This window comes from Labrus bergylta, chromosome 7 (genome assembly GCF_963930695.1).
Source record: "Labrus bergylta chromosome 7, fLabBer1.1, whole genome shotgun sequence".
Taxonomy (NCBI): Eukaryota; Metazoa; Chordata; class Actinopteri; order Labriformes; family Labridae; genus Labrus; species Labrus bergylta.
The window spans coordinates 19,079,180-19,218,119 of record NC_089201.1 but is presented as its reverse complement, the minus strand read 5'-3'; the positions used below and the strand labels follow the sequence as shown (position 1 = coordinate 19,218,119).

The 138,940-nt window shown below is 40.8% G+C and overlaps 8 protein-coding genes across 13 annotated transcripts in view; 5 read left to right on the top strand and 3 right to left on the bottom strand.

Moving 5' to 3' along the window:
• ptpn9a (protein tyrosine phosphatase non-receptor type 9a) overlaps nt 1-22,067 on the top strand; it is a 27,438-nt gene extending 5,371 nt beyond the window's left edge. Inside the window, exons 2-13 of the mRNA XM_020660668.3 lie at nt 4,909-5,052; nt 10,316-10,405; nt 13,249-13,373; nt 13,654-13,759; nt 14,376-14,486; nt 15,525-15,841; nt 16,477-16,564; nt 16,923-16,992; nt 17,747-17,825; nt 17,977-18,127; nt 18,747-18,954; nt 19,222-22,067. Of these exons, the coding sequence (XP_020516324.1) occupies nt 4,909-5,052; nt 10,316-10,405; nt 13,249-13,373; nt 13,654-13,759; nt 14,376-14,486; nt 15,525-15,841; nt 16,477-16,564; nt 16,923-16,992; nt 17,747-17,825; nt 17,977-18,127; nt 18,747-18,954; nt 19,222-19,412 (1,680 nt within the window). The 3' untranslated portion in view covers nt 19,413-22,067. The remainder of the gene's footprint in view (nt 1-4,908; nt 5,053-10,315; nt 10,406-13,248; nt 13,374-13,653; nt 13,760-14,375; nt 14,487-15,524; nt 15,842-16,476; nt 16,565-16,922; nt 16,993-17,746; nt 17,826-17,976; nt 18,128-18,746; nt 18,955-19,221) is intronic.
• A 3,132-nt stretch (nt 22,068-25,199) lies between these two features.
• sin3aa (SIN3 transcription regulator family member Aa) lies at nt 25,200-44,982 on the top strand. Of its 3 annotated transcripts, none has more exons than XM_020660599.2 (21): nt 25,200-25,277; nt 29,830-30,046; nt 30,351-30,533; nt 30,910-31,016; nt 32,159-32,453; nt 32,596-32,844; nt 34,051-34,203; nt 34,303-34,458; nt 34,589-34,678; nt 35,164-35,282; nt 35,398-35,608; nt 35,914-36,030; nt 36,180-36,418; nt 36,960-37,143; nt 37,279-37,858; nt 39,353-39,522; nt 39,636-39,809; nt 40,919-41,011; nt 41,590-41,684; nt 41,899-42,091; nt 43,042-44,982. In XM_020660599.2, exons 2-21 carry the CDS (start codon nt 29,861-29,863, stop codon nt 43,270-43,272), a joined length of 3,825 nt encoding a protein of 1,274 aa, XP_020516255.2. In that variant the 5' UTR covers nt 25,200-25,277; nt 29,830-29,860; the 3' UTR covers nt 43,273-44,982. The 3 variants fall into 3 exon arrangements, with proteins under 3 accessions (XP_020516255.2, XP_065813045.1, XP_065813046.1); XM_065956973.1 differs by lacking the exon at nt 25,200-25,277 and adding an exon at nt 27,534-27,744 and having other exon boundaries at nt 41,847-42,091; nt 43,042-43,180; XM_065956974.1 differs by lacking the exon at nt 25,200-25,277 and adding an exon at nt 27,540-27,744.
• Nucleotides 44,983-55,441: 10,459 nt separating this feature from the next.
• Nucleotides 55,442-74,967, bottom strand: crabp1a (cellular retinoic acid binding protein 1a). Its single transcript, XM_020660722.3, has 4 exons — nt 74,652-74,967; nt 70,675-70,853; nt 58,990-59,103; nt 55,442-55,818 (listed from the first exon to the last, which is right to left on the bottom strand). Exons 1-4 carry the CDS (start codon nt 74,719-74,721, stop codon nt 55,768-55,770), a joined length of 414 nt encoding a protein of 137 aa, XP_020516378.1. The 5' UTR covers nt 74,722-74,967; the 3' UTR covers nt 55,442-55,767.
• A 3,156-nt stretch (nt 74,968-78,123) lies between these two features.
• On the top strand, nt 78,124-86,386 carry skic8 (SKI8 subunit of superkiller complex). Of its 2 annotated transcripts, none has more exons than XM_020660699.3 (11): nt 78,124-78,228; nt 78,585-78,639; nt 78,744-78,771; nt 79,868-79,973; nt 81,228-81,400; nt 83,153-83,301; nt 83,555-83,648; nt 84,231-84,324; nt 84,461-84,553; nt 85,281-85,359; nt 86,142-86,386. In XM_020660699.3, the coding sequence occupies exons 2-11, from the start codon at nt 78,628-78,630 to the stop codon at nt 86,229-86,231; spliced, it is 918 nt and encodes a 305-aa protein (XP_020516355.1). In that variant the 5' UTR covers nt 78,124-78,228; nt 78,585-78,627; the 3' UTR covers nt 86,232-86,386. The 2 variants fall into 2 exon arrangements, with proteins under 2 accessions (XP_020516355.1, XP_020516361.1); XM_020660705.3 differs by having other exon boundaries at nt 78,165-78,228; nt 78,749-78,771.
• Nucleotides 86,387-86,732: 346 nt separating this feature from the next.
• On the bottom strand, nt 86,733-92,862 carry slc25a44a (solute carrier family 25 member 44a). 3 transcript variants are annotated; one of them, XM_020660340.3, is made up of 5 exons: nt 92,720-92,862; nt 92,452-92,580; nt 90,073-90,780; nt 89,792-89,919; nt 86,733-88,884 (listed from the first exon to the last, which is right to left on the bottom strand). In XM_020660340.3, the coding sequence occupies exons 3-5, from the start codon at nt 90,704-90,706 to the stop codon at nt 88,693-88,695; spliced, it is 954 nt and encodes a 317-aa protein (XP_020515996.1). In that variant the 5' UTR covers nt 90,707-90,780; nt 92,452-92,580; nt 92,720-92,862; the 3' UTR covers nt 86,733-88,692. The 3 variants fall into 3 exon arrangements, with proteins under 3 accessions (XP_020515996.1, XP_020516001.1, XP_020515989.1); XM_020660345.3 differs by having other exon boundaries at nt 92,452-92,583; nt 92,720-92,830; XM_020660333.3 differs by having other exon boundaries at nt 92,452-92,776.
• Nucleotides 92,863-94,055: 1,193 nt separating this feature from the next.
• Nucleotides 94,056-105,675, top strand: ireb2 (iron-responsive element binding protein 2). The gene is made up of 22 exons (XM_020660332.3): nt 94,056-94,124; nt 96,356-96,442; nt 96,975-97,140; nt 97,317-97,454; nt 97,658-97,897; nt 98,246-98,315; nt 99,062-99,245; nt 99,473-99,612; nt 99,985-100,156; nt 100,332-100,432; nt 100,639-100,755; nt 100,875-101,034; nt 101,243-101,378; nt 101,494-101,578; nt 101,670-101,826; nt 102,451-102,575; nt 102,664-102,768; nt 102,881-103,023; nt 103,606-103,753; nt 103,968-104,090; nt 104,185-104,370; nt 104,762-105,675. Exons 1-22 carry the CDS (start codon nt 94,100-94,102, stop codon nt 104,870-104,872), a joined length of 2,919 nt encoding a protein of 972 aa, XP_020515988.1. The 5' UTR covers nt 94,056-94,099; the 3' UTR covers nt 104,873-105,675.
• Nucleotides 105,676-107,458: 1,783 nt separating this feature from the next.
• snx1a (sorting nexin 1a) lies at nt 107,459-122,462 on the bottom strand. Its single transcript, XM_029282646.2, has 15 exons — nt 122,332-122,462; nt 116,957-117,920; nt 115,365-115,501; nt 114,982-115,057; nt 114,712-114,755; nt 114,299-114,440; nt 114,132-114,210; nt 113,925-114,000; nt 113,590-113,703; nt 112,727-112,820; nt 112,197-112,402; nt 111,683-111,826; nt 111,030-111,110; nt 110,863-110,934; nt 107,459-109,825 (listed from the first exon to the last, which is right to left on the bottom strand). The coding sequence occupies exons 1-15, from the start codon at nt 122,458-122,460 to the stop codon at nt 109,775-109,777; spliced, it is 2,409 nt and encodes an 802-aa protein (XP_029138479.1). The 5' UTR covers nt 122,461-122,462; the 3' UTR covers nt 107,459-109,774.
• Nucleotides 122,463-122,838: 376 nt separating this feature from the next.
• sv2 (synaptic vesicle glycoprotein 2) lies at nt 122,839-134,508 on the top strand. The gene is made up of 13 exons (XM_020660139.3): nt 122,839-122,976; nt 124,061-124,159; nt 124,681-124,842; nt 125,297-125,459; nt 125,720-125,841; nt 125,983-126,143; nt 126,235-126,315; nt 126,605-126,691; nt 128,433-128,521; nt 129,058-129,185; nt 131,082-131,177; nt 132,207-132,366; nt 133,729-134,508. Exons 1-13 carry the CDS (start codon nt 122,886-122,888, stop codon nt 133,910-133,912), a joined length of 1,623 nt encoding a protein of 540 aa, XP_020515795.2. The 5' UTR covers nt 122,839-122,885; the 3' UTR covers nt 133,913-134,508.
• Nucleotides 134,509-138,940: the final 4,432 nt, after the last annotated feature.

Genomic DNA, 138,940 nt, shown 5'->3' with positions numbered 1-138,940 from the left:
TCTGTCCTAGTTAGCTGCCATTGAAGTACGTTTTTTTTAAGCAACATGTCTTAAACATTGTTCATACTTCTCAAATGTCAAAATATTTTTCTTTTCCTTGTCTCAAATTATACTGTATTCAAATTTGGTGGGACCAAAAGGCTATTTGAAGAAACACCATTTATGATTGACCTTTGTCATTGTGTTCAGACTTGTATAGACAAAGCAATAAATCCAGAAAAAACTCATCAGATGAATCAATACCTACTAAAACACTTTTGTCTGACGTGTTCTCTGGGCATTGAAAATTACAAATGTGTGACTGAAGCTGTCAGTGATGTTAAAAGAGTAGTTATTAACTACAAATATAAGTACCAAGTGTTTATTATCATAGCAACTTTCTTAGTATTTCATGAGTGCATAATTACTGTAAGTGATTTCTGAAACAGCAAGCTTTGCACGTGGCAGCACTTCTCCTGTGATGTCATGGCTGTTCCTGGTAGTAGGGAGTTCTCCAGGTCATGGTGTCCAATTTCTCTGAACCTGTGGATTGGCAAAGAACCAAATGCAACGTCATCCAACTCACAGCATAGCTGGTTCCTACCACAGTGAATTAAATCAATTGCTTATTGACATTCACTGTCAACACCACCAATGAACATAACCCCTGACAACAAATAAGATTGTGTAATGCCAGCTGTTTTCTGGAAAGCCTGAAGCCACTTGTTTAAAACGCCCCACTCCATTCATGAACTGAGGACACAAATACAGCTGACCCTGTACTAGTAAGACTTATGATCAGACACCGACCTTTTAGTCTGTCTATAGATTCATTACAGGCATGCTGAAATGAAAGGCTTTAAAAGAAGTAATCAAGAACTTCTAGGAAAAAAAACATCTCCTGCAATATCAGAACTGGAGCAAGTCAAGCAAATATTTATGTATCCTCCAGGAATCAAGAGTGACTCCTCCGCAGTGATTCTTCCACTGCAGTCCGCTCTGCTATCATGAAAAAACAAACTGGTTCATCCTCAAATTCCACTTTAGCGGATATGGCCCCTAGTGCAGAAAAACCAAACAAGACTGGCTTCTCCAGGAACAGAGGGTCACTGCCTCCAAGTTGGCAGGCGCTCCTTAAAAGGCCGCGAGAGAAAGAGCAGCTGTCAGAGAATTGAAAACCCGAGTGTACCTGACAGGCAATCGGACAGGAAGTTGTCTTTGGCCAACAGAGAAGGATTAACACTTCACATCGCAACAACAAAGAACACACAGTCCTTAATGGGGTTTATGTGTGGACTTACGGTTCAAACACAGAACCACAACATTTGGTTAATAAACATTTTAATGACCAAAACTCTGAAATTGTGATAGAAACAATGATTGACAAACTGACATATTAAATTTAATGATTTAAAAAAAAGCCAATCGGCCTTCTTATTCCCATGAGAAAACCTTGTTACTCCTTTGCCCCAAAACATCTCCAAGAAGATCCAAATTTATAGTCTTGTTGACACCATAAAAAATGTGTAACTGCACTATATCTGTAAATAATTTACAACATGAAAGGGAAGTTCACAGAGGTTGATTTTTACCGCCCATCAGCTTGAACCAAACCTACTCTTAAGATGACAGATGATTTAAGTCAGGAAGTCAGCCACGAAAATCAATGATCTGATGTCCTGAGTCGTCATCTTGCCTTCTGTGTCAGACCAAATCAATGACTGCCAACAATTGCACATCGACTTAACTCCCTAGTTATGTAAATAAAAAAACATTAAGTGACCAAAGACTAATGGGAAAGTCATGAGAGGGATAGAAACTGTAACATATGCTTCAATACATTTTGTGAAACTTCTCCGGGGGCCTTCTTCAGTGGTTGGAGCTGTCTAGGATGCCGTAACACTTAAGTCACATGATAACATGTGGTTAAATGCTAAAACGGTTCTTGTGACTTATGTGAATGACCTCCTTGATCTTTCTTTGGCCTTTCGCGGGTTTCTGCTCAGTGACTTGTTTGACCCTCTCCCAATTAATGCTGTAAAGTCCAAGATTCAGTGTTATGTTATGATGCGTTTAATTGCATTGCGTACAGTACCGCACCGTACGGTACGGATCCAATGGTAGGTCTGGTATAATTAGATATTAGTCTTAAAGACTTGGAGATTTGGTCGAGGTAGTCGGTGGACCTTTGGAAAATAACTGTTCGTATTGTGTGAATGACTTTCCTAATTAGATATATTCTGTCACAGTACTGCACTTTGCTGTATGAATATAAAGGCTCATAGTAGGACTGTGTTGTGTACTTGGAAGTTTAGAATCAGAATCGGGTTTTATTGCCAAGTACATTTAAACATACAAGGAATTTGACTTGGTGTATTGGTGTTAAACAATTAACAATGAAATAAAGCAGAACTAGCAACAACTTAAATAATACAGTATAAGAATCTATTAAAATATATAAAATAGAATTTAAAAATATAAAAATTAAGAAAAAACACAAAAGGTACAATGTAGGAGCTGCGCAGTGGACTATAAGAACAAATCTTACAGTGTGTGTAACCTACTCACAGAGTGCATATTAAGAAATAAATTTAAAGTCCAAGAGCAGTTTCAGCGTTCACATCATTACTTTGATGTTTAGTAGTGAGGTCTGAAACATTAACTTGTCATCTTTAGTTTGAATAGTCAATATTTGATGTAGATATCGTGGAATCGGCTTGAAATGATTAGAAGTCCATTCACTTCGATACTGAACAACTCAGAATTCAGAGTAACCCCCCTCTGCACCCCCCCCCCCTCCCATGAGAATCGGATATGAACCGACGTCAGGCCTGTCAGGTGCAATCATCCCTCATCCCTTGCATGTTAAGGCGTCTCCAAAGAGCTGAAGCTGCAGGCCCTCCTGTCTGTGAAAGCCCTGGCTTTCCTGAGGAGAGACAGTGGCATCCTGTCTTCGGGGCTCAGTGCTCGTCAGTGATCGTTTTGTATTCCTGAAGAGCCGCGGACTCCCAGTACTTGACTTCCTGTCTCCCATGCATGCCCCACCGAGCCTCCACAGAGAAGAGGAACCCTGTGTTTAAGCGTGAGCTTTCACTGCCTCCTCTGTCGCCTTTTGACAATTCACTGGGTGCTGACTCGCTAACTCTGTGGGCGCTCAGGGTGGTGGGGGTGGGTTCCTGAGGGACAGTATAATACGGGCAGAGAGGAGGACAGGAAGCTCTTGAAAGAGTGCTGGCTAAATGCATAAGTTATTTGCAAGACGGGTGGAAGGCTTTGATGGTAAACACATTTTCCAGAATACAAGAGCAGTGTATCATATTACTGATTTTCAGTGCTCATATGTCTACAAGGGGGACACACATTTTGAAACTTTTTTCTTCTTTAGTGTTATTTCTTTTAAGTGGCTAAAACTCATGGATCACATGGCTGCATTTTAGATGAAAGGTATGCCTTGAAGGGACGAAACCTCAGAGTGTCACTCAGCTCTGCAGTCTCCCTCAAATCTTTATAGAGCTTCATAGAGCCTTCAGTTCTTTGTTTTGGTTTTTACAGCACACATCTTCTGTTTTGGTTCGCTCTCTAGTCGATTGTTAAGTTGTCTTCAGTGGACAAGCTTTAAAGGAAACCCTAAACGTTTTCTTACCAGGACTAGATGGCTGTCAGAGTAGGTAAACCAAAGGACATTTAGTGGACAAACCTTAAAATTGGTGTGCTGGCGAGAAAATCAGAGATTACAAAAACTAAAAGAGAATAATGGGCATATATGTTCAACAGCTGACCAGAAACAGACTCAATGTTGTTTGGTATCTGCTGGATGTGTAAATGAGCCGCCATGTATGATATCGCTAACTTAAGAGTTGATACTTCAGTTATGTTTCCACTTCCCACCCAAGTGGCCAAAAAAAAACCCATAATTACATGTTTCAAAATACAAAATTCTTGAATGCCAAAAACTTTGAAAATATATAATTACTTTAATCTGCCTAACACAAAACGTCAAGCTAAACATAATTTATAACACAAGGTCTCATTTTTGGCTCTTTTTTTTACTTTGCTATCTATAGGCTTCAACAAAATCCCAAGAGAAAACTAATCAGCATCTTGTTCAGGCATCATGTACTGCGACAACATTTCATGAGAATGGCGGCTGCTTTATCATCTTCTTTCAAGTACAGAGGAACAGAAGACAAGAATTTAGCTCCACAAATATCTAATTTAAAACCTTTTTTTTTTTGTTATGTCATTTCCATCTGTGTTGTCCTTTCACCAATGGAGACATTCTTCATTAGTTTATACTAGTTGACAATTGTCTGTGTCTGACTGTAAAGTACAATGTTAACGTCTGAGCTTGTTGCCCTACATTATTACAGCTTCATGTCATGAGCACCAGTTCAGCAGGATTCCATCTCGCTCGTCACTCGTGCAGTTGCACTGAAGAACTATTTTGAAAACGTTTCTTTGACTGAATGATTATCCCTGTTTATCTACGTTTATCTACACACTGCCACTGACATTTTATCTTTTACCTGTCCTTTTTAACTCAACCATGTCCTTTTATGTTTTTAATGCCCAAACTCTGTAGCTGCAGTTAAGACGCGATGATTCAGCAAAACTGAGGAACAACATTTTTTGGTTGGCTACACAGTTAACACATCTGATTTTGTACCTCCCTGTAGTTTTTTTCTTTTTCTTATCAACCTTTGGCAAGCAGTGTTTTCCGAATCACCCTTCAGACTATACAGCAGTGCATGCAACGCCATTGTGAATGCCTAACCAGGCCATGAAGTTGTCAAATATTATGTGAGGCTGCTGATAGCGCTTCCTCTGAGGATGTATCAAGTTTAAAGCCCAGTTTCACTTCCTTCCTGTTTGACCCCTTTTCGATTACGGGGAGTACAGAGTTTGTGACCACATCTGTGTCTGTTTCAGGCTACCAGGCAGTTTCTGGAGGAAATCAACAAGTGGACCAGTCAGCATGGTGTGTCACCGCTGTCCAGGGAATTGGCCGTCAAGTTCCTCATGGCTCGCAAGTTTGATGTTCTCCGGGCGATTGAGCTTTTCCACAGCTACAGGGTAAGACGACACAAGGGGATCATATAAATTAAAACTTAACTATCAGCTGTTTTTGTCTACAGCCGCACTCTCTTATAGACTTATTAGACATCCACATCTCTTAGACAGCTGAACATGTCCACACAAATACATTCTCAAAAACAAGGCCTATCCACCTCAATACTTGTACGGCTGTGGCTCAGTTGGTAGAGTCGATCATCTCTCAATTGGCTAGTGACCAGAAACGGATTGCTGTCGTCTGTGACCTGTGTGTCGTGTGTGAGGGGAGACAAATGGACTGACTTTTGTGAGGTTAAGAACCTCTGTGCTGTCCAAGATTAAAGGAGGAAGTGCTCGTGGACACCAAGAGTGGATGGATTGTTCTTGTTGCCTTTGTTTGCTCTTGAGATGTTTTGAATGGTTTGCTTCCTGGATAATCGTACAGTTGAGGGATCGTCACAGTTTTCTGTAACACTTTATGCTTCTGATGTTGAAGACAGCTCTTCAACACCTGTCGGACACCACATCATTACCTCTGACATCAGATTTTGAATGACGGACTTTGCTGTCTATCTGGCGCCTTATTTTGATAGATTCAATGACGTTACAGTCTGTTATGTTCTTCTTCGCTCTCTTTTGACATAGACAAACATTTGAGCCTTTTTTTATATAACACAATGTACCAAACTACCCAAGACATCCATGTTTAATTAGGGGCTTTGCCTCGGAGAAAAAACTGATTAAAAAGTCTCCTGATAGCCAGTAAAAAGAGATAAATAAGTCTGTTACACTCTTAACACTGAGCAAACAAGTGTTTTAATCAAAGACTTAAAGTTCTGTTTCTTTCTTGACTCAGAGCACATGTAGTAGTAAAAGAAAGGAGGCAGTGACAATGACACTCATGGCATATACTTTTCTCAGCATGTTCCACCAAATGTACCAAAACCCAAAGGCTGTGGTCTTTAAAATCAAACAAGGCAACAACAAAAACTATAACAGAGCATGCAAATGGAAATCCAATGAGTTTTATTTAGACAAGCTGAGTCATCTCAAACTATAACTGAAGATGTTTTGGGGAAAACTAGTTTCCACTTCTTTGTAGCCTAAATTTAGAAACATCAAATTATCAAAATAATGAAACCCACACAGGAACAAATCTTTCTTAGAAAACCATGTATCAGCCCCCTCCACAGAACCAGATGTTTTGTATTAGCCTTTCGTTTGCAGGATATTTAAAGCGCTGTTATGAGTTTCTTCTGACACCTAACTGAAGTTTGAAATAATACCATGATGTTAAAAAAGAAGCTGAAATCAGGTAGAGATATGTTATATATATAGACCTAATTGAAAAAGTATTAAAATGCCATTTTAAAGCGAAGTACTGTAAAACTACACAGAGATACACATTGACCTTGAGGTAGCGGAGTAGAGGTCATATAGAGCCTCTTCACGACGCCCACAGCTCAGCAACACAAGGCCTTCTTCAGCGAGCAAATGCCTTTAGAAGCTCCAGCCAAGCAACAGATCGCCTAAACAGATGCACCAAAAACCTGGGGCCAGACACACACACACACAAATGCACACGCATGCACACACACACATAAGAACACACATAGACACAGACAAGCACACGCACAAACACAAACACACACACACACATTTCAAAGAAGCAGCTTGAAGCTTATCATGTTGTAAGTGTTCATTGGGTACAGCTGAGGTTATTGAGTTATGAGGTTGGAATAAATGAGGAACTCCGTGTTTCACAAGGAGGCGCATCGTTCCCGGCATGCAACAAAAACAAAAAACATCACAGAGCTGAGTATGTGTCAGGTATACATGACAGGTGGAGTAAAAGAGTTGGAATAAGGTTTCTCTTTACATTAGTAATCTCATTTAGAGCTTTAACTGAAGTATTGAATTGAAGTGCACAACAAACAATGCATCTCTTCGACATCGTTGATCTTCTGCTTTTTGTTTCCTGTTAGTTTACACTACTCTGAGCCAGCTCTCAGGGGGAAACACTCTTGAACAAAAACACTCAATTTGTTATCTGGTGGAACTCGAACTGTGGCTTGATGCCCATATTTACTTTCTCATAGTTAGTTGGGATTAGTAGTTCTCAAAAGAATTCGACTAAAGGGGAAGTTTCGAAGAATATTGATATCCTCAGGTCGGGGAAATTGGATAATTTAACTGCAGTAGTTAACAGTGTGTCATGAACTATAAAATCTTTTGATTCATTGCATTTCCATTGTTTTGCAGAAACCGAATTGCATACTTATCTAACAACTGAACTACTTAAATTCAGAGTTATCTCTTATTTGTACATTCAGCATCTTTTTTTTTTTTAAAGATTTATTTTTGGGCTTTTTTCCTTTCACTGAAGAGATAGGACAGTGGATAGAGACGGAAATCAGGGAGAGAGAGAGAGAGTGGGGAACGACATGCGGTAAAGGAGCCAAAGGCCGCCCACGTTGAGGACTATAACCTCCATACATGGGATGCGTGCAACAACCACTGCACCACCATCGCCCCTACATTCAGCATCTTCATGCATTTGACAGAGAAATATGTCCCATAAGAATAAAGGGAAAAAATATATCTATATTCACTGTGCAAGAACTATAATGAAGTCTCAATATCCTAATGTAAGTACATTATGCATCATTGTGATATAATTTATTTTTCTGCCAAATCAAACTACAAGCATTTGAACTATTTTCACCCAAACATTGGATGAGGTTCTGCACCTTGTCGTCTTGGAATTGATCGTGATTTGTCAGGAATGTCTGATACTTGATTTCACATTGATTTGTGAATTGTGGTTTTGCATCAGGCTGCTCGAGCAGTGGTTGGCACTGTGGCCTCACAGGGAGAAGGTTCCTGGTTTCGTATCGCCGTCGGACAGGAGCTTCGCTGAGTGGAGTTTGCATGCATGGGTTCTCTGCGGGTACTCCAGCTTCCTCACACAGTCCAAAGACATCATGCTCGTTGGGTTAATTGGTGACTCACTCAATTGTCAGTAGGTGTGAACATGAGTGTATGTGTTAGCCCTGTGATTAATTGGTGACCAGTCGAGAGTGTAACCCCGCCTCTCTGCCAATAACAGCTGGGATAGGCTCCAGCTCCCAAAAGGGAAAAGCGGTATAGATAATGGATGGATAGATTAGATTTAGCCTCAGCATGAGTCACAGAAATGTTCAAAATATAAGAATAAAGGTGCGGGAAACCCAAAAATATGCAATGTCCCCTTATGAGGAAGCAGGAGATAAAAACTGACAAAGGATCATATCTTAAGAAGCTGGCTGTATATCTGTAAGTGAAATTGAGTGAGTGTAGTTTTAGGACTCAATGAGGCCAGAACATGATCACATGTATCTGTGTCCCCTACTCAGCACTGAAGTAGCAGCTGGTGGATTTGGCCATATCGTTAGAATCAAAATGGAGAATGATGATTGCGATCATTTTGTCCATAAATGGTCCATACTGCTGTGAATTTCATCCGAGCCCAATTTGAACGTACAAAACAGGATTTATGTGCTCAAGTTGCTCTACCGCAGTGAACGGAAAGTTCCCCCAGCTTCTCATTCAGACTCTAATGAGCGGAATAGCTTCAGGGCATTGCAGGATTGAAGTGAACTCCCCTTCAGTCTCCAGGTGGGTTTTTAACTCTGCCATGAAAAGTTTCCCTGCATAAACACGACTCATTAATGAATGCTTTGAATGTGACTGTGAGTAGGATTAGTCTCCCCTGTCGCGCTACGCTTCATTTAACTCGCTTTAATACAGTGTCAGCACCACGACACAGGCTGGGTACACGTTTTTGGTATGAACAAATTGAGAGGATTTATTTCTTTTTTTTGATTTTGTGAAATGCTTTTTAGGTTGTTGAAGAAAGAGGCCAAGCTGACATTCAGACTGAGGCGATCAGCTGCACATGTAGGGTCAGTCGATGCCCAGTGATTTGTTAATTGTACTACACTAGTCAGAAAAATGTTATATCAATCAATCAATATTTGTATAACGCCAATTCATAACAAGTGTTCTCTGGAGACGCTTTACAAAAGAGCATGTGGGATAATATGCAGGATTTCTCCTTTGTATTATGGCGTTCCTGTTGTCCACACTTCCTTGCCGCTGAGGTGGAGGTCGGAGCAGGCCGTGCTTGAATGAGGACAGCTGTGGTTGTGTGGACGATACAGTCGGATGGTGATGGCTGGGCGTTGGTTGGCAGTAGTACCACCAGATTGCCTTGTTGAAGGTTTGGGGAGCTCCATCTACTGGAGAGCCTGGCTTCTGCTGCCGGGACAACAAGCCCCCCCCCCGGGCTTCTAACACACTGACACAGAAATACTACCATAGCAGTAGGTCCCAGAGGAACCTCCAAGATATGAGAGCTCATGAGCGACAGAGGGTAGGGATAAGAGCTCAAGGTGCCAGTTCCCTCGGTAAGCGTATTGCAGCATAACTAGGTGCTGGTCCATACGGCACAGGCCGGATAGATATTTTTGCCCACCCTTATTTAACACATTGTTTAAGAATCAAACCAACAATATATAGCACGTTAACTAGAGAGTTGGTGTTTTTCTTGGTCTCAGTTCATTTTAACTTGTCGGTCTCCAACATTTCCTTTCATTGCGACGTCAATCAAAAAATTGGAGACACTCGGGCTGATTCTCAGCTCTCAGGTAGACGTCTTACAGGAAGGCATCAGGTCTCTCTGTAGAGCGCCAATATTACATTACATGGAAGATGGCTGCCCTCTGCTATCATATTATCCTTTATCTTTTTATACTCCTCATATCAGATATCCTTCTTTCATATTTGTCTATCTATAAAGGGACAAGAGCTGCAGTAACTGTGAATATGATGTTTCTACCAAGCCTTCTTTAGGGTTTCTAGGGTTTCATGATGACTGCTGCTCCAGGTAAAAGAAAAAGAGATATTCATGAATGATTCCTGTCGGAGTTTGTTTGAATATCCCTTAATCACAGGTTAAAGCCCACATTATTTATAACACAAAGACACCTCAAATAAAACAGTAAATGGGAATGACACCTCCCATGCTTTGGCCTCAGACTGAGTTCAAGAAACTCCCACACAATCTCCCCCGGGGGGGGGGGAATGGAAACCTTGAAGAGAGGGATCCTCCTGACAGGAAAGTCATGCGGATAATTGTCTATTGTTCACGGAGAGGAATTCACCTCAAAGCGACGGCTCTATTGTAGTTACCACGCAGCTTGGCTTCACCTGCTGTGATCCTTTTTTTTTTTTCTTTCTACAGGAAACACGTCTGAAAGAAGGAATAGTCCGACTTCAGCCGCAGGAAGAACCTCTGCGCTCGGAGCTGCTCAGTGGAAAGTTCACTGTGTTGGTAAGAAACCTCCGTCATTATGCGTCATTATCCGTCATACATGCCTTAATTGGGACAATCTGGTCTGAGAAATTACACAACAATCATGCTGTATTATTGAAGTAATTGAAACAAAACACTGAAACCAACACTGAGATTAGTTAGTTATACCTCTTTTCCATAGACCTCCATTGATCTTCAAAACATTGAAAACATGTGACAAGTGACATGGATTGCATTCCTGATATTCAAGTGGTGTAAATGAAAGGTATTCTCCTTCATACACCAACTTGAGCAGCAATCCATAAAGTTTGTATGTGTCTTTTCCCAGACACTCTTTTCCTCGACCTTGGTTGAAAACACGATGTGTGGTCAAAGCAGCATGTAAAGAAACATTTAGTGAGGATGAGTCTGTTATGTTCAAACTACATTTTGGAGAATAGGGACTACAAAATCTCACACCAGTTGTTTTCACACATGCACAAAACTCCTGGAATTTTGCAGAATTTTTTTAGGGGGGGTTGAGCTGCATGTGTGAACTCAACAGGAAATTCACCATGAGTGAGAGGGCGGATTTGATCTTCATTCACGTAATGAAGCTGCTTCATACTTTTTTTTTTTTACTGCTTGCTAATATGTTCGTTGTCCAGAATTCTTCAGTGGTGAGCGTGTGTAAAAAGGCATTAGATAGCTCATCCTGTGCATTTCTACATGTTGACATAATTCCATTAGTAAGGTTGGAAGTGAGAAAAAAAAATCGATAATAGGATACAAATCTAAAAAAAAAAGGAAACAAAATACTTGCCACCTTGAAGCTAGTTATCCAATATATCCAATATTTAGACATCAGCTCTTATAACGACTGCCATTAAGAGGTCATTACCAGGTCATTTCAATCTAGCTGTTTTCACACATGCACTCCTGCATACTAGACTAGATCATTTCAGGATGCGTGTGTGTGCGTGTGCGTGCGTGTGCGTGCGTGTGTGTGTCTGTCTGTTCGATGTGAATTCTCCGGAGAATATCCTGCTGTGTTCTCAAATCTGCCCACTCTGACTTTCTGCAGAAAAAATACTATGGGTCTGTCAGGAGAAACTCCGGGTGAAGTCCGAACAAAAAAATGTGGCTGTTTGCGTTCACATACACAGCTCCTCCTGCAAATATCAGGACGTTTTCAGGAGTTTACTGATCCGTCCGTCTAAGTGTCATGTTTTCTAAGTAGAACACAAAAAGAGTATAAATGTGCAGCTTCCATTAGTTTTCATCAAACACGCGGTTTGCTTGATTATCTTCCACTTAAAACTTCAGTCTAGCTTTTTTGGAAAACTTACACTGAACACTTGGGACCTGGTCTACATCTTCTGGAGGAAAAGTGGGTTAAAATGCATGCTGGGAAAGTCAAAGTTACGACAGGCATTGTCCGGTTTGATATTATCGGTTTATGACACTCAAATATGTAGACTTAATGTTTAACTGTGGCTTTATCTAATGTCTCCGCTTACAAGACAGTATGTGGCTGGTCTGATTGAACAATGGAAAGGAGAGTTCAATAGCTTCAGTGCTGTTTCCCACACTGACAAACATAGGCGTTTTCTGTTCAGCTTGTTGAGATTTCTGGCCTGGCTCGTTTCGAATGTGTTTTCCTGGTAAGTTCACATTCTGTGTTTTTAATTAAAGTCTGAGGAGCAGTTAAATGATTTACACTTTAAAGGAGCCATTACTTTTTAATGTAACTCGATGTTCATTGACAAAAAGGTTCAGGCTTTAATGATGAGAAGTGTAGGGTGCTTTGAGGGTGTGTTTAATTGACTTACTGATCTGCCAAGTGAGGTTTCCTGTGCCAGGTAAATTTAGCCCTTCTTGTCGCCATAAAACACGCTCTCCCCTTTCAACACACACACGAATACAAATAAACACACACTGCCACTCTGCTGTGTTTCCTTCCTCTTTGACGTGCCACAGTGGCATTGATGCTGCACATCCTCTTGTCTGACGTCGGAGTCTTCCAGCCTCACCAGCAGGCTTCATATCCTGCCTGAGGTATTTTTAGCCCCCCCTGCGGGGGCCTATTTGCTTACAAAGGATGTTTCTATAGTACCTCAGGTCAGCCGCTTCATTCAGCCTCTTCTCTGGTTTCATTGACACCAGCTGCTATAAAATAGATCATGTATGATTTGAAGTAAGATCGTCTGGGAGAATAGAAATCAAGCTGTGTGACCTGCAGCATCATCTGTGACAACAATTCTTCCTCCTACTGAACTGTTGACAACCCACTTTGACTTGGCGAAATGCCAGCAGGCCAAATCTGAACCTAAGTGCCCCCCTGTGGTCACTGTTCGTCCTATCCTTTTACACAGCTTTGGTATCCTTGATTTAAAATAACCCCAGTTAGCTCCACGACTGAAGCATCAGTGATTTCTTTATCTTTTTGTTTTTTTAAGAACACCCCAGTCTGGTATGGTTTCTGCATGGACATCAACATTCATGCATCTAATGAGAAAGGTGTGATTGTGGATATACAGACACACAAACCCTCTGCACCTTTTATTTTAAACCAGTCAGACTGTATTTGTGTATCACTTTTCATACAACAAAAATGAAACTGAAAGTGAGGAGACGGTTGTCTATCTGTAATGAGGAAACTCAAGAGTTAGTATAAAGCTGTTGCAGTTCAGGACAGGAATATAAGACACTAATGAAGTACACTAATCCATTAAATATAACTGGAATAGGATAAAGGGACAATGTGGAGTGTAAAGTTTAGGTTTAGTCCGTTCTATGTCCAGGAGTTTGTGTTGGTAGTAAAAAGAAAAGGTGGCATGAAGTAAATGGCTGATATAACCTGTTAGCTTTGTGTATTTCAGAGTGTCCGGGACCCCTCAGGCGCCTCCATCGCCTTGTACACGGCTAAGCTTCATCACCCAAACAAGACAGGGAACCATGTGGTGCTTCAGGCCCTCTTCTACCTCCTGGATCGGGCCGTGGAAAGGTGAGGTCAATGGTTTGAGATCATTTACATGTTTTTATATTATTATCACATGCACTGAAAAAGACCAACATACATGTCAAAAAAAAAAAAAGTGATCTTGATTAAAAGACAACGTTCACTGTTGTCCTTGCTTACTTAACTAAATTCAAAGTTACAAGTATTATTTGCTGTATTATTTGCTTTCACTGGGCGGTTGGTGTCTCTTTTACACATTAGTCCAGTGGACTTGTTCGACAACTAATGACATTAACAAAAAGCCTCACTTCCTGTTTGCTCTCAGCTTCGAGACCCAGAGGAATGGCTTGGTGTTCATCTACGACATGGCCGGCTCCAACTACACAAACTTTGAGCTTGACCTGAGCAAGAAGATCCTCAACCTTCTAAAGGTTGGAAATATCGTGCTGCATTTTACACATGTTGATATTTTGATAACATGTACAGCAAATGGCCAGCAAAGGCAAATAGACATAGATGCTTAGTTCTGATATATAGACGGTGTACTATACTAACAGAATTAGATGCATACCCATTATCTGTATTGCAAGGACTGCAGTTGAATTTTCTTGGTCTGTTATATATGATCCCCTTCCTGAAGGGCCAGGTGACTGCATTCCTTTGATTTATGTCCCTCATCCTGTGAAGCAGCTGATAGATTTAAAATGTGTTATTTTATCCTCATACTATCGCAATTGAATGGTGCTTATTTTGCTGCGTACTAGGAAATGTGCCTCCATTTAAGTGATCTGTGCTTTAAAGAAAGCAGTATGTCACCTGGAGTCAATAACACCGACACTTTAGTGGCCACATCAGGATCAATGGAGTGTAGTTTGTACCCACATATTGATCATAAAACTGAAGCTGAGTCACACAATATAGAGTGGCTATACATGTCTGCATGTGTCCTTTAATGAATAACTGACTGATGGATAACATAACATTCTGTTGAATGTGAGATATATAAATTGGGTTTGTAATATATATTGTGCTGTCTTTCTCCACCAGGGGGCGTTCCCAGCAAGGCTGAAGAAGGTGTTGATTGTTGGGGCCCCTGTGTGGTTTCGAGTGCCCTACAATCTGCTCAGCCTGCTGCTCAAGGAGAAACTGAGAGAGAGGGTAAATGGAGGAGCCCGCTGCTTGTTTTCTAATAACTGCATCGTGTTTATGATGATACTTTTGAAGTGGTGTGAACTGAGTGAGCAGGAAATTCTGTCTTACTTGCTATGTTTACATGTGCAAAATGTGTTCAGTGTGATTAAAACCATTCCAATTTGGGATTCCAACTTCACTGTTTACATGGACGCTAAATAAAACAGCTAATTATGACGTGCGTATACATGCATCAACAATTAAATTAGAATAAGACTCATCTCAAATGTGCAGAGCGTCTGTGACTTCGGATGTCTGTTTTTTCCTTTTTCCTTCTTTCTTCTTCTCTTAATTAAGCTGCAAGCTCAGAAGTACATACATGTCCTGTAATGGCCTGTGGGGGGGGAGTGGGGATAATCAGACATGCACAGTTGAAGAGAGGGGCAGAGGAAGACCCGATCGGAGTGTGTACATGGATATTGATCTGAACAATGAGCGCCATAAACCAAATGAGCCTACATATCAGTCTCTTCTGATTGACTTGTTACCACAAACCATTTTTTATTCTAATCAGGCTTCTTACTCTGATTTATTTGTGTCCATGTAAACATAGCCATTGATTTTTTTCCAGTGATCGTTTGATTTGGGGTGTCTGTGTAACCACTAATCCTGCCTGCCTGGATGTTAATGCTGGGATCACTGGAGCCGATCAGTCCATCACATTACTGTCCCTAAAGAATTGAATAAGAATGGATAACTTTAAAGAAAGTCCCCTGATGGTCAACTGTAAATAGAATTGTTTTGGATTAGTGGATCCAATCAAGAACATTTATTTTAATGATTTATGTAGGATCCTGATAAGTTATTAGAGCAGTAACAACCATTCTTCCTGGAGTCCATACAAAAGAAAACATGATTGAAAAGAAGACAAAAAAAAGGAAAAACAAATACAGTCTGACATGAAACTGAATAAAGTAACCCCCTTATCCTAACCCTCAGAGTGCAAGCAGGAGACTGAATTGTCTTTAACTGTCTGTCTTCTCTGTCGATCGCTCTCTCTTTCAGGTTCAGATGGTGAAAATGGCTGATCTGCGGCAACACCTCCCCAGAGACTGTCTCCCCCAGCACCTCGGGGGCCTGCTGCCTCTCGAGTCATTCAGCTGGAATCAGCAGCTGCTGGCGGGTCAGAACGGCCGGGTCGACCCGGTGGACGAGCTGGTGGGCATCCCTATCGAAGATGCCTCCATTCACGTGCCCGGTCCAGAGTCCATGCGCCCACAGGAGCTGCTGACACACCTTGGGAGGCTGCAGCGCTCAGGCATTCATTTAGAGTATGAGGAGCTCCGTAAAGAACCTCCGACTGGAACCTTTCACTGTGCACAGTGAGTTAACACGGCTTTAAAGACTTCAGGCTAACATCTGGGGAACTAGATATTTATCACTGAAAACAAAAGAGTACTAAATATAACTTCATGTTATAACTTAAAGCAGGACATTTGTTTAATACAGCCAGGAAAAAATTGCTTACACAGAACAATGAAAGTTTTACTCAAATGATTTTCATGTTAAGGCTACTTTAGATCAATAGGCAATAAATAAATTCACGCCTTCTCTCGTCCTTGTTCCTTTCGTTGAAACAATTAAACAATAATTAATTATTTAATTCAAGGAAAGTATATACTTTTAACACTTTGGGTAATTTCTGCATCATAAGCAGAAAATACAATTTAATGGTTTTAACTTCTCAGAGGCGAGGATGTGATGTCTTTGTCATCTTCTAACCATTATATTTAAAATATTAGATGTTATACATGGATATTTTATATTTATATATAGAATATATTTGTATTTTGAACTTTTGGCTGTACATAACAAGAAATGTGAATATTCTTATTTGGGTATTGTGAAATTATTTTTACAAAAGGAACTCCAGGTTGAATATTTGTAGAATGTCCTTCTTGCTAGAAGCTAGCTACTGTAGCGAGGGTCATTGGTAATTGGTTTTATTCGTACACAGATCTGTCTACAATCAGGAGAGGAATCGCTATGGAGACGTGCTGTGCCTTGATCAAACTAGAGTTCGTTTGAAACCCAGAAGAAATGAGGTTTGTTCTTTTTAATCATGAAACATCAAGTGTCATCCAAACAAAAGAAAAAGACTATCTGATCAGTTAGCCGTTCCTTATGTGCTCTCTGTTGGCTGCCAAGAAAAGTGCCAAGCATCATCATTTTGAAAGGCGGACACACTGCCAGTGTTCCGCTTCACAAGCATGCTGGTAATTGTCCAGCCTGAGACCCAGTTACTGTGATCATTCTGTTGTGCTCACTCCACTTTAAAATCATTGGATTATCCATCAGCCTCATCGCAACCTCATTATGTTATGGCACTTTTTTTTTTTTTAACTGAATTGATATAATTTACATGGGGCAACAGTAAGTACCATCTTCATGTTGTTTCCACAGAGATCTGACTACATCAATGCAAGCTTCATGGACGGCTACAAACAGAGGAGTGCTTACATAGGTACTCAAGGTATGGAAACTGCAACCTATATTCTGTATGTGTTTATAGGTAGATCAATGGTAAATGGATATTTTTGCTAATAGCATTCAATTCTGACTTTGTGAGCCAAAACAAGGGTTTCTTTTTCAACCATTACATTCTCATTTTCTTGTAGAGACTGTGGGTGTAGCTTTGTAACTACAGGCTTGGTCTTGGTTTTAAATAGCACTAGGTCTCAGAATCGTGGTTGAGTTTTGGATTTATTTTCGTTTTAAGTGACTTAATTTCCTTGGACGGATGCACAAAGGGTTTAATAAATGAACTGTTATAAAGCGATCCTGTCTGAATCTAATAAATCACATCAGCCAAGGCATCTTGGATAAAGCCTCTCAGTAGTTCAGAACAAGATTGTCCTCCATTCACAAAGAAATATCAGCACAAGATTTGGTGGCACAGAATATGTTCAAATACAACAGACCAAGGACTGAGCCTTGTGGTACACCTATTTTAAATTCTGAACATTCCCAATTGAGGAGTTATTTAAAATGGATTTGTAATGTTTTGCAAAATGTTGTGAATAAAAACTAATAAGCAGATGAGGGAAGGGTCTCTAGTTAGTAATCATTTTATTACCAAAAGGTAACTGTTGACTTTGCATGTCTGGTTCAAGTGTACCTCATTTTGCGGCTCTTCAATGTTTTCAAATGGATTTGCTCCATTACACTCATCACGGCCTTTACTGAAGTAATTTTAATGTGTTTCAAATATGCTGTTTTATGTGCAGGACCACTGGAAAAGACCTACAGTGATTTCTGGAGAATGGTCTGGGAACAAAACGTTCTTGTTGTTGTCATGACAACCAGGTAATTAGAGCTGATTTTTCCGAGATATTTGTAGTAGTTTGTTTAGTCCAAAAAAGTGTCCTCGTTATCATTTGAGAGTAATCAGAAAAGTAACTGTGATCCAAATGTGTTTAATCACATACGTTCTGTGTGTTTGTGTGTGTGTGTGCAGGACAGAAGAGGGTAGTCGGAGGAAGTGTGGACAGTACTGGCCTCTGGAGGAAGGGGGACAGGAGGTCTATGGCCACATGGCAGTGGTTAACCAGAGAGTCGACCACCACACCCACTACAACCACACCACCCTTGAACTACACAACACTGAGGTACAGACGTGGACCACTGCAAGCATTTGTGACTTACCAAGAGGGTGGCTTCAGGGGGAGGTTTTGCATATGGCAACAATTTTCCGTTTATCAACAAACAACTTGTGGGATACATTTTTTTTTTTTCTGTTTTTCCGGGTCAAATGGAGGCAGCATTGTAGCCCAGATGTTCTCCCCCCTGAATTCTGCTCCCCTGGGTGCAATGTTTTCATGATGTCTTGTCCTCCTTTAGATGATGCCATGGTATCAGCAAATACTCCAGGAAGTCACTACTCTTGAGCTTATTGTTTTTTAAACCTCTGTCTACATCCCGACATTTAAAAAATGACATATGAAGTATGTGCTGGGAGGCTGTCCATAGACATCTTGCACAGAGCCAAGCTAGCAGTTTAAACTTGTTTCACGTCCTTAGTTTAAGACAAGCTAAGCTAAATTTGTGCTTAAACATACAGACATGACAGTGTTTTTGGTCTTGTTGCCTAACTTTTGGCAACAATGGAGGAGCTAAACCTATTTTCAAACACTAGAGGTGGTACAAGCCATTTTAAGAGCAGTACGCAGTTTTCAAATGTGCAGGTATTGTTCTGCTAAGGTAACTCAAAGCATCTTATCTATTCAGACATGTGAACAGAGACAAGTGAGTCATTTCCAGTACCTCAGCTGGCCTGACTACGGGGTCCCCACCTCAGCAGTGACTCTCATTGACTTCCTGGGAGCTGTGAAGAGACAACAAAGGAAAATGGTGAAGGCTTTGGGACTTCAGTGGACAGGACACCCAATGGGACCCCCAATGGTGGTCCACTGCAGTGCAGGGATTGGGAGAACAGGTGAGAGTTCTCTACCACCTTTTACACCTCAACTTATAAACAAAATACTTTTCTCTTGGAAAATGCACACATCATGATTTCAAATGTTATGTAAGAGGCTTCAAGGGATCAGGTAATGGGGTTAACACAAAATGGATGAGATATTCAAGCTTTACTCAAAACTTGAACACACTAACCTTAAATTTTAGCCACATTTTTTACAATGACTCTAGTTTCCTAAGATCCCCTATTAAATATGTCATTGCTAACAAGCCATGTTTTCGATAGGTACCTTCTGTGCCTTGGACATCTGTCTGTCCCAGCTCGCGGACGTAGGCTCACTAAACGTATGCCAGACGGTGCGGCGCATGAGAACACAGAGAGCCTTCAGCATTCAAACCCCGGACCAGTACTACTTCTGCTACAATGCCATTTTGGAGCACGCTCAAAGGCAGGGTCTCCTCCCATCCAATCAGTGAGCTTTAGCCCTGATTTACCATCCCCAATCCATGAATCCTGAGATTTCTGCAGTCTGTTAACCCCAAGCTGCGTTGTGTGTGTGACCAATGAGTGAGAGCAGAAGAGCTCACATCTTCACAGAGGCTGTCTTTTAGAAGAAGGAAAGTCTTTATTTGCAAGCCAGACCAAGACAGGACCGTGACAAGAACAAGTTTAAGTGTTGACATCATGGTGTTTCAATGTTAAACATTCCCAACTATGTGATGTTTGTTTTTTACTGAACATATCTCAGAGAATATGGGGTATATACTGCTCTTCTGTTGTCTGGGGTCAGGTGGATTGGGAGACGTGATTGAGATAATGTTCATTAACTTCTGTTTATTTATTTGCCACTTTAAAGCAACAGTTTAGGTAACCTTAAAGGAGTAGCTCACCCTAAAATTAAAGTAATTGACTAAAACCATATCACTTCATATTCATCAAAGTTTTTATCACTGCAAAACAAAGAATTGGACTTGAATTGACTTCAAATGGTATTTCTGTTAAATCAGCCCTACTTCTATTTGTATGTGGCCATTTTGATGCAAAAAAAGCCAGTCTCCCTTCAGCTGCTATACAAAACAAAGAAGCCAAAAGAGGTCCACATGGGTAAAAATTAAAGCCCGACCGTTTAATCTGCCAGCCGATAAAAGCATATCCGGTGACTATTGGTATTGGCTTATTTTATTGCAGACGTGCCGATATTACTATATTTAGTCGTCTGTCAAAGAGCATTGCATTTGAGTATCATTTCACCAGCAGAGAGCGCTATTTGGATTACAAGAAGGGATAAGCGGCGATGCACGTACTTTTCAGTTGAGTGACCATCTTGTCTTCGTTATATATCTTTTCCACAAGTGTTTGATAACTGCAATTGAGGTATCAACACAGTAAGTGTGTTTATTTATATCTATATGTCTCTACTGAACGATATCAATATCGGCCCCAAAAACCCATATCAGTTGGGCCCTAGTAAAAATATTTAGACAACATCACCAGTCAGGTACATAAAGAGCAAAAAACTTGACTTTATAGTTTTGCTATTGGATTGAGGTAGCTGAATTGAATCTTTTTTTGTACAAAATGTAATTGCATTTAAAGTGACATGTGACATGCCAGTCATAACTTTGATTTTGGGGTGAGAATATCTTTTTAACTAGGATACCATTTTTATTTCACTTAGTGACCTTTATCTCCACTGCCATGAAACAGTCAAAAGTAATAGAGGGGTTTAAACACCACCTGTGTGTAGGAAATTTTGCGTTCACTTTATTGTATTTTTTAGCACATGGTGTTTGTCATGTGGATGGTACGAGCTAGTTCTGTGTAGTCTCAGGAGTGTCGTTTTGAACACAAGGAGGTGAAACTGCCCAACAAGCCAAAAACAATTAAAGACAGTCTGGAGGCCTCTTGCCAAGTAAGGTGTTGTGTTGCTGTGAGGTTGCCTCTGCCTCGGTAAACATCCCTGATTTGCAGTAAAGAGGGGTAAAGCACATCCTAAACGATCCAGCTGTAAACTCCCATCTGTTATCATTCATTCAATCGCTGTACATGTGAATTTTGGTTTTTATTTTTTTCAAATGTATCAGCTGAACATCAGACCTTCTGTCTTAACTAAAGCTTGAGATTTCCTGTCTTACAGTAAAAACTGTCTTTGCTCACTAGCAGTGCCACCATGCTTCAGTGACTGTGGGAATGTAATGCTAAGCGCCAGCACAATGCAAACACGCACATGTTTAGAGCGGTCTGCGGTGACTCTGCCATTAAAGTGTACATCTGTGAGAGTCATCAGTTAAGACTTCATGAGTAGTGCAATACTTTTTTTTTTTTTTTTTAATTCACAAAACATGTTATATAGCACTTTCAAAAAAGTTTTCCCAATGTGCTCGAAGATAAGTTACCTTGGTGGTAGGGTTGGCTTTTAGTGACTCTGTAGGCCTTCATGTCATGTTGGAATAATTTGATGGTTAAATTTAGTGATGCTATAATATAAAACATGAAGTGGGACTTAATGTAAACATCTGCGTATAGCTTCATTGGTAATTTTTGAAAACAGAGATTAATGTTAGAAGCTTAGCTGAAGAGAAGCATGAACACATCTGTGCCTACACCCTATAAAGTCCCTCTTGGGCACTTCAGAGTCCGAATATGTGTATGTAGTTTATTTTCTTCTTTTTTTTTTTTTTTTATTGTGTTACTTTAAGTTCTACAGACTGTGGTTGTGATGCGTTCTTTCATCTGGTCCAAGTATCTTGCCATTCTTATAGAGTACATGTCCAAAAACTGAGTGTCTGTGTCATATGTTGCATTCTGTCGCTGCCAGGTGAAAATAAAATAAAACCATGTGTTCTTTACTACAGAATTCATATTGAATTTGCTTGTAGTGAAGCATTTTTAAATTCTGCCATATTCATGCACTCTGATTTAAGAATTATTTTTTTCCTTTTCAATGATGGACGCAAAATGTGCCCTATTTTTATTTTTCTATTGTATTCAACAACTGTTTTCATACGGTTATCCAGGATATACAGTTATCTACATTAATTTTATATTTGTTCGATTATAACCTTATTACTTTATCATTCGTATGACTATTGAATCAAGCTATACTGTATTAAATACAAACTGTCAACGTATATGTTTGTGGAAGTGTCTTTATTCCGCCCTCAAGCTATTATATCTCTCGTTTTAGAGAAAGGCTTTGATTGTTGAATTTCTCACTCTCTCACAGTTAGAAGCAAAGAATGACAAAGAAAACATTGACATACATCCTAAATTTGGCTCTGTATGTGTTCAACTTTAAAGCTTTGCTCATATTTTTTTTTTTTTTTTTTTACATATTCTGCTAATTCTATTCTTTTATGGTTTGTTTTGGGGCTTTTTTATGACTTTTTTTTAGAGACAGGACCGTGGTTAAAGTCAGGAATCGGGGAGAGAGATAGTGGAAAAGGAGCCCCGTTTTCAACCAAGCTGTCCGGTTCAGTACACATAGGTTGCCGTTTCCATTGTCAACAATTTGGAACGGAACCAAAATAACCCGCTTTCTTGGTACCCTTCTGTTGGGCTGCCAAGCAAACCGATCCCACACTAAAGATTGGAGCTATAGACACACTGCAGTCCGTTGAATGGCCGAAAGAATCTTCACTTCCTGTGCGACAGCGATAATAAAGGACAAACACAAAACGCACATTGTTTCATAGCCTGTGAATTTTGAGAGATATTTGAGAGTAATTTCGAGTCATTGTTTGTTTGACTATTGTCAGCGCGTAGCACCTGTCTACACTATGTCGCACCGCTGTGATTTAGTGACGTGTAAGGGGTTGGCTGTGGAAATAAAGCAAGATCAGAGTTTACAAGACCAAACTGTTATGAACCAAAGCGGGCCGCTTGGTGGAAACTTTAAGAAAAGAGTGTGAAGAGGTGGGGTAAAGAAATGCTACAAAGTGCTTCCATAGAGAGCATTGGAGGTCAGAAAGGAGTAAGCCTTTCATTTCTGTCATGTGTTAATTATAATGAGATGAGATGAGATAACATCAAAGAACTGAAAGAATTATTACATTTGGCACTTTTGGTTCTAATACTGCTAGTCAATGTATTTAAAATAGCTGACACGTTGAGTTTCCAGCTTTATACACTTTTTATATAACCCAAGCTCAACTATATCAAATGACAAGGCTTGGTAATGATTACCCGTCATTTCAGCTGACAAGTGAAGGTCCCAAACATCACTTTGCTCCTAAAATAAAGACTCCTGTTCCTACGCTGCAGCAGATGCTCGACAAATAAAAGACTGAGAAGAATAAGAGTTTAGTGAGACTGTTGGGGTTTACCAACACACCAAAGAGAGCAGCGTAAGAAACAGTGCTGCTTACCCCCCTCCAGTTTGAAACACTGCAACTGTGAAGCATGCTGGGAGCTGAGTTAAGCAGAGAGTGGCTGTTTCTCTCTCAGCAGTGCTGCTTTGGTTTTAATGTTCATATTATTGCACTGTATTGCAGCGGTAAATCTTACTGAGAGAGTGGTGAAGTCATCTTTGTTGTCAATATAATATCGAGCTCATTTGACCCTGAAGCTGAGGAAATAATTTTTGATTAATAGACAGATTTTTTTCTCTAGTTCGCAAAATTAAAGCTAATGCTATATGCTATCATCCCCTTGATGTTTTTGTCCTCTAGCTAGAGGCGGCCATCTCTTTCCTCAGCCTTATGAAGTGTCATTTCTATTTACAGAGCAACTTTAAATGACCACTGTGACCTTTTAACTTAACTGTTAATCTCTCCCTCATATCCCACAGCTGATACAACCACTGACCAAACAATAACTAAAACTTTTCATATGAGGAGAGACCTCTAATCGTACACTTTTCCACATCAAATAAGCAAGAAAACAAGCTTTGATTCAAGGCGTCTTTTTTTCTTCTTTTCAGCTCAGCCTTTGGCTAAATGAGTCTAGACCTTTGAAAATACTGTATTTGTTTTAACCACACTACATCATCAAAAGGGGGGTTGATTAACTGATTAACAACGTCTTCTTGAAACCTAACCAAGAGCTTGTGTGAGAATCTGAACTTTTAAAATGTTGATCTTAATGCTTCTGTGATCTTTCACAAGTCTTGGACAAATGGATACATGCAGTTCTCCAGCAATCGATGGTTATTACATCATTTGATGATCATAATCTGGTTATACCAGGCCGAAAGGAGGAAGAATTCAAATGACTTACTTCTTTAAAAGATATTTACTCACTGAAGTTAATCTTCTAATAACTAAAGATCAAATCATTGCTCTGATATAGAACGCTGAATAGGATATTTGCCTTTAAATAGTAGAAATAGTCTCAAAGATGTAGGCTACTGAAGTATTTTCTTTCACCCATTGCTTCCAATGAGATAAGTTAATAAGACAGAACACAGAGTGAAGTGAAAAGCACAATTTGAATGTGTTAGAAATGAGTTTTTTATCAATACTGTTTGAAATATAATAAACAAAGGGGGTTACATCGGTGCCACAACATAGCTAATGGCAATTCAATACAATTTATTTTTGTACCTTTCTTTCAATTTCGTACCACCACCTACCCTATTTAACCGATGTTTGCAATCTGTCTCTTGATGATCCTGATGAAGGCCACAAGCCGGAACGCGTCGGTCTAATTTGTTAATAAAGTTGATCTTCATACTACAAGTGTTGCTGGAGCCTTTTGTCCTCAAGCCTTTCACTCTTTATGCACCTTGGTAGTTGGTGAAGTTGTGCCAGAAAATCCTCTGCTAATTATGTAATATTGTCTGAAGTCGAACGTAATTTTGTATTAAGGTTCATTTGAATTATGCTAGAAGATGTAGAGCAATAATGTTGAATATTTTAAGAGAACAGTGTGCACAGCAACCCCTGTTTGGATAGTTAAAAAGTTCATAAATGGTAAAAGGAAGAAAGGGTACTTAAAGACTTAAAGTAAGAAAGTAAGAAACAGCTGTTACTGAGGGGGATATATGATAGGATAGGATATATACATTTCCATTAAGATTTATGATAAAAGAAATAAAAAAAATTAAAAAAAGTAAAATACTTAAGTACACAACTTGAGTAAATGTAACAACATGCCCACCCACCTATTCCGGTTCGTGTTCTTCCACAGTGAAAACTAAGAGTAGGGATGTTTCTCAAGCCTTCACAGGTTTTATGAAATGGAGGGGCGCACTGCTGTTTCCCTGACGCTGCCTCGCTTTTAGCGGGTGATATTCAAAATAAAGTGACGTGAACTGTAGTGTGCGCCAATGCCAACGGAGGGGGGCGTCTCCAACTATTTTGTTACAAACACGAATCCGGAGCAAGGAGTCTTTTTCCTGGGTATGTAACAGCTGCATAAATAAAATTATATTCACTATACTCGTGTTATTACAAGTTAACGTTGTGATTAGGGAAGTGTTGTGTGACCACTTGCGCCCTTTGTGTCTTTAAATTAATTGAAGGGGGGCTTTTTAATGGTCGTAAACGGCTACGGAATAAAAAAAAAAAAAAATCCAAATACATGTTGTGGTAGCTGGATAAATCTGCAGGTCGTCATTTTGTGTGCTGGTAAACAATCTGTCCCCGGGGTTGTGTGCTCATAATCTGAGGCATCCCGCTGTCTGGGAGTGCAAACATTTTGTCTGCAGCGTTGTGTGAGCATGTAACGCTAATGGATCTGTAGCAGGGGGAGGGAGTTGTTGTGGTGGTGAGGCAGGTTAGACATTTTACTCCCCGACTGTTGAAGTAAACAAAGAATAGCTTGGGTTTATTGACGGCTCGGTAGTCAAATGTGCAGGAAAAACGAGAACTGCGTTTTTTTGTTGTTGTTGTTTTTTTTTTTTTTAGAGTTTGTGGGGGTATGGCGTGGCTCCGCCGTGTTTTCCAGCGACGCCGCCGTAGTTCCCGTTTCGTTTGACTTTGGCATTGTTTAGTAAGGGCAACCGGATCAGCTTCTTGCCGCCCTGAAAAAAAAAAAGATGCAGTGTCGCTCGTCTGAGCCGTGTTTCCCGGTAGGGAAACGACGTACATGCCGAGGCGTCGATCTCCCAGCTGATGCGTTTTTAAGTGCCATGAGTCTTTTGTTTGGAGAGTGCACTGGTCGACTGGCTGAATGGTCATCGTAACCGTGTAGCTCGGTGTTTTGTTGGGGATCTCCAGCCCGCACTGCGTTGTCTCGCATTGCTTTTGCACACACACAAAAAAAAACTTGGAGGAAAAATAACACACTTAACCCCGCTGCAAAACACGCCCCATGTTGTGTAAAAACCACGCGTATTGTTTGTCAAATGCAGGCGTCGTGTGTTTCGCGAAGAAGCACGTAGTTTTGTACAGGAAAACCAGTCGGGATAGTGGGAGTACGATGCGTGTGTGTTTCTGTGTGTGTGTGTGTGTTTGTGTGTGTGTGCTGCAGCCTACGGTCGCTGCTCCCTGAATCCTCCGCCTCGGCTGGAGGGAGGAATCCCGGGCTTGGTGGCGCAGCTCCGCCTGTCGTGGGCGAGGGTTTATTTTGGAAGTTCCACCTTTTTTAGGATTTGCAATGACGGTTACGTGCCATGATTGGCTGAAATGTCCACAAAGAGGAGGGGCACAAGTGCAAAAAAAAAAAAAAAAAAAAAAGGGCAGACTCCCTCCGTCCCGCCTCTACAATGTCACATGTCTGCAAACTCCAGGAAGTAGCTCATCTTGTGGATAGGTATTTTTTAAAAATATATTACGCACTACGAAAACCCGAATTATATCCCAAATAAAGTTCCCGTTATTGGGAAGAGTAGCTGTGCTGGGTGCTTTGTTGTATCACAGTGTATGTGTTTCATTAAAGACACAAAGGTTAACCCACGTACAGAAAGCATGGGCCATATTCCAGAAATGCAGCACTTGTTGTTTTTCTTTATGCAAAATACACTGCTACTCTCTAAAGTGTGTTGAGAGCTTTACTTGGCGGAAACAAAAAAAACACAGTTCATTAAAATGAACTGCATATAATAATACAAAAACGTCGTGAAGGTATGTTCATCTCGCATTTGCACATCAAACATTTATTTCCTGCAGGAATGACAACAAGCCTTGCCACAATAAGCAGTCGTAAACAATTATATTTACACACAGAGAGACGGTGAGTGTTTATTTGTACTGCCATAATTAGTGCTTTTATTTAAACATGTACTTTTTTAAATATTACTTTAATTGATGAAGTACAAAAAAGTCGCAGGTAGGATAATCCTGAAGGACGAGTTTAAAAAAAAAAAAAAAAATGCACCGATGAAGAGGAATCTCGATCCTGCAGTGGCATATAAAACTTAAATTTGATGGCTGCAGTCATGTTATTTGTCTGGCGTCTCACTCGTGGTGTTACCTTAAATGTTACCCTGTCCTTATACGATACAAGCGGGACTCTTCTGACTGCTGCCAGTGGTCGCGCTTCAAGTTAAAATGGGCGTGCTTGGTTACTGTGCAATAAACCCTTGATTGACAGTTCAGATTCACGAACCCGGATCCTTAGCCCCGCCCATTAGTGGATCCCCCTGCACGAACTGACCAATAGCCCGCATCGGAGGGCGGGGCTACATCTGAAAACCCCGCCTCCCGCCACAGCCAACCGAACGGAGATTGTTTTCCTCTCTCGGGGAGATTTTCACTTTGCAGCCCCACTGCTTGAACTGTTTATTTTAATTCACACGCCTCTAATAAGTTGCTATCAGCCCTCACTTGTGGCACCTTTCTTAGCCAGAGTTGTAGAGGTTCACCCACTATTAACGGATTATCTATTCATCATTTGGGATCATCAGTTTTGCTATTTAGGAGAGGGGTGAGTTCATTCAGCGAGCTAACACAGCTAGCTGCCTATCAACCGTGAGCGGACGTTTTTAGTGAACCACACAGGGGATCGACACCTCTTTACTTTTCATTCACTTGTAACTTAACATAACACGAGTAATCTAATAAATCGATAGCTGGTGCTGTCTTTAGAAAGCCTGTTTCAGAAGCAGGGATCGTTACTAGTTAGCTGCATGTGCTTCCCCGCTAGCCCCCCCCCCCAAAACTGTGCTCGGCGTCGGGACTACTCATGTTGTTTACATTAGCTATCAGCTAAACTGGCAGCTCACAGACCCTGACCCTAACTTCTCCGCGTAGTTTATGGGGGGAAATCTGCTTTCGTTCACTTTAAAACACTGTGTTAGGCTGCGAGACGACCAGTAGGTGGGCTATATTTGAGTGCTTACCTTCTGGAAATGGAGGTAGCATTGCTGCACTCCTGCGCCACGCTGTAAATGGCGGGCGAGAGGGAGGGAGGGGGGAGGCGGGGGAAAGCGGTGTGCTGTAACTCGAGGCCGGTGCTTGTGTTGCCAGGCCAAAAAAAAAAAGGGGATGGTGACTCTCTGTTGTCGGCTGTTAGCATGTAGCAGAGCTGTGTTCGCCGCTGCACGGCTGCAAAAACCCGAGTGTAGCTGAGGTTATCTATAAATACTGCAGCCTGTCTGTCGCTGTACGAGCGACACTTCAGTGTTTTTTTTTTAGAAAGCTCAGTAACGACTCAGCTGTGGGTTATAAGTACACACACACTCTCTCTCACTTTCATTAAGTCACTTTTTGCTCGATATTGCAGGGGGTGGAAACACAATGTATCTCTGGGGGTTGTGTTTCTCTATTCATGAGTTGTTGCTGTCTTGAGGGGAAGTTGTGAATGGCGAGCTGACTCGTCTCCCACGTTCACACAGCAGCACCTGTTTGTGTTGCGTCGGTGACGTAGACTTGCCTGTGTTTTTTCATTGGCTCCGGGACGCTGTGCAAGTTTTGCATTCGGCAGCAGCGTGTTAACATTTCAAGATGCGTTTCTTATTATAAGTCGAAACCTGAAGCAAGGCACGAAGTTGACGGTGCGAGACGGGCAAAACGTGGGAAAATGTTGTGTGTCGAGTGCAGTGCGGAATTGTGCACACTTTCTGTTACCATGTACATATGTGTGTGTCTATATATATATATATATATATATACAGCAAGGTATTCTCAAGGGTTTTGCAAGGTAATGCAATCGTTGAGATTTCAGTCAACCTCATCAAACTGTGTTTATATAGCACACTTTAGACAAAGACTGTTTAATTGTTGACTGTGCAGATATTTAACCACGTCTTAGTTTAACCATTAAATCAAATGTATCTCTATCATCCAAAGAAAAAGATCCCTTACAAAATCAATACACAATAAAACTTTTTTTTTTTAAAAGACATAGATGGTGCAAAAAATAGAACATAAGCTGTGCATTGTTGTTTCAGCGTGCTCTATTTTGTGTTACACTGCTCCCTAAGTTCTTATTTTTACCTGAATACCCTCCTCCAGTCGGCTCTTTCCTTGTTTTCATTCTGATGCTCCAACATGTGGTGTCGTTGCTGCTCTGTTGTCATGTATGCGTCACAGTAAAGCGTCAGGTCCTGGCCTGATAAGCACATCTCTTACGGATACACTTTTGGTCGATAGCTATAATAAGACATTTGATGTCAGTCTGCACTGATGCACACAGACCTACGTAGTTCCCATAAGAAGAAACATCCAAAAACAATAACACGAACCAAAATCTGCACGCTTCATCACAAGCTAGGGAGTCAAAACAGTCCCCAGAATTTGACCTCAGGCGTTCTTGTGTAGCAATAAGAATCAGATATTTCGATGGCTGTAAGGTCAAAGACTATGTGAGAATTTTCATTGTCAGCAGCACGACTGAAGTGGTTAGCTGGCAGTGCGTGTACCCATAGATTTACAATTCAAGCATAACAATTATTTCCATACGTTCACGAGCGAATTATCGCAAGCATCAAGAAGCTGATTTAATGGATTCTGATGACTTGACAGATGTCCTCGAGTAAGAAATAGGATCCCTATGCTCTTTTCTACCCAGGTCTCTCAGCTCTTACAAGTATGAGTTCATAATGAAGCGGCGTCTGGAGGATCAGGAAACGGTTTTTGCGTCCCAGCAGCGGCGCCTCGCTGGCAACGCGGAGGCTTTCCAGCATCGGGTCCTGGCCCCTGCTCCAGCCCCGGCTGTGTACGAGGCTGTGCCTGACAACATGCAGCCCACAGCAGGCGTCCAGTACTCCGTCCCCCAGGGATACCAGGTATTTTCCTGTCCGTCCTCTGCAGATTTGTGCAAGCTTAATGTGTTTCTGAGTTTATCGTAGGTCAGACTGCAGTTTTAAGTCACGTAATGTTCATAACTTAAGCTGCTATTATCAACATTTGCTGCCTGTCAGCTACTGAGACTGAAGCTCTTTTTCTTTCTGTAAGCAGTAGTTACTGATTTTAACTCTATGTCTTAAAATGCTTTCCCCTTAAATGATATGGTGACACTGCTCGCCATCTGATTGCTCTCCACTGACGTTCACCATTTAGCGTCAAAGTAATGTGCCTCTGCTTTCCCAGGTTCCCACTGTGGCCCAAAACAGCGGAGGGCACGGGCACACTCCGAGCCCTGCCGTTCACAGCGGGTCCCACCACCACAGCCCGGCAGTCCAGTCCCATGGGCCCTCGGTGATGTCGGGGCACAGCCACACAGCTGCTCCACAAGCCTCTGCACAGGGCCAGCAGCAGTTCCAGAGGCTCAAGGTTAGTCAGTACATTTGATTTGAGAGATACAGTTGACTAATCCCACGTAAAAAAAAAAAAAAAAAAGACCTGTTAATGTCAACAAGTTTTCCTGTTCTGATAGTTTGGCACCTTTTTATTTTTTTTCCCCCTTTTAAATACTTTTGTGTCTAAATTCAGACGAATCCTCAAACTTCTAACCTTGTAACTAAAATCATGCCTTAGTAGAGGCCTTATAAAATCACTTTTTTGAAGCTAGGTTAAGTTCTGAATTATACATATCTTCATTTCCTTGTTGACTTGTCAAAGTAAAAGTTCTTTTTTCACAAGAATTTTTTAGATAAACAGAAAACATGCAAATTGATGCAACTGATATTTCCTCTTCTCTCCCCCGAAGGTGGAAGATGCTTTGTCCTACTTGGACCAAGTGAAACTGCAGTTTGGCAACCAGCCTCAGGTCTACAACGATTTTCTGGATATTATGAAAGAGTTCAAGTCTCAGAGGTGAGCCCACTGTTTCATTTCACAGAAAAGAATGTGAATTATAAGGATGCCAAATGTCTACTTCAGAATGTACACTTCATGTCATTCATGCCTCTGACAGAAGTGTCGTACAACTAATTGACACAGTGCAGTACTCATAAAACCAAAAAGCAGTTTTACAAATAGGAAGACATTCAGTATTAAATATAAGGCTTTATATATTTCACAGACTTTGACACATAAAAAGGTCGTGAAGCGTTGATATTTCATCTTGTGTCGTTACTTTGCTTTTTCCTGCGTTCACTCTCACCTCGTCTGCACTATGAAGGTATCAGCTAATGTCTGCGTGTGACAACAGACAGTAGCTTCATGTTAGTAACATATCAGCCTGCTACAGTCTGTTGTTGCAAACTTAAGCCAAACTCCATAAGTGTTTCCATTTGAGTAGGCGACTCGTGTAAAACAACGTTTGCAGACAGTCATTTTTTCTGTTAGCCGTTTTCTCTTCCTTGTCATTATTACACCTGCGCTAAAACAGGAATGTCCACACAGCAGTGATTAGAAAGACAGCCATGCTTCCTCATACTACTAGTAATGTGTGAAATCTGACACCAGTGTTGTCAGCTTCCCCCGAAACTTTACCGCGTAGTGATTAGATAATAACTCGGCGGGGAGGTGTTTCCTTATGGAATCACAGGCGCACACAAACAGAGCCAATTCATCGCAAAACCCACAATTAACAAGCGCGTATTGAACCGTGCATGCTGTACCGACTGGTTCAATATTTCATTCAGAATTGTTAAATTCCCAGTAATCAAACATGAATGAATAAAACATGAAGGATATCAAAATAAAAAAAAACATGTTTTTGTTTGTGTAAAGACATTTCTCCTTACACGTACCAACATAAGATATAAGGTTATAAATAGTAAAACACAGTGAATGACAGATAGATATACCTTTTCATAGACTCAGACTGGTCATGAAAACCTTTTATTAAGGTTATTATATTCTAACTATTACTGTTGCTGAGATTTATTTTGTTTGTATCTCTGATTTGGTGACATTTCAACTCAAGTTACAGAACTGACTTGAAGGATGACTGCCAGTGTGGATTTTGAATGAATTCTTCCCTTTTTTTGTTTTGTTTTTGTTTTTCCCAGTATTGACACCCCGGGGGTCATCAGCAGAGTGTCACAACTTTTCAAAGGTCATCCTGACCTCATCATGGGCTTCAACACCTTCCTGCCTCCTGGCTACAAGATCGAGGTCCAGACCAACGACCTGGTCAACGTGACCACTCCTGGTCAGATCCACCACATCACCCCGCATGGCATTTCAGTCCAGAACATCCCCATAACAGGAGTAGTCCCCCAACACCCGGCTCAGCTACCGTCTGCTCCAACCACCACCGCTCCGCCCCTTCTGACACAGCCTACCCCAGCCAAGATTAGCAAGGTGAGGAATTCAGTCAGGAAAGTAACCTAAGGACCCCCCCTCAAAAAAAAATCTGGTTCAAGTTATTAAAAATATTGCGTGTTTTATGTAGTGCATCAATTCATCAAATCGTCTAAACCGTCCATGTTGTGATCACCTGCAGCCTCTTCAACCACCGGCGTTGACACCCAGCAGTCAGAGCAATCCGTCCATACCTGCATACACCTCTCCTCGCTCCCCGCCCATGCAGCTCCATCCGCCATTAAGCGGGACCCCCACCGGGCCACCCATTCAAAACAACCAGCCTGTGGAGTTCAACCACGCCATCAACTACGTCAACAAGATCAAGAACCGCTTCCAGGGCCAGCCCGACATTTACAAAGCCTTCCTGGAGATCCTCCACACGTACCAGGTCGGTCACCACGTCTCTAATCTCAGCTATTGAGTACATTTGTGGCTTGAATGGATTAAATTCTTCCTTCAAAAAAAAAAAGAAATGTAAAATATGCTCCTGCTTGTCAGCCTTAAAGTGGCAGCAAGCAACCTGAACAGTCAAATGAACAAAACCTTTGCCTCACCCTTTGCAACCCTGTAGCACTCTGTGAAGCCCCTCCCACCAAATGATGTCCCAAACATGCAAGCTAACCATCGTCACTGTGCCACGCAGCAAATTTAGTCAGTCTAAGCAGCAGAAACCCTGACAGTCAACCAATATACATCCCAAAAGAATAAAAAAGTTGCAGCTGCTGTCTGCTGCACAGCTGTTGAGCTCTCAGCACCACCAAGGCAAAGACAGAAAGGGAGAGAACAAGTGAGAGAGAGAGCTGCAGACAAAATAGCACAGAAAAGACTGATGATTTAAGTTGGCTAGCTATGTGCAAACTTAAGCTGAATGTTTCTTAGATTTTAGAACAAAGCTAAAGACAAGGTGCTCACAGACACAGATCAAACACTATCCTATCACTTCAAAATATGATTGTTCGTGACATTCAATGATTAAAATGTGTTACTTTAACTAAATTTCTAATGAAATGATGTCGCTTATCGTACCTTTAAATATCATGTCAAACTCTGAAGCTCACGTGGTAATCATTGGCTCCATGTTTTGCGTTTACTCCCAATAAGGAATCTTGTTCATGGTTGACGCAGGTTTCCCACCAAACAAGGCTTGCTAATGCTAGTGCTAATGCTAACCCTACCAGCAGATGTTTCTAGATTAACCGTCTGGTGACAGTCTTCGTTGGACTCCACCATGCCTCGTTAGAAACCATTGTGTGAACTCACTGAGACAACGTCCATGTTTCTTACAGTCTTTTGAAGGAAAAAAAAAAAATAAACAGAATTCCTTTTTTGACTATTTCATCAACTTAAGCAAGGGAGAGAAAATTAGCAGAACGTAATGTTTAAATTCTAGCAGACATGTACAAACTTTGAGTGAGAAATGTGCACTGTTGAGAAAAAAAAATGCTTGTTAAAGATTGCTAAGTGGAGTTCTAACCTATTTTCAGATCTGTTGCCTTTCATCTCAAGGGAGTCTGCAGGCCTGAATTAAGACGACCTGGAAATGATTTTTGAAAAATGACTGTGGATGGTTTTATTCATGTGTTGTTCCCCACAGAAAGAGCAGCGTAATGCTAAAGAGGCCGGTGGGAACTACACACCGGCTCTGACGGAGCAAGAGGTCTACGCTCAGGTGGCAAGACTCTTTAAGAACCAAGAGGACCTCCTGTCAGAGTTCGGCCAGTTTCTCCCAGACGCCAACAGCTCAGTGGTGAGCACAGTCCTGATATCAAGTGTTTCTGTTGCTCTGAAGTTCAAAGAAGTTTATTCATGTTTCCTTGTCTTGATCACTTGTATGTTCTTCCCGTAGCTGTTAAGTAAGACCACGGCTGAGAAGGCAGAGTCTGTCAGGAATGATCACGGTGGCACTGCCAAAAAGCTGCAGCTCAACAACAAGCAGAGGCCCAATCAGAACGGCTGTCAGATCCGTCGACATCCAACTCCAGGAACCACACCCCCTGTCAAGGTACAAACATAAATTCTTATATACAGCTGAATATTTAAGTGACTTCCTTTATGCCCCCTTAGTTCATTTTCTTAGTAACTGATGTATTTTGTATCTGTGTGTTCTCGTCCCTCTTCTGGTGATGCTGCAGAAGAAGCCCAAGTTACTGAATTTAAAAGACTCCTCGGTGGCGGAGGTCAGCAAGCATGGCGTCGGAACAGAATCTCTGTTCTTTGAGAAGGTGAGGTTTTGAGATGTTTGTGTTTTCTATTTGAATTAAAAAAAAACGGAGCAGCCATTCAATAAGCAGATACAAAGACAACACGTGGAGGAAGAGAACAGATCAGCGAGAGCAGAAGTCAGCAGTTTAAATCAAAGTGAATCTTTCTGTAATGATGCACTTTCAAGAAGTCTGCTCAACTTCAGACAGGAATTCTGTATACATGATTAGAGTTCTACCAAATGTGTCCCTAATGGAGGTGCAAACGCCTCAGGCCACTATTTGATTTTTTAGTTTTATCATGCCAGTCATTCTGGATATATGAGTAAATCTGGATATTCATAAAAATAAAAAATAAAAATAAAAAAACTTTTTAAACAACAAATCAAGACGTGTCCCATGTCTTTGATAAAATGACTGAAGATTGAAGAAGTGTTTTGTTCATTGTAATTTCCCTTCACCACTCTCCCTCTGTCACATATTGTAACTTTGAATTCTCGTCACAGGTTCGCAAAGCCTTGCGAAGTGCAGAGGCCTATGACAACTTCCTGCGGTGTCTGGTCATCTTTAACCAGGAGGTGATCTCCAGGACTGAACTGGTGCAGCTGGTGCTGCCCTTTTTAGGGTGGGTACTCTGTCGTCCTCTCAGCTGACAAGTCATTTGTTGTTGTTGTTGTTGTTGTTGTTGTTTTGCTGTAAACAATGTTTATCTTTAATATCATTTTCTTTCATTCATACAGAAAATTCCCCGAGCTGTTCAACTGGTTCAAAAACTTTCTGGGATATCGGGAAGTGTCCCACATCGAAGCCTACCCTAAGGAGCGAGCCACCGAGGGCATCGCCATGGAGATCGATTACGCCTCCTGTAAGAGACTAGGCTCCAGTTACAGAGCCCTACCCAAAAGCTACCAGCAGCCCAAGTGCACCGGCAGGACCCCCCTTTGTAAAGAGGTAAGACCTGCGAGAGCTAAGAATAGACATCGGAAAGATTTTAGAGAACGGCAAAAAATGCACCCTGTGTCCAAATGAAGACTGATCGAAACTCCAGAAGTCTTAAGTCGATTAAAATACATCCAAACCTGTACATGGGGACAGACATTTGCATCAATATGAACAATCTTATACCATCAGATAAGAGTTTCTTAAGAGCTTTCTTAAGTCAACATCTAATATTTGTTAGCTTCATTTGCCTTTAACGCCACATTAAGGTTAGTGTGGATGCTTCAGTTCTCTGTTTTTGTTTCTTTGGTTTCCAGGTCTTAAACGACACCTGGGTCTCCTTCCCGTCCTGGTCTGAAGACTCCACGTTTGTCAGCTCAAAGAAGACTCAGTATGAGGAGCATATCTACCGGTGTGAGGACGAACGCTTTGAGGTGAGCAGGAAACTTTAAACACCTGGAACTTATCTGTTGATTGTCCCTCTTGTAATAAGTTTGTCTGCCGGGAAAAAATATGGTAAACTGAAGTGCACGACACACCCTGAACCTTGATATAAACTCTGCTGTGCTGTCTTATCACACAGCTGGATGTCGTACTGGAGACAAACCTGGCCACCATCAGAGTCCTGGAGACGGTACAGCGGAAGTTGTCCCGCATGTCGGCCGAGGAGCAGGCCAAGTTCAGATTGGACAGCACTCTGGGTGGCTCCTCGGAGGTCGTACACCGCAAGGCCATCCAGAGGATATATGGAGACAAGGCGCCCGACATCATCGATGGCCTGAAGAAAAACCCAGCTGTGTCCGTCCCCATCGTGTTGAAGAGGTGAGAGCAGAACCTGAGCAGTGTCACCCATTTCCACTTAAACTTTTACAACCAGTTGTTCGAAAGAGAAGCCGTTTCAATTACAAAGTTTAATTTAAGGTAACAGGTTTTTTTTTAAGAGTGGCGAGGCATCAATAAGGGTTATTTATTGTTTATTCAGAGAGGTAAATGAGCGCAAGACTCTGTATTTAGGGCTTAAACCGAGGTTATGAACGACAGCTTTTCAACACAGGGAAGGGAAGAGCTGATGTATTTTTTAGAAGTGGGTTAAAAAATTGTGCCGGATATTTAATTTCACTTTTTGTTCCCTGCCTTCTTCTTAGCAGTGAAATGATTTGAGAATAAATCCCTCTTTGAAAGTATTTAAATGTTCCATTCCTGCCTGAAATTCACCACGCTGCAGCAGATTGTTCTGTCTTTCTGTGATGATGCAAAGTAACTGAAACTCTCTGACACCTTGGCTGTAGTTTGAAGTTGTGTAAGTGTGAGTAGCAGATGTTTGTCGTGTGTACGCTTCTTGACTTTGCGTTCTTCTGTCCAGGTTAAAGACAAAAGAGGAGGAGTGGCGGGAAGCCCAGCGAGGCTTCAACAAGATCTGGAGGGAGCAGAACGAGAAGTATTACCTCAAGTCTCTCGACCATCAAGGCATCAACTTCAAGCAGAATGACACCAAAGTGCTTCGGTCGAAATCCCTGCTGAATGAAATTGAAAGCATTTATGACGAGGTACATTTCACAGTGAAGCTTTATGAATCACACTACTTACAGGAGCATCGTCAGAAAGATAGAAGCATATTCTCTTTTCAAAGTGTTCATCTCAGAAATCTCAAAAGCTAACATTAAGATGTTTTTGCCCTGCAGCGTCAGGAGCAGGCATCTGAGGAAAACGCCACTCCACCCTCGGGCCCCCACCTGACGCTGGCGTACGAGGACAGCCAAATCCTGGAGGACGCCGCCGCGCTCATCATCCACCACGTCAAACGTCAGACCAGCATCCAGAAAGAAGACAAATACAAGATCAAGCAGATCATCTACCACTTCATCCCCGACATGCTGTTCTCCCAGCGAGGCGAGCTCTCGGACGTGGAGGAGGAGGAGGAGGAAGAAGACGACATGGACCTGGAGGAAGGCGCTTCCAAAAAGCACAACGGCGTCCCCGGCAGCGGGAGCCCGTCGAAGTCCAAGCTGCTGTTCGGCAACACGTCGACGCAGAAGCTGCGGGACTCTGACGACGCCTACAACCTTTTCTACGTGAACAACAACTGGTACATCTTCCTGCGGCTGCACCAGACGCTGTGCTCGCGGCTGCTGCGGCTCTACGGGCAGGCGGAGCGACAGATCGAGGAGGAGGTCAGAGAACGAGACTGGGAGAGGGAAGTCCTGGGGCAGAAGAAGGAGAAGAACGACAACCCGGCTATGCAGCTCAGACTGAAGGAGCCCAGTGAGTAAAACAGGAGAGGCTTTTTACAAATCTGGTTCTGATTTACTTTCCCTACAGAGAGCAGAGAATAAATCTTTTGTTTTCACTCATGTTTCGGTCACAATTCTGCAATTTTACACAATGCACATTCCTCGTTTTCCCAGAGAAAATGTGTGGCCTGTTGCTCCAGCTATGTGTAAGTTCTGTGCTAAGTTAGGGCTTAAAGTCCGCCCTAAACCCTTCTTTGAAACTAGTCAGGCTCTAGTTGTGTCACTGTTTGGATGCATCACAGAGACGTAAACTAGTCGAGCATTACGTACAATCTAACTTAAATATTGTTACTGATATGACATGCTCACGCCCTGCAGCCAATCAGTGAATTTCCTTTTTCTTAAAGAAGTGTTTTGTGACCGCGCTGCCTCTCCTGCCTAATCGTCTCTCGACAGAATAACAGCTGGAAATTATTATTTTTTTTTTAAACTGTTGAAGCACAGACAGTGATGAAAACGTATGTGAAAGATTACAAAGCCTGATCATTAGGTGATAACAGCTACACATTAAAACAGTGACATCTTCAACTGGAACATAATGTCATTTAAAGGTACATATATTATTGGAAGGATAAAATGATCTCCACTCATGGAAAACAAAAGCAGGAAAACTAATCAAAGCCATCGTATATTTCCTCCAAGTTATCCCACCTTTTTAAATGATCCACCGTGACAACCATATTTTACAGAGGACACACACACACACACACACACACACACACACACACACACACACACACACACACACACACACACACACACACCAACAGGTCCATATCATCATTAAAAAAGCAGAAGAAATATAAATGCAGGACATCAACATTTACAATTTACACTTTACAATTTAGATACACAGGAACTTTATTAAACCCTTGGGAAGGTTCTCTCAGGAAATTCAGAATTTTGTCCGTCATTCAAATATAAAGAGGCATTTTGCGCCAGTGTTTCCAACACCAGGAATACCTTGTGTCACTTAGTGAGGGCTGAGTGAGAGGCATTATGATTCCTTTTTCTGAACTAAACATCACAGGCAGACATGAAACTTCTCAGTACAGCATGAAATGTGGAGAGAATAGGAGCTAGGTGTAAGATTAAAGATTAAACTAATGCCTACGTTGGAACGATCTCAGCTGGTGAAACATTCAAATGTTAGCAGTGCGTGAACTCCTTAAGTTAGAGCTACGTTTGAACGCACTCATAGCTGGTGCAACCTGGTGCTGAAAGTATTTCAAAAAGGATTCTTAGCTTATCACACACACACACACACACACACACACACACACACACACACACACACACACACACACACACACACACACACTGGACATTACAAAAGCATTAAGAAAGCCAACAGTCGATGAGAATATCAGACAAAGTGTGAATGGAATCAAAGAGGGCGGGACTTTTAGACAGCTTCTGCCAGTCTTTCTGTCAAAAACTTTTATTTATATATTCTCCTCTCTAGTGGACATTGAGGTGGAGGATTACTACTCGGCCTTCTTGGAGATGGTGAGGAATTTGCTGGATGGAAACATGGAGGCTTCTCAGTACGAGGACTCGCTGAGGGAAATGTTCACCATTCACGCTTACACCGCCTTCACCATGGACAAGCTCATCCAAAGCATCGTCCGGCAGGTGTGTTCCATCATCAGCTCAGCGGCTACATTTAGCTAGTCCGATGAAAATAGCAGCTGTCACTTTTAAATAGTTGTTCTCCGAATCTGACGCATTTCTCTGTCTCCATGCAGCTCCAGCACATCGTGAGCGACGAGATCTGCGTCCAGGTGACAGACCTCTACCTCTCCGAGAGCTCTAATGGAGCCAGCGGAGGAACCATGACCACGCAGTCCTCGAGGAGCTCCGCAGAATCCATGTACCAGCGGAAAGCCGAACAGATCATGTCTGATGAAAACTGCTTCAAGGTAAATGCACAAAAAGTCAAATATACCGTCAAATCTGGAATATTAAGTGCTCCGGTATATAAGACGCAGTCTGTTTTTCTGGGTCACCCAGAGAGAAAAAAAATGAAGGTTTAAACTGTCGACCTGCAGCGACGATCTTTATCGTAATCAGCAAAGTCTACAGCGTGAAGCTTCTGTACAGATGTGTAACTCTTTTAGTACAGTATGTTCGCTTTGCACTCCTACTAGCAACATAACGGTAGTTAAGCTCTCTCAGATTTCTGCAGATATCCCTTCTCCTGAGAGCTGAGACCACGACAATTTCTCCTGTTGGTGTTTGATCAAACTCTGTTCTCGGGTGTGTTCACATCCAATTAAACTTTCTCGACACTTCTCCGCATTGGGAGATGTTCGCATTTCTTTGTGAAATACAGAAAAGTGCTGTATGCAGTTTACCGTTCAGACAGCTCTGTACTCATCATTTTGTCGTTTGGCATCTCAAGGGTCTAAAATGAGTTCTTCAGCTCAACGATGATTCTACTGTGTAATACAGAAGCAACTTAAAAGCACTCATCGACTACTTTGACCCACTTTGAAAGCTTCAGTTAACATCGGATAAATTAACGTTGCACTTAAGTTCATCTCACTTTGAAACAAGTTAAATGACTGATTCATTTGGGGCGCTGGATGGCCTAGTGGTTATGTCCCATGTACGGAGGATATACAGTAGTCCTCGTTGCAGTGGCTGTGGGTGCGAGTCCGGCCTCGCCCTTTTGCGGCGTTGTCTCCCGCTCTCTCCCGTCAGCATTTCAGCTGTCCAATCCAGTGAAGCCAAAAAAATGACTCACTTTTTTTCCTGAACAATAACATCAAGTAGTCTAGGTCACTCTAGATTCATGAACATGTGAACCAACATCCTTTTTTCTTAGTTTGCAGCTGATAAACACTAACCAGGATGCCAAATCCTTCTTGCTAAGTGTCAGGGTTTAAGACAAGAAGATCGTGTTCTGGCAGTCAGCTTCCTGATTTCGGCTTCCTCTGAGCCCTCAGGACATCCTTGTTATTTTTTTACCGCCACGCGCTGAATACGTTTTCCCCTCACACTTGCTGCATGTGTGTCACTTTCTCAGGTGATGTTCCTGAAGAACAGAGGGCAGGTGCAGCTCACTGTGGAGCTGCTCGACACAGAGGAGGAGAACTCAGACGAGCCCATGGAGGCCGAGGTAAGGAAATAGTTGGCAGTGATTTAGAGATATGGCTTCTGAGCTTTGGAGTTTGGATAAAGGAAGGAAAAAAATGCTTAATGCAGCCACCTCACAACAACACTGTCCAGGATGGCTGTTGATGCCTCATCATGCTCTTGGTGCAAGACACATTCCACATTACACCGTGTCCTAACAGCACGTGGGCATCAGATATTGCATTGCATCACTCGCTGCCCGCACTGCATCTGTTAAATATTTACTTCTTTGCTCTGTGATATATCTTAGTTTCCCCTTGCAAACAAATATGACATCTAAAGCTTTTGTATCAAAGGTGAACAAACTGAAGTGTGGTGCTTTGCATTTAGGACCCGAACTCCATCACATCAAGTAAAAAGTCTTCATATTAAATCATGAAATTAGAACAAAATTTGTTTTCTTCGTTTTCTTTTTTTTTTTTTTAGCTTTGTTTCGTATTCGGGTCGACTTTTCCAGATGTTTCAGAAATACTTGTCTTGACATGTTTCCAACCTGCAAACAATGCTGCTGTTAGAGCTACTGTACTTAACTTATCTCTTAAACTTCTCTTTTGTTCGCAGCGTTGGTCTGATTACGTCGGCCGCTATTTAAACCCAGATTCCACCACACCTGAGTTAAGAGAGCACCTCGCTCAGAAGCCCGTTTTTCTTCCAAGGTGGGTGGTCTATCTTTTGTGAAAATCCTTTTTTTTTCAAGACAAAACATGCTAATCTTTATAGTCAACTTTGATGTAGTTGTTCTGATACAAATTCAAAGATGCATCCTTTGATTAATGAACTGTAATGGATAAGTTCTGACACATTCCCGCTCTCATTAGTCACTCTCATCTCATCTCATCTCATCCCGTCTGTCTTTGCGCTCGAAACAAGGAACCTGAGACGGATCAGGAAGTACCAGAAGGGCCGAGAGCAGCTGGACAAGGAGGCCTGCGAGGGAGGCAAGAAATCCCTGGAAAAAGAGAAGATGGAGTGCATGTTCAAACTCAACTCTTACAAGATGGTCTACGTCTTTAAGTCTGAGGATTACATGTACCGACGCACCGCCCTGCTGCGAGCGCACCAGGTAATCACGGCTTCCTGTTACTGTCGGCTTGAGCTTTACAGGCACCAAATGACTTACTTAGTCATTGGCAAAACAGTGATTTTATATCTTTGAGTTTCTGTATTATTTGAGGAGGGGGCTAAGCCTTATTAGGTGTTAAAGTGCTTTCAAACCTGACTGGGGACTGTTAGTGCTTTTCAGTCACTTATTCAGTTTGTGGAAAACTTTTGTTAAAAGACAAGATTCACAAATGATAAGATAAGATTCAAAGCCTGATACTGTTGTCCACATCTGTCAGCATGTTTGACCCCCAGAGTCCATTTTGTTTGACCAGTGTGAACGCTCCGTTCTGTGCTCAAGCACGGTACACTACCATGGCCCTGGCATGGCTGAAAGAGGTGTGTGTTGGCACAGTACGGTCGCTTGTCCACAAGGAGGGGTATGCAACATGGAGGTGACGAAGAATCGATTGCTGTGTTGCGCAATCGAGAAATCCAAAACGATTTCAAATGAGCCGTAAAGTTGCAGCCATGTTCTCTGTGTTGTTCTTTATTGTGCGGACTCTGAGACAACACTTCTTTTAAACTAAAGGACGCTTCATGGTGACATAAAGCCATGCGCTTGTTGTATTACGATGTAATGACATATGTGGTTAGGCACTATTGGGCCCAAAACAATGTGAGTGCAATACCAGCACAGGGACTGGGGAGGAGGACAATCAGGCTTCTGAATGGTACGGGGCACTGGGCCTAGTGTGAGTGCGCCCTTACTCTTATCTAGTTTCTCCAAAGTTGCCTATCCCAGCTTAAAGCGTGTTTCCAAAATGCTAACTATTACTTCAAGTTAAGCACAAACGAGGCCATGTAAGAGCTGTTTACAGTCATCTTAAAGGACATAAAGTAAATGTCACTGCTGTACTAGTATTAAAACAACCTCCTGACAAGTGTCCATCTCTTTTTTTTTTTTCTCAGTCTCATGAGAGGGTGAGCACCCGGCTGCACAACCGCTTCCAGGCCTGGGTGGATGCGTGGGCCAAGGAGCACGTCACCCGCGACATGAGCGCAGAGACCAACAAGTGGCTGATGGGCGAAGGGCGAGACGGCCTTCTACCCTGCACCACCAGCCGACAGCCGGAGGTCCTTCACTTCATGAACATCAACAAGTTCAAAGTCAAGTACGGCACACCCAGCAAGGCGCCGTAACCGAGGAGCAAGAGGAGAGAGAGAGAGAGAGAGAAAGACTGATATCTGGGAGTGTGTGGTCTCAAGTCACACAGGTTCAGGAGTAGACGTAGGGACGAGGGCTTATTAAAGTGTTTTTAAGGCCGACATGGGAGCACAATTAAGCTAGCTACCCTGTGTGTTGCACCCGGGGCGGCAGGATTACTGATTTTACCAGCGTTTTTAGCTGGGCCCATTTTTTCACAGGGCCGTCAGTGCCAAAACTTAGGAATGGTCATGATCCAGTCGCAGACCTGAGCTCGCACCAGCACTCGGAGCCACTTCTCAAACAAACCTCCCTTGAGCCTTTTGTTCAGACAGGGCTTAGCGTCGCTAACAGTGAGCCTGTGAGAGATAAGAGTGGTGCTTTTTGTACTTTTATCACAAACCGAGCTTCGGTTTCCGTTATTTTCCACTCTTTCATTCGTCTGAAGCCATCAGAATAAGAGTACAGGGACTTCTCGTTGGTCGTGTTATTCTACAGTATCCATGGAAAACAATGTGGTGGACAAGTGCACTTATTTAGGAAGAGGGAAAAATGTCTTTCAATGAATTTTTTTGCTTCCCAGATTGAAGGCTTTAGAGGGAGCACAACAGAGTCAGGAGGAGATCTGGTTCAGACATTCCTGCGTTAAGGCCAAATCACAATAATGTATCTTTCACTAAGCGGAAAGAGGGATCGTTTCCTTTTTTCCGAAACACATGGCAGCATTATTAGAAACTGTGCCTGAGCCCCAAACAGTATTGTCGGGTTTAACATCCTAAAGCACTGTTGCATTTATGTAAAAAAAACAAAAAAAAAAACAGCCTCACAACACTGTTTGGTCTCAGACTGTAAAATTGTATAGCTCGTGAATGTCAGATACTGACATGTATTCCAGTGTATGTGTTGTGTATATATATTATATATAGTTCTATTAACACAAATGATCCTCGCCGCCCTGAGAGTGTCAACCATTTTAAACTGCCCTCCGCCAATACACCAGCTTGAACACACACACACACACACGTCGACAAACACACACTCATTCTGGGAGGACTGTCCACATTTATGCCGCTCACTTTGTAAATACACTGTAAATAGTCTCAGACTTTTTATGACAGATCTGTGTTGTTGTGCTAGTTATACTTTCCAAGCTTACTGTGGACTTTAGTGATGAATGGCTAAAGTTAGTATGTATATGAAAAAGACAAAATGCAAGACCATTTATTACAGTTTTTACCAAAGGGAGTTGATTATCAAAACTAGCTGTTTTCCCCCCCTTTGTGTGTTCCTTTATGTCTTTTTCTTTTTAATTTTCTGTAGTGAAAACGCGGAAAAAGTAGAAATGTATCCAGGTCTTTCAGTTTTTATATATAAAGATAACATTTGTTTCTCCTCAGTGTGACATTTGGTTTGTTAAAATCACTGCCCCCACCCCCCCCTCCTCCTCCTTTAACGAAAACAACCCCGACACCCTCCGTGGTGATGGTGGGACTCCTTTCAAAGTTAATTTCTTAAGATGAACAGACTCAACGTCCGCCTCACTCTGTGATGCACGCTTCCCCTCCTCCCTGGATAGATTTCTGCTGCAAACTTCAAGCCACACCATATTTTTGATAATGGAAGAAGTCACACAAGCATGTCTTTAGTCCCTTTATTTACACATTATTTAAAGTATTAATAAAAACGACATTTGTAGCCTATTGAAATGTGGAGTTGTTGAGTCGCTTATTTTTTTTTTTAACCCCTTCATGGGTTTTTTTCATCCATTTAAAGTAGCAGGAAAGAGGAAAATAAACGATTCTGTTTGCCTCTTATGTCATATGCAATAAGCAAACATCTTCTAGTGTTGGTTTATCTGTGACAGGAGCGGCTGTGGCTCAGTTGGTAGAGTTGGGTTGTCTCTCACCCTGAAGGTCAGTGGTTCAATCCCCAGCTCCTGCAGCCACATGTCCGATGGGCAAGACACTTAAGCTAAGATGAATAGATCTGGACATGATTTATTATACTTCATTCAGAAACATTGTTAAACACAGGTAATGTGTTATGACAACCTCCATCAAATAATCAATTCCCTTTAAATCCTGCAGAGGGAGTCCTTTCACTGATCACTGACATAAAGCTCTTCCTGCATCCAATCACACCACGGGGGGAAATGAAACTCCTGCAAGATGAAATGAAGACACACATGGGCAGCTTTACGGTCAACATTTATGGATTATTAATTAACTGATTAAAGGGATACTTCACCCGTTGAAACATGAATCTGTATTGCCATTGGGTCATATATGTAGTAGAGATGTGAAATACATTTTGAATTTGGTGCCTTCTTGGCCGAGAAAAGGCAGAAAGTGTCTTTTTACCTGATGTGGATGAAAGATACCAAATCCCAGAATGCACAGGCCACTCCCACTAAGGTCCTCTAGTTCAGAATCAGAAATACTTTATTAATCCCAGAGGGAAATTCGATTGTTAAAGTTTCTCCAAAATATACAATATAGCAGTAGAACTATAGTAATAAAAACATTTACAGACATTTGTACTTCAACACATTTCAAGGCCATTTTCTCAACAGATTCAGAGATTTCTTCCAGAATTGATCTTGGAAATTCCTGGCAGAAAACAGACTCTATGTCTGTGTCTATAGGCAAACAGTGAGAGCACCGACACTACCAGTCCGCCCCAGCTCGAGCCGGCCCGGGCTCCCTGTCCTCACTGCCGCAGACAGGCAGGACTTATGTCTCGGCTGCCGAGCTGGCAGCGGCCAGCAATATAGCAATATATTGGCCAGTCTTGTGTCGCGGCGTCCCCGGCGGGGGCCAGCGGCAGCCAGCGACAGCCAGCGACCACAGCAGCCTGGCCTGTCGGCAGCAGCCATCTCACCGCTATATTTATATTTTTCCGCCATTATCAGCTTTCTCCATAGAGCCTGTTAGCATAGCTTCCAAGCAATATGGCGGACGTTAAGTTTCGATTCTGGGAGTGAGTTGCCACCCACTGATCTGTGATAGGTCTGTAGCTTCAGTGGTCAAAAATATGAGGAACTAGCATTGTAGTTTCACCCCGCTCACCGCAACCGCTTCCAGTGACGCAAAAATCGTCATTTTGCGTCACTCGAAGTTCCTTTTCAGATTTAGAAATACAAAGATTTCCCATCTCAGGGGAAAATGAGGGCGCGATGTACGACCATTCAAAAATAGAGAATAGAGAAGTGTGTAAGAAAGTGGCACTAATTTCATGATTAATTTTTTGCCACAGTTAACATTTTCAGCGCAAGATTATGGTCTCCATTTCTTCTTTCAAGTTTTTGGGGTTTTTATTTTCAGAAGGATGTTCAAGTTATGCATGACGGTCCCATTTAGAGGGCACTTTCGATTAAGCACTTTAAGAACTTTGTTTATATGTCCTTTATTAACAATGTTCAAAGGTCCTTTACTTTTTTAAATAATAAATGAAAGACCCTTCGCTACAATGGAGAGATGACATGTGGGATAAGGTTGTAGTGCAGCAGTTTCAACATACCTGATATGTTACAATTCACTTAATAGACGCCTTTATCCAAAGTGACGTACATCAGAGAGTGAGTACAACACTAATCCACATAAGGCTATATGTATGACAAATATCTATCAAACTTGTATAATCAGGGTGCTGGTGGTCAAGTGGTTAGTTTGTGGGCCCTATGTACAGAGGCGTAGTTCTTTGAAGTGGGCGGTCTGTGTTTGAATCTGAGCTGTATAGCTCCTTTCCCGCATGTCATACCCCACTCTCTCTTTCCCGATGTCTGACTCTGTCCCCTGTCATGTCTCTCCAATAAAGGCATAGAAAATCCCCCCAAAAAATATGTATATTCAGACGTGAAAAACTAGGCCTACATGTATTTTGATATGACCTGGCAGGTTTTAGAGATTTAAGACCTGCCCAGATTAGTCAGTGACCCCTGACAGAGATGGAGCAGATTTGGACGAGGTCTATCTCTAATGGGGGACAATCACTCTGAATGTAAAACCTGAATTCCTCGGGGTAACTGGCCCGATTCCAACAGGCCTCTGTGGGTGGTCTGACGTACTGTACAGTGAATTGAGTTTACAGACAAGAGGCTGAATGTATCAACAACAACAACAACAAAAAAGAACCTCTCATCATTCATGGTACCTGCAGCTTTCATACCCCTAACAAAAAACATCCTCTCATGGACACACACCCTTTACCCACTTGGCTGCCGCGGTGCTGAGGCCCTGATGAAGAGTGAGGCCGACACATGCCAGCAGAGCCCTCCATGCCTCCCACTGGCAGCGCTAACAATGAGTTCCTCAAAGGCAGCACCGGCTGAGGGGGAGTGGAGAGCTTTTTTTTCCCATCTTTTTTTTTTTTCCCCCCCTAAAGCTCTTCTGCGTGATTTCTTCCTTGGAGTGCACACTCCTGAACAGCTTTCAGCTCCCTAATGTCCGCGCTTCCGCAACTTCTGACTCAGAAAGCTGGGCTATTGTCACAGCTACAGAGCCCGTATTGTCCCTCCAGCTCCGAGGCCTTGGCTCTCGTAATGTGGACCAATTAACTGACTGTGAATGACCATGTACATTTCTGGTACATTAGCAGGCAGAGGTTTCCACAGCGTTTGCCGAATTTCAAATTCGAGAGCTACTTTCACTCTACTCAATGCATTTAAGAGGAACACAACCTCTGGAATAATAGTCCTGTACACTAGCAGACCATTTTGGCAAACAGACACGAAGCTTACAGCGATTTAATGATGATGGCTGCTTTTTGCTGTGTGAGATGAGACTTACAGTGCTGAATAATCCCAAGCTGTAATTTATTTTTGGAATGAGTAAAAATGTTTGAAGACCAGTGGCTCAAACGAGTATGAAGCTTAAATTGGAACAGCTATTAATAACATAGAGCATTGGTCCTTTTTCTCCACATTTCATCTCTCTCACATCCAATAAAAGTGGGTGATTTCTACCAGCTGCATCCAGAGGCAGTTTGTGTCTACATGAATGGGAGTTTGTGTGGAGACATCAGCTGAGACATCTTCTCTGCTGCCTGATTCGTCTTAATGATGAGAAAGTGCCATCCTGCAGCCTCCTCTCCTCTATAAAGGGATTACTGAAGTCTGGCACTCTTGCATAACCGCTGCAAGCACCTGTGCTGAGCAGCAGGGTTTACATGCCCAACTGCAACAACTTGAAAAAGGAAGACAGAAATCACCATTTTAATATCTTCAAGCCATTCTACAGTCGAGGTGTTGAGATCTATCAGTCTGTTTCCTTCATCGTGTGCGCTTACATCTTGACTGGGCTACAGATGAATGCTAGGGTTTTTAATAAAGATGAGATGAGATTGTTTTGTTTAGGGTCGTGCTAATGTGCAGCTCTAATGAGATGCAGATGTCTGTCAGCTGCTCCAAAACTTTGTCAGCTGCTCCAAAACTTTGTTACACATAGAAAATATTCGAATACCGGTAAATATCGTTGACACATTCAAGCCCTCCGCATAAAAAAATGTAACATCTTTTTTGAGTCTATAAGGCGTGTCATTAAGGCCCTATTTACAAGTTCAACCCTACATTCATTGATTCTGTTCTACAAGAGGATCAATTAAACACTTTGGGCACCCCTGGTCTAGAAGATAAAACCTGATGATATTACCCATCAGCCTTCAAGTTTTTCTTTATTACTTCTTATTTACAATAGGGACAGTGCACAAAATCCATCTCAACATCCCCAGCGGGTTGATGCTGCACACGTATACAGATATATAAACCTCACAAAAACACAACAACAGATGTCAAACTAACAGTATAGACCAGGGGTGGGCAACTGGTGGCCCTCAGGGCGGCCCCCATCAACCCTAAACGTGGCCCTCAGGGCAATTTTTACATGTCAATTAATTGGAAACATGAAGAAAACATGACAAAATCTGCCATGAAATCATGAAAACCAGCAATATGTTCATAATAATATTTGATCACTTGTAAATGTTGAGTTTAATTTGAGACATAATTGATTGTAATCATTTTTGTATCCTACAATTTGGGCCTCTGGCAGTGAGAATTAAATAAATGTGGCCTTTGCTGTGACCATCCCTGGTATAGACTGTACATTAGATGACAAAGACACATGTATTACAATACAAAAAGTGTCGATGAGATTTTCATGAGCTGAAGTGCTGGTGTATGGTACATCATTATTAGCAACTGCTAGCATGCTAAGATGCTAAACTAAGACGGTGCATGTGATAAACGCAACATAAAGCATCAATAACGTATGTTAGCCTTTAGCTTGAAGAACTACTGTGGTTAGGTGCAGCTACACTGAGCTACTAAAGCTCTACATAATGAGCAGTTTTTTTTCTTATGGACACAAAAGCATTGAAAGTCAGTTGAGTACATTATAAATAACTTAAGCACCATTACTCTTTAGCCATTCTTGAACTCTGCAATTTCACACCAAGTTTAAAAGTTCCCGTTTGATTTATGTATGACTCAGATAGGACTATGTGTCATTTTTAAATAACTGTCAACTTTGTTTTTCCTCGTACATTTTCAAATGATTTTCCTGTTTCCAAAAGAAAATGATTTGTATCAAATTAAAACATGAACTATTGACTCATGGTTAGATTTATTGACACAGCTGTTTTAATGTGACTCTCCCCAAAGTTTATCAGAAGCCAAGAACCAAAGTTTGGCGGAAAACTGCCATATAGATCAACACAACATGTGTTACTGATGAAGATCAAAAAGCATCACTGCAATCAGTTTGAACAACCTTTGGCCACTACCGCGGTTGAGTTGTCAAAATCAGTTTTTTGTTCCTGAAAGCAGCAGATAACCCACATGACAGACAGTTTGAAGAAACACATTATGTTTCTTGTTTGCTTACGGCAAGAAGAAGAATTTAAACCCACGCCATTTTTTTCTGCCAGTAAACTGTGGTGTTAATTGTAAACATGTTGTTTACATTAAGAACTAGTGGCGATGAAGGCCGACAACGGCCAACCACCACGTAAGTTCTGTGCATGCTTGAGAGGAAATAACTCTCCATGCCAGCAGGCGGCGGTAGTTTGAATTCATCATTCCAAAAAAGGGGGAAACCAGAATGCGGATATATAAACTGTTTTTTCACACCGCTTTTCGCTCACCACTCGTAATATAGGTACTTCTAATCAAGAATAATTTCTGATAAAAACTTGAAGTTGTTTACTTGCTTTACGTCACTTCTGTTTTTCTTCTTGTACACTGATTCGTTCAGCTGAACAGCCAATCTGAGAGATTCCTCTCACCAACCGCACCAATGTCGACCAACGCCGATTGAACATGTCAGACCGGCCAAAAAAGGTAGATGGGGGCAGACGGGTGGAGAGGCAGCTGGACAAACTGCAAAACCTGGGGCGACAATCGCTCACCATCAGGGATCGTTGTTGGATCGTTGTTGGACCGACGGCCAACGATCACCTTGCTGTGTCAGGGCCTTACGACTGGGCCCTGCATTGAGAATATCATGAATTATTATCAAAACCATTATTATACTCACATGTTGTCCATCATCACTATGTTTGTCCTCCTCTAATCTGAGCACACACTTGAGTTTCAACTGCAAAAATGTTCTCCATATATTTGTGTCCCCTCATGAGACAGCCATTCTTTGACACCTTGATGTGACAACAAACCTCCCCAGCCATCAACACAAACCAAATACCAACACACACACACTGGTGGTTGAACTTGACCTTGACCTTCTCCACCCTTGCATCCCCTCCATCCCTTGGTGTTCGTATCAAATACATGCGAGTTAAAGTGTTGCATGTTAAACCGTCTCTACACCTGAGTGAAGGGTTATTCAGCACCATCTGTTTGGGTTAAGCACAGGTGCAATGATTAGCATTTTCGGACACCTTTGAAGTCACTTTTGCATAAATCTAGCGGCGTCATTTCAGGCCAGATCATAACTTCCTTCTCATTGAGTATTTCCCATTTAGAATTTTTGGTTAATCACAGAACTTGAATAGAAAATGGAAAAAGTTGATTTAATTAAAATTGGATCAACATCCAATTTTGCATTTTCAAATGCACCACACCTGATTAATGTCAGGGATTTTCCAGGGGCTTTAGTCTGTCTGTATACTGTGGTGGACAATGATGTTTGACCTGAATTTGTAATTGTACACTTCATTTCATGTCTTCATTTAATATTAAAAACATTTTTTGGTTTTGGGCACTGGAAAAGCTCAGTTGTTAGATCAGGTGTCATATGAAATAGGCTACACTCCTTGACTCGGTTGCTGGTTAGACTCCCAATCCTGATGCTGTTTGGAGTGTTGGTAAGTTAACCCCTCCCCCCACATATCCTTGTTATATCGAATAAAGCCCCAAAACAAAAAAAACAAATACATATATATGTATATATATCTTTTTTTTAATCCAGAATTTTGTTGGATGTCTGACTGCTCATGTTATTTTTCCACAATGGACTGCTTTGTAATGTTGTTGTTGCTTTCCCACACTTTTATAAGAAACTAAGAGACCACTTACTTTTCTGAAAGAAAATGGTGGAAAACAAAGAGTAAGACAGAGGTTGTTTTTTTAAAAGGATTTCCATTAAAGTATGCACTAATTAGCCTTAGGTCTTATTGTGAGGAAAACAAACTGGGCAGTTTCCCAAAGCATCCAAAGCCCAGTCAAGCCCTGAGAGAAGTTAAACTGGGACACCAAGTGGTGAAGAGGAGGGAAACTTTTGTTTGTTTTTTCTTTAGGAAGCGACGTTGCACTCGGCTGTACGCACAGAGGCTCCTCTGTTTCGTGCCCATAAGAGAGCGGTAAGACAGGCAAAGGGGCCCCCTTTCACTATGAAATGTGAAACAAAAAAAAAGAACCCACAACAATCCTTTTATTTGGCTGTTTGGACCTGCCATCTGAACAGTGGCTTGTCATTAAATTAACATCACAGCAGGCGCGCGCCCTGGCCCTTGCTTCCCCGAGCATTGTAGTGCACTCAGGAGGAAACTCATTCTTTCAGGGGATACCAGGTCAAAAAGCAGGGGTGGTATAGACTCGACCCAGCAGCCTTGGCGTTGAGAAATGGGAACTGTCGCCATGCCGGAGTGTTAGTCCTTGCGAGGCTTGGTGTATAAAGGACAATCTTTTAATCCTTGGCAGCCGTAAAGGACAGAGACAGATTTGCTTTTTGTTTTTGATGTTGTGCCACTTTCTGGCCACATCCACCCCGTGGACACAACTGTAGTCCGGGCCAAGGCCTGCGACCACTGATGAGGCTTCAACACATTCACTGCAATCGAGCAGTGGCTGTTTTGGCCTTGGTTACAGACTTGTGTGGTGTGCACCTGCTGAAGGGGAAATGTGTTGCATAAGTTCTCCAATTGCTTTTCCAAAAGAAAGATTTGTATGGTGGCAAGGCACTGCTTGGATCAGGCAACAAAGCTGTAAATTAGCTCCTGAGCAGCTCACAAGAAATAAGAGACAACCCCTGCACTGTAAGAAAATGAAATACTTTGCCTTTTCCATTGTATAAATTGAATAGATATGGTTTATCCAATGTTAACAACTGAGCCTTGGAGTGAAGCAAGTGTGAATGAGTTCATTTTTCCAAGTCTGCCAATTCGCTTTGCCCCCCAAAAAACCTTTCTGGCAACGACATCAAAAACAAGCGCAGCTGGGGAAATGATAGCCTATAGCGATTTAGTTATGCGCCCCATGTACAGGGGCTGTAGTCCACGTCGCAGCCACTGTAGGTTCGAATCCGACCTTGGCCCTTTGCTGCATGCCATCCCCCACTCTCCTCCCAACATTTCCTGTCTTTCTTCAGCTGCTCTATCCAATACAATTTAATATTTTTTTTTATTTTAATTCCTCAGCAAAATTAAAATTATGAATGATCAAATAAATATTAAATATTTTAACTTTACTTAAAATTTAAGAAATGAATAAGTCTTAGCCCTTTGATGTCAGTAACTTGGCCTGACTTGTATCCAATACCCAAATAAATGTTCAAAAATGTATATGAACTGATTTTTTTCTCATAAAATATGGAATCCTTATTTGTTAAATTAATATCAATTTTTGAATTTTAGATTTAAACGCTAGTTTCCACCATCCATCATCCGTACTTTTTCTTCCAACAGACTTACCATTTCACTGTAAAACCATCCATGCAGAGCACCAAGGCACGACTTTCTATCCTCCTCTCCTCCTCCGGGATTCCCTCACATTCAGGGGTCATCTGGCATCGTGAGCTACCAGCAGATTTGGGGCATATGGTGGTGAATTCTTACCGGGCGCCTTTATCCCTCAAACTGGTTTCAACCTTGTGAACCAGCAGCGGAATTGATACCAAGGTCCTTATGGTTGGCTGAAGTCCTGTTACACAGGATGCTGAGTCTCTCTGTGATGAAGAATCTGAGCAATTTAGTTCTTTCATGCTTGAGTATCATGTGTGGAATCCAATGCCCACTTTTAATGATCAGGTAAAACCAAAACAATGCAGGATCCCTCACTTGTCTACCGTGGTCAAATTAAGTACTCCTGAACCAGCTGATTCAATTAAATCATAAATGTTTCAATAGTTTCCTCAAAAATATCTGTTTCTAGTAATTCTTATCTGGCTCCCTTTTCAATGGACTTTGTCTTTAAAGTTTTCTTGTCAATCAGACCACTTCATTGGTAACCAGACAAGACAATCGATTTGGAAAAGCAAGTGAGGCAAAATAGGTCAGGTAGACGAAGTAACCACAACATTACTGTGTCAGTTTATTCCAATAATGTAGCCTCTACATGACGGGACCTGAGAGCAAGTCAGGCCCTCACCTTCTCTGGATTTCTATGTACTTGAATTCCAAAATACATTCTAAAAAATGAATGTCCCCAGGTGCCATTCTGAATTAAAAAACCCATTGAGAAGATTGAGAGTCAGGCGAGGACACCTTTTCTGGATTTCTATGTAGGCCTACTTGAATTTAAAAATACATCAAGCAAAAAATAAATGTCCCCACGTACCCTTCTGAATTAAAAAAAAACCCATTGAAAAGACTAAAAGTCGTCTGTCTTCTCAATGGGTTGTTAATAATAGACGACCCATAGAAATGTGAAACTGTGGCATTAGTCACGCTGGAGTGACGGGGCCCGGCTTGGAAGCTTTTGACTGTATTTGCTCCAGTCTGTCTGGTCTTATCTCACAGCCCCACTCTCTCTTTAATCTTGTTGCCTCGGAACTGCATCAGACACAAAGACTCGTCTCCTGGGAGTGTCTGGGAAGAAACAGAGCCAGTGACGAATGGCAGCCAGGAACAGGGAGGCTGATTGGATGTGAGGTTTGCAACCTAAGGCTCTCTTTAACAGGCAGTCAAGGGTGCTCAAGACATCATTCTGAGATCATCAGAAGCTGTTGTCAACACTAGTTGTCTGTTCAAGGCAGAAAAACAGAAAATGATTTCTAAGACAACCCTAAAAGTTTCTCTTTGGAAAACAATGCCACCCAAAATCTAAGAACAGCTATTGCAGTGATCTGGAGTGACAACGATTTGTCAGCTTTTGTTACCCATTGTAAGAATGAAATGTGAAAACCAACACCTTTTTCTTTTTTAAAGATGCTTAGTGGACCTTTTGACCACTAGGGGTGCTGTGGCGCAAGGTTGTAATCATAACACTTACTGTTTTGATACCTTTTTTAACGATAGAATGAATAAAAGCAAATATTAAGCATAAGGTACAATTTCAAAAAGACTTAACGGTCACTACCCAGGGAAGATAAAGTGCTAAGAGCCAACCTTCGTAACCTAGCAACAGTAAGCGCCAGTGAGATCACTCTGAAATTGATGTTGTAGGAGCTAGCTGCTCACAAAATAAACTGTAAATGGACACAGGCCCTTGTTCTGTATTGAAGACTTTGAACTAGGGACTTAGACCGTAACTTGTTATAAAATGCATCATCAGGTAACAATGAAACTGAGAAAAGTAATGTCCTGTTTTTTTGAGAACGTACTTCTTTTATAACCAGCTCAGTCTGCCACGCCTGCCATGAGACAAAATGTAAAAGGAATGTGTTAATTATGTGTGTGTGTTGGCTAAAGAATTAACAATTGACAAGAATAGACATATGTAGTTTACAATAATTTCTGCAAGGTTTATAAAAATGTAAATGAACACAAAGAGACTGTTTGTTCCATTTTTTATTGTTTCCTGTCACTGAACATGGAGTCGTAATTGATGCAACTGACGACAGAATCCTACGTAAACATCTGACACCAGGGTTGCAGATATGAACACAGACATATCCAGCTACTGCTGAAGCAATACTCACTACAAATGACCAGATTACAGAGACATTGCTACTGTTTGTGGGAACTATGCAGTTTGAGTGAAAACACTGAAGAATTTGCAAAAATGTGTAAGCGTGTTAGCATGGCAGAGTGCTATTGGGTTTTAGAGAGGTTGTGGTCCAATCGGGTTCCTGCCTCGTCCTGACGGAGGTCGCAGAGCTTCATTCTCGGAAGTAAATCCGTGTGCAAACTACGTCATCTGCCCCGAAAGTCTGCAGGAAACAAAAACATAACTCCGCATTAGACACCTGATATTGGTTAGCTTTTACATTCAGCTAGCAATGAAATGTTTCGCTGGCACAGCATTTTAAAGCTGTGACAGAAACTCGAAGCCTATACTTCAACGCTTGTAAAACTCATGACGTTTCAGGGTCTTGAAGGGTCGTCCCATTTCATTGGAGGAGATTTCACTACTATCCCTTGTATCTCTGTTCTGAGGGACAAAGGGGGCACTTGAAAAAGAGGGGAAGGGGTAAAGATTAGAAATGGGACTGAGCCTTAGCCTATAAGTTTAAGCAACTGTGTCTTAAACTGGACCCTCTGGATTTTGTTTTAACGTGTCACCAGAGGCAGCAACAACACTTAAAACTACCAACACATTTCTGGCATTGTGTGAACAAAACCAAAAAATAAACATGTGACATAGCTGGTGGTTCATTTTATTTTGAACTTCTGAATATTGCGTCTGAAACCCCTCCCCGATACCTTCACCGCATCGGAAATCTCAGGTGGCTTGATTCAACAATTATTCAACTGATCCAACTTTCCGACAACCATGTCCACTTCATTCTGACATCCATCAGGTGTGAGCAGGTAAGACAGGCTCTCTTTCTGTGATTTTCATTTAAAGTAATTACTCTGTTATTTTATGGCACCAACAGCGACATGCAGAGTAAATTCAGGTACCATCTAAGTCCCTGCTCATAAAATAAATCATAATTTAGCATTTGGATTACGCACAATTTGTTAAAAGCTTGCTGGGTTTTAGAGCAGTAACATATTGTTTGCAGTTTGAGTTTAGTGAAACTAGTAGGCTTAAACTTATTTCCAAAATGTCAAAGAAATCTCAATAAGCAATGATGTATGTGTCTCAAAATTTCAGTCAAGTTTATGTCCACATTGATTTAGGTCATACTGCAAACGGTTGATGATGAAACCAAAAGAAACTCCTTCAGAACTGATTTATTCGTCTCTTGTATGCCTGAGCTTTCAGTAATCAAGTCCAATCTTCTGATGTGCCTTCATTCCTTGATTTTATATTAGGCTTGATCTTGGTGAGGAAAATCCACATGACTCTGCCCCTAATGTGTTTTCAGACTAAACCAATTAAACGGATCATGCAAATCATATGGAAATGTGCCCCACTTGCAGTGTGAACTGCCACAGCCAATCAGACCACTGCGTTATGAGCGCTAGTCCTCCATCTCAAGTTGAAGCCCTGCAATTGTTGGACTGTCTCTCTGTGTCAGTCCGTTTGTTTGAAAACAGATGTGATTATATTCAGTCACAGTGTTTTGTTTTTCCAATTTTTTTTTAATCCAAAAGAACGAGGTCATCTGGGGGATTTTAATGAAACAGTTATCACATGTAGAACACTTTGGAAAGATATTTGCTTTCCTTTAACTTTTGTTTACAAAAAGGCCTGAGCACTCATGAGCAGAATAATTCTACCAATGCTGTGACACTGTGCTGATGTCTTTTCCAAATTATGTCAGTAAATTTGGTTGACAAGTTTGAATGTCTGGAAGAGTAAAATATGTTATAAACCCATGTGTGTTTATGTACAGTTTCTGTTCAACATGTCAGTTTTAAAATTTGAGAGAGCAATCACAACAAGCTGCAAATTCATTGGGACGTCAATTAAGAAATGTCACAAAGGAGGGAGTGCTGTTGCACTGAATTTTAGCGTAATCCCAGTCGAGGGCTGATATTAAGTACAACAGCACAAACTCAAGTGTGTAAATTTGACTATATCACCATCAAACTCTATCATCTTTACCTGCGACCTTGATACTCTGTGTATGTCTGTATGTATATAACCAATCAAAATGTAATTCAAATGTTTTTAAGGCAACATATATATATTTAATGGGGGCGTATCACTTTTTGTCCATGGTTGTTTTGCATTGTCCTTGTTTAGACCAATGGTCTCAAGGTGCTGTGGCTGCAAAACTAGGGCAGATGTCTCAGGTGAATGATGACAAGTGTTGTCATGGAAACAAATACAAGCTGAATGCTGCAAGAACCAATTTGACACCCTTTCCTTATCCATTAATCCTAAACTATAATAGAGGATTGTGCTGATACTTATAAGAAAAAAAAAGTCCACATTGGGACTCTATCTTTTCTTTCTTTAGTTTGATGGCGTGACAGCAGGGAGGACTGAGGTGAGAAGAGCAGAGACTCAGAGCTGCAGTCACAGCTCCGCCAGATCAATCCCCATCAGTACATGAATGCTTCAGCTCCTCCAGGGCTGCAGGGCCATAGTGTCACAGGAGGGGCAGGCGGTTTAACACATTCTGCTTTTATCACCCAAAGAACAGAGGAGCTTTCTGCCTTCTGAACAATGGAGAGTCATGTAAGCATTGAAAGTTTGATTAAAGCTGCTCTTTCCCCCGGTATTTGCTTCTGGGAGGTGATATAAAGCTATGAAAACATATTGTGAATACTTTTTTTTGCAGCATCTAAACCTTCCATATTGTTGTTTCAAGCTTTTGCCTTTTGGACATTCATCTTGTAAGCGCTTTCGGAACAACAAAGCAGAGCGTGGGAGCGAAGAACGATGGGAGAGGAAAGCTGTTGAGTCCCTGAGAAATCTTCGCCCGGTCCATGGGTCTTGGATGGCTCCCCTGCACATCGTTCGAGGGGCTTTAGACCCATTGACTTCTGCCCATATTAATCTGGCTAAATACAGAGGGTATTACTGCGATGTTAGCGTAGCAGCTCCTCTTGTTCTCCTTTCACATCTCTCTGCGGGGTGGATGAAAGCTGGGCTCCTTGGGAAACGGCCTCCCTTATTTCCTTAACGGATGAATCTCCAGGGCGACTTCATACAGACCCTGCCTCGTTTAATTAACCATTTCTCAAACTGAGATGTTTGAAATCCCTTCCTAATGCATCCCCAGCCTCTATGAGAAACAAGCCATGTAACAGACAAATCATACAGATTAGATCTCCATCACATCTTCTCTCTCTCTGTGTACTTAGAATCAGATCTTAGAAAGTATTTCTCTGCCTTCTTTCTGGCGAGCCAAGCCTCAAGCGAGAGCTCAGTAATCTACTGAACTTCCGAGCTTTTGTCTTTCTTCTTCAGACACTCTTTTCTGAGCAGTAATCTATTAAGAAGCTTTCAGTAAGATGATGAATCATCGCTTTGCCCTCACCAGTGTGAGCTCATCGCCGTTCAGCTCTCGGGTCCAGAAGGTTTTGGGGCCATCGCCATCCACCAAAGTCTGCTTGCAGTACATCTTGTTCTCCGTCTCCCAGGTGGCGAGACTCTGCAGACAGAGAGACAGCAAAGACTAAAGGTCAGACTGATGGTAAAACACATTAGTACGATGTAGCGTTAAAGGATTACTTCATAATGGCGTCACTGATTGATGCAGTGGTTGAGGCCAGAAACAGCACCTTTAATCTCTCCAAAAAGTGATGTTTCAATGTACCAACACACAATGGGATGCATCAATTTAAAACATCTATTATCAACATTTTTATAATGTTAAAGTATTGAATGACTCAAAAAACCTATAGAGAATAATCACCTTAAATAGCAGATGAGAACAAGAAAGTAGCAGTTGAAACAGCGACAGGTTTTCTCCCTGTGTGTTTGCGTACCTGTTTTCAACTGTTTCCATGACTTCTTCATTTTTCCTTTGGATATTGAATTCCTTGTACTGTGAACAGTTAGCTTTTCTGTTGGTCATTTACTCTTTAAATTACCTGAAAGTCTGGTTTGGGGTCCTCTCCCTCTGTCTTTGTTAATACTAAAGTTGATAAATATTTCTCTAAGAAGTTGGTGGAGACCCAAAACAGAGATAAAAGAGTGTGAATGAGATTTCTCAGGTCGACATAATCGTGAAATAATTGATAATTTTCTGCAAAAAAACTGCTGTTGTAAAAGTCTCAATAACAAATTATATGCTAACACATTCACTGTGTCGATTAGCATTGGTATTTCAGCATTGTGCTAAAATGTGGTTCCCATGTCCAAATGTCTTTTGAAACACTTCATATTTGAAGACCAATTTCCAGATGTTTTACTACTACAGAGTAGATAGCATGAAGTGTGCATCAAGTTTTATGGTAGCGCCCTTTTGGAGGTCATTTCATGTTCTAACAATGCCCATGTGCAGACTTTATTGACCAACATCATGGCTGTCCTTGCCTCTCTTCTTGCCACTGAATGTGTAAAAGTGTCTCAGCCAGAATCTTAATTTTTTTACAAGCACATGCTGTATGTTTCATGTCCACATGCTTTTAGCCATATATTCATATATTCCAGAGCTACTCAAAATGTAATTTGTGACATGGTTATTAATAAATGGCAAGACCTCTAGGAACAAAGCAACATGATATTATAAATCAGACCTGAGTCTTTAGAAGGGGGGGGGGGGTAAAATCCTCTTAGCAATTAGGTCAGTCAGGGTCCCCAACTCTGCTAATTCACTTTAATAATATTTCAAATGACTTCAATAGGATTAGTCAGACTCTGACTTCAGGACTCATTTCTCTTGAAGCCATTGACTCAAATTACCTCTTTGAGAGCTCAGACCTCATAAAAGATCAGGTCCAAGTTGACCCTGTAGCGCTAATTTGTGTTAATGGAGAGTATTTATCTTTTTTCGGGAAAGGTAAGGGTCCATTAAGTGAATTCATATTTCATTACTGTCTATTGTTGGTTCATGGTTGAAGCTGGTACAACTCTTTTTTTATATTTACTGTATTTATTTAAAGTTAGAAGGCTGAAGCCAGGAGACTGTCTTGTATAATCCTAAGTAACAGGAGAATTCAAAGTCTTTAAATAAATCAGTTGATCATCATCATTTTTGGTTGGCAGACTTTTTAACTGCTGTTTTTTTAGGTATTCAATTTTCAATATTTATGCTAAGCTAGGCTAACCAGGCCGATGCTTAAATATAAATAAATAAATAGATTAGTAAGTTTCACTAAAGCTGACTGCCCTATTTTTAAACCAAAAAATATCTTGAGACAAATGAACTCGTAGGAAGACGTTCTTATGCTTGCACAGCTACTTCCCTAGGTTCTTTATGTTTATGCTAGGCTAGGCTAACCCAGCTTCAACTTAGTATTAAGACATTTTAGGGGGAAAAACAAATCTTATTTCTAGCCAAGTTTTACCAAAGATTAATTAAAAAATATTTGTGTTAAATATGAAAGTAGCCTACAGTCAAAAAGGTTTGTTAGCTTAGCATATGATCAGAAAAAGGTGCGAAAACCAACCTGGCACCTTCCAAAAGGAATTGAAAATCTGCCAACCAACCCGTACAAATCTGACTGTTTGAGCCATTATACCTCCTTTCTTCAGCTAAAAAACTGAAGAGGAAGAAAATGTATCACTTTGTTCAACAATGTCCCAACACCTTGCAGTTCCCCCCTTTTTTTAAGTTTAATCTAAATTCTTTATTTAAGCTAACACCCCTGGCTTTAGCTTTATAATTAGCAAAAGATATGAGTTTTAACTGCACTCAGCTAAAATCCAAAAACATGTGAATATGCTTATTCCCCCAGGTCACGGGCGGACTACAAGGACTTTACTGGCTTTTTTTGTTTTCTCAGTCTTTAATCTGAACATGAACTTACTCTTCACACTAACTCTGAAGTGGCTTCTCATTGCTCTCTGACTTTGATTAAATCTTCCCATCCTGCTGAAATTTGTTTTCCCTTGTCAATATATCCAGCTGCATTTTGCATTTCAATATCACACATTAAGCTAGTGATCCCGCTCCAAGGCCTGGAACTTATCAGAGCTGCCTTTGCTTCATCCAATTCAAGCAAAACATCCAACAAAATTAAAATCTGGGTGGACTATAATAATTGTTTCAAGATTTTTTTTTTTTTTTTTTTTTTTGCACAGATGTCTGTTTGTAGTGTTGCTCATAGACAATTTGTTAAACAGTTTTCCAATTTTGTAGGCGTACTCTATGAGGCAGCACTGTGCAGTGTTGGACTGAGCAGCAGCCTCAGTGACACCGACGTAAGTGTTAATCACCATATCAAAGGTAGAGAAAGCCATCCCCGCAGGCTGCCATTCACAGACTCTGCCAAGCTGAACAACAGCAGAGCCTTCCACAGCTTTCCCTCTGATTTTTTTAAATAAAGCTAGAACCCAGAGAGGCGATTAGCTACGGCCCCATTTTAATGTTAGCATCAGTCTCAGCCTCTAATTTGGATGGATTTTCTCTCATTTTGTCTGCTGCACATTAAGTCACGGACTACTCACACATTTTCTTTCTCTTCCAAATAACACCCAAGAGCTTGTGCACACAAACAGTTAGACCAAGACACCCAACTTTTAGTTTGTACTTATCAGAGCATGTGCTGCCTTTGGCTTTGGTTCTGTCTAATAAAGAGTTGAAAGTTTAATCAGACATGAACAGTATGTGGAAAAGTAGAACAACATCTAATATCCTGCTAGGTTTAAAGTTAGACTCATCTGTTCCTACAATTTGATCACATCAAACCGCCCACGTCAGTGTTTGCTCATACATTTTCCAGAACTCAATAGCTTTGGCTCTAACCTCAGGGCAACTAATGTGAGACACAATTTCTCTTCTATCAAATCAACTCATATTTCGGGGCAAAGATCCCATCTGAACGGAGAAGAAATGGAAAACTGCCCTCAGCTGCAATTTCCTCAATAACTGCTTACAGCTGACAGCAACAGAAAAAAATCACTGTGGAAAACTACACATAACAACTCAACATTTTTCTAAATGATAGGATGGAAGCAGCTTATTGGGCATGTCAATTATTCAAATATGTACTCTTCAACATTTCTCAAACAAAAAATATTATTGGGCATTATTGGTGGATCTATCAAGCTATCAAAGTTGAGCTTTTAAAGTCACTAAACAGTTTTCACATACGCAGTCCTGAAAAGGTCTCAAACATTTTTTAGACCGACGACCCTGGAAATCTTCCTGACTTGCTTGCTCACACATGCCACCTCACAGAGGGAGGCCAGGGGGTTCTCAGAGGGCAAGACATGATGCATGACAAAGAATGACAGATGAAGCAACAGTCCAACACTCATGATCATTTTCACCTTCATATCAGAATTTATCCTTATTAAATGGATAACTCTCAGAGCTCGTGAACTTGCATATGAATTGTATAACCAGCTGGGGCAAGTCTGCAGCAATGTTGAGTGGTTATTTTGTATCCAGAACTAATAGTTAATCTGAAATCATTTTATATAGAGCACTAGATAAATCACAAAACTCACATTCACACAGTTGCTAAGCCCACAGCCTCTAATCATGAGGGGTAATTACAAGTCAACATAAAGTCACAGACAAAACGACAAGAGATAATTCGGCAGAGTGTTGAGACAGATTTTACAAAAAGGAGCTGCCAACCAGAACCCCAATATCTTTGCCCTCTGTTTAAATCACAACATTGTAGAGTCAGTCAAAAATAATCTGTCTTCCCCTTCACTTCTCTTTCAACAGATTATTTAATTTGCCCGTTATTTGTCTCAGGCGCGGTTCCTGCTCCTCCATGCTAAAATCACACTGTCAAAAATAAACAAAAAATAAATCACACTCAGTGTCAACCACACACACAGGGCTCCGTCGTTTCCAGGCATACATTCACACTTTTAGCCTTTTTCCCCAAAGCCTGTGCAAGCATGCTGACCACCATAGATAAAAAAAAAAATGATTCCATCATTATATTATAGGATCACCTGTCAGGGGTGTGTAGTCCTTTATTCGGGGGTACATGTTGACTTTTTCTTTTTCAAACTCTGTCAATGAAAGTCTTTATTCATGGTAAATGATAAATGGACTTGAGCTTGTGCACCCATTCACACACTGATGGCAGAGGTTGCTATGTTAACTGACCATCAGAACATACATTCATACATATGCATATGCTGCTGATGAAGCAGTGGGAGCAATTCAGGGTTGGGTGTCTGACCCAAGGACACATCGGACATGTTGCTGCAGGAGCTGGGAATCAAACCCTCGACCGTCCAGTTGAGAGACGACCGACTCTACCAACTGAGCCACAGCCACAATTTGCTTTTAATTGAAAAGCAACATTTTCTTTTCATTTTTCTAAGCCATATATTTTCACTGTTAAGGCAGTCAGACAGACATCTCTGCTCCATTGAGTTTTTGCCCTGAAGTGACTTTGTTGTTAATGGGAAAAGAAGCGTATGTGTCCAGATGAAAATATTGCTGTAACACAGGTTCTCTCTCACTTCTGAAAAAAAAACTTTTCATTCAGTAAAAGTCAATCTTAAGAAGGCAAAAAAACCTTCTGTGCTCATGTTTCTCTTTGAGCTTTTTCACTGTAATACCTTCATCCTTCTGCACAGCTTAAACTCTGCCTTAGTATGATTTCAGCTCTGCGCTACACCCCGTCTGGTGTCTGTTACTTCTTTGGCTCTGAGATCCACAGAAAGTGCCTTATCACAATCTCCTCCTGGAAGTGAGGAAAGACCGTCTGATCCAACTGCACTCACTCAGATTAACTGGAGCTTTTTAACCTTGCGGCGATGTTAATCAGACCTCTGCTCCACGCCAGGCAAAGATCAGCATGTAATCCCTTTAACCAGGCGGCCTCAGCCAAAACCAACATAGGACTCATCCTGCCAACCACCACCTGAGAATCAGCCAACACCCCACCACACACCCCTTACTGCCCCCCTTCAACCCTCCTGCACATGTTCCAGTGTCAGTGGGCGCTGCCTCCTGCAGGTCGAGCTTCACTCTTGCGTATGATTGCAACACAAAAGCATCATGTTCTTGTTGCTGAGAGCCGCCTCCCTCATTTCTTCTTGATCATCGATTGAATACAGTCAGAATGACTGGCACTGTTTTTTTCTTCTTCTGTTAGTCTTGTATGTCATCAGTTCTGTTTCTGAGATTTAGAACGAGGTCGTCAGATGAACAGTGTGGTGAATAAAGCTCACTCCTAAAAGTTTCCTAATTTTAAGGAACAGAATTATAGTCAATTTAATATAAAGCTAAAACCCTGAATTGCTCTCGCAGCGTATGCTCAAGCCCTAATATGTGGATGTGGTAAAATGTCTGCTGACATCTCGACTTGTTGGCCTCATGGCACAGAGACTTCATGAGGCCAGAAGTCATACTGAGAGCCGTCTAGCCCTGCCCAGTACCCAGCATGCCCCAGGCCACAGACAGAAGGAGAAACACGGTCTCCTGGAATCTGAAATAGGTCAAGTCTGCTCACCCTGACTGCAACATGTTGTTCATACCATGACTATAAAGGTTTATTCATTTATATATTGTGAATATTTAGAAGGACAGTTCATGTAACAAATTAAAATCTTGCTGTAATTGAAGGGCGTTGCTGTTGCTAGAAAATATATATCTCAAGATTTCTGGCATTTGACTATTCCTTGCTCAATGCACTCAGGCAGATACACATTTTTCCTTTTACATGTGCAGTACTTCTTTGCCACAAGCATGAATATCACAGATATCTCATGCCAAAGGAGTTTAGGGGAATGTCGAATTTCCCTTTCACAGCAATTTTTTTTGAAGAATGTTAATATACACATGCTTTTCACATTATTCTTCCTCAATTGATTTATAACTTCCAAAGAAAAATACAATTTTACAAATTTCTACTGAAAAAGGGATTTTCACAAAGATCACCCTCAAAACTTTTTTTTTTTCCCCAGGAAAAGACGGGATATGACACAATTCACCTCAGGGAAATTTGTCATGAACTCCAAGACAAGAATTGTTTTGTCTGTCAATTACTCTGCATACTTTGTCTGATGTGCTATTCTCTTGTGCTCCACTGCTACAGCCACTGCAGCCTGTTGCATATGAAGAGTTTCAGTCTATGGATGGTACAGGTGGCATTTTAATATGAGACACTGGCATTAATTCACTTCTGTCCTTCTCCTACACTCCATAGAGACTGAAATGGCACATGTGTATTATTATTTTTAACTTTACACAGAAGTCTCCTTATTTAAACCTATTAAATCCAGTTCTTCTCACAGCCTCCTCAAACACTTTACTTTCCCTAAACTGGGATTTCAAAAGCTTTTGCAGGAAAAGTCATTGAGAATTTTCTCACTTGCAAAAGATTCTTTTAAAGATTTTGTTTGAGATTAATTCTTTAAAAATTCAGAATAATCCAATAAAAACATCTTGAAACCATTTTAGCAGGTTGGTTAAAGTTTTCTGATAACTTTTAATGTAATTATACATTTGATGAAGTCTAGATCACTTCCTGTTTATACAAATTGCAGTGCTTCCTTGAGCAGTTTTGAAGCCAAAGTATGTTTCGTTATTGTCAATTTATGTGGAGTGGATAACAGTTAATTATATGATCGTGTTGTTTACCAAATCTGTCCGCTAATCTCGAAACAAAACACGTTTTCTCTCCAGCTGAGGCTCTGGTTGCCAAGCAGAGGGCGGTAAATTGATGTCCACTTCTGCATCATTAAGGCATAATTTGTGTTAACCTAAAAAGACTCAGTAGCAGCATGTTTGTGCCGGGACATCTTGTTTTAAAATTAAATTGTGTGAAGGTGCAATAATTTGGTTGATGAATTATTCAAATAAACAAGATGCTAACACCATATAACACCTGATGCTAAAGCTACGCACTGAGAGTCTTAAAGGGAAATAAAGCATTTAATTTAAATAGCTTTGTCTCATTGTATCGAGTCATGACTACATGTCCACAAAGACACTTACAAGCAATATGTTTTAATTTACTGTTTGTTATACTAAGCCCAACATATAGATGAAATATGATAGTCATATGTTGTTAGCCTCAACAATCAGTCGCCTTATCCCGTCAATCTGTTCCACCCTTATGTTCATTACACAGATGACATAACTGTTTCAGTGTGGAGGTAATATCAGATGTGTTTGAGAGATGTGTTTGAGAGACCTGTTCACTCTTATTACATGTAGCAGAGCACTTTTATTTCAGAGCTTCAACACTTGCATCCCTGTTCTCAAAGCTAGCCTAGCCTACTCTTTATGTAACGTTTGTGGTTTGCTCTTTCCCTGATTGATGTCTGACAGGACCACAAGGGATTTATCAGAATTGTTTTCATTATTTTAGAGGATTTAAAGCAGCCAATATGTTGATGTCTGTCTCGCTCTCTTTGGCTCCGCCTGTGACAGTCAGCAGTAACTCTAGACCCACTTTTGAAACTGTAGAAACATACACAGTACAAAACATTGGGTGTATGTGTTTTCAGACCTTTGTTTTAGCTGAGTTTATGAATTTTAGTGGACCATCCACTGTTGGGTAATAGAAAATGTGTCATTAAAGGCAGGGTTGGTCATTTTTGAAAACTAGCTTGATTTGAAAGTAGCTACCTTGCGGCAGACATTGGTTAAAGTTTTAACATGCTTACAACTGCTACAGATGATGAATTTTCTTAGTTCCTTTTTCAGAGCACATGTGATGAAACTCACGTCTGTCAAGACAATTTCAACCAAAATCTTAAAAAGTGTATCTGGAGAATGTTACCAACCTTTACTGCCTTTAACTGTGCACAGTCTGGAAAACCTCTAAAGGGAGGCGTCCAGGAGGTATCCTTAACAGATGCCCAAACTACCTCAACTGGCTCCTTTTGATGCGGAGGAGCAGCGGCTCTACTCTGAGCTCCCCCCGAATGTCCAAGCTCCTCACCCTATCTCTAAGGCTGAGCCCAGCCACCCTCCGGAGGAGACTCATTTCGGCCGCTTGAATCCGCGATCTCATTCTTTCGGTCACTACCCATAGCTCATGACCATAGATGAGGGTTGGAATGTAGATCGACCGGTAAATCTAGAGCTTTGCCTTCAGGCTCAGCTCCCTCTTCGCCACAACGGTCCGGCACAACGCTTGCATTACTGCTGCCGCCGAGCCAATCCGTCTGTCAATCTCACGCTCCATCCTACCCTCACTTGTGAACAAGACCCCGAGATACTTGAACTCCTCCACTTGGGGCAAGGACTCACTCCCCACCTGGAGAGAGCAATCCACCTTTTTCCGGCAGAGAACCATGGCCTTGTACTTGGAGGTGCTAACCCTCATCCCAGCCGCTTCGCACTCGGCTGCAAACCGCCCCAATGCCTGCTGGAGGTCCCAGCTTGAGGAAGCCAACAAAACCATGTCATCTGCAAAAAGCAGAGATGAGATTTTGAGATTTTGAAGTTCTTCCGGAGGTGGGAATTGAAGACCCCACAAACAGGGGCCTCTGCCAGACGTTCCCAGTTCACCCGCACTATACATTTGGGTTTGCCAGGTCTGTCCGGCAGCCTTCCCCGCCATCTGATCCAACTCACCACCAGGTGGTGATCAGTTGACAGCTCTGCTCCTCTCTTTTCCCGAGTGTCCAAAACATACGGCCGCATATCTGACGAAACAACTACAAAGTCGATCATCGATCTTTGGCCTAGGGTGCTCTGGTACTAGCTACACTTATGAACATCCCTATGCTTGAACATGATGTTTGTTATGGCCAATCCATGACTAGCACAGAAGTCCAACAACAAAACACCACTCCGGTTCAGATCGGGCAGGCCGTTCCTCCCAATCACTCCCCTCCAGGTGTCCCCATCGTCGCCCACATGAACGTTGAAGTCCCCCAGTAGAACAACAGAGTCCCCAGGCAGAACCCCTTCCAGGACCCCACCCAGAGACTCCAAGAAGGCCGTGTACTCTGAGCTGCTGTTAGGTGCATACGCACATACAACAGTCAGAGCCTGCCTCTCTGCAATCTGAAGTCGCAGAGAGGCGACCCTCTCGTTCACCGGGGAAAACTCCAACACAGCGGCGCTCAGCCGGGGGCTTGTGAGTATCCCCACACTCGCCCGGCGCCTCTCACCCTGGGCAACTCCAGAAAAAGAGAGAATCCAGCCCCTCTCCAGGAGTTTGGTTCCAGAACCGACGCTGTGCATAGAGGCGAGCCCAACTATGTCTAGTTGGTAGCGCTCCACCTCCCACACCAGCTCCTTCCCTGCCAGAGAGGTGATGTTCCACATCCCTAGAGCCAGTCTGCACTGCCAGGAATCAGAATGCCCAGGCCTCCGCCTACGCCTGCCACCCAGCTGCATGCACTCTTGCCTCTCCCTGCGGGTGGTGAGCCTACAGGGCGGCGGCTCCATGTGGTTGTTTCGGGCTGAGCCAGATCAGGCCCCATGGAGGAAAGCCCGGCCACCAGATGCTCGCCTTCGTGCTCCACCCCTGGCTCTGGCTCCAGGGGGGTTCCCCTGGTTTCCCTCTTCCAGGCGAGGTGGCTTGCTTCAATGTATGCCGCCTCATAGGGGTATTTGTTGAACCGCTCTTAGTCTGGCCCCTCCCCTGGGACCACTTTGCCTTGGGAGACCCTACCAGAGACTAGTGCCCCCGACAACACAGCTCCCGGGTTCACTGGGACACGCAAAATCATCAACCGCATTAAGGTGGCGATAATATTCACTTATTTAGTATTTAGTAGGATTAGTACTCACTTATTATTAAGTTCCTTTTTTTGCAATAGAGATAACTGATATTCATTTAAAATAAATTCTTCAAGATTATTACCTTTAAAAATAACCTTGAAGTTCTGATAAAGAAGCATACACGGCTCTACTTTCTTACCAAACCTGTGAAGTAGCTCTGACAGTGTATGTGAGAAATCCCCCTCAGGGACTGACGAGGTTCAAAGAGAAACTCAAGCTGTCCTTAAGCCAACTGCACAGACGTGAGGATAATACAAATGGATGAAACTGCAAGGAGTTATACATTTTTTATTCAACCCTCAGCAACTATGGCACACAGATAGCTTTTGTGGACCTGGAATACTAACATGTGAAAACAGGGATTAGGCTCTTAAAATGTGAAATTTTACGGCTATTTGTTGTAATTTACATCTGTAGATGTAAGGATTACAGTTCCCCCTTATTGATACAAACGCATAGCTACAATTTATTTGTGATCCAAACCCACCTTTCGTCAGCATTCGCATAAGATTGTTTATGTCACTTGATAAGTCATGATATCTACAAAACCTGTATAAAACCTGTATTCCATGGAGATGTACCTTAACTTTTCCATAACAACAACATCCCAACTTTTACACTTGAACTAAACTACATCAAATCATTGACTTGTCAGATCTAAATCTTTACACTCGGGTTTGTTTATGTGTCTTACAGGGACTATGAACTACACATCGATCGATTCCAGGCTGATTGACTGTGTAACATGAGTCCAATCTGGCGCCATTTATTTCTTTATCCAGAAAATATTTTAAAACATTTTCTCAGAGTTATATCCCAACAATGTGGTTAGAAGGATAAACACCCAAACACTCTGTTTTGTTTTTGGTACATTAGGAGGACAATGCATTGAGTACATTCATTCCATGGAGATTTGCTCTGATTATAATCATGAAGTCTTGAGTACATAAACTCAACTTTATCTAAACATTGCCTTGATATATTTCGAGCCTTAACCTGTAATTCGATGTGAAAACCTTTTGGGAACTTTATATGGGGGCCCCACAATTATATATTTATAAGTACATTATAAAAACTGTATAAATATGACGTCAACCAATTGGAGTTAGAAAAATGGTTTTGCCAAATACTGTATATAAAAAATTGTAACTCAAAGTTGCAATTTTTCATACATCCTGGTTCCCTGTTGGTTAAGAATATTTCTGTTTAAACACAATGTCTCTGGTTTGATTCTGGCTTGACCCTGCAGATGCATGTCAAATCTCTTTTTGTGCATGTTATCGTTCTAGAGCTGCACAAAACATACTGCAATTAAGTCTGTTTGATACATTGGTAAAAAGCAACAACTTGTGGTAACTAAAGATGGAGTAAGTAATTATTTTGCAGAGCTACCTTGCACTTCCGTCCATCCACTGTCTCCTCATCAAACTCTTCACCGATGTGGAAGTTGATTTCGGTGGTGCGAACAGTGGTGGATGTTTTGATGTAGAACTTCTCCCCATCCTGACGGATCTCCACGTGGGGGTTGGAGGCCGCTGCTACAGCCACCTTCCTCAGCATGGTGTTCACTCCTAACCAGGTATAACCCGGACAAACAAGAGGGAGAGAGATTCATTTGGACATTTCATTTGTAGTTACTAGGATTATTAATCACCTTATTATACAAATTTACTAAAAAATATTCTTCATGAAAGTTGAGGGTCACTGATCATTGTCCTTGATACTAGTACAATATGTTGGCTTTTGTGGCATTTTGTCCATTTCTTTTAAGTCTGTAGTTGAAATGAGCCAATACTTATTTCTGTTATGATCTGTTTTTACAGGTTTATTTTGGGGCTTTTTATGGCTCTATTTTATAGATAAGACAGTGGATAGAGTTGGAAATTGGGTAGAGAAAGACAGTGGGGAATCACAGAAAGATAAGGAGCTACAGGTCGGATTCAAACTCAGGCCACACACTTGGAGGACTAATTGTTTATCAGCAGTTCTATTTCATGGACAGCCAAGACGTTAAGGAAAATTGTAGGGGGAAAAATGCTTTATATGTGGAAATGCAGTTCTTCTGTTTTTGTTTAAAAAAAAATAGTACATGTATGATTAATATAACAAGAAAAAAATGTCATATCTTTTCAATTGATTACATATGGACTTTTTTGCTCTGTTGGTGCAAAATTTTGCACTGAAACATCTTCCAGTATGTTCCTTTGTCTCTTTTATTCTGCCTTACCCCAAGACCCCACCCAGATTTAGACCTCTCCAGGCCCTCATGCCAGACTCTATCAGACTCTGGACCTTAAATACGGGGGCTCCTGCTGGCTGCATGTCTCCTTGTATTTCTTTGTAAATGGGCGAACCAGAACATCTCCCAAGCTTACATTTTAACAAAGAATGACAGAAATGTTTTGAAAAAAAACACTCATAATAAATCCTTTGTGGCTCTGACAGAAGCCTCAGCTATTTGTCAACATTGAGAGAAATCTGTGGAATTTTGGCACTAAACATTGTATGAGGGATCATTTTGCAATGTCCAGAGGAATAAAACAAACCCTTAAGGTTGGTCAGTGCTGGCTTGTCTTTTGTCTGTTGGTTGTATGAGAGGTGATTCTGCAAGTGGTACTTCCCAAGTGTGTGTCAACACTTGCCAGACACACCCAGTTTGACTCCTAGAGGACATCTGGTTTCACGTCATGCCAGAGTCCTGGATTTGTATCTTAGTTTCTTCCACCACTGGAATTATTTGAGAAAGACTTTATCTTATAACAAGATTAAGTATTTATTTTTGGCAGATTTTCCTCTGTCTGCAATTGGTTTTGAGACTTCCCCCTCATCTAAAACCACCAGAGAGTTGTTTGGTCAACACCCATGCAGAAAAACATCGATATGACAGCTCACACCCGACCCCACCCTTGATCTGAGGGATCACGCCATGTGTTTTTATAGCATTAAATATGTATGAGCATCGGTGAGCCAACTGTCTGTACTAATTTCTGGATATTTGACATGTTTTCAATTTTTTATTTTTGCATTTTAATTGTCAGACATTGTTTGTACGACTTGCACATCCAAAGCAATGGAAAAAGGACACTAAGCCCACGTTTCTGGACCTTTTTGACCAAGGACAATGTAGCCAGATGTCCTGGCTGAACTGTCATTCAGCATAATTAAAAGACTGGGCATTCTACTGATTCTATTCCTCCAATTCAGATTTGCGCACTTCATTTTTCCACTTCTAAACTTGACTATCAATGCAGTTCTCGAACAGCGCAGGGTTTTTACATTCTTTGACCTCAATTAGCAAACTCTGATCCTGATCAATTTGTACAACTGAGTTCACTTAGCATGTTGCTCTGTTATTTGTAGCCTGATTATAACAGTCCCCTCCGACTGAAGGGAAACCTACGATCGTTATTCAGATGTTGATGGAAAGTGGCGGCCCTGCAGAACCAGAATTCACAGCAGTTGCACATTGCAGCTGTCCAATAATATGACTGAAACCTTATGTAAGGTTGAATAAGTGATTATCTATGGGGCATACCTAATGTGCTCAGAAACGGTTGAGGTTCTGAACTGATCTCTTCTTGGACTCGGAGACCTTGCACCCAAGCAAATATTAGAAAGGAGAGTGTTTAATTTTTATCCAAAGCATCCTTTTATTAAAAATATCTTTTGACACTGGAACAGAAGTGAGTCTTCATTTGAGTAATTTTAAATGACTTAAACAGTAAATGTAGGGGTGCCAGTGGCGCAGTGGTTAGTACGTGCACCCCATGTATGGAGGCTGTAGTCCTATAAGAAGGTGGCCCAGGCTTGAATCTGACCTGTGGCTCTTCTCCTGCATGTCGTTCCCCACTTTCTCTCTCGCTCCCTGAATTTACGACAAATTTTTACGACAATTTATTTTTCAATAAATCTTTAAAAAAACAACCAAAAAAAGAGTAAATGTTTTTGAGGATGGACTGTGACAGCTTCTTCATTGATTTGTTAATGTAAATTAACTGTAAACTATAAGATTAGGGCAAAAATTATGCAAAGCCAGAAATGACCAATTCATTTCAAAGCAAAAATATTCAGACTGAAGACAATTTTTTTTTTACCACAGGTAGAAAAATTTTAATTGGGGTGACAAGTAAATCTTTAGGTGTCCTAAAACAGCAGAGCACTGTTTTGTTGGTTAACCACACAGCAGTACATAGTGCAGTTTGGGGACTATATTCACCCGTAGATTAACACACAACTGGTATCTATGGCTGCAAAAAATGTATTTGGCATATATTCAAAATTACAGTGTCCAGGTATAACATTAAGACAAAACATGTCTACTCATGCAACACATGACTCGTGTAGGTGTTTTTTATTTATTTACATACAGTAAGAGTTAGGGCAAAGATAAATAAGACTGCATAAAACCTGCATTAGACTAGACTTTGGTGTAGGGAAATACTAATAAGCAGGAAGAGTTGATTTTTAGTTTTTTTTCCTTAAAATTAAGACAATGACCAGCCTTATATGAAGAGAATGAAATATTAGAGAGATGTAAAAGATTTAGTTTTTAACCACAAATGGGGAGTGCAAAGCTGCACTAAGAAATCTTTCATGTGCAAAAGCCTACGCACTGCAGTGAAGCACAACTAATCTATTAATTGTTTAAGCTTTTCAAGAACAATACTTTCTCTTTCAACACTAATATTGTACGTAAACAGGGAGAATTTGTGTGTAAAAAGTTTTAATTGTTATCCAATTTTATGTCAGCAGTTCCTAAGTGTTTGAAGCAGCTCTCTGCACTCACAGTCTCCCTAAAGATTTCTACATTATTCTAAAGACAGCCAGCCTTTGGCTGTGCCCTCTGTCTGTCAGAAGTGCCGGCGTGACCAAACGCTGTAACACAATTGAATGACCCAGTTAAACTGGTCCAAATCTAAACCATCACAATCATCAGTTAAGACTAAAAACGGCGAGAAAGAATGAAAAAGATAGGACACAAGAGAATAGCACCAGGCTCCAGAGACCTCCCCTGGCATTGCTAATGCATGCCCTACTTAAATGCTTAACATGAATAATGTTGTGCCCCCCTCCTCTATTCATGCAACAATACCACGTCTGTTTAGGCAGGAATTCAGCATCCAGTGTTTCATATCTCCTGTAAAGCCGAGGGATTTCCCTTCGGCGGCATCTCACTGTGGATCTCTGCTTTCTTTTCCCAGAGAGCTTCATTGAAAAACAAAACCATGTTGTTGGAAGTCGGGCATGCCAGTCTCAAAGAACAAGAAAAGCCTTTTTCTATATGGACATGATGGATAGTCAACCTCACGCAGGGAGGGATGTAGAGGAGAGAGGAGAGGGAGAGAGAAAAGAGGCAGGAGAGGGCTTACCCAAGGCTTTGAGAAGTTCATCAAAATTCTCACTCTTCTTCATCTTCCAGGTGCCGGCAAAGTTAGGCATGTCTGCAGAGGCTGAGTGAGGGCTGCAGAAAGAAGAACCTGTTCCACACTGTGATGCCTGTCCTCTTCCCTGTGTCTCTCTCTGACTCTTTCTCACCCTCCTCTTCCTTCCCTGTGCTCCTCTCTCAGCCTCTTGTTCACCCTGTTACACCCAACTGATTCTCAGGTTGTCTTTATACCTTTTATTTTTCTTCTCACACACTCTTGCTGCGGCTGTGTGTCTCAGTGTGCCGGCTGCAATCTTGTCTCGGGCTCCTTTATAGCTACTGTCTTAAATGGGAGTCAGAGGAGGTCCCTCCCCCTGAAAGCTCTGTCCCATTAATACAGTAAAGCAAAACTGACATGTCTGCTTTCTCTAGGGATCAAAGAAACTAAATGGATTCTTTTGGAGAGACTATTTTTAGAGCTTTAGTTTGTTAATATCTTGATTTTGAAAATCTATAAATGTCAAGAAAGCCTTTCATGAATGTTAATTTTTGCCAAGATTGTTCCCTTTTTTAAGCATAGCAGAATACATAGGGAAAAAAATAGTTCAGGTCATTTGTGTTATTTTATCATGTTAACATATTTAGATAAGTATTGGTTTTGTACTGCTGACAAAAAAAAGGCACGGTTTAAACTTTGAGTAAATGACGGCGCAACACTAATCCTGAAGCACAAACATGCAAGTGGACCTTCTTACACCATTAACAAATCATAATGGGTGTCTATTTTTGAGATTTTTTGGGCCTCAAAGGGGGAGTCGTGTACACAACTATTATATTTTATATGAGTGATTATGTAAGGGAAAGAAAATAGTTATCATTGCCTACCCTGAGCGTATCTTTTAGATCTTAGTTTAATGCTGATTAAATAGTTGGTATACCCTTTGGTCAAACTTTTAACAGTTCTTCCTCAAACCAAAAACATGGACAATGGCCATAAAGAGGAATAGTCCAGCAATACTTGTTGTACGACAATCCACTTTATTAACAAATTAGACCCAGCGTTTCTAATTTGTTAGAAACAAAGTTTTCACAAACCGTAACGCGTCACTCTAATTTGTTAATAAAGTTGCTCTTCATACTACAAGTGTTGCTGGAGCTTTTTGACCTCTTCTGAGCCTTTCACTCGTCATGCACCTTGGTAGTTGGTGAAGTTGTGCCAGAAAATCCTCTGCTTTTCCAAAAAAGGAAATAGGAAATTGTCAATTTATTTTCTACAGATTATTAATGTATATATCTTTTGTATTGTATCAATTATGTATTATTGGTGTGATCAGGAGTTTTTCCGTTTTCAACTTCATGACCAATTGAAAATGGACAATTTAAAATATGACCTTTTTTTCGAGACAGTATCACAATAAGCAGAAGTTCATTATGTCACATGTATTCTTCCCCGTCGTTTGTTAACCCAGACTTGCTGAGAAGTCGGCGGCTAAATGACGACAACATGAAAGTGAACCTTCCCTGTCATTCATTAAGTTATATGATCCCACTACAACACAACTTAGACAATGTGGAAAATGGTTTGTATGCATTAATGTATCGAGCCTCAACACTCAAAAACATCTGTTAGTGGTCAGACATTTTATCATTTGTTCAATTAAATTCAACCATCCCGTCATGTTTGAGTCGGTTGCTGCATCAATAGGCCAAAAGCTGGATAATGACAATTACATAAGGAGTTGACTCTGTTAAAGACTTTCAAAGTTTAAGTCCATGTTTGTGTCAAATTGTGTGGAAATGACAGAGCAGGGACAGACGTTAGTTATTTCTTTACATGTCAAGACTTTTAAACATTTGATAAGTGTTCAAAAGAGAGATTTTACAGGATAAAGCTTTGACTGTGACTTTGTAGTTCTAGCAATCATCTTATCTTTATCTCGGTCTTATAACTTTACTTTATAGTAAAGCCTCACCAAGCAGGATAATTACATATATATATATATATAGATGCTTGAATGATTTATGTTGTTCCTCTCTGAGAGCGCTCCATTTCGTCCCATCAAAGGTAATGACATCAGATGCATGTCTTTCTTTTTAGCACGCAGCAGCTAATGCCATAACATAGGGTTCATTACCCTCCTCCATCATTAATGCCCTGAAAACATGAATGAATCACTTGGCTGAAAATAGCAGCACTACCATCATTACGGCCTGCAGGACCAACAAAAGAGAAACATACAAGTGGCTGAAAAAGTCATTATTGATTCCATTTGAGGCTGGAGAGCTGAATCCAGACGTTATGAATTATTTGGACTATTCTGAAGGTGGAACGTAACTCTGCTCTGCCCGTAAAGTGGATTTTTCTCCCCTAAAATTATGAACGAAACCAAGTAGATATAATGATCTTAGAAGCAATGTTTAAAAAAAATCAAATAAGTCACTCAGTCCATTGTTGGAATAATACATACACGTCTGCAGTTCAGTAGTGGTTATTATGTTCACTTATTAAAAGAAGCAGCTTCTTTTGGATGTGACAGCCACAAGAAAGCAGAAAAAGTTGCTGACACTTAACTGTATAAGTTGCTTTATTGAGCTCTTACAAGGATTATGCATTGCAGAAAGTCCTGATACATCTATGGTGAAACAGGTTGAATTCCATTTCTTGCTTGCAGGGCACCCTTGAGGGCACTTCATGCCATTTTCTCCTCAGCAGAAGAAACCTGCAGGCCGCACGTTTTCTTCACTGGGAGGGGCAATCTGCATGGCACTTACTCACTTATTTTCACTTCAAAGCACACTCTGTGACTCTCGATCAAGTTATCTCCAATGGAGGCACGCTCAAGAAGAGGGCACTGTATGATATGTTCACCCCTTGCCGAGCACTGAAAGATGTGGAGCTCTTGAACGCACTGAAAGCTTAATTCAATTATTGATCATGTTTTAGCCTTCAGTACTGGATAGATATGTCTTCTTTGTCATGACGCTGTAAGTGAGATACATATATTAGTAATTACTAAACTATAATGAAATATACTAAATACAATCTGGGCCATCAGTGAAACATTTCATAAAACAGAATAATAACTCCAGCCTTCTGTCTTATTATTATTATAGTCAGATTATATTTATTCTTCTCTATAATTGCTATTACAACTTTCATTCTCTAACACCTGTCACAAGTTAAACATTTGTCCCTTTTGTTTTTGTAGAACTCAGATTTCTATTGTATTATATTAGCCTTTTGACTGGATGTTAATTCTCCCTCTCAACCATCTAACTGGTTCAAACAGCTAAACAGTCTGTATTTTAAAATGCAAACTTAACAGTTCTATGAATTATTATGAATTATGTTCAAAATGTCGTCTTAAATATATTTTAAAGTAAAGAAATTGTTTTTAATACTCGTTGCGCTGCTGTACCGCTGATGGCGCCACTACGCCTCTGAACGGTATTTACCTACAATTTTGTACCAAACGAAGAAGACTGAAAGCGGAAGTTACGCTAAATGTTGTCATGGCGTCTCACATGTAAATGCTCGAGCTTCAAAAATCTAATACACATCTTTATTTGGAGATTTGACGGTAAGTTGCGCGACTTAAACCAAGCTAAATTGTTACCGTCTTCTTATTGCAACACAGAAAGTCTGTGAAACTGAGCGTAATGTTGTAAGTGTTTGTTTGTTGTACACTTTGTTGCAAACCTCCTGCAGCCGCTGCTAGGCAGAGCTAGCTCCTTTGCGTCATGATATTTAAGCAGTGTTTGCTTCCTGTCAACTGTAAAACATATTTCTGCTAAACTTTAATCAGTCATTAAGTTGTCAGCCGAGGATTTTGTTTCTTTGTAGCCTTACCAGCTGCTGACAGCTCTGTTTTAAAATGAATGAACACGTCGTATTGTGTTCAAAACCATTGACTGAACTTCACTCTGATGTTTTCAGGTTTTCATCATCTGGCTGCAAAACTGAACCAGGACCAAAAACAATGAGCACTCAAGTAAGCAGCACTCTCACATTGCCACGTTTTCACACATAGTTTAGTTACCTTAAGTTATCAGAAGAATTAAAACATTAACTCAAAAGTGTTTGCTTTGATTTCAGTACAGCATCCTCTTCAAGCAAGAACATGGTGAGTAATGTTATGTCTGAACAACTCTGACTGTTACCTGTGACTAACCTGCTCACTTTTTATGACTTTTATGAGCTGAGTTATTATGTTGCTTGAATTCTTATGATTTTTGTGTTCTGTTGTTGGTCGGGTTTTTAATTTGGGTTGTACTTTTGTTTATGTTTTTGCACTTGTAAAATCACTTTGTAAACCCTTGTTTTTTGCTATACAAATAAAGTTATTATTATTATTATTTCTTCTTCATAAGCAACCCATGTTTTTACCAGAGGAAGTTGTGTTACGTATCGCTACTACAACTACTGTCTTTGTTGTTGTTTGTTGATGGTTGTTGTTAAAGATAAGATAAAGATAAGATATACTTTATTCATCCCAGCAGGGAAATGTAGGTGTTCCAGCAGCCAGCATACATACAAAACACACAACACAACACATATATACATACATATCCCACCCATACAAAAAACATGAGCCCACAATACATAGCCAGGATAAAAAAAAAAGTGGTATGGATGGTCCATGTGCATAAGTAGCTGTTACTCATAGATAACAGTACAAAATACTAGCTCTGCCAGTGCATAGTATGATAGATAAATAAATAATTATTATGAAAGCAAAAGCAGTCAAGTGCGCAAATATACAGGTGCAAAATACAGTTTGATATGCAGCTCAGGCTAAAGTTTAAAAGCGTTGACACAAATTGCTCTAAGGATAAAATTTATGACTTGTGATAAATAGGTTATCTTTTATCTTCAATACATTTCTTTTCGTTTTGTATCTATGGATTATGTTTTCCTGCTCCATGGAGCTGCTATGTGCGCCAAGTTTTCTAAAAACTTACTGAAAACTAAAACTATGTAATATAAACCGCATGTAGATATTTAAATCATTATTTCAAAAAGGAGCTGTGAACTACAGGCAGGGTACTTATGTCAGAAATTAGGTAGAATTGTAGTAAACATTATTTATTCTGTGTAATACTTTCTGGGATTTGTTGACATCACAACAAATAGAATAATTCCAGACTTATGCTGGTCATGAATTCTCATCCGCCCTGTGAATATCTTCAGAGTTTTAACTTCCGTTTGTCTCCTGTCAGCTCACGATGATGCGATCTGGACAGCAGCGTGGGGTAGAAGTGAGGCGGACGGGACAGAAACTATTGTCACTGGTTCCTTAGATGATATGGTGAAAGTCTGGAAATGGTGAGTGTTCTTTTCAGCGCTACTCCTCCTGTCAATAGAACTTAAATATTTTGGTCCCATGCACACATGCCCTCATTTTTAACTAGAGATGTACTGATTCCAATATTTATTTTCTCATAATTAAATGATATTGTTGTTGGTTATTATGTGTAAGGCTACACAAAGCTGTAGTAAACCTGGCATTGCATTGTGCTGGCTTAAAAAAAAAACATGTAGCGGTAGATTTCTACTTTTGATCTTATAGAAGGAGCAGCTTCATGTCGTCTGAATGTCCTGATGTAAACGATTTGTGGGAACTTTGCAGTTGTTCCGTCTGAACGTCTTCAAAGTGAGACTGTGCGAGTGACGTAGATCGGCGCTGTCAGTCCAATAACCAATATATAAATTAAGTCAATACCAATATTAGATCTGATCAGATGGATATTTTTTTCCACAATCACTTTTTTTTTATCATAAATAAAAGACGAAAAATAACAAAGCAAAAAATAATATGTAAAATATATATATATATATATATATATATATATATATATATATATATATATTATGATGGACAAAAGAAAGGTAGCAAACGGCATATACAAACATAAAAAATATATCATATACGATACAATTTAACAGGAAAATGTTTACGGCTTCAAAAGAGTTGATTACGCGACACAAGTTCATCATACACACTCAAAGATGAACCAACCGAGACCAAAAAGAGACAAGTGAAAAAAATTCACCCCTTTATATTTAAGTTCCAGTCCCACTTGTGACGGGTGTCATGCTGGAGGTCTTTTCACATCAAGAAGTCCTTGTTCACTCAGCTCCACTGGTTTCTATTTTTATAGACAGAGTCTGCAATAGCCCAGTTACAGCAGGCCTCACTGTGTAACCTTGTCAGCTCCACCTAAACCTTTGTGTTAAAATGTGTTTCAGTTTAGATATTTGTTTGACATGTTCACTATAAACCAAACACAACTGCAGCTACAACACTGAGGCGCATGAGCTCCACATATGAAAAGTGTCACACTCTCAGGACTGATCTCGATGACTCAGTTTTTCTTGATTCTTTGTTGAATGTGTTACAGAAATAAACTCCATTGATTTCACATCATATTCTATGTAATAACATCCCGTAACTTTTAGTTACATCACTTAATATTCACCAGCAGGCAGAGTTTTTATGAACATCTGTTGTTGGGTTAAAAGTTGAGTTTATTTGGTGTGACACGATGGAACAATCTTGCTGCCGCTCGGCTTCTGCAGGTCAGACGAGAAGCTGGAGCTGCAGTGGACTCTGGAGGGCCACCAGCTGGGCGTGGTGTCAGTGGACATCAGTCACAACGGAGCCATCGCCGCCTCCAGCTCCCTCGACGCTCACATCCGCCTCTGGGACCTGGAGTCGGGAAAACAGATCAAGTCCATGGATGCTGGACCAGGTAAGACAGGGCCCTAAAGGGTCATTCATGTTGTTTGTTTATGAGTATGTATTGGCCGGTAGAAGAGCAGAAAAAAAATTAAGTTGAGGCTGTGATTCCTTCTCTTTCCTTTAATTCACGAGTACCTTTAACTTCTTTAATCAATTCAAGATTTCAGGTTCAGGGGACTTTATTTGTGACCGTAGGAAGATTTGTTTAGATCCAGCAAGATGGACATCCATCATGACAAACAGATTACAAAACAGATGTAACAATGAACAACACGTTAGAGAGAAGGAAAACTATTACACCAACTAAAACTTGATAAACCCTAAAAGATTATTAAAATGATAAAAGTGCTCGAGGTTCCACCGGTCAGGTTATGAGAGCGAGAAGTCTCAACCAATAAGATCAATAAAAAAAAAACACAAATAAATAATCTCTTCAGACAGGGTAGAAATATGTTTTGGACATATGGCCACAGTGATACAAAAACAAAGCTGTTTCTGGATCGCTTTGTTCTCCACCTCTGGACTACAAACCTGACCAGGTAGCTGACAGTAACTGTCCACTTCCAGTCAGCATGTTTGTCTTTCTACTGTAAGTACTGTTACCTAAAGATAGATTGATTAACAGAAACCTAAGCAGCGAGTTTGTGGTTATAGATGAATAAAACGAGATGCTGTGGTGTGATGTTTTGCTTCTCATCACTGACAATTTGTAACCACTCCTTCTGTTACATGATCAGAAAAGTAGAAATATCTTTGGATTTCAAATCCAGTATCTCTTCTTAGACTGTTAAAAAGATGTCATTTTTCAGAGTTGTCTCTCATTAAACACATTCTTAAAATAGATTGCTAAATACAGAAAATAACGAATATGAATGACCATTTCTTACAGCCTTACTGTTTATTTTTGCTATATTTAGTTGTTTAGCTGTTAGATGTTGTACATGAGACTTTACAGTGGCCATGTTTTAAAGGCAAAATAAATTACATTTCTAAAAAAAAAAAAAAAAAAATCCTAGTGCCAAAGTTAGCAAAGCTCATTTTGAAAAGCCTGTCTCCGTAACTTTAAATGAGATTAATATTTGACTCTATGAATGAGCTCTACTCTGTTCTATTGAGAGTTTATTCTCTGAATTTCACTGTCAGCCTCTCACCACTGAAAATTAGGTCACTACAAAAAAAAAAGTCACCCAGTTTATCATGAAAAAAGACCTCCAGGGGTGACAGTCTGCCTGCTCTGCTGTGTGGCACACTGAGCTGGGTTTTATTTTTTACTCTCACCTCTCAGAGACCCCACACCCACGTGTGTGTGTGTGTGTGTGTGTGTGTATGTGTGGCGTTGTGTGTCCTGAACCAAGCTGTACTTCATCTAAATGCCATGTCAGCTTCCATTAGTGACACTCTGTTTCACACAGCGAGCGGTCTGGGTCAGGGGATGTAAGACCCTTTCTTCCCGCTTTAACTTACTGTATCTGTACTTTAGGAATATTTAGACTCTGATTCATTTAAAAGATGTTTCTTGTCTTGTTTTTATTCAAATTTGAATACTAACCATATAGTAAACCTTGATTTATCATATCAGAAAGTAGGTCTGTAGTCTTTTCCAGGGGCAGTGAGAAAATAGAGTAGATTTAACACATTTAAAAAAATCTATAAGTCTGATAACACAAACGTTTTGTAGACAGCTGGTTAAATGAACATTTCCTAAATAAAATCCATAAGTTGCTTTGTGTTAACCTTCCCTCTGCCTGCTCTCTCCCTCCAGTCGACGCTTGGTCGGTCGCCTTCTCCCCGGACTCCAAACACATCGCCACAGGAAGCCATCACGGCAAGGTCAACATCTTTGGTGTGGAAAGCGGCAAGAAGGAATATTCCCTGGACACCCGAGGAAAATTCATCCTCAGTATAGCTTACGTAAGGAAGCATACATTGTCATTCTGGTCAGCTCGGTGGGAACTTGCCAAGCTCTGAGTCTCTGCAGCTCTGACAGCTCACTGCCTTGACATTCTCATTTCAAGAGTTTCTCTCGTTTAGTCGCACTATACTTTCTCTCCTGGTCCAACTGAAACCTTACACATGCAGAAGTGTTGACTTATCTGGTGTTGTGCCTTTACCTTTTGGAACTTGCATTCCTAATCAGTGTTTTTCCTCCTTTTTTGCACTGCAGAGCCCTGACGGTAAATATTTGGCCAGTGGAGCTATCGATGGAATCATTAACATCTTTGACATCGCCACAGGGAAGCTGCTCCACACACTGGAAGGTGATTTTAATCTTTCGTACTCTTCGTTGAGGTTGTAAGCGATGCATGCAGGAGTTGGCAGCAGCTCAGTCTGTAGGAACCTGGGTTGGGTCGGGTCAGACCATAATATGGAAGTATGTCTGGTCGTGATCCCTGGGTAGCAGTGTGTATCAGCCCCGCTAATGCATGTCCACAAGTCCTGTTCGTGCATGTGTGTGAGAAGCATGTCCCTAAATAACAGAGTGTAAACCAGAATTTCCTTTAGGGATTAATAAAGTATGTAAAAATAGAAGAAGAAAAAAAAGCATTTTGATGAATGTATTCAGCTTTTTTATCCATTATACATTTCTTAGGCCAAATATAAATCATGTTAGGAACAAAAAGTAAATATGTCTACAACACATAAGAATTAAAAATGTTGCTGTCAAATAATAATTTCAGCAAGGGCGTACAATATACACACATTGTAGGTGAATTATACACACATGGGTTTGGTATAAAGGATGGAGAGGAGATTTGAGCTTATTGATTAAGATAGAGTATCCTAAAGCTGCAGCCATGATGTTCAGACTAAGTGATTGCCTTCTCTCTCTCTCTCTTCAGGTCATGCCATGCCCATCAGATCTCTCACCTTCTCCCCCGACTCCCAGCTGCTTGTCACCGCCTCTGACGACGGTTACATCAAAATATACGATGTGTGAGTTCAGCCGAGAGTTTGTGGAAAAACTCCGGTCCATTGCATTTGATTGTTTGAATATGTGTATAAAAAAAGGAACACATAAATTGAAACTCACACACACCTATTCAATGATTTGTTTGTCCTTGTCTTTTAGGCAACATGCTAACCTGGCTGGCACCCTGAGTGGACATGGATCCTGGGTTCTTAACGTCTCCTTCTCCCCAGATAACACCCACTTTGTCTCAAGGTAAGGTTAAACGGCAAAAACATGTTCAGGTGGATTCATTAGAAAGAAATCATCCTGCCAGATTTGTTTCTGTGCTGATGAAGATAGAGGAAGATGTACTTATAATAATAATAATAATATAATTATAATAATCTCCAAGAGGAAATTACATTTATTCACTCTGCTGTTTAGATGGTACACACACATGCACAAACAGGATCTTGTGGTCATGCACTAATGAAGGGATGTCAGGGGTGTGAGTGAGGGGGCTGCACACAGGAGTGCCCAAGCAGTTGAGGGTTTGATGCCATGCTCAAGGGCACCTCTGCAGTAGTCAGGAAGTAAACTTGCAGCACTCCAGCAACCAGCCCAAATTCAAGTCTTGATTTATACCGGGATTTGAACTAACAACCTCCAGTTTCCAACTCAGGTCCCTACAGACTGAACTACTGTCGCCCTTCAAATATTATAACAGATTTACACTTGAAGCAGTCTGTGCTGTTAAAATAAATCTGCTCTGAACTGCACATTTGAGAGCTGGGCATGCTGTTCCTCTGTCTGCTTTCCCATGCCGACACTAATGGTGTGTGAAGCAGTCGTCAGCTTGAGCTGCTTTTTCAGACAAAGTTTCCAGCTCCCAGTGCCAAGATAAGCCTGAGCAGGTCAGCCAGACAACACACCGTCTGATTAAGAAGAGCTGTACAACACATCTGATGTTCTCTGTCTCTGTCCTCTGCTGCCCCTACAGCTCGTCGGACAAGAGTGTGAAGGTGTGGGATGCCAGCTCCAGAGCCTGCATCAACACTTTCTTCGACCATCAGGACCAGGTGACAAAGTTAACCCCGAATCATCCTCGTTTAAGTGTTTATAATCCGATCCGAAGTGAGAAAAGACGTCGGCTGAAGGTGCTGATGTGTTATAGTGGGAAATCAATACGTCCAATGTCTCTCACATGACCCGTCTCTGGTGTTTCAGCTCGGGCTAAAGCAATAATCCCAGCTGTCATTAGATCTCCGGTTGCAGGCGCCTGTAGGGAGGCTGATCTTTTTCTCCTGCAAAGCCTCTAATTGAAAGCAAGGCTCCTCAGAGAAGGAGATCAGAGGCGGTCGACTCTCCCATAGTCTTTGTGTTTCTCATCATGAAACGACTGCAAAGCCAGGAAACCTACAGGGACATTCAGCATCCAATGACTCTCTCTCTTCATCTTTTACTTGATCACACCGTTAAAGGTTTTCTTAGCCAAGGCTTGAACTAATCATACATTTTATCATCTGTTAATTTGCTTCTTTTTTCTTTTTTTTACGATTATTCCTTTAGTTTGAATAATCTCAACAAGTTTTGAAAATGCTCGTCACAATCACTAACTTTTTGAAGTGTTCAGTGTTGAGTGCATGTGATCCAGATTGTTGTAAAATCAATGAGTTATCATGCTGAACAATCAATATCAATCAAGTTAATCCTGATTATGATTTTAGCCATTATCAAGCAGCCCTACTCCAGCAACACAACATCAACTTTATTAACTTTATTAACTTTATTAGACCAACGTCAGGGTCCTCCATTGTAATTTGGAATAGAAATTTTTCATCCTCTCCGTCTCCTCTCTCAGGTGTGGAGCGTGAAGTACAACAGCAACGGCTCAAAGATCATCTCGGCTGGAGACGACCGCGCCATCCACATCTACGACTGTCCCATGTGATGGAGCAGGCTACAAGAGGATCCACGCTTTAGAGCTGCTGAGTCAGATCGTGCAGTTGAAGTTAATGATCAGAGGGTGGGAGGGGTTAAAAATGTAAATGTGGTAGATTTTTTGCACCTGGCCCAGAAAGGTCAAATAAAGGGGTTGTTTTTTTTAACTTTTGTGTCATCGTATTTCTTCGTGGGACAGGATTGTGCTTAATATAATTATAATTAAGATGACATTTTTAAGTATTTGGCTTTATATTGAGTGATAAAAGATAAATGAATTATTCACTTTTTAACATATTTTTTTTAGTCACTTAATTACCAAAAAAAAACTTTGTTCATTATTTTAGGTATATTTTTTGCATTTATTAAAGAACAGCTGAAGAAAGACAGGAAATGTGAGAAGAGAGGAAGTGAGGTAGACCTGCAGCCCAGCTGGGAGTGGAACCTGCGTCCGATGCATCAAAGACTTCAGCCTCTTGGGGATGCCTGCGCAGGCTGAGCTAAAGATTGGTTTGTTGTTTTTGTAAATTAGTCAAAGTAGAACAATGTGGGAGCTCCAATAGATTAGCAGTTATGTTGTTTGCCCCATGTGCGGAAGGCTGTAGTCCTCCTCGTAGCAACTATTGGTTCGAATCCGATCTCGGCCCCTTGCGCTCTCCTCCCAACAGTTTGTCTCCCTTCAACTGTCCTATCCAACAAAGGCAAAAATGGCCCTAAAAATAACTTTAAAAAAAGTAGAACAAAGTAATTGTTATTCAGTTTATGTCGTCTCCGTATGTATTAACATGAGGGATCAGACTGCAGGAGAGAAGCATGATCAGGTGCTCCCTCAAGAGGGCGAGCATGTGTACTGCAGCCTAAGAATACTGACGTTTCTTCAATAACCGACCTCTGCATTAATTCAGAATTCTTTATTACGTGTCAAAGGTCCACAAGTTTAAAACACATCAAACTGTACTTTTTTTTTTTTTTTTTTTATACAATCCTCTGATATATATCACACACAGCAGGTAGTCTGTAAATAAGATGTAGAATCTCCTCCATACAGGCATAAGTCCATGTTTTTCAGTTCCTGGAGGAAATGCTGAGTCCAAGGTTCTTCTTGAACATTTATGCTGTTTGAAAAAAGAAGAAACCTCACTGAAGTGGGTTTCCTAGCAGTACGGATTTCTAAATATGGCTGACTGCTCCAGCTGTATTCCATGGCTATATCACAGTGGCCTGCACCTCTCACTCATTCAGAGACAGATGAAACCTGAAGGCCACTTAGGAGTTTTATTATTCCAGCTGGTGTGAAGCTGCTGCATGAGTCTCCCTCTGTGTCTTCACTTTGAAACAAACGGCAGAATGGCAGATTTTTTTTTACACCTGAACGGTTGAAGGAGACCGCCAAGGAAACACAGGATTTACACCTGTCCCAGGGTTTCAGGGCTGCAAGTGTTCACCGCTTATGCTACAACGCCTGTTATCTTTAAAGATCCAGGTTGTTGTTTTTTGCAATCCCCCTCGACAAACAGAAATTAAAACAAGCAGAATCCCCTAACTGATTGATAGGGGATTAAGCCCGATCAGTTTATCTATGTGCAGAATTCATCATTACATCTCTAGCACTGACTTGACAGACGGCTGGAAATAAATCACAAACACGGCTACTTAGATTACAGAAAGGCTTTAGAGCCATTTACATAAACTTGAACCTGGTTTCACAAACACCCCATTGGCTAAATGTTATGTTTCTAGTCCTGTAAGTGAACAGAACATCAAACAAAGTTTGAAATACACCTCTTTTTGTAGTCTCTTAATTATCACACATTCAAGATATACTCATATTTTCTGCACAATTTCCACTGCATTGTTTTCATTCAATAACAAATCTCATTCTTTGTTGATTTGAGTCTAAAGAGAGTTTTTTTTCCCCCATTGGAATGCAGAAAGATTTCAAGATTTTCCACTCTTGATGTGCTCAATAGGACAAATAAGGTATTTGTATCTCCAGATTATGGCACATTGAAAACTCACTCAAGGATACACAAATTTAGGCAACCAGGATGCAGTTAAAGTATGACTTTGTAAAAAAAACAACAACCAATACCTATTAAAAATCAAGGAGTTAGAAATGACACTGACAGTCATCTCTTGTTCTTTAACTTTAGTATATGAGGCAGTGATCCCAAAAGGGCCTTGATTGATTTACATTCCTGTAAGAAGAAACGATTTTCCTAATAACAAAGTTTAAGAAGATTTTATATCTCTGTGTTTCACAGTAACCCCTTTGAAGAAAAAGGCATGAATAAAAAGGCTAGGTGGTAACCCTTCAGGGTACCTAAAAACAAACATCAACATTCGAACTCTGCTGCATCACATCTGTATTTAAAATATCCCAAAGTCATGTAGAAGCAGCTACACGTCACTCAAATCCGAGTTTCCTTCCTGCCTTTGTTGAGGTGAATTCTTCTTCCCCTCTGGTCTCTTCACCAGTGTCTAGTCTCTATCAGGTCAGCTCGTAGGCTCAGTCTCTTCAGAGTCTCGTATCCCACCACGATGAGCACTGACGTGGGCATGGAGGCGATGATGCGGGCCGACAGCCCCTTGGACATCCCCCAGACGCCCTCCTCAGCCAGCAGCTGCTTAAACGTCTCGATTACAGACGATCGTCCCTCCACCTGAAACACACAAGAGGTTGTTTGCAAATACATTTCATGATGGGATTAAAAATGCCTTAAAGCTCCTGGGACGACTTTTTAGCTTGTTATGAAACAGACCGAAATGAATGAAGGCCAATATATGGCCGAGAAAAACAAGAGACTATCAGCGTAAAGATGTGGCTCCTTTCCTGCATGTCATAACCCGTTCTCTCTCCCTGATTTCCAATTCTATCCACTGACTTTTATCTACAATAAAGGCAAAAAAGCCCAAAAATAAATCTTATAAAAGAACATACATTGAAACTGATTAAAACCAGCAGAATCTACAAAGTCATCAGCTCAACATGTCTGTGGGCTGTCCAACCAGCCTGACGTTGCACCACAACCAGGAGCACATTGAGAAAGTATTGTGTAATGTCGTTATAGAGGAAGCGCAGAGAAAAGGAGATGACTGCAGCTGTATTTGGTGTTTAAAGACCTCTGCACTGAGAGACTAATTTTTGGGGAAAATCAGAGGCAAGCATCGATTCAAAATTGAAATCCTTGTAAGGGGGCATTATTTAAATGCTTTTCTACGTGATGTTGTTTTTACTCCAACCATCTGCTGGACGATACACACTTTGAAGCAAGATCCACAATTTGACCTCCACATGAAGGCTGAACATATGAACCCTATATTTAGACAGGGGTTAAGGCTTATTGATTTATTTAATGTTTATTTGTATAGGGTACAAGTATGGAGCTTGTAAATTGATGCCACACACTACTACAATTCTTTCTTCCAAAATAAAAAGCTAAAAACATGAACCTGACAAGTCAACATTTAACAGCTTCTGGTAAAAAAAAAAAGAAAAAGAAAAAACCTCAAAAAAATGTAATCTTCTCAGCTTTTATGTGTTGCACAACTGTGGCGTTCAGTGTCTACCTGCACTCTTGCTCGGACAACATCCATAGGGTTGGTGATGGTGGAGGCGGTTGCCGCGGCCATTGGTCCTGCCAAAGCCTGCAGCATCAGATGGGGGCACTCACTGGGTGCCAACAAGGACAGCTGCTCTGGGAACATAAAGGATACAAAAAGAATGTTTTATTAATGTTGCCATTTCTCCAAAAGCCGGTACATGTGTTGCAGTTTTCTACAAAAACAAAAAAAGAGGAACATGGAAGAGGAAGTAACAATAAAGCAGAAGTAACCACATGTTGACTTACCTGCATAGAAGTGATAAAAAGGCCACCAGAGAGCACTGTTTGGGATGTACGTGAGCAGAGATGCCACATAGCCTCGGTAAAATCCTTTGAAGCCATCAGCTGCGAATATCTGCACCGTTATTTCCCGGGTTTGCCCAAAAGTCAGTCTGCGTTTACTTGTTGCGAGCATCATTTTGGGTTTGGCCTTAAAGCGCGTCAGGTGCTCGCCCTGTCCTTGCATCATCAGTTGCTGCGACACCACATCTATGGGCACAGTGATGGTCTGGGCCACAAGGGACGCAGCTCCTCCTGCCACCACCGACTTCACCGTGTTACTGGGCGAGTACTGGGACACGTACTTGCGCACCAGTTCATAGGTGGTGATATAAGCCTGTCCGGAAACCAGCGTGAATGTGTTGACCATAAAACCACGGTACAGGCCTTGCACACCCTCAGCTCGAAGGATCTTGAAGAAAGCATCAATGGTACCGGAGTAGAGGGCCTTCCCCTTCTGCACCTGGAGCCTAGTGCGGATGAGGCTGGCCGGGTAGACGGTGACTCTGGTGGTCAAGGTCATGAACACACCCAGGGAGTAGAACTTCCTCTTGTCCAGGTCCTCCCATTCTATGATTTGGATCGCACCTTTCTGCTGCATGGTACCAGCTGGGCGAGCACTGCAGCTCTAAAGCCTCGTACCTGAAGTTATTAACACGCCCTCTGCCATCACTCCTGAAAACAAGAACATTCAGCATCAGTACAGCAGTGCGATAACACATTAAAACTATCTGGGTTCGCTCAAATATACATTAATTCACCTTTTCATTCAAAATATGAGCCGTCTGATGACGAGTCATTTCTAGACCAGACTACACACTGTATCACAAATCTGTGTGCGACACTGCAGCGTCACAGTGTATCAAAACAAGGCTTAAGTATAATAAACAAGATGAACTGGGCTACAACTAATGACATTTCCATTATTATCCACATTTGTTTTAACTTCATTATTTTTGTATTCAGTATGTCTGATTATAGCAAAATGCTATTGTTGACATCTGAAAATAGTTTGTTTACTCTGAGCACCTGAAAAAAAAAAAACATATTTCATTTAGTTAGTAATTATATTAAACACACACAAACCAACAGAGCCTCACATTGGAAAATAAATCTCAAATCAAATCTCATCTCAAAACACATCTTTTTAAACTGGCATAGTCAGTCTGATCATTCTCCACCCGTTCTCATAACTCCATTACATCCTGTACATTTGGGTTTTTTAATGTTAATTTTATCGTTGCGTTGTTACCTTGTTGTTGTTGTTTTTTTTTATCTCTGCTCTGTAAGGTGACCTTAAGGTGTAAGGTGAGAGTTTTGAAAGGCGCCTTTAAATAAAATGTATTATTATTATAAATAATATCAGGTATATTTTCTGGAATAAAAAAAATATATTTAAAAAATGAATGTATAGTTGCAGCACTCTATAGAGTACCACAGTACTGACTATAATCCGGAATGATCTCCTGTTTTTGTTACATTAATCGTAAGTTATTTTTTTCATGTCTATTTGAATCTTGAATTTAGATAATCGTTTATTATGACTTGTGTTTTTTTTTTTCTTACATACACTTTCTGCTGCAATCCTGATCTGAGAAAGTGCAAAACCAGCATGACTTTGTGTGCCATGTATTATTAAACATAATGCACAGACGTCAAAGAGGGGATTTCATTAAGATACAGAACTCAGTGCCCCCTCCCCCCTCCCCCCACCCACCCCAAATGAGCTGTCACAAGAGCCTCCATCTTTTCCACACTGTTTTGTTGAAGTATGTTTATTCAGACCTTCAGTAAGTTTACCGTACCAAAGTCTCAAACCCCTGCAACATTAAAGGCACAAGCCACAACCTGATAAACCTGACAGGCACCTTACAGCAGAAATGACCCCTGACCTGCGGTATCAGCGAAACACATCATGCATCCACAGAGGAGAATGCATGGCAGGTTTGCTGCCCGTTGTAACACGGAAACAGCCTGCTACACTACAGAACAACACAGTAGTGCGGAAAAGACACCAGAAAGAGGGGAAGTTTGACTGCAGGGACTAGCATGCTAACTAGAACGAAGTGTTCCCTTCTGTGCAGGAAATTGCCATTTCTGTGCAGCTGGGGTATAAACATCAAACCCTGATTTAGCTTTAAGAACACAGAAACAGAAACCAGACGGATACATACCATGGCCGCATTATCGTCCAATCAAAAAAAACAAAGATTTGTATTGTTTTGTAGCAGCTGGAAAAGCAAATAGGAAACACGTGCAATGTCACCGTGTATAACATGAGGTGTGTACTGACAAGCTAACTTAGCTATCGACACAAAATACGGCAGATGTGTCGATTAAACTTACCTGTGAGGGGGTCATGTAGCTCGGGGTAGAGTTCCGCCTCCACTACAGTCGCAAATACGAAACTAGGTTGTTTTGCTAAACTCATACGGCCTGTTCTGCTGCAAGGTGGGTCAAAGCGTCCGTCCATTACTGCTGGGAACAAACATTGTCAAAGGTGAAAGGTCATTTATATATATTTTTTTTAACTAATCGTACTTTTGAGTAAACAACATTTTTTCTTCTTCTTCCTATGTTAAGAAATGTAGTCTGTAAACAGATGTCCTCTTACATGAGGGTCCTTGTCACGGTTATGTTTATTTAACGAGCAGTTTGTGGAATTCGACATAAGTGACGCATTCAATGTCCCGATAACGACGTTGGAATTTCTAGAGGAAAGCCGACTACATACACAAAAAATAATAACAACATGTAAACATCAATACGAATAATCAAGAGATGTATGTACCAAGTGGCATACAGAGGATGTATTCATGTCATGCGTATTATTATTACTATCTCGGATTTCAGTGTTGAAAGCTGTTTAAAGTCGAAGGGACCGTGAAGGCAGCACCAGTACATACGTAACGTCACGGACTGCGCATTCACGTGCTGCTCGGGAAGTCCAAGTTTTACGAGTTGGGAAGTCGTTCTTTCAACTTCAGCGTGTTTAATATTTACAGTTAATGGTGTGTTCACGTGACTTCAGTTCGGAAAGTCAGAATGTTGTAACAAGAGTCACGAAGATCTGTTGAATGTAACTGTTCCGACTTGAGCAGGTGTACACGTGCATTTTACAACTCAGAAACTTTTTTTTTTTCGATATGTCCGACACCACTTGAATGCAGCATGCTTCTCGGACGACCGCCGCAAAAGTCCCAGTCAGTAATGGACATGTCATGTTGCCACAAATAAATTAATTCCCAAACCTACAAACAATGTTTTGTTAATGACATATATCATTATTGTTCCTGAGAAAAAAATAATCTGATGTCAATCCATTTTATTTTATTAATATGGGATTGAGAGAGACATCTCTGCATCAACAGAGAAACGCAAAGTTTTTTTTTTTACCATACTTCCTTTTCTTTCTTTCTTTCTTTCAAAAAATGATTCTGATATTCTCTTTTATCAGCTGCTCTTGACTTGTACGTGCTTTCTCCGTCTACCATGTTTCAATTTTAATTGTTACATTTTCCTGCACGTCATACCCCGCTCTCTCTCCCTGATTTCCAATTCTATCCACTGACTTTTCTCTACAATAAAGGCAAAAAAGCCCCCCAAAAATAAAAGAACATACACTGAAACTGATTAAAACCAGCAGAATCTACAAAGTCATCAGCTCAACATGTCTTCTAAATTTTCTGTATTTTAAGTCGAAAAAACACAAACATTTTATGAAATGTGACGTGAAAGATTAAATTAAATGGTTGCCTAGCAACGCATAAATTCTTAGAATTAATCAGTGATTTCTTGTAAGATTAAATCGTTAATCGTACGCGATGTGAAACTGATTATTCTGGGTCAAATGCAGTTTTTAAAATGTTTTTATTGTGATTAGTGAGTAAATGACGATGAATGGGCGTGTCTGTGGAGCTCAGTGTTCTGATTGGCTGACTCGGTGTTGCCAGTGCAGTGAGGAGGACGGGTCGTGTTGATTTCAGAAGTCATCATGGCGCTCACGTCTCCAGTCAAAGGTAAAGAGGTGTCTTCTGCTAACTCACCCAGCAAGCCAGCATCTTACCAACACCTTCATCCTCACAGACAGGAATCGATTAAAAACAAACACGACGTGTCTGTCGTTCGCTGTTAGTCAACATAACGTGAAAATGTACCGGTGTCAAACTGTTTTTAAGACATGAAAGCTAACATTAGCTTTGTAGTGTTCGCTCTACTAATCAGCCAGAGCTGCTATATTAGCTAACACCGCAAGACAACTGTGTCTTTGCTCTGACCCAGAATGTCACAACTTTACAATCATTGTTAAACGTACATTATGCGCTAATTACATTGCTTATTCTTATCTCCCGACGACGTACAGCAAGTAGCGCGATAAGTATTTGGTTAGCCTGAGTGTGCTTTACGATAAGGAGACCAGCAGTGTTAGCAACATTAACACAACGAGACATGCAGAGGGATGTTTGATGTTTGCGGATATTGTCAGTCAGTCATGGCAGTGTGTGACTGCTCAGTAATGAGTGTGTAGTTTAAGACATGCTTCTTCTGTCTACTGCTAACTGATGTGTTGAAAGTTGGATTACAGGCCACTACTGTATGACAGTCACATTATCTGATGAAGCAAACACAGATCAAAGTGTAGCACTGAGTTTGTGTATTATCTAACATGCGTAGGTTCCCATAAGTATTAAAGCTCTATATGATCTCACTTGTGATCAGTCACTGTATATTGTACGATGTTTTTCATTGTGTCTGATTTGCATTTTGTTTTTGTTTTTTTGCATAGCTGACATCATCACCTCAGTGATGAAGCCACATCTGTATGGGATAAACTAACAAACAATGTTATTTGTCTGGACATAAAGAAAACCACATTTGGCGTCTCTTGAATGTGTGAATTAATTTAGCAATTGTTTATTGCAGCACTATTGTTTTGAATTCCTTACAATACCTTTAATACTACATCTGCTGCAGTAACAGTGTTCTCTCATCAGAGGATGGACCTGTTTTTTTTTTTTTTTTTAAACTGGTGCGTCCCCTTTTTAGGAAAACTGAGCTTAATAGCCGATTTTTCTTTTTGATCATGTCTGTTGGCCTTCTTCATCATCAGTAAGATAACTGGTGCTGCAGTACCCCACCACAAGGGGACATGTTAAGAGGAAATGCTGCAGATGTAAATATATATTTAAAAGACCCTCGTGTGTCACTCACATTAGTTTATTATCAGGTTTGTCATCATACTGAACAAGGCCTGTGATATGAGTGCTTACATCTTACATACTTTCTCCTCTGTATGCTCTGGTAATGATTTCAGGATTTAATGTTTGTTCTTGATGCCATTCTTCCTTTTTGTGTTTTCATAAGGGTGTTCTTTGTTGATTTAGTTTGATAATGATCAGGAGAGTATCTTTCAGAGTTAGGTAACCTGAGAGCTGACGTTACAGCATGACGTCCCGTTGTGAGAGCAGTGAGTTGTTGCTGTGCCAGGATAACTCGCAGCTTCAACCTACGTTTATCAACCCAACTTCTCAGGAGTCTGAACTTTTATGAATCTTTTTTTGAAAATAAAAATCCTGCACGCTACTCTTCCTAAGCTTCACCAATTTATTAGAAAAAAAAATCACGACGTTTCGGTCCCTATGAATTCTTTGTCAAGTGTGTTGATGAAATTAATTTTCCATCCACAACCTTCTCGGTTGAAGTAACAACAAGATTTTTCATGGGCTACCTTAAATAAACGTTAAGGCCATGAAGGAATAAATAAGACCAGAAAGATCATTTTCAATCCCTTCTCCTCAATGCATTTACTTTGTTCCTGAAAAATGTACTATATATAACACTTTAATACTACATTATCTCAGAAAATCCTCATTATTGTAGAGTATTAGTAATCATGCTCTCTACTTTACTCTTTCGCATTTCTAGAGTGCAACTGCTCAGCTATTTATAACAACTAATACAACATGGTATGTAATAAGCTGAGTGTATGGATGAGGTATGTGCACAAACTGCACAGAACAATGGCCGCCGGCCGCCTGCTTCTCAGACATTTCTCATACAAGTAATCCCTGCTGTGTGTATGTTAATAGTAAGGTGGTAATACTCTCTGAGTACACCAGACCGACCTGCAAAAAACACAAGCTAAGACAAAAAAACAGAGAAAAGAAAAACACTTTCCAGGTAATGAATTCTGTAAGTCTCCTGTACTTGTGAATTTGTGTATTGATAAATGTTTGTTCTTACTTTGCAGAGCACCCATACAGCCATCTAATTGACACACTGAAAGATGGCAATTTCAAATTCTACAATCCACATAAATTAAATGATCCAAGATATGGTGAGTAAAAGAGAGTTTTCTGTGATTTCAAACGTTTACGTATTGCTCATAAAGAGCTTTTGCACTCAGTATTCATTAGATGTCTATCAGTATATTATAAAGCTATACACGCTCAGTAGCTCAGTCTGTAGGGGCTTGGGTTGGGAATCGGAGGGTCGCCTGTTCAAATCTGGACATTGGTCTGGTAGCTGGAGAGGTGGCAGTTCACTTCCTACCACAGCAAGGCACCGAACCCCCCCCCCCCCCCCCCCACCCCCCCCCCCAGCTCAGGAGTGCTCCATTAGTGCATGTCCATAGGATCCTGTTTGTGCATGTGTGTGTATTTCAGCACTTTGTGTGTCAAGCATAAAATTAATGTGATGAGACAGTTCACCACCACAAGACCATCCTAAAATGGTGTTCTTAAATCTAAATATGCGCATGAGGACCATTGTGAAGAGTTATAACAGCTTTAAAGAAACATTTGTTTATAAACTTGTAGACGAAAGTTATTTTTTGAAATCATTACCTTTTTTTTGTTTGCTCTGTTTAGACAAGCTGCCCCTGTCCATCCGTGTCCTCCTGGAGGCAGCAATCCGTAACTGTGATGGCTTTTACACGAAGGACGAAGACGTCCAGAACATCCTGGACTGGCAGCAGAAGCAGAATAAAGCCGAGGTGCCGTTCTCTCCAGCACGAGTCCTCCTCCAGGACTTCACGTGAGTTTAGCATACTTTAGGTAGACCGCAACCCCAAGAGGAGCTCGTGTGTTTGATCTTGTGTCGACATATTGTTTATTTTTGTTGCCTGACATAAAGAAAGTGTTCATGACAATTAGAATCGTTAAACAAGTGCTCAAAGGGATAATTCTTCTTTTCCTGGTTTGCTTGTACAGTGGTATTCCTGCCATGGTGGACCTGGCAGCCATGAGGGACGCTGTGGCCAAACATGGTGTCGACCCCGGCCTGGTCAACCCTAAGTGCCCCACAGACCTCATTGTAGACCACTCTTTACAGATCGATTATAGCAAATGGTATGTTCATATTTTCCCTTTCTATAATTTTTAAATGAAGGAGGTAAAAGATGGACATACCTGGCATTTAAATCCTGATCAGCAAACGTTTGAATTATTTCCTAGACCTCTGACTTAGTAAAGGATACATATTGTCTGTATTTACATAAACAAGATTGTTTTTCTTCATAACATTGTTATAACTGCATCTCATTCATCCACAGTGCCATACAGAATGCTCCAAACCCAGGTGGAGGGGACGGCCCAAACCAGGGTCCTCCTCGTTCCATGTCCTCCAGGCCTCCATCCAGAGGAGGCTCGCAGTGTGGGGGCCAGCGGGGCTCCTGTAGTAAAGCGGCCTGCAGCGACCCCCCGGCCTCCCCAGGTCGACCTTCAGCGTCTAGTGTCCAACAGATCGAGAATACACCTCTCCTCTGTCCTTTCCACCTGAAGCCCGTGTCTGAGTGAGTTCAACGACCTGCTGTGGAAAAACAACATGGAATCACTCTACACAGCAGTGAAATATAAATATATATGGATTAGTAGTTCACAATGTTGCTAATATCTTTCTAGTCTGACAAAATGTGGAAAATATAAGAGAGAGAGGTGGACCTTGTTTTTTTTAACATTTCACCTTGATTTGTCTAACTCTGGTTAGAATTCAATCAAATGAAAACCGGTGACACATCATTTTTTTTGGTTTCAGTCCTTTTAAAAAGAGGAATTTCGTTGATCAAATGAGTTGACATATTTTCACTGATTGGCACACTGAGTTCCTCTTTTTTAATGTTTTGTTGTTCATTTTTCTGCAGAACTGACACAGCTCTGAAGAATCAGGAAATGGAACTCGTCAGGAACAAAGAGAGACTTCAGTTCTTTAAGGTAATGGGAAGGGAAAATGTGATTTGTCTTCAAACTTGATGATGTGACATATCATCTGAGTGGGATGCTGCGGAAATGAGTTCTGTGGCTAACACGCTTATGATACTTAGATGTGATGTCTAACAAGATAGTCTTAATAAAAAGAAGCACCAATAAAGGATATTTGAAGACTATTGGACAAGTATACATAGTGTATATGCCTAGTATTTTTTTTATTTCTATTGTATTTTTGCTTCCTATATTTAATAAATGTAAATATGTTTTTTAATTCACTTTTTGCTATTTTTGCTGATTATATTCCTTGAGCTGTTGTAACAAAAAACATCTCCCAATGGGGGATCAATAAAGTTTTATCTTATCGTATCTTATAAATTCAACTGATCAATCAATGTCACCAGCACTACACTTCCAGCTTGTCTATGTCTTGGTATCATGTTTGATTTCATGTTTAATGTTAAATATTAAACTCTGCAGTCTCCTTTAGCCGCTTGCCAGTAAATGCCTTTTTGAAGACACCATAGGCTCTATTTCAGATATCTTACCAACACCTGCCAAAAGGCTGCTCTGACTTTAAAACAAGGGAGCAAAGTGCAGGGTATTAGGACGCACCCCTACAGCACAGCAGGAGTAATGCACAAAGAAAAAAGTCAAATAACATGTTATTTGTTTTGGGACCTTGGATGAGACACAAATGTGATTTTTTTTCTTCTAACTAGTGCCTCTTTCCCTTTCTATCAATTGAACAGTGGTGTTCAAAAGCCTTTAAGAATGTGAACGTTGTTCCTCCGGACGTTGGAGCAGTCCACCAGGTGAACCTGGAGTATCTGTCCAGAGTGGTCCAGGTCAACGACGGTCTCATCTACCCTGACAGCGTGGTGGGAACCGACTCACACACCACCATGATCAATGGCCTGGGCATCCTGGGCTGGGGTAAGACATATTCAAACCTTCAACTTCTTATAACACATTACAGCTCAAGTTACAACAGAGTTATATTTACAGCCATGTCTGATGGTTATAATCCTGATGAAGGGTGAGAGGAGAAAATGAAAGTAGCTGCTTTGCATGTTGACAGCTTCCTCTGGATTCTCTCTACATTGTAATCTTGTGTTCTTGAATAACGTCTTGATGAATAACATTTTGATTCCCCCCACTAGGTGTCGGTGGAATCGAGTCAGAAGCCGTGATGCTCGGCCAGCCGGTTTCTTTGACACTTCCCGAAGTGGTGGGCTGTAAACTGGTGGGCACCATCAACCCCCTCACCACCTCCATCGACATCGTCCTGGGCATCACAAAGGTAAATATGATCTGTTCTCCAACATGTCCTTCAGGACAGATTTATTACTGCAACAATGTGAAATGTGAAATGGATATTCACACTCCCACAATCTATGTTTCAAGAGTTAATACATGGCACTTATGGCGCTGTCATGGCGGCAGGTGGAAAGAGTGTCTCGCTGTGTGTTTAGTTTGTGACCGTGAGTGTTGGAATTAGTGGCACCATACTTTTGTTTTTTTTGTGTGCCTTCATGGGCAGCGATCACAGAGAGACTGAAGCTTTGTAAAGTGTGTTTCATGAAGAAGTTTGTTCTGTTGTAGTTCCTTGAAGTTGAACGATCTTGCCTTCCGATGAGATCTGACGGGGTCATGTGATTTGTTTTTTTTCCAGCACTTGCGGCAAGCTGGGATCGCCGGAAAGTTTGTTGAGTTTTTTGGACCTGGCGTCTCCCAGCTGTCGGCTCCAGACCGAACCACCATCGCCAACATGTGCCCAGAGTACAACGCTACTGTGAGCTTCTTCCCCGTCGACCAAGTCACACTAAAGCACTTAAAAAAGACAAGTGAGTCGCCCTTGTGATGTTTGTTGATGATTAATATATAAGAGTTCACAGTGGTGCATCTATCCCATTGTTATGTTATTCTCTTTGTCTGTCCATCTTCACAAAGAGTAGCGGTCTCTTCTTTTTATAAACTCGACTCGTGTTGTTCTCATACACGTCTTTATTTTCCTTCCAGACTTTACGCAGGAGAAACTTGAACTACTGGAGTCTTACATGAAGGCTGTAAAGCTTTTCCGAAGCTATGAAGACTCGTCAGAAGACCCCCAGTTTTCTGAGGTAACATGTCAAATCTCCTTGAATTCTAAATTAAATATTTAATTTCCCCCAATCACTGCTGAAGAAGTAATAAATGGGATAGATAGACATTTTTCCTTCTTATCTTTTTATCTGATTAAGAAGAGGAATATGTTCTATTGTTTTAATGAAATTACAGTAATTTCATTTATAAATTGATTTAAAAACCAACATTGACCTTTGTGCAGGTGATAGAGATTAACCTGAGCTCCATGGCGCCCTATGTGAGCGGACCCAAGAGGCCTCAGGACAGAGTGGCAGTCAGCAGTATGAAAGAAGACTTCCAGAGCTGTCTTGATGAGAAGGTAAACTACAAAACAAGTCAAATATGTTAACTTCTTCCCTCTCAGACGAGTTCACGAAGACTCTGCTGATGTTACCTGGTATCTGAGTGTAATCTCAAAAGGAATTTGTTTCCCTGCAGGTTGGCTTCAAAGGCTTCCACGTCTCTAAGGAGAAGCAGGACGTGCGGGTTCCTTTCCTGCACTGTGGACAGGAGTACCAGCTGGCACACGGCTCTGTGGTCATCGCTGCCGTCATCAGCTGCACCAACAACTGCAACCCGTCTGTCATGCTGACTGCAGGTACAGAGCTGAGCCAGGCTTCTAACTCTTATCATGCTGGATGCTTTTATCCTTTTTTTTTTTAGTTCTGAGGTGAATATGTATGTTAAGCTCTCAAAACTCTCATGTGTCGACTAATTTCCTGCTTTGTGATACTGAAGTTCTGTGGCTGCTTCTAATTACATTCAGCATTGCATGACTCAGCTGAGATTTCTTTTTTGATTGACAGGTCTACTGGCCAAAAAGGCTGTGGAGGCGGGACTTGTCGTAAAGCCTTATATACGGACCAGCCTGGCTCCTGGAAGTGGCATGGTCACTCACTACCTCAATACCAGTGGAGTCCTGCCTTACTTTAGCCAGCTTGGGTAAGCATGTATACACACACACACACACAAAGGCAATGACCTGGGATAAACTCCCATGAGATAGTTAGGGTTTTTGTGATGGTAGATGGCTAACATGATTTCTTTCAACCCACAGGTTTGAGGTGATCGGTTACGGCTGTGCCACCTGTGTAGGGAACACATCTCCGTTACCTGAAGCTGTCGTTGATGCAATCAAACAGGTAACATAACGCTACATCACGCTGTTTCTGTACTACTGTATAAAATGTATATCTCTCAGAAGTCACATCTTGATGATCTACTGTGTTTCAGGGGGAACTGGTGGCCTGTGGTGTGTTATCTGGAAACAGGCACTTTGAGGGACGGCTGTGTGACTGCGTGCGTGCCAACTACCTGGCCTCCCCTCCTCTGGTAGTGGCTTATGCTCTCGCAGGGACTGTGGGAATCGACTTTGAGAAAGAGCCGCTGGGTAAGAGAGGCATTTAAGGGACTTTCTGGAGCTTAAGATTCTCTTAAGCCTGAGGTTCATCAGGGGAAGTTTAGGTAACTGGCAGAGTATAGCTGAGTTAACATGTAGCTATTCGTTGTTTTGCATGTAGAACTGTAAACAAAGATGAAGTGTTGGTAGGTTTGGTTCAGTTTTGAGGTGAGCCAATGTGTGCACCAGCAGGAAATATTCAGGGAAATTCTCCACGAGTGAGCAGGTAGTGATGATGAGGTTTATATTACATTATTTACCAGTGGGATCTTTCCACTCGATCATTGATACTGGGAAAATGTCCAAAATGGCAAAGGCAAAAATCATTCATTAGAGTGTTAGACTCTGTTGCTTTGTCTGCCATCGTGGATTTTTGCAGCATCTTTTTTACGTCATGTCTTTCCTCTTGAGACCGGACCACTCCCACCCACCCAGTAGAACGGGTGGAATTTTTCCGCTGTGAGGGACATGTGTGAATAAGCACCTCAGGAAGATTTCAGGGGCATGGTGTAAACACAATTTGTGCAAAGTTCATTTGGTTAGTATGCATTTGAAAGAAGTTTGAAGACATCTCTTCTGATGTCACTAACTCTGAGCATCCTGTTGTTGGTGCAGGTGTGACCTCAGAGGGGAAGGAGGTGTATCTTCATGACATCTGGCCTTCCAGGGAGGAGATCCAACAGACTGAGGAGGACACGGTCATCTCCTCCATTTTTAATGATCTCAGGGGAAGGATGAAGGTGAGGGAACCACCTTTTTTTGGTCTTTGTTTCAAGTATGTCCAAAGTCAAGTGGAGTAATGTCGATTTGAATGTTTTCTCTCTCCAGCAAGGGAACACATTCTGGAACAACATTGACAGTCCAGATTCGGTGGTGTTCCCCTGGGATCACAAGTCCACATATATCCGTTCACCATCTTTCTTCAGCAAGTTGGTGAGTCTTTCTTTTTGTTGAGTCCGGTTATTAAGGTCAGCACATGAATAAAAACCAGCAGCAGTTTAGACAACACGCTCCTCTTCTCACTCTGCTTTGTTTTCTGTCTCAGAGTAAAGAGCCGTCACCTCCGCAGACGATAGAGAACGCTCATGTCTTACTTTTCCTCGGCGACAAAGTGACCACAGACCACATCTCACCGGCGGGGAGCATTGCCCGGGTCAGCGCCGCCGCCAAGTACCTGCTGAGCAAACGGTCAGTTTCATATTGACACCCGGACCTGATTGACTATATGATATTGTGTTGAGAATCATGACAGGAAACCAGTAGATACTTGAAGAAATGAAGTTGGGAAAGTAAAGTTTATTTTGCATTAAAAAGTTAATTGTAAGGTTAGTATCTATGTTTTTTTTTTTAGGTTTTTAGTTTAGATTTATTTTGGTGTTTTTCACCCCTTTATTCAGAGACAGGACAGTTTAGAATCATTGATCAGAGAGAGAGAGAGTTGGGAATGACATGCAGGAAAAGATTTGAACCCGGGTCCCCTGCTTGGAGGACCATAGCGTCCATACATGGGCGCTTGCATTAACCACTAGGCTTCCAGTTGGTTTTAGACTTCCGATGGAAACTGCTAAAAAATAATATTCTGGAGATTTACAGCAAAAACAGAACATCTAAATACAAGAATTTAGTAAACCTCAGTGAATTACTTTTCATTGACAGGACTTCTGTACAGTCTGGTGTCTGAACAGAGGATGTTACTTCTGTCACTGTTTTATTTATAACTGTTCAAACTCTCAAATGTATTCACCTCTTATTTTTGAATGTTTTCCTCAGCCTCACGCCGCGGGAGTTTAATTCTTACGGCGCTCGCAGAGGGAACGACGCAGTGATGACCAGAGGCACGTTCGCCAGCATCAAGCTCCAAAACCGATTCATCGGCAAACCAGGCCCTAAGACTTTGCACATTCCTTCAGGCCAGACAGTGAGTGTCGACTTCATTAACAGCACAGACACGACGGTGGATTTATCTGTACAGTTCTTTACGATTCACCTGAAACAACCGCCAGCCGTGCTGCTGACGCTGTCACAATGTTCAGATCTGTGAACTTTGTTGTTTTAGTTTTGACCCTCTGGATAGTTTTTGTAGTGTCAGACATGCTGCCAATAAGACGTTCTCTTTGTGTTTGTGTGATTAGCTGGACGTCTACGAGGCAGCTGAACGCTACCAGAGAGACGGCATTCCTCTCATCATCCTGGCAGGCAAAGACTACGGCTCTGGAAACTCCAGGGACTGGGTAGCCAAAGGACCATACCTGCTGGTAAAGCGCAGTGCACACATCACACAACAACGTGTTATTGTTTTTCATTGTCGTCTCCAAATTAAACTCTTTCCGGCTTCTCTGTTGTCAACAGGGCGTACGTGCGGTCATCGCTGAGAGCTTTGAGACGCTGCACAAGAACCAGCTGGTGGGAATGGGCATCATGCCGCTGGAGTTTCTGCCCGGTCAGAACGCGGACTCACTGGAGCTCAGCGGGAAGGAGAGGTTCACCATCACTCTGCCAGAGAGTCTGAGTCCAAGGCAGCAGCTCACAGTCAAGGTAGGCAACAACTTCTCTGGCATATGGAACACAATAAAGGCCATGTCCACCAGGTGCTGGCTGTGCACTCTGGAGCGCTTGGAATGAAGTGCTTTTGCCAGAGAAGACGTTTCAGTGATAAGTTTATTTAGGAGGCCCATTTCACAGCTATTTTATTCAACGTGGAAATAAAAGTTTTACGGGTTTATTTACACTTCAAATTCTGTTGTTGTAGTATTTGCACCTTTTTCCTTCATTCCTACTTACCAAGCTGAAATCTAGTTGTCATGGTGATTTGTATTTTGTACCTCTACAGTCAGAGGGCTTACTACGGTGGTGTAACACCTTCTTTAACTGTTCAATGTATAATCTAAGGGTTTAGTAAATGAGTTGTTTCTGTGTTGTTTTGCAGACAAGCCAAGGAAAGTCCTTCGTCGTCACAGCACTGTTCGACACGGAGACGGACGTTATCTTTTTCAGACATGGAGGGCTCCTAAGATACGTGGCTCGGACTTTGCTCTAAAACAGCCTGAAGCCCATTTAAAGTTTGCCCCAAATCATGAACATCATTTCACCTGTTGTCTTCAGTGTGGACTAAACCCAGCAAAGTGGAGCTCACATAAACACTGATAGTTTGTCTGTTAGAACCGGATGTAGATCTTCAGGCATTTGGAGTCCTGAGACATCAGCTAAGGACCCTTACAGCTTCTCCATCACTCACTGCACTCGGCTGGTTCAGGAACTCTCCCCACAGGACGGACTAAACAAGCCCAGAAGGAAGTGGTGAAACTCTTAACAAGGAGGTCGAATCGTAGACGACCAACCATGGGCAGTGTTGTTTTGTGTTTCATCATTAGAGACAGAATCTGTGCTGAGTGAGGACGTTTTCTTGACAGCGGATTGGATCCTTTTTTCTGCTTGGGTGGTCATTTAACTACAAAACATTTTTGCCTAGTAAGGCTGACATGGTGCTAGGTACTAAAAGCATGAGTACGTTGTTTTTGGGGTGCAGTAAAGCCTGTTCTTGCAAACATCCAAGTGTATTTTAATTTCAAGTATTTCAAACATTTGCAGAAGTGATGTCAGCTTTTTGTGGCCAAACAACCGTATATAAATTATGTTTTTTTTTTTTGTGAATATTTCTTTAATCAAATGGCCTTCTGCAAATTGTCCGTCAATACAGTCGTTTCTTTTTTTTTTTTTTATGCAAATGTGAAATCCCCATTTTGTGCTGTTTTCATGTATCACTGAGCTGTCTGCGTGAAGATGTCTCCTGCTACAACAGTCAGTCGCCTGCATCACATTAAAGCGAAAATAAAAAAAGGTTTTCAGTTTGAAGAATCAGTTTATGTTCTACAAAGGAGCAACTACCAAATGTTTGATTAGTTCTGAGGATGAAAAGCACTTTGTTTTTTTGTTAGAGGTTTATTTTTAGAGACGGGACAGTTGATATAGTCAGAAATCAGGGAGAGAGAGAGAGAGGAATGACAAGAAGGAAAGCCACAGTACAGAGGCTATAGTCCCTAAAAGCATCTTAGGTTGCCTACTGACAACTGGCCGGGGACTACAGCTGGAAATTCCTTTTACTGTACAGGTAACTAAAGGGGACTGTCCATGAAACAATAAACTAAACTAGCCTAAGGACCCACAACCAACTCCTTCATGAAAACCGAGACCCAAGTTTCTGTTTTTCCAACCAATCAGATTTATTGAATGAAAAATAGTGCAGTTTAGACCTCAGATGGTACAAAACATGACGGAATACAGAGAAGGAACAAAACCAGCATGTTTTAAGAGCACTTCGTAGACTTTAAGACACTTTCTTTTCCTGTCACATTTTTGCGACCCACTTTTGGGTCTATTTACAGTCTACGGTCCCGACCCACCAGTTGAGAACCACTGCCTTAGACACTTGTCACATAGGCGTCCCAGTAAAGCACTCATTCTAAGAACATTTAGTGTATATGTATACGCTGAAGTGAAATGTGTTTACATTATGGTTGAGGGTTTAAGTTACATATGTCATTGAGAGTCAACACCTGTGATACATCGCCTCGGGTTATTTCATTAAAGTCGGAGCATCATTCAGGTCTGAAGTACATCACAAGGTTGTAATATGTTGAAGTGTAGAAGAGGTGAGCTTACCGTCTCTGCCTGAGGTTGTTGGGATGAGGAGTCGAGAAGCACTCAGCTGTTTTATCTTCTTGTGAAACTTTGGCAAGTATGAAAAGATAATCTTCATGAAGGGTTTCGTCTTCCTCCAGTGTGGAAAGAATGAGGGTCTCTTTAAATACTCGATAGAAACTGAATTTTTATTCAGAGCAATTATTATACACAAGAAGAACGTTTTAGTATGTTTAATTAGCTTTGGCTGAAGTGTCCTATCAAAGACTACTTAATTGGACCGGCCCATATTCCACATACAAAGCTACTAAATGGGTTTCACAGATTAAAATTATAAGGCCACTTTTAAAATAACTATTGAACAGTTCAAAAGACACTTCAGTGCACTCTGGTGGACGATCTATGTAAAGGAGCCGGAGTTTATAAATTACTTTATCCATGGAAAATTCAAAAAAGCAACTTGCATACACACAATATTTAAAAATGTGAAAGTGGAGAAAAGCTACACTTGGCATTATACCAAGATTATCTGGGGACAATGAGGTGTTAACAACCTGTTGTCACCATAAAAGAAAACAATATGAAAACTCCTTGAACAATTTTTACTGAGATAGTGAGCGCCTTTCTAGCATGCATAGTATCTAATATACAAACGTGGCAGCAAATGCTGAAAATGTCTGATAAAGTCGTAATTAGAATCACTGGTCAATTCAATGTCATTATCAAATCGGTGGAATGCCAAAATTTAGAGCATTATTCTCATTAAGTCCAGACATATTTTCTTAAGCAAGAGAAAAATAGAATAAGACCATTACAAGAGAAAAACTGTCTTCTCTCTAAAGCTAGTTTTCAGTTTAAGTCCGAAACAGTCCCAATCAATCTCTCCCAATGTTCTTATAATGACAAAGATAATAAACATCTATTGTTTTAAAAAACAATAAAGTTCAAGAAAACAACACGAGAAATAAGACACCGAAGTCTGAAATTCTTAATGAAATCTCCAAGTGTAAACAGTGCATCTTTTATTGATTTGCTTTAAAAGAAGTTTCTGACAGTGCCCGTAGCTCTGCACATTGACAAGAGATGACGACAGACACAACGAGCCGCACAAACAAACCGCGTTTATATGAGTGTTGTCTGACAACAGCTGAGAACAGGCAAGCATCTAATTGTCAAGAAAAAAAAAGAAAGAAGAAAAAGGTGCACAGAAATGTCTGCAAGTGACATGATGATGGTCGACACAGTGCAGATCCATTCAATTTAAGTGTGTGCAAATGTGACATTCAAGCTGTGATCAAAAGATGGCAGCCCTGCCACACAAAGAGCAGTGATGCAGGTTTGTAGTTTAACTCAAACTGAGGCTTCAGGTAAGAGTTATGTTCCATATGACATCAGTACGTTTAATCTCCTGCCTGTAAAACGACATTAACAGCCGCTCCTTGGTGTTATTTCAAGGATTATTTTAGTGTTTTGGTTTTTTTTGCCCATTTACTACAAATCCCTCAAAGCCAATCCACAGACAAATAATCACAAACATATTTATACAACTAATTGTTCACTCACTGTATAATAAAGCCACACACTCGCTGATTTTACTAGATTAAACGCAAGGGTTTGCTTCTCTTCTTTTACATTGTGGTTAATTAAAGGCGCCCTGTGGTTCTGTTTACATTCATGGTATATCAGCTGAGCTAATTTTGTGTTTTACAGGTCTATCAAGTGGGATCCTTTCTCTGAAAACATTCGCAGAGACATTTTTCTCTCTGGTAGGAATTTTGAAATCTTCAGTTGAAGGCCGTGTCTACAAGCGAGCAGTCTTCCTCTGCCTTTGCTGACAGGTTTTTAGGCGTGCCACTGCCACCTTTCAAATTGTTAATCTGTTTGAAGATTTTTCTCATTATTTTACAACATAAACTAAACACTTCTGAGGACAGTTTTTAGTGGCAGTTTTAATGGGGTTTTTTGCGACCACACCTCAAGCAGAATGCAGACTCTGACCATCCAGCCGGCCTTCGGTTGGGAAACATGTCCCTACTATTGCAGAGTGAGAAATGAGCTCTTCATGCAGAGACTTGAACATTGCTCAAAAGCACTGATTCATACAGTGCACATGTCAGCATTTCCTGTATGTTGCTCAAAGATGGTCACAGTTGCACGGTAACACTAGAAAAGAGTGAACTGACACTCTACTGTGTCACATTACAAAACAACAATGATCCAACTTTGACAAAGAAAGATTGAGAGATGACTTTAACAGTGAGGTTTCAAGTCTCTGCAGATTTATGTTTACACGATTATGACTCCAAAAAGTGTCTTTCCAGCGGAATAAGAAACAATTAAGTAGAAAAAAACCCACTTGATTTGTAGTAAATGGGTTTGAACACGAAAACACCAGCATGATTCCATCACCTCAGAGTTGACAATCGTGATATCATTATTTTGGCTGTCGTGACAGGAACTGTTCACACCGCTGCACTGCCCGTCACCGTGTATAACCTTCTCCCAAACTGGATCTTAGCAACAAAAAAAAAACTCATTCTGACTGAAAAGGCACAGACATGTGTATTTGTAAGAGTAACGTTTTGCACATTGATTGAAATCATAATCTAAAACATTAAACTCACGAGCTTGACCTACAATGCAACCCTTGACCACAGCTGTAGACCCTGCTAATCTAATGCCTCTCAACGACCTGCCCCCCTCCCCCTCCCCCTCAGCATTGACATGATTTGAAATCCGAAAAGTAAAGCAAACAAACGGCTGGTAATTAAGTTCTTTATCCACCTGGTGGAAGTGCTCATTATTCTAATTCCTTTTTATCCCTTTGAGTCATTAAAAAAAAATAAAAAGAGTGAGACATCAGGCCGCTCTCTACATCTAGGTCCCCAGAAAGATTTGATGAGATAGCAGCCGCTGTAAACCATTAACCACTGCTGATGTGAAGGAGATCCTGATCACACGAGGGAGAAAGTCCTGAGAACAAGCGACTCATGTTTCCCTTCTCTGGTGGAAATTTATGGAAAGATTTGTCTCTATGCTTTTCTCTTTTCAGCGTGTCCATATCTTCGTATATGCAAACTCTTTTCTTTTTTTTCATCTAATAAGAAAATATTTGTGAAAGGTTAAATGAAAATATACAATTATTAATACAATAGAATACAGAGCTATATGTTAAAGGTGATTAAAAAACTGGCTGATTGTATCTCCCTTTACAATGCATTTTCCTTGGTTTAAAGGCAAGAGGTAAAGTGTATAAGAAAAAGGCAGCCTGCTCAGCGTCCAAAAGGCTGGTGCGAGAAGATTAGGCGATTGCTTTCGCTTCTGGTAAGAAAGCCTCCCAGTATTTTATCAGCTGGAAGAAAAGAGACAACAGTTTGAAGGACATACGTCATGGAAGAGACAAGAAGCTTTGTAGACAAACAAAGTGCTGACTGTAATTATTCCTCAACTTCATTTTCAAATATCTAGAAGATCCACTTTCTCACATCAATGAAAACTGAGCATTAATGGATTTTGGATTGACAGAACAGGCCGTTCAAAGACATTAATCTGGCACTTTATAAGCACTTTTCAGTATTTTCTAGAGCCTGACTGATTTATCGGCTAACCGATAATATCGGCCGATATTAGCTAATCCAGTGACTGTCTGTCACCAGCAGAGGACGCTATATGGATTACAACGAGCATTATCGCCGTCCGCTGTGTCATGCGGTGAAGAACGTACATGAGCAGTTACTTTCCAGTTCAGTGACCATCTTGTCTGCGTTAAACTGTACATCATTAACCATCAAATGTTTGAAAACTTTATTTGAGGAATCAATTCAATAGATGTGTTTATCTATCTCTACAGATTGAAGATATATCTAAAAAAGATATCAGCCCCAAAAGTCCCAATTGGTCGGGCCCAAGTATTTTCAATGGGAATACTTAATTTAACTTTTTGAAATACATTGTTACATATAGCCACCCCGCCCCTCCTCATCTTACATTATGTAAAATGATCTTTCATACCTCACTTTTTGTCTCATGTTTAATCCTTTTTCTAAACTGTTCTGTGGTCCCAGGAATACTACAAATCACCACATCTCACTACACCTCTTCATTTGTTGTTTTCCATTGGGATGGTTTGTTCATATCAACAAGTTGTGCTGCTACATTCATGCAGTCTTTCTGGTTAAGATCACCAGTCAAATGACTATTTTGTAAAAACATATACAACCAAGGATTTATAACCCCTTTAATATGAATAAGAACTATTCTGTGACATGACATAGTCAGACAACCAATGGACACAAAACACCAGAGCAACTTAATATTCTACACCGACCGGTTTGACGAGGAAGAATATCTGATCATGAAACGTTCATGTTTGACGAGGAAGAATCTCACCTGTTGCTGAGACTGAAGCAGAGACTCCAAGTACTTAACGATCTGTCTTTTGAAATTCTTGGCCTTTTCTTTCTGTAAGATTAATAAAAAAAAATTTAAAAAATCAGCAATCATAAGAAACATTTTCAGCTTTCCTGTATCACTGCATCAGGGATAAACATCAGTACCTCAAAGCGGACGACTTCCTTGCGTACAGTAGCAGTAACTCTGTCGAAGTCTCTCTCATACTGCGTCACTTTGGCCTCCCACTGTAAAATAAACACATCGATAAAAAACAGAAAAAGTTTTAGGTCCGGCTGTATGAGAACACATACATGCAACAGGAATAAGATAAGTACAATGTAAGAAAAAAATAAATAAAGCCATGTTTAACTAAAACAGAGACGGTCAGTTAGAATTATAAAAAGAAACTTGTCTCTAATACCTCGGAATAACAAGTTCAACTGTTGTTAATTGAAATGGTTTTACCACACTTGAGCCTCTCAGCTGAGGAGGAAGAATGAATCAAAAGAACTCCAGCATCATGTTTGGCATAAATATTTCAGTTGTGATGTCATAGACCAGCGCTAGACTTTGATCATAAAAAAAACCACCAAAAAGGTTTGAGAAATGTAGAAATGAAAGTGAACGTTAGAATAAAGTGGACAGAACAATCACATTTTTCACTTCCGTTTCTGATGAAAGCCTCAATATGAAGCCCTTCAAGTTGCTCTTTACATACTCAAACATTGTTCTCCAGCTCAAAGAGAAAACAGATCAAAACTTCAGCACTTCCAGGTATCCGTTATTTTCACTTTGTTGCTTTTGGCCCGTGTCGTACCTCGGCGATCTCCTCTTTGGCCAGCTGCAGTTTGTCCGGCTTGTTGGCCCACAGCAGTTTGGCCTCGGTCTCCCTCTTCTTCTGCAGCGCAGCCTGAGCATCCTGCCAGCGCTGCCACGCCTTCATCCGGTGATCAAACGACCCCTGCCGGTCAGGACGGTGTCATGTTTATTTACTTAGTACATGTAGCCGAGGCTCCCATTAAAAACAAATGATCAGATAAATATCAAGCCTTTAGTTGTTCCTGATGGGACATCTTGCTTGTTGTAGAGGCGAGTAATCAGTTTTTTCTTACACAGAATACAGACCTACAGCACTGATACTACAACTCTCTGAAAAGTATAAATGCAAAACTTTATAACCCCACCATCCTCCACTGGAAATAAGCTAAATAGAAATCTCACTGTTTTAGATATTGAGCTACAAGACAGGTGTGACAGAAGGCCTAGAGTCATGAAATATAACATATTTAGTGCAGTCACAGAAGAGTGACTCAAGAGGATTTTATCATTACCCTCACGGCTCCGAGCAGGCGGATATAATCTGCCATGACTTCTGCAAAGTTGAAGGTGTCGTTGGCGGCCTGATCCTGGTGCAGCTGCTCCATCTTGTCCTCCACCTCAGCCAGCTGAGAGAGAGCTCGGGACAGAGCGGTGTTGTCCTCCGCGCTGCCCAGCATGGCCGTGCTTTTGGCAAAGCTGGCTGTATTTAACGACAGCTCTGCAGGGGAAGAGCAGCACAAACATTGGTCCAACTCTTGTGTTCATTTAGACCAAGATGGTTTCATTGATTCATATTAGGAGATTCAGCAAGAAGGTTTTAAGTGGAGGCAGAGCACAAACCTAAATTCTCCCTTCACATTTGTTAAAGGAATCGACAAATATTCTCCTATTGGTCAAGTTTCTGATACAAGCTCATGACTGATCTCAATACCAAACGTCACCATGAGGTCTTTGTTTGAATCATCCATCTACTTCAAGAAATGTCTTTGATAAATGATCTACACAGGACATTAAAAGTGTTTTTTTAAAGGAGACAACTAACCTTTCCTGTGGACGACCAGAGATTCCACCAGCGCGTGGAGTTTCCTGAACTGTTGGTCTGCAGACTCCACCTCCTGCAGCTTCTCCTCAAACCACTGCAGAAAAAACACACAGCCCAGAGTATAAATGTAGGAAAATGTGAGCCCGTTTACATCTGGTGTTAACCTGCATCATTGGGAATTGATAACAAGAAGGGACTTTTGCACGTCTGTTACAACTCGAAACAGCGTCACTCACACAGAAATGAACAGTGTGGCATGTGGAACTCGTGCCATTTGTTTTTTTTTTTTTTACAGCATGCCTCTCTCTGCTGTCTGCTTTGGTTTTAACGCTATATAAAAAAAACACACACTGGGACACCCATTACGCCTTTACAGGATCCAATGTAAAACATTAAAGGCATAGTGAGTGACAGCAGAGCCTTGATTTCACGCAGAGAAATCTGAGTGTAAAAAAAGGGCTTTTGTTGACCTGGTTTCAGAGACTAGGCTGTCCTTCAATGTTGGCCAGGACACAAATGCTAAACACTGCCAATGTAATGTGGGAAAATGCATCCCAGGCCACAGCCAAAAATGACCCGAGTTATCAGGTTTAAATACACCAACAATGCGTCTGGGTGTGTTTACACGTGCACTAATAGCTGCGCTCTAGTGACCTGATCACTCTAGGCGTGTTAATACCAGGCACAGACAAGCCTTCGATGCTTTCAGCTTGTCCAACTTCCTTAATGTACTCAACTTACTTCCTGTCAGCTGCAAGTAAAAATACTTGAACAGAGTAACAGGATGTAAGATAATTGATTAATTGAACACATCTGAGTTTTAAGGGAATGGAAACACTTCTAAACAGCACTAGTGAACTCACCACGTCTGACTCATTCATCTTGATGGTCATTTTACTGACAGCATCTGTTGCTTTGGTGATCATTTTCAGGAAGCCGGCCCCGCTCAGAGCCTGGGTGCTCACAGCTCTTGGCAACTGAAGACAAACAAGCACACATTTATTACAACACAGGTAAATAAATATTGTAAAACTTCAGATACACAAAGTAAGTAGCAGAAGAAAAGTACATATCATTTAATCAGACAATATTATATGATGGAGATGCAAGACTTATGGTTAAGAGTACAGAATTTAACAGTGGCTCATGAGTAATGATAGTTAAATGGTTTTCCTGAACACAAAAATGGTCTGCTCACTTCTTCTCTCTCCAGAAACTCTCTGACATCTGGATCTTGGATAAGTGATGGGTGATTAACCACCCTCTGGAGATACCTGTCGAATGGGAGCAATAGAAAAAAAAGTGTTTTTATTGTGATACTTTAAGGAATAGTTTCTCCGAAACTCAAATAGTTTGTAGCAACATTTTCATGATACAGCTTTGGTCTCTCGTCTTCCTCTCGTACCTCTCCAAGGCGCCTCTTCTTCTCTCGACAAAGTCTGCAGATGAGGAATCTTCCTTTCCCACCTTCACCTTAGTCATACCTGCACAAGACAACATCCCTTCTTAGCTTAGCCGATGGAGATTTAAAGGATCAGTATCAGAAGGAAACAGTGGAGTTTGTGATCCTACCCAGGATGCTTTTCTCTGGTGGAGGAGGCACAATTAAACCATTCGGTCCATGTTTTTCAGAAAGCTTCTCATAGAGGCCGAGGAAGTCGCTGAAACGTCGCCTCACCGTCAAATTCTTGTTGCGGAACATTGCCATTGTGGTCTGAAACCGTTCACATAAATTGATTTCATTTGATTACTGATTTCATGTAACCAACAGACTTAAGTTTAGCAAATATTACATTTTGCTATAATCTGTTAGCCTGACTAGTTCATGCTTGGTTGACCGTGCTTCTCTTATAATACACTGTCCTGCAAGTTTGTCTCTTGGGTTAGGGTTATCACATATATGAGCAACTGCACTGACAATCTTTGAACCAAAGATCAATGACTTCAGACCATTTTAAAACAAAGAAAATAGAAGTAGCTTTTACCTGTGTGGCTACTTTGTAAGCCATGTAGGCATTCATTCCATCCCCTGCAAACAAAGGGAACATTTAGTGAGTTAAAACCCTTATGATCTTAATACTTAATAAGTCGTAAGTCTCTCCTTGGTCCTTTGTCTTTTAGACAAGTTTCAAATGTCTGAATCAAGAACCCAAGCACCTCAGCGAAACCTTTGCATGCTTTATATTTACGGTGTATAAAATTACTTTTAGCCACATTTTAATGAACTGACAGAAGCATAAAAATAGAAACCTCACCTATTTTTTCAGGGTCTTTGACAGAGATACAGATGTCAAATTTATCCTCCTGCTCTTCTTCTTCCTCTTCCTCCAACTGAAACAAACATTGAACAACAGGGAAACATTAGTTGTCATAATGTACTGCTGCAGCCAGCCACTTCTAATGAACAATACACTTGTTTGTTTCCTTAGAACGAGGCTTTTACGGGGGGAAACAGTTAATGGAACTCTAAAATATTTATAATGCAAATTGAAATAGCCAACTACTCAAAATTCTACTTATACCGAAGACATTGAGAAGTAAATACAACAGCATTTCCCTGAATTGGACACTTTCTAATGTTACTCTGTTGCAGACAGTCACACTGGAAATTTCACTTGGGCACAGCAAATGTGTGTACCTCCTCCAGGGAAGCAGACTGCGGCTTGGCCAGGCTGGCAGCAGCTGACAGGGAAGGGGCGGATACAGACGGTTTGGCTGTCACATCCTTCTTTCTCTCTCCCCGAGGACTGTCAAGGGAAAGCTCCACTGTGGCTTCTATTAGATATGGAAAAGAAATAAAAAAAGAAAAGCCGTCTGAGGTCATAATACCCTGAGCAGAAATGTGCAGAAGTTGAAATCCTTGTACTGTTATGAGCCTCTCTTTATGTATTGTCTTATGCTTTCAAATTGCTATAATATCAGACAAAGCAACACAATGCTGACAAAGACAGACAGCATGAAAAGCAGTAGAGTATGTTTATTTTTACATTTATCAAACCGTCCTTCATTTTTTCTTGTTTAACTTTTTTTTTTACAATAGCCTACACATTACTAAAACTGAGTTTTCAAGGACTTGGGAGTCTTGCTAGGTGACACATTTTTATTCATGCAGCAGGAGGTGGATTTCAAACCACCAACACTGTGATTAAAGGCTCGTCTGCTCCTCTTCCTGAGCCACAGGTTCTCTCTGTGTCACTTCTGACATAACAGACAACAGGTTTTTAACAGGAACTGAAAAGAAAGGTCCTGACCTTGACCTGCTGCTTATAAATATGCAGAGAAACTGACCTTGTATGCCTACAGTGTGACAGCTTAAAAATTCAACATGAATGAAGTCCAGTGCTTGTAAACTGAAGTCACTAATCCTTTCTTTATTGGACACAGTTAGTCTTTACTGTTGTTTGGAATAACTAGTAAATGTGAACTCCTACACTTTTTAACATCAAAGTCCGTTTTAAACAAGTTGCATAAAGCCTTTTGTAGCTGCAGCATAAGCCGTGTGACCTATGATATATTGCCTTAAGTGGCGTCAAATGAGTCTAATTACTGAAGTGTACAAGTTCAAAAGTTCTCCGGGCTGTGGAAATACATTTTCCATATTTCTGTTCACAAGTAGCAGTTCAAGACTACATGATCCGCTACTAGCAGAATACATCCGATAGCCATTAAGTTACATTTTGGGAATTGTAATTCTACAATTCTGACATTTGTCTAATTAAAAGAGCAAAAGTTCATAAGAGTATTCTTTAAAGATGAAAATCAAATAGAGTCTCTGAGTGGGTTTAAAAATAAAATTCCTGTTTCCTGTCATCTTCCGTCTATCTCCATTCATTTCCTGTTCACTTTCAACCATCCACTGTCAAAAAAAAGGCAAACAATCGTCCAAAAAAAAATAACACAGAAAAGAACAGCCTGATATGCAGTTGTATGACAATCTGGTGCTTTTAAAATGTAGTTACTCCAGGTTATGTGTATGGCTTTCTTCTTGAAAACTGAACACCAAACAACAATTTAATCTCAAAGTTCAGTTATTTGCACCTCGTGAATTTGTATGGATCGCATTTTCACACGCCTTAATCAATCTAAATAAAAGGATAAAAATCTTAGGGTCTGAATAAACAGCTCTAGTGCTTTGGGTGAACATTCCCTTTGTTACTAATGCCCTTAGGCATCAAAATCCTAAAATCCGGATATAATCCGGATATATAAAAAGAAAAGAAGCGGTTTTACCTGCAAAAATATCTGGCTCCACTTCAGAGTGGACTCCGTTAGTGTTGGTGATAGTGGTGCTGGGCACTGTTGTGACAGCCTCCTCAGTGAAAATATCAGCAGGTTCTGCGGGACTGCGGTCTAGCAGAGGCCCACCTATGTTGCTACTGTCCCCAGCAGCTTTGGTTGTGACAGACTTCTCCTTCTGCTCTTTGATGACGGTTTTCTTTGAGGTGGCACCCAGCGGCTCACTGAACAGATCCTCATCAGTTTCACCAAAGAGGCTTTTCTGTGGCTGCTTGGCTGATTTAGTCTGCCGTGGTTCTGTAAACAAATCACTCCCCTCATCTTCAAACAGATCTATTGTCGCAGGGCCTGGTTTTGGGGCTTCAGCAGCAGGTGGAGCATCACTTAGAAGGTCAACCAAAGGGTCAACAAATGTGACCCTGCTAGGTGCCTGTTGTGTGTTAGAGGCTTGCAAATCAACACTGAGGTCGATAACTGGAGCAGTGGGAGTTTCTTCTGCTTCCTGTTCAGCATCACTTTCTGTGTTTCCGTCAACAAGTAGATCTATTACACCGCTGGTCACTTCACTTTTTTCCATTGCCGTTTCTACCGACTCCATATCATCTACCACAACTTCCTCTCGGGGTGCTTCAGTATCACTTCCAAATATGTCGACGAATTCTTCTGAGGGTTCATCTAAAGGGATTTCAGTTGAGTATTTTGCTGCATCTGCATCTGCAATTTTAACTTCAACTGACTCATCAGGGTAGTCGGTAGGAGAGTCGGTAATGTTGTTTGTCAGGTCAACAAAATCATCTGAGGGTTCGCTGACAACTTCGCTCTCTTTTTTCTCTGTTTGGCTGCTGACGGGCTCAATTAAAGGGTCATTCATGATGTCAGTGGGGGGCTCCATTAAAACATCAGTGGGCTGGCTGGTGGTTGGCAGTGTGGGGTCCATTTCGATTAGTGGAGGGTTGCTCTGTAGATGAGAGAAAAAGGGGGAAAAATAATTTGCTAAGTATTTGACAAGGGCTGCAAAATCTGTCAATTCCATTGGATAAACGATAAGACAGTAAAATGTCAGGAAACGGGAAAAAGAAGCCTTTCATTTTTTCCATGGTGACGTCCCCCTCGCAATATAATACATTTTCTGCGTGAATATCATCAATATAGTCTGTTAGTGATACTTCAATCAATTGTCCACAATCTATTGTCAAAAAAATTAAATTGTTCCTGTAGTTTCTTTCAGCTTTCAATTATAAGGTCACTACATATGAAAGAGATGCGTTTTAACCATCTTTTCCAATGGATTTTATGTGGTGTTTGAGAGGCTGTATGCTTAAATTGATAGTATTAGATGAGTTTGGCTTTGTATTGATGAGTAAGCACTAAGCAGTCTGGTGTGTACTGGACTAGTTGCATAATATTGCGCCACTCGATTCTAAGCCGAGCAAGAATCACAAGAACTTTTTTGGAAGTCCTACTTTTTGAGGAGATTACAAGAACACAAGTATTGTTTGACCTAATACACTACAGGGTGTGTAATTAAAAACACAAGATTAATGTAAGAGTCTTATCGACTTACCTTTGTTACTTAAAAAAAGCAATGTCTTACTGAAACATTCAGACTATTGCTCCAAAAGTAAGCAATGAATGGTTACTGGGTTATCAGGTACACCCAAACAAAACTTAAATCTTTTGGAGAAAAGAGTCCTGAAATAAGATCTTACGTTTTTGAAGGTAGTTACATTTCGTTTAATTAGAAATAATTTAGAGTGGTGTTAGAGGGGATTTGATTCAACATTGTAAACTGCCATCATACTTATATAATCTTCTGACTATTACCTCCGTCACTATTTAGCAACGTTACACCAGGTTACAAGGGTTTGCACTGAGCAAGGAAATAACCCCTTTTCCTACTTTGCGGAATCTCTGGTGCATGATTTTTTTACATTTTCCTTGTGGGCTTGATGTCTTTGTTTTTCTGTCCTGTGTGTTTTATTTTCAACTTTACATTTTTGAACTAAAACTGGTGTGCTGCCTTGGCCAGGAAAATAGATCTCAATTTCAAGGGACTTCCTTGATAAATTAAGTTTAAAAGAATCACAGTGTTGACTTTATGGTGGAATTTCACTTTCATTATACAAAATCAGAACAAAATACACTGCCTGGCCAAAACAAAAGTCACCACCTGGATTTAACTAAGCAAATAAGTAAAAGCCTCCCATTGGATAATTACTGCATGGGAGATTATCTTTTTATGTGGCAACATAAGTTATTTAACCCCAACTGATGCAATGAGTAGCTTCTCATTTCTTAAACAACCATGTTGAAAGACCCATCCTGTGGTCATGGGAAAGATGTTAAGTCTGTTTGAGAAGGGGCAAATCACTGGCTTGCATCAAGCAAAGAGGAGGATTGCAGAAACTACTAAAACTGGGTTAAGAACTGTCCAACGCATTATTAAAAACTGGAAGGAAGATTTACCCTGTTCCAGAGTGATGGGCGCTTTAGGGTAAGAAGAGAGGCAGATGAAGTGGTGCACCCATCATGCATAGAGCCTACTGTACAAGCCTGTGGGGGCAGTGCTATGATCTGGGGTTGCTGCAGTTGGTCAGGTCTAGGTTCAGCAACAATATGTGCCCAAAGAATGAGGTCAGCTGACTACCTGGAAATAATGAATGACCAGGTTATTCCATCAATGGATTTTTTTCTTCCCTGATGGCACGGGCATATTCCAAGATGATAATGCCAGGATTCATCGGGCTCAAATTGTGAAAGAGTGGTTCAGGGAGCATGAGACATCATTTTCACACATGGATTGGCCACCACAGAGTCCAGACCTTAACCCCATTGAGAATATTTGGGATGTGCTGGAGAAGACTTTGCGCATTGGTCCGACTCTACCATAATCAGTACAAGATCTTGGTGAAAAATGAATGCAACACTGGACGGAAATAAATCTTGTGACATTGCAGAAGCTTATCGAAACAATGCCACAGCGAATGTGTGCCGTAATCAAAGCTAAAGGTGGTCCAACGAAATATAAGAGTGTGTGACCTCACTTTTTGGTGGCGACTTTTTTTTTTTTTTGGCCAGGCAGTGTATAATGAGTGCTTTGACGACACCACTCAGTTACAAGTTTATTGCATCCAACAAACATGCAACTGGTTGTAATATCAGTAAGTCATCGGGGTGTAACAGTATGGCTAGTCGCCTTCGCCTTAACAAAGAAGTAGACACAACCTAGAGCTAGAAGACCCGTCTGCTTTAAATCAGTTGTGTTTGGAAACTCCCGATTCAGAGTGCTGTATATGTAATTGGAAAGATGCGATGAACTTGCTGATGGATAAGAGACCGTATCACCCAGAGGTGCAAATATCAGCAGCTAGGCAACAGAATACAGGGGTCAAACAACCCATCTCTGCTGTTTTAAAAAGAGTCTCGGTTTGAAAGCAGAAAGGCCTAGGATATAACCAAAGCTAATACATTAAAAGGCTTTGCCTCCATATGCAGCAGGAGAGGTCACCGGCTTCAAGCATTTACTGGTGTTCAGCAGATTGAGCACAAGTTGTCCGCTGCACCCGGTGTTGCACTGACAACCAATCGACATCTAACAGTCACCGCACAATTCATTAACTCGGAATGATCAGTATTCCCCTTTTAGAGATGCAAAAAATATATTAATCATAAATACGATACATTGCAATTGGCACATAAAGGCATGTATTTTCTCTTTCTTTTATATTTACATTGTATTTTATTTTCAAATCAAGCGATATCAAGCATTTCTGAGTTTCTTTTTATATTTTGCATTCTTTTTCCTCTCATTTTTGTTTCATAATGTTGAATACACTACAGACTGAAACACTTATCCCAGGTAGCTCTAAACAACGATATATGAAAAAAAAAAGGAACCTGTACTAAGGTTCAAAATACAATCGAAAAACCACAAAACCACGGTATGACCTGAATTGTGACCGAATTGTGACGTCTGTGTACTATTGCAGCTCTAGTTGATCTTGGGAGTTGAATGCTAAAAAACCCTTTGGAGTCATACCATGTAAATAGTATCCATTCAGTGATTTGAAAACAAAGGTAAGTAGCCCGGGGGTACTTAGACCGTTGCAATGGGGAATGCTTACATACAGATTGTGGATTTGCTCAAATAATTTTAAAACGACAAATTAGGGTTAGGGTTGATTAGTTTATATAAGCTAGAAGTTATTGTTAAGTTTCACATTACCAAAAAGTTATGGATAAAAGGTTCGAAAGTTCAGCTTCACTGCAAGGGGCTGCGGTTGTATTGCTGAATAAGCCACCCTAAAAAAAATAAATGAAATTTCATTTGTTTGAAAAAATGCTGCAAAAATATCTGCCTTATTTTACTTTTATTGCATCAGGGCGACACTTAACCATCAAATAACCACTCCCTGCTCAATCCCCCAAAACATGCCCTTAGCTTCAGGCTCTGGTAAGTGTAACATCCATAACTGCTGAGTAATGGGGTTTTTTTTTTTGGTTTTTTTTCCTGCAGCAGTTCACTCCAGCCCCTAAAAAAAAAAAAAAATCCAAAGACAGCACATTTCCAATCTCTCCTCTGAACTTTGACTGTAGGAAAACATCCGGGTTCTGACCATGTGACCACAGCTCGCTCACATGACAGCAGCCTGCTCGGGCCAGCTTTTCTTTTTTACGACTCATTCAAATACAAGAATTTTTAAACCACTCCTTTCACGAATAGCTTTGGATAATGTGATCCATCACACTGAAACCCACATCGACATTATTCCATGCACTAAGTTAAGACGATTGCGTTGTTTTCTTTAACCTAAAAGGGTGGCATTAGAAAAAAAAGCCTGTAGAGGAAGACACCTTCACGTTTTTAGTGGCAAGTAAAAAAAAAAACCTGGACGAGATGACACACATTACTCTCCACATTGCACTGATCACACAGGGAACCCACACTGCATGCATTTGCTGTCATTGCGTTTTCCAAAATCGACCTGGTTAAAATCACAGCGACACATTGCAACTTTTTTTTTTTTTTTCCGAGAAGAAATCAATACCTGCATGAGATGAGTGTTTGCAGCAGAGAGTCGAGTATCACCACAAAGCCAGAAACTGCAGGTAGACAGTTTTGAATTACGTGATTCAAGTCACGGTATTAAAGAGTAGTAAAAGTATAATAGCATGGGGCAGCTCCTTGAGTAGACATTGTTACTTCTACGTCAAACACAGCTACATGTTACCTTGCCAAACTTTTTTTTCTTTTCTTTTTTTGTTGCTAAAAAAAAAAAAAAAAACGCCTCATTAGCTGACGTTAGCTTAAGCTTTCCTGCCTCCACTTCGCCTAATCAGAGAAATAAAAACCCTCCTCGGACACGTACCGTGCTCATAAAGAGGTCCTCCCCGTCGTCCTCATCACTGTCTCGGCCTCCGACCTCCTCGGAGTCCAGCACATCTTGGTCCTCGGAGTCCGGGAACGGAGGAGGACTGCGCTCCGAGCTGGTCGCCATCTTCAAATCTTTTAGGGAAACGCAAACGTCAACAGCGCGCACACACACACACACACACACACACACACACACGCGGATAGATACTTTTAGCCAGCTAGCTTGAGCAGCACACTTGAGGTGGTGGTGGTAGTAGTAGTAGTAGTAGTTGAGCTCGGTACAAACACACCGACAGACCCGACCCGACTGACCGGAGGAGACGCTAGAGTCTGTAAAACAAACCCCACACTCTGTCTCTTCACTTCCTGGTCCTCCTTCTTTTCAGGTTCGCTTCAACCGGTAGTTAGCTCGGCAGTCATGACACGGATCCAGCAGCGAAGACAGTGACCCAGGGTGGGTTGGGGGGGGTGTGTGCAGTCAGATCATCTACCCCAGGTAGGTCCAGTCTCCAGTCTCCAGTCAGTCATTATTATTAGAATCGTCCGGGGATGTCTCGTCACGTGCAAGCCGGAGACGCTGAAGCGCGAGAGCCTCTTCTTAGCCTTCGCTACGAGGACCTGAAGGAGGACTCTGATGAAGGTACAACCTCACTCACTACGCTGTTGTCAAGTGATGTACTGGATGTTTGCGTTGCTTAACTTCAGAGCAAGAAGCACAGAAACGTCAAGTACCTTCAAGATACAGTCACTTGTATTCTGTCTGATATGCAGCTACTGTAGGCTGCAGCCTGTCTTTGTTTACTGTATTTGATCATGCATGAATACATTCTCAAATAGTTTTGTACTGAAAATAAATTTGACGAACTTGTCCTATAAAAGTTGTATTAAGTCAGGACAAACAGAGTTGCCCCCCCCAGTAAATCAAACGTAAATAAATGGCTTAAGTGTTTTTTTTACTGCCCTTCTTTTGTAGGCTAATTTTATTTTAAGATACAAATATTTCAATTCATGCACCCCTAACCTTCAAGCTTCAAGGGATGTCTGATATGCAACACATTCCATCCAAGCCTGTCTTTGTTTACTGTATTTGATCATGCATGAATACATTCTCAAATAGTTTTGTACTGAAGAACAATTTGACGAACTTGTCCTATAAGTATTTTTTTTTTTTACTGCCTTCCTTTTGTAATTGTATTATAAAATAAAAAATATTTCAATTCATGCAACAGTTATGTTTTGCAGACAATAGTCTTAACTCTAACTTAAGTACGTTTTTTGATGCGTGCTGTTACATTTTGTTGCAGTATATGCTGTTGTAATTCTGCTCTTACTCAAGAATACTTCTTGCCCAAATCCTTTTGTTGACTCATGGTTTGAGTAACTTGTTTTTTCTAGTGTGTTGATGTGCTCTAAATGCCTAACATTTACATTAAGTATAGTGCACACTGCTGCAATTATCAACTACTTTGGCTCCCTGCCTTAAGGTCATTTATTGATCGACAGGGCCTCTGAAAATGTCACACGATTACATAACTATATGACCCACTTTGTATTGTTTTGATGCAAATTCCTACGAAATGAGCTCATGAACTAAGACTCAGTAAGTCTGTGATACTAAAGAACTTAGTTTATTAGCTTGACATGTGTAATTGAGAAAAACGGCCTGTATCAGGAACCTCTAAGTGACTTCAACTGTTTTGTGTGTTTTTGATCCTGTTTTTCAGGTGTTATCATTTTCGAAAGGAGCACATCAAGCTTCAAAAGTGATTCTGTTGGGGGTTCACAGAAGAGACTCAAATATGAAGAAGCAGTAGACGCAGCAGGTAGTGTGCAGTTGTTGGTGTTAAAAGTTGGTTTGGATCTTATTTCTGTGCTACTCTCTATTGTCATCATGTACAATAAAACACGAGATATAAGAAAGCATTTAATTCATTTGGTGGGGAAAATAATCAAATGCTTTATTTAGGGTATAAATTTATCACTTTGAACAGAAGCATTAAATGCTTCTAAATGTATAGATGAAAAACTCAATGCACACAAGCTACAAACAGGTTATTTAAAGTCTGTAAGAGGTAAACTGAAAGTAAAAGTTTTATTAAAGCACACATATAGCACAGAAAATAGCTACAGGGATCACAAAAACATATATAACCTCGAGCTTTGTTTGTGATAAAGTAGAATAATACCGCTCAGTTTCTGCTTCATTGTATTTATCTTCATCATTAATCATTGAAAATGAAACCAGTGTATACTAAACTGTTGATTATGTCCCAAACAGGCCTACAGAGATGTTAGTTTGTTCTTCAGCAGTGTACTTCAGTCTTTGTTCTGTGGTCGCTCTTAGGTTTCGGTGTGTTTCACTATGCACTGCTGGTGGTGTGTGGATGGGCCAATGCCAGTGACGCCGTGGAGATTCTCTGTGTGTCTTTTCTGCTGCCAACAGCACGTTGTGATCTGCATCTGGACTCTTCAGACATGGGCCTGCTGACTTCCAGCATTTTTCTTGGTAAATCACAATTATTTAATCAGTCCTACAGCGCAAGTACTCCTTATCTGTGAATACATTGACACAGGACTGTTGAACACCCTGAACAAGGTATTGTGCTATGTTTTTCCTCAAACCTCTGCTCATACAGAGTTTTTAAAACAATTTGTTCTGACTTTATCTCAGATTAGTGAAGCTGGGATGGTTACTCACAGGGATTTCTTGGACTTGCCCCTCAAAGACTTCAGACTTGAATCAGATTTGAGTTGTGCATATTGTGCCCAATTGTTATTATTTATTTTTTTGTTCATTTGTGTCTCTTATTGGATTGCTGTTTTGAATTAAGTAACAAATAGAAAAAAGGTAACCACTAAACAGAAAACAATGTTGCAGTGTATATAGTGCTAAAGCTGGATTTGAGTAATGTTGAATAAAATCCTAAATAAGATCATATTTTTGACTTCCTATTTACTAGGAATGATGTTTGGCGGCTACATGTGGGGATACTTAGCTGACCAGAGGGGGCGCCGCAAGGTTTTGGTTCTGTCCCTGACAGTCAACGGGATATTTGGAGGTCTGTCCAGCATGGCTCCATGGTTCTCAGTCTTCCTAGTGCTGCGGTTCATCAGCGGCATCGGGTGAGCATATTCATTTTTCATATTTTGTTATTGTTTGTTTACGTTTGGCAACCGACCGAACACAAGATTTTATTTATTTATTCCATTTAGAGTAAATGCTTGGAGTGATCATAACAGTTTCACCCCTTCAATGTCTACATGACTCTTAGTGCCCAAATCAAACCAAAAGGCCAGAAGTCCATTTTTGTGACAGATTTGATTCGACTTTTCCTTTGAAGTCAAGTATAGGGTACAGCTCAAGTGTTTTCTTGCTCCTGCAGGGTTGGAGGTTCGATCCCTGTTATCTTCTCCTACTTCTCAGAGTTTATGCCCAGACTGAAGAGAGGCACAATGATCAGCGCTCTAGCTACCTTCTGGATGGCAGGAAACATATTGGCTGCAGGTGGGAACAACCATGACTCACATTAATAAGTCCATGTCAGGATTGCATTAACAGCAACTATAAAATAAGAATACACTGCAGAATTGTGGTTAAAAAACAACTAAAGATCCATGTGTTTAAGAATCTGTGTTTGATCTGCAGGTCTGGCTTGGGCGGTAATCCCAACAAACTGGACGGACTTTTTGGGATTCATGGACTTTCAGGGCTGGAGATTGTTTGTGATGCTCTGCTCCGTTCCAAGCCTCACCTCGGCCCTCTTCTTCCTGCTGCTTCTGCCCGAGAGCCCCAAGTTCCTCATGGAGGTATTCAAAAGCCTGGCTGGTGCTTTGTGTGTTTTGCAGGTCCCTTTTTAATTCTCAGCTGACACAGAGATTTGCACCTTTTCTCTGCCAGGCTGGTCGGGAGAAAGAGGCGCTCCGAGTCTTCAAACAGATGTTTAAGCTGAACATGCGCGGGAAAGAAAAGGATTTTACGGTACAAGCTTAATTAAGGGCATTACGATTAATCATTCATTACTGTACATATTTAAATATGAGCTTTAGCTTTATAAGCCAACCAGGAAAAATAGTATGTTGTCCTGAGATGATCACAGATTTAACATACAATTGAGATGACAAATATTAAGATAACAAAAAAGAATAATAATATGAAGTAGTACAGATTATTCGTATTTGGTTTATTAAAGTCCTCTCAACATTTTTTTACTTTTTAGTATAATCCTGTTCTTTAATCAGAAAGAGTCTCACTGTGAACTCTTTTGAAGGTCCTTGGTTTGTGCATCAACCCCAGGAGAGATCCAGACGAGACAAGAACGCTGGGTAAAGGAAGACTGACCTGGGCAATAAAAAAGGTAAATCTCTCATTCACAGAAAACAGACTCAGAGAACAGTTGCAGAAGTGTGTGATTGCACATTTTTGTAAATTCAGCAGTATATTCTGAGGTTAGATGCTCGTTTCTCTATTTGCATAGACTCAAGCCGTCTATCATTGTTCAATACTTGTGTCTGTTGTACCCCTATTCTTAAGGTTGGGTTAAGCTGTTATGGAGCCAAATAGCAAACCTTTGCTGCTAAGCTCCTCATACTGTAAGCCCCTGTTACTACCGCACGCTATCAACCGGTTTTTCAATGCTGTAATATAACCGTGACTCAGGCTTTCAACTAAGAGCATTATTTTCAGTTATCAATAAACATGGAACAAAAATGAAAATAAAATATGCCCATTGTAACTTAAAATCCAAGTATTAAGACCTGCTGTTCTGGACTTATGGTGGTCTGAAAAACAAAAGGAACATTACAAAAAAACTAAACAAAAAAACTCCCATTTGAGAAGCAGGAGTTTTAAAGTTTTTGTTGAAAAATGACAAGAAGGATTGATAGAAAGTCAAACAGTCTGCTGTGATTGTATTGCCAATTAAAGTTATTTTCTAACTATTTCTGCATTTCATGAGGTTACCTGTGTATTTTAATGGGCTATTAACTTTATTAGACCTCTCTGTCTTATACAGTTAATAAATGTAATCTTCATGATACAAGTGCTGCTTGAGCCTTTTGTCCTTTTCAAACCTTTCACACTCCATGCACCTTGGTAGTGGGTGAAGATGTGCCAGAAAAACCCTACTCTGCTTCCACAGTAGCGAGTTAATAAGTTGATTAAGATGTTTTGAAATGTGCGAACTAAAGGGAAATAATAAATCTCACTTTTATACTCCTTTTCAATAAGTTTAAATAAGTCTCAGAGGTCCCCAAAACATGTCTATGAAGTTTCTTATTCTAAATCCACTCTGGTCCTGTAATTGATCATGCATATAAACCCCTCTATTTCAGCCCTGCTCAGAACAGGCTGTTTCTGGGTCTGTAGCTTTAAATGAAGATGAGCTGTGTTCGACCACGCCCCTCTCTGGAAGGGGATGTGGCTCGGGCTCTCTTGTTCCATGTTCTATTTTTTAATGCGAGAATGCAGACTCAGAGGGCAAAGAACAAACACCTAGCTGTGGGAGTGTCACCCACCTTGGGGAGGGGTTACTGCCCTTTGTGATGTCACAAAGGGGAAATCTCCAAACAGCCTGTTTGAGCACACATTTACTGAAAAGTGGAGCAGGCAAAAGACGGAGAGGATGGACTTATCTCATAACTGGGGAGTTTGTAGACAGACTAGGGACACATGTAAGTGTTCGAAAAACATGTTTATTTTATTTATATGTGACCTTTTAAGAAATGAAGCAGAACCCACTGAGGGGCATATACAGTCAGGTATTGTGGTTTTGATGTATAATGGTAAAACCAGTTATATCATTAACATTTCTGCTATTAACACCTTTTTTTAGTTTCCTGCTGATTTAAAGATTGACAGGAAGGTTCTTTGACTTTTATGACAGTACATAAATCTTCAGGTATTGGTCTGTCAGTTGAACATAACAAGTCCTACAATCTCGTCCTTTATTTGGACTGAAGGTCTTATCAGGCCTACTTTTCATTCTTCCTAATAGTCTCACAGACTACAACATGTTACCACTTAAATGTTAATAAATGTTTTATCACTTCATTATCTTGAGATGTAATAAGTACTAACATCCTTGGTTTGCTTTGCAGGCCTTGCTGCCCATTAAACAGATGTTTCAGGGTTCACTCAAAGTCAGGAGCTTTGTTCTGCTCATCGTTTTCTTCTGCATCTCCTTCGGGTGAGAGATCCCATCTGCACCTTGTACTGTCTCTGCTCTCCTGTTTTCTGGATTGTATTCAAGTCCAGGGCTTGTATTCTGATGTGTATTCCACATTGCTGATGTGACTAATCTAGAGCATTTCATTTTCAAACCTTTATTTATTCTCGAAAGGACACTGAGGTTTCCCTCATTTCCAATGGCGTCGAGATTACAAGCACAGTAAAACAAGTAAAAACACAACAAACACTCAGAATCAGTGACAAAAACCACTGAGATCAATTAAAACAGTTACAATTTGAAACAAAGTGGTTCGAAATCAAATTCCTAAACTCTGGAAGAGAGGGAAGAACCCTGATCCTTAGAGCAGGCTACTCTGCAGCATTAAACAGTCGTGAGAGATAACAGTCGCAAATATTTCATCTTCAACAACCAGGAATCATGTTACAAAAATCACTGTTTCAAAAACCTGCTGAGAAAATGTTACATTTGTTTGGTGTGTGTGACTATTGTCATCAGTTTCCCCTTTAACTTTATCGATGTTTGTGTGTTTGTAGTTACTACGGGCTGTGGATGTGGTTCCCCGAGCTGTTTGCGAGACTTGAAAGCGGCGGCTCCCCCTGCAGGAACATGTCGCTTCCACGTCCAATGCAAAACCAAAGCTGTTATCCGGTAAAGACAGCAGGTGTGTATCTTCTTCTTTTAACTTCTGATCAGCAAATAGAGAACTCATCTGAACAGCCAATTTAAAGCTCATAGAGAGAAGAAATGACGTACTTCAAGAATTAATAAATGACACTGAGTAACAGGCAGCAAGTTTGAGGAGATATGATATATAGATAGTTCCAGAGGAGGAACAGAGGTTTCATAAAACAAAGGTTACACGAGACCTGACAAATGCAACATGATGACTTCAGTGTTTCCCACACGTAGACGATAGCTGGGCGGGCTGCCCAAGTATATTTCTGACCTGTTTTTATTACATTTTTAATTTATTCATAAAATTGCTGCATGCATGAGAGAGAGGCCACGGCGCCGTGAAACATAATAAATCTCCCGTTTAAAAAAAACTTCCCTGTCGACTCCTGCGCAGAAAAACCAAGAGTGCAGAATCACATCAGCAGAGAGAGAGAGAGCGAGGGATAGATAAGGTCCACTGTCCGAACACTGCTGAACTCCTATAAATGACGGAATATCGAGTGGAAGTTTTTTGATATGAATACAAACCTAATATTAAAAAATAAATCAGATATAAAAAATAAAGTATGTTGATCCCTACCCTGATTTCCACCGCATCATTCTGTGGGAAACACTGGACTTAGAGACCACACACACACTGTCCTCAGGGTCTTGTTTAGACACATGGTCACTGTAGGTAATATGTAATAAAAGTTTTTCTTGTTAGAGACAAATGAGCTGAGTAAGAAACGCGATCCTGGATCAATTAGGTTTGAGTGTATTTTTGTTTGTTATTTCTGTGGCGACGGCATTTTTTATATCTTATTAAATATTACATCATACTCCAGAGACAGGCTCCTCAGGTGAATTAGAGCCTCTTTAGAAATAATTAGAATATTAGAGACTCCTGACAGAAAGCTTACTACTCAAGAACAGGAACATAACAGATTTCTCCAAACAAGATAAAGACCTAATTATTACCGTGAAATGATTATGTAACTTTAATTTGTACATTTTCAATTGAATACTTTATGAGCCCTTAAATGGATTATTGAAGAGATGTGGCACACAGTAGTTGTACAAAGACACTCAACTCAACTTTTATAGTCTGTGGTTTGTGTCCGTACTTTTCTTTGGTGGGAATTTTTTTTATGTTAGACAGAAACGGGGCGGTGGAATTGTCCATGGGGACAACAAAGTCTAAAGTTTTGATGGTTTTGTTTAAAGTATGTAACTGAAAGCCAAAAATGAGTAGGATGTTTGAAATCAGGATCTGTTTTATCAGCGCAAGGCACATATTATTTTGAAAAGGATTGCATTAGTCCAGTATCATCAGTGGAGTAGAAACTTAAACTGGCCTTTCCCTGTACAAAGTGTTTGGCCAATTATTTCAGAACTGACATTAACGCTCTCTCTTTGCTGTACTATATATTTCACTTATTCCAATGAAAAGGTCAGAATATATAAAATATATAGTATGCAATAATAAATGAACAAAAAACACATTTATTTGTGTATAGATTGTAGCTAAGTATACTTTGTTCTGGGCAGCAGTAGCTCAGTCAGTAGGGACTTGGGGTAGCAGACCAAGTCTGGAAACTGGTCTGGTAGCTGGAGAGGTGCCAGTTCACCTCCTGAGCACTGCCAAGGTGCCCTTAAGTGAGGCAACGAACAGTTTAAAAAACCCCTTGCAGGATTAATAAAGTATATCTTCTTCTTTTATCTTCTTTCATGTTCTTTCCAGGAGTATAATGCTTTAAACTTGGACTACTGCAATGCATGCTGGGATATGTTGAATACTCTCTGCGAACCAGAGAAAATCCGCCTGTATATAAAATGTATGAATGTTTTTTTTTTCTTGTTCCTGATTGAACATAACCTCACTGTGTCTGTGTCCTTACAGTGTACATGGAGGGCTTCATCATCGCTGCGTCAAACTTACCAGGAAACCTCTTCACCATTCTGATGATGGAGAGCACAGGAGGAAAGGTTCTGCTCTGTGAGTCTGATGTCTGGATTATTATATTGATACAGATAAGGTTTAGGGTTTGGTGAGACTTAAAATATGAGTGTGCTATCACTTCTTTAATGTCAGTCCCTAAATAAGAGAGAAGTACAGACATGGAGGAACCAAGTGAAGATTTTGTGGTTGAAAGTAAATTGTTTCAAAGCAAGTTGAGCGGACAAGAACAAAACTGGGAACATTTTTAAAAGACAAATGAACTACCCAAATAGTGCCCTGAAATTGAAGGAGGACATGTTTCCTTAATGTCTGATGATGTAGTAAGGTAATTAAATGATTTAATTCAGTAGATATCTTGCATATTGGACCTTTAAATTAATTTTACTTTAAAGATGTCAGTGCTTTGTGAGAAATTATCAGTCTTACTTTCTCTACAGAAAAAAACATGCATTGTGTTATTAGTAACTATACAAACTCAAAATTAGATATAACTTATCTGGGAAAAAAGGATCTTTTGTATATTAATTGTCAGAAAATGTAAATATAAGAGTCACATGTATTTACAAATTTAGAAAAACATAAAAAATGTTGATAAGTTCGTATCAAGAACCCAGTGATGTGATTTGTATCCTATCAGATGTTGAGTTTATCATTGCATCACTAGTTTTAAGTTTCCTCGTCAATATAAACTATAAACTTCCTTTGATTTCAAAATTTGTAAAAATATCTTCTTTTTTTGCATTTCCAAAATGAGCTCTACAACTTATCAGTTATGGCCACTAATACTTAGTTTCAAAAACTTTTAAATGTTTTTATTGTTTTTGAAGGCTTTTATTCTCTGGTACCAGCTTGTTTTTAAAGTTCATACCTAGTTTATCCTCCTCGATGCTTTTTCTGGCATCACTGACGTGTTAGTCTCAGAACTTTCAGGATAGAAGTCTGTTAAAAAAACCTACACGTCTCTTTTCCTTACATGTTTGTCCATGTGAACGGCCGTTTCAGACTTACACTGATGAATCATGTGTGACCGTCCTGAACCTCTTCTCCCCTTTGTTGCGTCTCCAGCCTGCAGCTTGCTGGTTTCCAGTCTGAGCGTCTTCCTCATCTATGTGGTCCAGACCAAGTACCAGAGTCTGATCCTGTCCTGTGTCTTCAGTGGCGTGTCAGTGGTGGCCTGGAACGCTCTGGACGTGGTGGGAACAGAGCTCTACCCCACACATCTACGGTAACCTTTTCCTGTTTACAACACCACAGTCCTTAAAAGTGACTTAAACATGGAGGTTAGGATTTCTGTCTGTTTGGACTTTGAGCTACTTTTATTTTATTCATCTTTTTAATTACTCAGATAGTTTCCAACATGAGAGTCACACAGCAAGCTCACCTGATCAGTCTGAGTGGACAGAATAGAAAACATGATATGTGTCATAAATCAAATTTAGCTTTTATCTCTGACTCACTCTTTCCTTATATTTTACATTCTGACTGTGAACAAATGCACTAACATGTTTTTATGTCTTTCTCCTAATTTGTTTTTGTCCTCTGACAAAATTAGCTATTCTCTTGCTAGAAGTGAAAAATGGGGTGCATTGATAACTCCTGTCCCGCCTAGAGGTCCCACGCCCCACTTTGGGAGTCACTGCATTAGACTATAAACTCTGCAGGATGTTATTTCTTTTCAAATAAAACCAGTACGTGTGGACAGGTTCAGCTAAGAGATAGAGTCGGGTATGGCTGCATCCTGGCGCTCTCTCGTCTGTGTGCTCTCGTCTCATGTCCTCTGGCGCCCTGCTCCTCCAGAAATTCACCACGGCAATTGCGCTGGGACAAGAAGCAGTTTACAAACTCGCGCATTAATTAATATTTACAGTCTATAATTAATTCAAACATTACCACTGCGCCAAAAGAAAACAACAGTGTAAAAGACGGCGAAGAAGATGGATTCACGTGCCCGAGGTTTACAAGAAGCCCAAATGAACGTATGAATGAAAAAACGTACAAATGAGTCACACAGAGGGGAGAGTTAGAGCACCGTGTTTTTTTTTTTCAACAGATGAACTGATGCTGCTGATTGAGCTGTGTGTTTATATATAACTAAAAAAGCACACACACATATAGAATGGCAAAATTGCTTATTTTTTATTTAGTCTTGAATGTGTAAGCACCTAGTATGTTTTTGTCATATATCACATGTACACTACAGATATTTTTATTTCCTGAGCTTTATGTTGAAAATTAGAAGCTCAGGGGGCTCGGCTTCAGGCATCCAGGCGAGAGCGCACAGAGGAGAGCAGTCAGGCTGCAGACATACAGTCTTGAAGAGAGAAGAAACATTGCTCTGTCCACAGGGGGCACTAAAAGCTACACACAAAGCAAACGTTCCTCACATGCTTTAAGTTTTTAGGAATAAGAAAGGTTTGTGTGGTTTCGTTTTTTTAAAGCAGGTAAAGAAGTTTTCTTTCTTAAACTCAATAAGCATGATTCCTCACAGTTTGGGGGAAACTGTCAGGTTATGCTCTTGTTCAATTAGAGTCAGTAGATTGGTCCGCAGCTTTTCACATGTCCTTGTGTTTCTTCTTTATATCTTTAGGTCCTCTGCTCTTGGCTTCTTCACCGGAGTGGGCAGGGTGGCGGCAATCATGGGTAACATAGTCTTCGGAAAGCTGGTGGACACAAACTGTTCAGTGCCGATCCTGCTGGTGTCAGCGATGCTTCTGACCGGAGGGCTGGTGGCTCTGCTGCTCCCGAAAACCAAGCAGATGGATCTCACCTGATCGCTCTGACTCCGAATCAGAGCAAATGAGCTGGATAAATTATTAGGTCCTCTTCTAGTGTCCTCATGGAAGCAGACTGGAGGACTGCTGCCTTCACACGGCCTGTTTCTGCTCCAAGCTGTGCCTTCTGTCATCTCTCCGTACCTTTTTGACGGTGCCTTATTTAGAGTTGTCAAAAGGCAGCTGACTCTCTCTCCAGCTTCAATTTCTCACTCAGAAGCGTAACGAGAAAAGGAAATGCAGTCGTACTATCATTTTTTATATGTTGAGCATATGAGGATTGAAAACCTCGGCATAAGCAGCAAGTCGCAGCTTCACACATCACAGACATCTTTGTAAAGATCATCAGCAAGTGCAATTATAATTCTTCTGTACTTCAAGTTAGTACAGTAAACGGTGTAGAGCTGGTAAACGGTGTAGAGCCGGTGTAGAGCCTTTATCATTTAACAACTCTCCTGTATCTTCTGTTTTTCTCTATTATTTAAACTCCAGCAGCAACTCAAGATTATTTTCATAATCAGTGTAGCTGCTGTTTCTTTTGGCAATAAATTGACTGTTTCATCTTTTACATTAAACTATTAAGAAAATCACAACTATGCAAAGCTTGAGGTAACTTCATTTTGTCCCATCATCATTTCATAACTCTCCATCGCAAATCATGAATGACTCTCTTCTTCAGATTTAGGAAGCTGGTACCAGCCATCTTTGAAATTTTGTGTTGAAAACTGAAGGAAATGATTACTCAAGAATCAAAATAACTTGTTATTAATTTTATTTAGATTTACTTCTTCACAAACATCACAGTTTAAACTTCCTGATCTGTGAGTTGCTGTAAAAGAAAAAAGCCTTTCTCGACAAATTAAAATATTTACTTTAATCCAAGTCTTAATCATGTGTACAGTTTTACGACACTGGATCATTTTACTGCAAGCTCTTCATTTTCCTCAACACACTGGTCCACATTGTTTGAGTTGCAACACGAGCAGTTGGAAACTTCTGTGAGAAGATTTGAAGAGGGTCTCGGCAGCTGAAAATGAGAGTGATGAGCGGAGGCGGGCGATGTTTTGAAGATTGAAAAAGAATGTAACCTTGGAGGGATGAAGATTTGCACGAGGAACCCTCTTCCATGGCCTGTTGGTGCCATAACATTAACAGTGTCGAGAATGAACAAATAAAGGTAGAAGCAAAACAACAAGGATATTCTTTAACCCCATCCTGAAGTTGGCAATGACCAACTTTACAACAGAAAAGGTTTGAAGCTTCTGTGAGAAGACTGCCACATGAGCAATACTTTTAGGATTGTTGGTATTAAAAGAAATTACAACTTTGACAATGAAAAATAAAAAAGTAAAACATAAAAACAAGAATATCCTTTAACCCCATCCTGAAGTTGGCCTCAACCAACTTTACAACACGAGCGGTTGGAAGCTTCTGTGAGAAGATTTGAAGAGGGTCTCAACAGCTGAAAACGAGAGTGATGAGCGGAGGCGGGCGATGTTTTGAAGATTGAAAAAGGCTGTTTTTTGGTGATGTGTTTGATGTGGTTGTCGAAGATGAAGGTGGGTCAAAGATGACACCAAGGTTACGGATGTGGGGGGAAGGGAGCACTGTGGCGAAATCGATGGCGACGGAGAAGTTGTTGGTGGATTTGATGATGGGTTTGGGGCCGATATGATGATGATGACTTCTGATTTGTTGCAGTTGAGTTTGAGAAAGTTGGTTTGGAGCCAGGATTTTATTTCTGTGATGCAGTCAGTGAGGATTGAGTGAGTGGCAGGGTTGATGGCTTTGGTGGCCATGTGGAGCTGGATGTCGTCGGCCTTTTCCAGGAATTGTTGGTGCCGTAAATTTTACATTGCAAACAAAAACTAAACAATGAAATTCAAAAAATCGAAATGTTTGACGGAAACATCCTCAAATGGGAACAAAACAACTTCTCATCATTTTCACTAGCTGGAAAAATTTGAGGCTTTTGGATGAAGATTTGCACGAGGAACCCTCTTCCGTGGCCTGTTGGTGCCATAACATTAACAGTGTCCAGAATGAACAATTAAAGGTCAAAGCAAAACAACAAGAATATTCTTTAACCCCATCCTGAAGTTGACCTCAACCAACTTTACAACACGAATGGTTGGAAACTTCTGTGAGAAGATTTGAAGAGGGTCTCGACAGCTGAAAACGAGAGTGATGAGCGGACGATGTTTTGAAGATTGAAAAAGGCTGTTTTTTGGTGATGTGTTTGTCCAAGGAGAGCGTTGGGTCGAAGATGACATCAAGGTTACGGATGTGGGGGGAAGGGTAGCACTGTGGAGCCATCGATGGAGAGGGAGAAGTTGTTGGTGGATTTGATGATGGGTTTGGGGCCGATGATGATGATGACTTCTGATTTGTTGCAGTTGAGTTTGAGAAAGTTGGTTTGGAGCCAGGATTTTATTTCTGTGATGCAGTCAGTGAGGATTGAGTGAGTGGCAGGGTTGATGGCTTTGGTGGCCATGTGGAGCTGGATGTTGTCGGCCTTTTCCAGGAATTGTTGGTGCCGTAAGTTTTACATTGCAAACAAAAACTAAACAATGAAATTCAAAAAATCGAAATGTTTGACTGAAACATCCTCAAATGGGAACAAAACGACTTCTCAATATTTTCACTAGCTGGAAAAATTTGAGGCTGTTGGATGAAGATTTGCACGAGGAACCCTCTTCCATGGCCTGTTGGTGCCATAACATTACAGTGTCGAGAATGAACAAATAAAGGTAAAAGCAAAACAACAAGGATATTCTTTAACCCCATCCTGAAGTTGGCAATGACCAACTTTACAACAGGAAAGGTTTGAAGCTTCTGTGAGAAGACTGCCACATGAGCAATACTTTTAGGATTGTTGGTATTAAAAAAAATTACAACTTTGACAATGAAAAATAAAAAAGTAAAACATAAAAACAAGAGTATTCTGCAACCCCATCCTGAAGTTGGCAACGACCAACTTTACAACAGGAAAGGTTGGAAGCTGTTTTGATAAGACTTTAACTGGAGGAAAACTTTCAAAGGCTTGTTGGTGTAAAAAAAATTACAACTTTGACGAGGAAAAAGTAAAAAATCAAAAACAAGAATATTCTGAAACCCTATCCTGAAGTTGGCCTCAACCAACTTTACAACACGAGCAGTTGAAAGCTTCTGTGAGAAGATTTGAAGAGGGTCTCGGCGGCTGAAAATGAGAGTGATGAGCGGAGGCGGGCGATGTTTTGAAGATGGAAAAGGGCTGTTTTGGTGATGTGTTTGATGTGGTTGTCGAAGATGAAGGTGGGTCAAAGATGACACCAAGGTTACGGATGTGGGGGGAAGGGAGCACTGTGGCGAAATCGATGGCGACGGAGAAGTTGTTGGTGGATTTGATGATGGGTTTGGGGCCGATATGATGATGATGACTTCTGATTTGTTGCAGTTGAGTTTGAGAAAGTTGGTTTGGAGCCAGGATTTTATTTCTGTGATGCAGTCAGTGAGGATTGAGTGAGTGGCAGGGTTGATGGCTTTGGTGGCCATGTGGAGCTGGATGTCGTCGGCCTTTTCCAGGAATTGTTGGTGCCGTAAATTTTACATTGCAAACAAAAACTAAACAATGAAATTCAAAAAATCGAAATGTTTGACTGAAACATCCTCAAATGGGAACAAAACGACTTCTCAACATTTTCACGAGCTGGAAAAATTTGAGGCTTTTGGATGAAGATTTGCACGAGGAACCCTCTTCCGTGGCCTGTTGGTGCCATAACATTAACAGTGTCCAGAATGAACAATTAAAGGTCAAAGCAAAACAACAAGAATATTCTTTAACCCCATCCTGAAGTTGACCTCAACCAACTTTACAACACGAATGGTTGGAAACTTCTGTGAGAAGATTTGAAGAGGGTCTCGACAGCTGAAAACGAGAGTGATGAGCGGAGGCGGACGATGTTTTGAAGATTGAAAAAGGCTGTTTTTTGGTGATGTGTTTGTCCAAGGAGAGCGTTGGGTCGAAGATGACATCAAGGTTACGGATGTGGGGGGAAGGGTAGCACTGTGGAGCCATCGATGGAGAGGGAGAAGTTGTTGGTGGATTTGATGATGGGTTTGGGGCCGATGATGATGATGACTTCTGATTTGTTGCAGTTGAGTTTGAGAAAGTTGGTTTGGAGCCAGGATTTTATTTCTGTGATGCAGTCAGTGAGGATTGAGTGAGTGGCAGGGTTGATGGCTTTGGTGGCCATGTGGAGCTGGATGTTGTCGGCCTTTTCCAGGAATTGTTGGTGCCGTAAGTTTTACATTGCAAACAAAAACTAAACAATGAAATTCAAAAAATCGAAATGTTTGACTGAAACATCCTCAAATGGGAACAAAACGACTTCTCAATATTTTCACTAGCTGGAAAAATTTGAGGCTGTTGGATGAAGATTTGCACGAGGAACCCTCTTCCATGGCCTGTTGGTGCCATAACATTACAGTGTCGAGAATGAACAAATAAAGGTAAAAGCAAAACAACAAGGATATTCTTTAACCCCATCCTGAAGTTGGCAATGACCAACTTTACAACAGGAAAGGTTTGAAGCTTCTGTGAGAAGACTGCCACATGAGCAATACTTTTAGGATTGTTGGTATTAAAAAAAATTACAACTTTGACAATGAAAAATAAAAAAGTAAAACATAAAAACAAGAGTATTCTGCAACCCCATCCTGAAGTTGGCAATGACCAACTTTACAACAGGAAAGGTTGGAAGCTGTTTTGATAAGACTTTAACTGGAGGAAAACTTTCAAAGGCTTGTTGGTGTAAAAAAAATTACAACTTTGACGAGGAAAAAGTAAAAAATCAAAAACAAGAATATTCTGAAACCCTATCCTGAAGTTGGCCTCAACCAACTTTACAACACGAGCGGTTGAAAGCTTCTGTGAGAAGATTTGAAGAGGGTCTCGGCGGCTGAAAATGAGAGTGATGAGCGGAGGCGGGCGATGTTTTGAAGATGGAAAAGGGCTGTTTTGGTGATGTGTTTGATGTGGTTGTCGAA

Bases quoted from the DNA above. Each gene is read 5' to 3' on its own strand.
- sin3aa (XM_020660599.2), top strand. From the start codon at position 29,861: ATGAAGCGGCGTCTGGAGGATCAGGAAACGGTTTTTGCGTCCCAGCAG. The intron at 35,283-35,397 runs GTGGGTACTCTG...TCATTCATACAG, and splicing joins CTGGTGCTGCCCTTTTTAGG to AAAATTCCCCGAGCTGTTCA. The intron at 37,859-39,352 runs GTGAGTAAAACA...TCTCCTCTCTAG, and splicing joins GCTCAGACTGAAGGAGCCCA to TGGACATTGAGGTGGAGGAT.
- crabp1a (XM_020660722.3), bottom strand. From the start codon at position 74,721: ATGCCTAACTTTGCCGGCACCTGGAAGATGAAGAAGAGTGAGAATTTT. The intron at 70,854-74,651 runs GTAAGCCCTCTC...ATACCTGGTTAG, and splicing joins TGAACTTCTCAAAGCCTTGG to GAGTGAACACCATGCTGAGG. The intron at 55,819-58,989 runs GTGAGGGCAAAG...TGTTTCCTGCAG, and splicing joins ACGGCGATGAGCTCACACTG to ACTTTCGGGGCAGATGACGT.
- skic8 (XM_020660699.3), top strand. The intron at 83,302-83,554 runs GTAAGGAAGCAT...TTTGCACTGCAG, and splicing joins TCATCCTCAGTATAGCTTAC to AGCCCTGACGGTAAATATTT. The intron at 85,360-86,141 runs GTGACAAAGTTA...CTCCTCTCTCAG, and splicing joins TCTTCGACCATCAGGACCAG to GTGTGGAGCGTGAAGTACAA.
- slc25a44a (XM_020660340.3), bottom strand. From the start codon at position 90,706: ATGCAGCAGAAAGGTGCGATCCAAATCATAGAATGGGAGGACCTGGAC. The intron at 89,920-90,072 runs GTAAGTCAACAT...TTATGTTCCCAG, and splicing joins TTTTTATCACTTCTATGCAG to AGCAGCTGTCCTTGTTGGCA. The intron at 88,885-89,791 runs GTAGACACTGAA...TGTGTGTTTCAG, and splicing joins TTGTCCGAGCAAGAGTGCAG to GTGGAGGGACGATCGTCTGT.
- ireb2 (XM_020660332.3), top strand. From the start codon at position 94,100: ATGGCGCTCACGTCTCCAGTCAAAG. The intron at 94,125-96,355 runs GTAAAGAGGTGT...CTTACTTTGCAG, and splicing joins GCTCACGTCTCCAGTCAAAG to AGCACCCATACAGCCATCTA. The intron at 97,898-98,245 runs GTGAGTTCAACG...ATTTTTCTGCAG, and splicing joins CACCTGAAGCCCGTGTCTGA to AACTGACACAGCTCTGAAGA.
- snx1a (XM_029282646.2), bottom strand. From the start codon at position 122,460: ATGGCGACCAGCTCGGAGCGCAGTCCTCCTCCGTTCCCGGACTCCGAG. The intron at 114,001-114,131 runs GTACGAGAGGAA...CCCATTCGACAG, and splicing joins AGAAGAGGCGCCTTGGAGAG to GTATCTCCAGAGGGTGGTTA. The intron at 110,935-111,029 runs GTACTGATGTTT...TTAATCTTACAG, and splicing joins AGGAAGTCGTCCGCTTTGAG to AAAGAAAAGGCCAAGAATTT.
- sv2 (XM_020660139.3), top strand. From the start codon at position 122,886: ATGTCTCGTCACGTGCAAGCCGGAGACGCTGAAGCGCGAGAGCCTCTT. The intron at 122,977-124,060 runs GTACAACCTCAC...CCTGTTTTTCAG, and splicing joins GAAGGAGGACTCTGATGAAG to GTGTTATCATTTTCGAAAGG. The intron at 125,842-125,982 runs GTGGGAACAACC...TTTGATCTGCAG, and splicing joins AGGAAACATATTGGCTGCAG to GTCTGGCTTGGGCGGTAATC.